Below are 128,069 nucleotides of genomic sequence, written 5' to 3' on the forward strand. Positions count from 1 at the left end.
ACGCAACTCCCCTCATTGGCCAGTTTAGGTCACGTGATAGGTGCACCACGTGACCTAAACTGGCCAATGAAATGCTACGCACAAATACTCCGTTTGTATTAATACGTCAACTACGTTACGGACAAACTAACCCTAATCCTAACCTATGTTATGGACTAACTAACCCTAACCATAACCTATGTTACGAACTAACTAACCCTAACCCTAACCTGCGTTACGAACTAACCCTAACCATAATCTACGTTACGGACTAACTAACCCTAATCTACGTTATGGACTAACTAACCCTAACCGTAACCCTAACCTACATTACGGACTAACTAACTCGAACCATAACCTACGTTACGGACTAACTAGCCCTAACCGTAACCCTAACCCTAAACCACGTTACGAACTAACCCTTACCTTAATCTACGTTACGGACTTACTAACCCTAACCTACGTTATGGACTAACTAACCCTAACCGTAACCATAACCTACGTTACGGACGAACCAACCCTAAGCATAACCATAACCTACGTTACGGACTAACTAACCCTAACCCTTACCCACACCATAACCTACGTTACGGACTAACTAACCCTAACCCTTAACCTAAACTACGTTATGGACTAACTAACCCTAACCTACTTTACGGACTAACTAACCCCAACCCTAACCCTAAACTAGTTACGGATCAACTAACCCTCACCGCACGGAATCGTCACGTGAGTTCTGGTAACGTAATCTTTCGTTCGGATAGAATGCCAGTATATGGATACGTATTACGTACTAGGAGAGACAAAAAAATATTTAGATTTACATTGTATATTGACATTTTGAGAAAAAATATCAAGATATGAGTGTTGGTCCATATCGCCCAGCCCTACAAGTACCCATAAAAGCAACTCAATTACAGTAACGTGAGTACTTGGAGACCAGTCCTACCAGTGGCCCCAGTTTGACTTGGGAGCCCCCTGTATGTGTGTGTGTAGCCCCTGAAGGGTCTGACAGCAGAGTGTGTTGCATACCAGTGAACACACCCACATTGAGCCTCCAGCGGTCAGCCAGAAATAGAAAAAAAAATAATGCAACACGGACAATCTCCGTCAACAGCCAGCGGAACACGCACACACTCTCACCGACGCTGTCGCTGCTCTCCTCGCCCCTCACCTCCGCTCCGCTCGCCCCCTCCCTCCTCCCTCCTCCCTCCTCCGTGGGACCGAGAATGTTGGACTGACACAGTAGCGAAACGGGCTGAGCAGACATGGAGGCCCGCTCCAACACCACCGAGGCCCGCGCTGACACATCCCGCCCCAGCTAACGGCGTGTCGGAGCGGATTTTAACCACATCTCGGGACATTTGTTGGGGCCCACTCGCTGTCAGCGGAGAACGGATTTTAACCACGACGGGGAAGGAATAGAACGAGATCCATTTCGGGTCTGTGTTGATTCAACGCAGCCGCCATTTTGTTGACAGTTAGTGTGTTTTTTTAATAACCTACACATAAGCCCGCGTTTGTTCTTTCACACCGCATGGACATAACATTCCCCCCTTATATTTTGCGTTTATTTTTTGCCCTGTGTGTATGTGAATTGTGCGTTTTCTGGCAGGTTTGTATTTGTGTTTTGGCTGTGTTGGCTAGTGCAGCGTTAGCCGTCCTAGCTGAGATGTAGTAACACGAGCGCCCACGAGAATGTGACGGAGATGCAACATAATAATGTGCATCACTTGTGTCACCTTTTTGCCTGTTTTACACGTACTTAACCGAGCTGTGGGTGCGCAATAGTGACCCGCTGCACAGTTGACGTGATAATGAAGCCCGGTTGACAGGGTGAAGGTGGAGGTTAGCAACGCTGTTCTAATAGCTTTAAGAACCCGGTTTGAGTCCATGTTACGGACCTGTCAGTCAGTTATGGACTGTCTGTGATCTTCTGATTGCTTAGTTGGGTTTTCCCTTATATTAAACCATTGCATAATACAGTCTGATCTCTAGTTTGTGTCTTTAATGATGGACTGACTTGTCAGGGATGTACTATTTGCTTTCAGTTGGCGGGTGTTTTAATTTAGATTATTATACGTGAAACATGAATTTTCAAACATGGTATTGGTACATTGTCTAAGATCATTGGGGTAAATATTTATGTTTGAGTTTATAGGGGAAAAAAAAAAAAAATGATAGATTAGGTAGGGCTGGGCAATATGGACCAAAACTCATATCTCAATATTTTTTTCAAATTCAATTCAACTTTATTTCTATAGCATAAATTACAAAAATAGTCAACTTGAAGCGCTATCAAAATATATCTTTAAAAAAGAAAAGAAAACAACAACAGCAAATCCACATGAACAAGCATCAGCAACAGTGGGGAGAAATATAGATATACCATATCAATCTCGATAATTTCATTTAAAATAAAGTCTTGACCAGAAAGACAATTCTGGGTTAAATTTGATGATCCAAATGTCACACAGGCACATTTACTTACAAACAGCTACACAATATGTGCCACTTTAGTTTTTTTCCTCCTTTAAGGGACAGTACGTGTGAGTGAGTTTTGTAGTGTTGCTTGTTTAGGGGAAGGTCTGGGTTGGAACACTCAGCAATCCATCAAACTGTGCTTTTTATGAGAAGTAGTGAAAGCAGCAACTCCTAAAACAAGTATTTTAAAAAGTAATAAACCATTATATATATATATATATATATATATAGAGGTGGGGAATTTTTATCACAGTGGGAGTCTGTTTTGTTCAGGGCCACATTATTATGTACGTCCATGTCAGCATTTAGAATAATGACCAATCTGTAGTGTCAACATGTAGTATTGACCTTCGACAGCATGTGCAGACCAAAAAAATAATATTAATGACCTATCTGAGCATTAATACAGGAAACGACAAGTTTTTAGACTAGTTTTGTGTGTTTTTCTCTCATTCTGTGTTTGCCTGTTGAGTGATTTTGTGCATTTCTGTTGTCCTTTTGTGTATTTTTTTGTGAAATGTATGTCTTTTGGAGTCATGTCGTGTTGTCATTTATAGTTTTTTTGGAGTCATTTTTGTGCATTTCTGTTGTCGTTTTGTGTGCTTCTAGTACTGTGGTTTTGTGATGTTATTTTTGTGTTTTTCTTGTCTTTTGGTGTACTTATTTGTTGTCATTTTCTTTATTTTTGATAATTTTTTGTCAGTTTTGTGTTTTAAAGGAATAATTTCTGTGTTTACTTGTGTATTAGTATATTCTTCTGTAATGTTATATATTCTTAATACATATTTTAGTGTATTCTGGCTGTTGTTTTGTGTATTTTTCTGTCATTTTGTGTGTTTACTATAGTGGCCGCACAAAATTGGACTGAGGGCTGCATCTGGCCACCAGTCGCCCATGTCTGGATTAGGGAATTATCTGCCTTATGTATTTATGTAATATTCTGTCTTTGTAATGTTAGCTAGCGTTGCTTTGTAAGTAGGCCTAGGGTTTAAGTCTTTAAGAGCTGAGTTTGGAATCTGCAAAGACCAAACACACACACACAAAATTAGGCCTTGGCGATATGGACCAAAATTCATATCTCTATATTTTTACTCAAAATGCAGATATATGATAAAAATCTCAATATTTTTAACTCAAAGCCTTACCAGAAAAACAATGTTAGGTTGATATTGCTGATGAAAAATTACGCACTGGCTCATTTTTTAACAATCAGCTGCATGATATGTGCCACTTTTAGCTTTTTCTCCTGTATGGGACAGCACGCGTGAGTGACTTCTGTAGTGTGGTACCAACCAAGCCTCACATCTCATCAGTTATATGTAGCTTTAGGCTAATGGATGGTTTAGAGGTCCTTTTTCTGCAGAGAATAATAGTGACATTTGGAAGTTTCTGTAGAAACCTCTTGATGTTTGTATGACTCAAACTTCTCCCGCGTGTTTTCCTTTCCTTTTTCTTTTTTTCTACATTTGACGAAATAGTGAGAAAGACTGCAGAAGCTCTCCAATAGGTAGAGAATGGGATCTCTGCACCTGTGGTTACATTTGCAGTCCAGTGTTAAGTTGTGGAGAATGACGTGGGCTTTCGTCCAAAATGGCAAACTGAGATTTAAACGGTGACATATTGATGCTTACAAGGACTGGGAAGAATTTACTGATTGTTATTTTTCCCCCCCCCCCTTTTTTTACACCGGCCCCAGAGCCAGAACTTGGGTTTAGAGCAGTAATAAAAGCATAATGTTATTCTTTAGTGCGCATGGTCAATGTTTCTTTTGTTTTTGTTCCCTTATTGTTTTATTTTTTTCCCTTTGGTCTCTCTACCTGAAGCACAAAACACTGCATGTTTAAGATTTGCATTTTTGAAGCGCCAAATGATAGAACATCAAGTCTGATCGTTTGATTTTGCCATTTCAGCTGTTCTGAGATGAGTATAATAGAAAAAAGTGGCCACCATGTTGATGCACGCAAAGATACGACACAGAGCGACATAAAGAGAGAAAATTTAGAGGTGAGTGAAAAAAAAAGCTTCATGGATTATAACTGCTGATGGTGGCAAAAAGCTCAGTTCCACTGCTATTTTTTTGAAGAGTTGTGGCTATTCATGTGTAGAGGTTAACCATGCATTACAGACGTTTGACATACTGCAAGGGATCATTTTGGAAGTCGGAATGTATTGCGATAAATGTTGTTTTTTGTGAGAAAGCTTAACCAGTAATGACTACTGTTATGTAGTTACTGTGAATTAGGTGTGATTGCTTTCCTGACTCATTACCTTGAGTGGCAGCGCTACCAACAATGGAAACCACAGGCAGATAACACAGTTTCATTGACTTTATTCTTTTGTACATCAGTAAAACTTTTCAGTAGATAGTTAATCACTACAGTACAGTCCGGGGGCCCGTCCGTTTTTTTCCAGAGACACTTTCAAAACAGGGCCACTCACAAAACGAACACTGTTGTTTTTATGCTTGTGCATAAGAAATTACATTAAAATAAAATAAAGTTTAATTTTATTATTTTTTGAAAAGCTCAAATGTACAGAAAAACCCTGCATAAATACCATGGCATAAAACTCATAGTGTTGCTGCCACATGGGTGTTTCATATTTCCCCCTCGACTGACACCTGTCATTTTGTTATGCTTCAATGCTGCCCCAACTACACTCCCTGTCCCCTGGGTTTACACGTTATTGCTGCTGGTTTCGTTTCAAGCCACAACCCATTAACAGTTAAACAGCCCTTCAGTCGTTAGATGACACAAACCAATAGTAATAAGACGTAAAGGAATTTGGCTGCGCTCCCCTCTCTCTCTCTTCGCTTGTACTGTCAAAGTAAAGAGCCCTGAACATGACAAGGAGCTCTCTAGGTAGACACCCACTCTCTCATGTAGGTGTTTGTAATACTATTGCTATGGCTAAAGGGAAATCAGCACTTTTTTTACAATGTGTTTAAAATGAAGGACAGAGTAGGGGAAAAAGGGAAAGACAGGAAGAAAAACAAGGTTTGTGAACTACAATCCACTCAGCTTTATTGTTTCTTAGGTTATACGACGTTGATTAGCAATATTATTTTGGTTATTTTCAGTGATGCCGTTTTACTTTCACACTTGGACTGAATACCTAGTTTATTAATGATTATTCATGGTCGATATCTTTCCTCAGAAGTATAATTGTTTTTCTCGAAATGAGTGTGAAAAAGAAACGACTGCTCAAGATTAAATTCAAAAGTAAAACAAAGATTTACATCACAGTCAGTGATCTATAGGCAATGGTGTTGTGACTTTGCAGTAATTACCAAGCACCCCATTTCAAAGAACCTTACAAGTAAATGAGTTGTTTTTTGTGTTGTGGTAACTGGTTTGACTGTGAAGGTTCTCACTCATTCAGGTCATGTTCTTTATGACTCGCTACAAGTTTTACTTGGGCGGTGGTGGTGTAACGGTTAAGGAAGCGGGCTTGTAAATGGAGGGTCACCAGTTAGAAGCCAACCTGTGGAATGTTGAGCAAGTCCCTTAAAAGACATCTTCAAGTAAAACCTCAATCAAGTTCGGTCCGCTTCACGAAACCACCACAATAATGTTTGGAGTTTGCTTAAAAACAAAACTAATTGGATATCCTAACTAGGGGTGTGTATTGCCTGGCATTTGGCGATACGATTCATATCGCGATACATAGGTCACGATACAACATGATATATCTCAATATTAAAGTATAAGGAGATTATTGCAATTTTTTATATATGACTTAAGAAACAACTAATCTGTAAATTTATACACCTTCATGAGAGCATTATGTATGAAATATATTTCATTGGCATATTTTACACTCAAAAACATTGGCTTTAACATACCATGTGCCAATAACTTCAAATAAAAAATAAAAAAAAACATACAATCTGCCTTTGGCTTTTGAACCAACTTTGACTTTAGTGCAACATGACTTTAGTGCAACTTAACTGAGGTATATGCCTAGAACAACAAATAAATGCAGAAAGTTAGTACTTTCTTTTTAGATTTTATTGAAAAACCACAAGCTGGTCAACTTGCCCAGGTTTCAGCGCTTTTCTTTGTGCAGTTACAATGTCTCCTACAGTGGAAAACACTTTCCTGGTTAAATAGAGGTCAAATAAATAAAATAAAATACATTTCTGTATGGATGCATTTAGAATCGATCCGAGAATCGCGCAACGTTATATCGCCCCTAATCCTGACTATCAGTCCTATGATGCTTCTGTTCTGACATCAGGCACCTGATGCAGCTAACTCCAACCATTAAGTACAGTTTGTCATCATTAGTAAAGAGGACAGAGTTAATGTTTGAGGATAGATGTTGTGTTTTCCATTAAAGTAGGAACTTAGTGGCTTTATTTTGTTATCAGTATTCTGCAAAGAGGAGAAGGAAATGGAGTAAGAACACATATTTGTGGCATGTTAAAAGGAATAGGGCTTTTGAGTTTGGAATGTGAAGTATGCGCTGTGTATTTTTGTTGTAAAGTGGGAAGAGTAATTGAATTCAATGAAGGTGAAAATATAGACATGAGCCACTGCCCAACATGTTTTTGTTATGTTTATAGCGTTAAATCTACTGCTGTTTATCACAATCCTAATCAATATAAGAGTGGTGAAAGATGTTTTTACCGCCCTCTTGCTTTGACAGCTTATTGATATGCCGACTTGCATGACTTTCCTGAGGCCCCATTAAGTAGCTCATTAGTGCTCCCTGCTAATGTAAGGCACAGAGAAACCGCCGGCACTTTGACGCTCTATCACTCACTCTTAGTTGCTGTTGGCAAAGGCTTGGGGAAGACAGCCGGATCCTCTGGTCCCAGGGGACTCAATGTGCTTAGGTCACAGTTCTGAATCGTCTCCAAATGACTTCACCCTGAGAAAGCACCTGTTTGGGGGAGAATCCACATTAAATCACTGTCCACCAGGAGCTGGGGACAACTTCATTGAATCAGGCGCAATTAAGAAGCACAATTAAGAAGCATACTTCTCTTTGTTGTTGCTCTCCTGACGATTGCTTTAAGCTGTTTGCCACCAACACGGGCGTTAAATCTTACTACTGCTATAAAAGAATGTGTAAAAGGTATTTTACAGCGTTTTAGTTCAGAAAGCTTTAAAGCAGGGGACGTCAAACTCATTTTAGTTCAGGAGCCAAATATAAAGTAGTTTGATCTGAAGTGGGCAGTGGAAAAACAAGCAATTTCAACAATAATTTCCCCAAGTTTGCACTTCGATGTATAAATGATACATAAAATATGTAAGGCGCAGACAATATCCAAGCAATAAGTGACGGTGCAGGATTTTTCTTTTAAATTCAATTGTTTTTTCTAATTTTATTTAATTTTGGTAAATTACGAAAAATAATTTCAGGCATGTGATTAAAGCATGGGAAAATTGTGATCCTCCAAATATTGTGGAGTTTCATTGAACTAGTGTATTTATAAGGGCTAATTATTTGGTAATTTACACAATAATTCATGTTTTTTTGGAATTTTTGACTTTCTCATGCGGACTGAGTTGGATACTTTAAAGGGCCGGATTTGGCCCCCGGACCTTGAGTTTGACACATGTGCTTTAAAGGATGTGGCATCACCGTGGGATTAACTATTGACTCTGCACTTTGTAAATGGTCTCCTAACAGTTTAGATCCCCTTTACCTAAGGCTTCATTTCTCAGGTAAAGTGGTGCTCCCATTTAAATAGGTCACAGATTGTTATTAGATGTGAGCTGCGGCCATAAAAAGTCGGACAGAGTGTCGCACATGGATAATAAAAATGGATGCCCTTCATCTGATTTTCACCATCATTCATTGTGAGACATTTTAATACACGTCTGTTGTAGAGTGCTGTTAAAACTGTGTGTGTTTGATGGTCTGGTGTAGCAGAGATTAATGTAGATTTGTATTCTTCTTCTCACATTCACCCTCTTCTCTCTGCTGCTATCTACTTGCTCTACCTGTCACTGTGTTTCTCAGTTGGAAGGATGGAGAAAGAGTTATGAACAGCTGAGGAAGTAAAAGAAGACACAACAAGACCAGAAGAGCTTCACCTTTGTTGTTACACCGGAGCATCTACTCATCATAACTCTGACACTTCCCATTGAGTTCTGATGGATCAGAAAAATCAGGGAAGAACTGCCACCCCTCCTCCTCCGCCCCTTATCTCCAGTGCTGCTTCTGGGGAGCGAGAGAAAGAGGGAGGCGGTGGGAAGAAAGAAGAAGACGAAGAAAAGAGGGACAGAGAGAAAGATGGAGGTACTGCGGCCTCTGCAGGTGCAGAAGCTGGTGGTGCAGGTGGCCCCGGAGCCGCTGGTGGCGACCAGTCGCAGTTCTCCATCAAAGAGAGCAGCCTTTCTGAGGGCAATGTCAAACTTAAGATTGGCCTTCAAGCAAAACGCATGAAGAAACCACCTAAGATCCTGGAGAACTATGTTTGCCGACCAGCTTTCAGGGCTACAGTAAGGCACACGGCACGGGGAGGGGGTGGCCGTGGGAAAAACGCTGGCGCTACAGGTGACAAGGCCGGCGGTCATAGTCAGGGTTCGTCAAAGGACAAAGAAAAGGAGCAGGAAAAGAGTCCTGGTGTCAACCGACCACCAGTCACGCCATCTTCATCTGTCCCCCCTGCTAAAGCTCCTACCTCCCCTGCTCTTCCACCCTCTTCCAGCAATAACCAGTCCACCACACAATTAAATGGGAGTGCTCCAGCAAAAAGGGTAAGAATGAACACCAGTTATTTTGGTGTTAACACAAATAAAATTTAGTCCTTGAAATGTGAATTCTTCTCAAGGTTAAACCATGTATAGACTTAAGGTTTTGCTTGTGCTACTGATGTGTGTTACTTCTGTGGCATTCAACAGGTTATTGCACGTATTAAAGAAGGGCATAAATTCTTCTTTGGCTGTCTTTGTCCTCCCTTATTTACCACGCACTGCCCCCTCCAATCTCCTCTCCTCTCCGCCCCCTCCTCTGCATGACTTCTCTTTAGCTCTTCTTCTCTGTCCCCAATTTGACCCCAATAAGACAAACTCTCTTCTCACAGACGGACCTAGTACACATATTTAGCGTTTTATTTAATTGTCTTGAACTGTGCAGCATCACTATATCATCTTGTAATGGCATTTCATTAACTTTGTTTATATATATATATATATATATATATATATATATATATATATATATATATATATATATGGGCTTTTGAAGGAATTGGAACATAATTTTGCTGCTAATCCTGTTGTTTACCTTCTGTTAGTAAACTAAAATTCAGTGTTTTTTCTCTTCCAGAGTTCACAAAAAACAGATTGCAAGTCTGATTCAAAGTCTGACTTAAAAGCTAGTGCAACTTCATCTGAGAGAACCATCAACCCTCAACGTCCTCGCTCAGAGAGCAAAACTCATACCACTGGGAAGAAAAGTCAACCATCCAAAGCTCGAACATTGTCACCCCCGTCACCCCTACCTGCATCAAAGGAGCCCAGCTTTGAAGGTGTGAAGCCACCTCAATATGCTTGCAACACAGAAAACCTGAAAGACAAAGAAAAAGTCACTCAGAATTGGGGTCCCCCCACGGTTACTGAGAAATTAGCTCAACTTATTGCCACTTGCCCCCCATCAAAGACTCCGAAACCAGAAAAATCTACAAAGATTGATCCCAGCCTTTCTCTCCCAAACTCGGGCTTCATGGCGCCCACAGCCAAACAACGTGACAGGGCCATGGCCAATAGGTACACATATTCAAGAATAGTCCACCTTTCTCCACCACCACCTGTGTCTCGACCACCAGGTCGGCCCTATGGCTCAAGGAGCAAAGATGGTGTAACAGAAAATCCTGCCTCTCCAACACCACTGAGTAATGATGACACAGATGGAGCTGGAAAGGCTTGTAGCACAAGCGGGAGTAACGGCGCCAACCTGAGCAGCAGCAGCAGTCGCAGCAGCAGCCCAGCATTCATTTATGGAAATAACAGGCAGTCGGCCTTGTCAAAGGACAGTAGCAGTGACAACAATAGCACTTGCATTTCAAAGCCCCAGTCACGTTCTGCCAATTGCTCGCCCCACACAGCATCCCCTCATCCTTGTCCTACGTCATCCTCATCCTTCAGTTTGTCTGAACAGAGGACCACAGTTAGTCATCGGGGGTCCCCTCTTCCCTCGCAAGTCCATCATGCAGTTGAGTCTTCTTCCTCAACAGACGAAAGCAGGGCAGGTGAAAGGGAGCAGGACAAGGACAGCACCAGGGATTTACCCAAGTGCTCACCTTCAACAGGAACAGGAAGGTCTGAGGGAAAAGACAAAGGTACAAGTAATCAGTCACTGCGAGTTGAGAGGGTTAATAGCTCTAGTCCTTGTAAACACAGTCCCAATCGGGACAATAACAGGCCAGGCCGAACAAACAGTACTCAAGATCCTGTTAGACAAAAGGCACTTTCTCCACTGGAGCCAAATGAAGATGATGAAGATGATGACGATGATTACGATGAACATGGAACACATACACCTCTGAGAGATGATTCTAATGATTCATCAGTAGACTCGACCACAGAGCTGGACTGCAAGCCTATTAAAAAAAGCAGGGGGAGGAAACCTGGCTGGTCAATTATGGGCAAGACCCAGCATCAAAGAGCTTACAATTTCCTAAGTGAGAACAAAAACATTTTTCCTTCATCTTCAAGCTTCGAGGCCCCATTTCCACCAGTTAAAAGGCCAGTAGGCAGGCCTCCCAACCCAAATAAGGTTAAATTAAACCCTATGCCACTCAGTTCAATGTCCCAGATATTTTCATCCCAGCAGAAGAAAAGAGGAAGACCAAAGTCCAAAATGCCAAGGCTTGATGCCCCAACCCATGGGAACATTTCTAGTAAGCATGCTCCTTCCAAGGTGTTTTCATCCATGTTAAAATCAAAAGAAGAGCAGGACCCACCCGTTCTTCACCCAGAGGTGGACCTGAACCCCCCCAAAACAATGCAGAGAAAACGTGGACGTCCAAAGCGGCTTCCCCCCACTTTACCCCAGGAGAGTCAACCTCCCACATTAGCCCCAGAGGCTGGGGACTTGGGAGAAAAACATTTCTGCAGTAAAGGTAATGGCCAGCTTATTATGAAAACCATTATAGGCAAGATAAACAAAATGAAAAGCATTAAACGGAAACGTATTCTTAGTCAAATCCTCTTATCACCAAGAACTGAAGACCCCCCTAAACCTACTTCCAGTGGCGTTGTTGGATCTGTCGAAGCTCCAAAACCGTCATTGTCCTCACTGGCTGCTTCTTTTGGGGGAAAACTCGGGTCACAAATCAATGTCAGTAAAAAGGGCACAATATACATGGGGAAAAGAAGAGGTCGTAAACCAAAAGCAGCAGCTAATGCTACACCACCACAGGACCCCTTTCTATCACCAAACACCACATCCCCACTCCATCACCATCAATCACAGTCCCAGCAACTGCTCTCTTCATCAGAAGTCTTTCCATCTCCCTCCTTCTCCCAATCCAGTGGAGGCCACAGTCCAATCAGTGATGCCAGTTTTGTGGAGCTGGGCTCAGTGCACTTTCCCAGCCACTCTCACTATGGTAACTCTCATAACCACAACACATTCTCCTTCCCACCTCCGACCTTCTCAGCTCCTAATCCTCGCAACCCAGTACTGAACTCGACGTCATCTACAATGGCCACGGCAGTGTCTCAAAAAAAGTCATCTTGTCGAGGATATCACCACCACCACCATTACAGGCAGCACTACCATTATCATAAACTCTCCCCTCCCCGGCCACTCCATCCCACCTCCCCCGCTCCTCTTAGTGAGCTCAAAGAAGCCACTCCCTCACCTGTCAGTGAGTCCCACAGTGAAGAGACAGTTCCCAGCGATAGTGGCATAGGAACAGACAACAACAGCACATCAGACCGTGGTGAAAAAAGTGGAGGGGCTGCTGGATTAGGTGGAATTGGTATACCACATGGTATTGGTGGAGGATTATTAATGCCAGGTGTTATTGGTTCTGCAATTGGTTCAGGAATGAGCCTCAATTCCAGAGGTAGACGTCGACACTCTTCTGTACACATGGAACACCCCTCACCCTCTCCGTCACCCCACGGGGTGAGGTCATCGCCTGATCCCCGTAGACCCCACCCAGCAGCTCCTTCCTCAGCCCTAATGGGACACAAGGAGAAGCACAAGCACAAATGTAAACGCCGCAGCCATGGGTGCCCTGGCTATGACAAACTAAAGAGACAGAAAAGGAAGCGCAAGAAGAAGTACTTGCAGCTACGCTCCCGCCGGCTTGACCCAGACTTCCTTGCTGAGCTTGATGAAATTGTTGTCCGACTAAGTGAAATACGTATAGCTCACCGAACAACAGGACATCGACTTGGCAGTGGAATAGGCATAGCAGCAAGCAGAGTGCCAGGGGTTGGAAGCAGGGTCAGTGGGGGTCTTGGAGGCGCAGGACCCCCTCCACCTCACCATTATGTTCATAGGGATCTCCTACCTACAATATTCAGGGTTAACTTTGGCAGCTTCTACTCCCATCCTGCATACTCGTGTGACCCGTTGCACTATGTTCGTAAACCCGACCTGAAAAAGAAGCGGGGACGGCCTCCCAAACTGAGAGACTCTATCTCCGAGGTTCCTTTTGTACCCGGGCTTGGATTTCCACTCTCAAGTGGAGGCTTCTACCACCCTTCTTACAGTGTCCCTTACTCACCTGGGCCCCTAGGGCTGAGCTATTACAGAGGATTCCCCCCAGCAAGTGCTCTATATCCTCACCCACACCACCAGTCACCTCATACAACACCATCGCATCACTCGCACCACTCGCCCTCATTTCCTCCTCCCCCCCCAACATCCTACATGCACCATCACCACCCATCACATCTGCTGCTAAATCCCACCAAATTTCACAAAAAGAAACATAAGCTTCTCAGGCAGGAATACCTAGGTGGAGCAAGATCCCCCGTCTTGTACCCACCAATGTCCTCTGAGCTTTCTTTTAGCTGGCACCATAAACACAAACATAGGCACAAACACAGAGATCGCTGTGTGGAGGAGGATGGCGAGGAACCAGCCAGAGGTGGACCAGGAAGAGCAAATATGGGAATGTCTGATAGTGGAACAACTGGCAAAGGAGATCGAGTTGGCACATTGGGAATGGCAGAGTCTCTACAGCGATGCCGCTTTGGACGAGAACCCTCCACCACTAGTGCCAGCAAACCAGCTGCTGCCACTTCTGCTAACTCTCCATCCTCCTCCTCCTCTTCATCTGCAGAAAGATACAAGCGCAAAGAGAGCTCCATGTCCTGTTTAGGACCTTCCAGGCTCGCGCTGGGCAGCAGTTCAAAAGGTCACCAGCCTATGGAGTCTTGGTTCAGGCTTGGCAGCTCTGAACCAAACTACTCTAAGCTTTCACGAAATCCAATGGCCCCTAGCCGTACATCTTTCTCAGACGGACAAGCAGAAGACCCAGCAGGATGCTCAGCAAGTGAAGACGAAGAGCCTCTGACTCCCACAGAGGATGGAGAGCCTCCAAACCTTACAAATCTGTTTGCCTCAGCTCTCACTCGCACTTCATCGAAAGGTGGTAGAAGTCAAAAGGGAAGTGCAATGTCGGAAAACTCCAGCTTCTCTCACATGAACCGACCACCAAGGAAAGACCGATCATCTTCGGCAGAGAGGCGAGATTTGGGTGAGTCTTGAATTTTGTTGTGTAAAAACCTTAAAGCTTTTACTGCATGCCCTACAGTGATAACATAAAAGTTTCCAATCACCGAGGCATTTATAAAAAAACACTAGACAGAAACAAGGGCAGCTTTGAGCTATTATTAGTTTTCCAACACTCTACTTATTAATTCATAAATTCTAACTGTTGGCTTGGGACTCTTATGAGCAATTATGATTGTTAAATTTTAGGAGTTGTTAGTTCACTAAATTATTCTATGTTTTTCTTTTACCACTGTGGCTGCATGTGTTTGGCTGGAGGCTTATGAAATGATGGCTTGGCATAGCCATGGTAAAACTGCCACGGAGCAAATCATAAAATCCAGCAGTGATTGCCAGTTTATACGTTTGGCCAGTTACCTATTCAAACACTGCCTCACAGAGCTAGAAGTGGTCTCTCAATCTGTTTGCTCTCTACTCAGTGATGCATGTGTAATACTGCACAATCTTTCATCGTGCTCTAAAATATTGTGCTGTCGTTGCTAATGGAGCCCACTATCCTTAAATTGTAGGCAGATCAAACAACTATGGAATGATAAGCTGTGTCTCCACAGCCCCCTCAGCTGCTTACCATTCAAAAAAATGAAAAAAATATGTGAATTAGGACAGCTATTTTGGATAAGAACTAAAGTTCTGCTTGAAAGTCTGTGAGGTCCCATATGCAGAAACTGACATTTGGTAGCTTTTACGTGTGGTTACTGGCTGGGCCAAACAAAAAAAGTGCACATAATTACTCTTTGAATGTGGATAGCTGCAGTTAGCCACAGATGGAGCTTTTCTTTCGGAGCTCATCTTACTGAAGGGGTGGAGTGTTTTTCGAACAAACTATATTTAGGGCTCTTTCTCTGTTCAGCCTTAACGGGAGGCCTTTTTGTGTCCATCAGTGCGTTCAGCAAGCATCTGCATCAGGTTTTTATTGATGCTCGCTCGATTGATCCAGCAGAAGTGTGACTTTATCTGAGTGACTCTGAAACCTTGTGTAAGATTTGTGCTTTAGCGCTTTGCATGACTGTTCCTTTGTGAGTATCCAATGCTTCTGTGCATGTCTCTAATGATGACAAGTTAAAAGGTCCCTGTTGAGCCACTTCAAGCCAAGCCAGGGTAATCCTAGATTAGAGCTCAGGAGATGGGGGTCAAACAGCGGTCACAGACGCCACTTTGAATACATGGATGGCTGTGGGTGGGGACAGGGCAGACTTACAAACATGAAGGTAGGGAATGGTGTAAAATAAATGCGTGTCAAATAAGTGTGTGTCTAGTGATGGGAGGAAAAATAAATATCAGAGCAAGCCAGACTGAGCTGCAGTTTGAAAAAAAACTAAATTGAGTACCGGTAGTTGTAGTGCGAATAGAATTTCAAAAGTTACCCACCTTAATATGCTAATTTGAGGTTGCCCTTTATTTCCCCGTTTTTAGACGTATGCTTTTAACATTGAAGGTAGTAATAACAAGAGCACTCAGAAAGCACAGGTGCCAAATCTCATCTTTGCCAGATATTGGCAGTTATCTGGATCAGTGATCCTGATCATTCACACTTTCAAAGGCTTGGAAGAAATTTCCATCCCCATTAATAACGATACAGTAGGTCCAAATGTACGAACACCCCCATGCATTTGAAAAATCATGATTAAATGTTCAATCCGCATTTGATCAGGATGAGAGTCAGTGGGATAATTGAGAAACCAACCTGACAACTGAGTCAAATTTTATAAAGATTGGTAAATGACAAATCAAGATGTAAATTTTTTTTAAATTTTGCCAATGATGTAAGATGGGGATTTTTTTTATTTTCGAAGTTGATTCAGAATGAGTACAATCTCTATGGAATCTTCTATGGCGTAAAGTTATTCTTTGGTTAACATTTTGTCAAAATGCATTGCGTTCTTTTGACATAATCCTGCTAATAGTCAAACAAGTAAAAGCTGTTGAAAATGTTACCTCCTTGGTGGAGGTAATAATAATAAAATGTAAATGTCATTACATGGAAAACCTACATTAGAACATGTTGTTCTTATAGAGTTATTAATAATTTGAAGATATAAAAAGATTTGAGACTTGATGCTGTCTAACTGTGGGTTTCCAAGTCCAATGATTTGGGGATGTACCTAAAGGTGGAAGCCAGCTGGTGTTCTGCTGAATTCTAACCATGGCCAGACCATCTTAATTGTAGATTACAAGCCTTAAAATGGGAATCACCTTTGCAAAAGTGCTTTTAAAAAATGTTTCAGGTCTCACTGGTGGAACACGTTTCAATGTTGATTGTCCATTGAACCCCAAGTGTTGAAGTCTCCTAATGAACTAATGTTGTAGATAATGCTAAAATATATGGTATTGTAGGGTGTGACATCAATATAATCAATGTGTGTTTTTTTGTTAAGTATTAATTTGTAGTTCTTCCTGTCCAGGGTCATCTGGTATCCAAACAAGAGGCGTTTCTCTCTCGACCCATGAAGGCGCCGAGGTATCACTAAATCACCGGCAACATCACCGTCACCAGCCTTCTCTTTTTCACTCCCACGGCTCTGCCTCCTCCACCTGCCGTTCTCCCTCGCAGGACTGCTGCCCAGAAGCCACCCTACCCCATCACGCCCACCGGGCACAGCCATCCAAACACAGCCTGCACCATGTCAACAAGATCCTGCGTGCCAAGAAGCTGCAGCGACAGTCGCGCACCGGAAACAATGTGGTGAAGAAGAGGGGCCCCGGGCGACCCAGGAAATACCCGTTACCCTCCCCACCATCGTCTCCACCCGATGAGGTTGAACTAAATCAGAGCCGGCACAGGGAACGAGTGCCAGATAGGACGAGAGGGTGGGAGGGTGATGCCGTGTCCGACACAATTGAATCGGTTATTCACAACCAGAGGAAAAATGGCCTGAAGAGGAGGCACTTTGGGAGAGATGAGGGTGAGGAAGAAGAGGTGGAGGAGGAAGCAGATGAAGAAGGAGAGGTAGAGGGGCCTGAGGAGCCAATGGCAGAAAGAGAGGAAAACCTGGGTGACCTGGTGGGAAGGTCCAAAGCTGGGACAGAGCGGCTCTGGCTCAAGGATCCGATCCAGCACTTTCACAGGTAAACAAACTAAGCTCTGTACCCCAAAAACTCCCTGTTCTATGTATAATGACAGGTTTTGTTTATTACCAAGTGCAGTGGTTACTAGATACCATCACGGCTCTATTTTTAGCCCAATAGAAAGCAAACCAGATGGCCACAGCACCCCAGAGCGCCCAGGCACCGTTTCCAGGGAACAAGCTCCGCCTTTGCCCATAACCAGCCAACGTGAGAAGAGGGCTCCCCGACCCCCAAAGAAGAAGTTTCAGAAGGCAGGGCTTTACTCTGATGTGTACAAGACTGAAGAGTGAGTCCCAGTGAAAACCCCTATGTTGTTTTTTTTTTTTTTACATTAGTTGTGAACTCGGCTCATATTTTCTCCTCCTCCTCTGTAGCCCCCGCAGTCAGCTAATGCAGCTAAAGAAGGAAAAACTAGAATACATCCCCGGAGAACATGATTATGGATTATTTCCTGCTCCCATACATGTTGGTGAGTTTAATATGTGGAATAATACTTTATTGATCCTGAAGGACAGCACACACAGTTAGGCTCATTTAATCATGAAATAAATGTACATTAAAAGTCATTTTAGGTTTTTTGAATACTCCATACAAATCACATATGGTTACTTAGACATGTTTGCGTAAACCACATCTCTCTTTGGGAAGATTAATCACTGTTCTTGTGATTTGTTGGTAAAAAGCTCACAGTTTAGAGTTTTTACAGTTTACTCAGCTGATAAACCTGTTTGCCTTGAAAAGATTTTATCTTTGTTTCATTTTTTTCCCAGGAAAGTACCTGCGGCAGAAGCAAATCGATTTCCAGTTACCTTATGACATCTTATGGTTATGGAAGCACGATCAGGTATTTCATCCCGATACACAAGCATTAAAGTGCAATACTGGTGATGAGTAGTTTAGAAAATGTAAAAGTCCAGTTCAGATGTTGATTCTACTTGTTTTTTTATATATATTTTCCCAGCTTCACAAGAGGCCTGATGTCCCCCTCTATAAAAAGATCAGATCAAGTGAGTGAATTTGCTCCAATGTCTTTGTTGTGATGTAGTATCATGAATTGTCTTAATGCTTAGCATTTTGAATGTGTCACAAGGTTTAAGACAGAGGTTTCCAACCTTTTTTGGGTCGTGACCCCATTTTGATATCACAAATGTCCGGTGACCCCAGAGACATTTTTTTTCTGGAATTTGTTTTTGATCATGTTTATTAAAGTTTTTTACAAATAGAGAGTAGCTAGGATTAGCGCACAAAGTGACAAGATGCACTACCTCAGATATTTTTATTTGATAGAGTCTGAGGATAGAAAATTGTTGTTTGATACTTATACTTTGTGTGTGATGTTTATTTGAAAAATAGTAATAATTCAATAAAAATAATGATATAATTTTAAGAAGTTTGTTTTTTAGCAACATTTTTTTTTTACCAATTACCTACCTGACCCCTTGGTTGAAAAACACTGGTTTAAACTCTAAAAGTTACCCTCTTGACTCTGTTTTGCAGATGTGTATGTGGACGTGAAGCCTCTCTCGGGTTATGAAGCAACCACCTGCAACTGTCAACCTCCTGAGACCTCGACTGTAAAGGCGTGCCTGGATGATTGTCTAAACAGGTAAACACAGATTCCAAATCCAAACACTCCAATATAGTCCTGCTCAAAGTCATTTATGAAACAATGATGTTGAGAGTTGGTTTTATTAGGGAATTTATTTGCAGTTTTTTGTAAAAATGTTCCCCCACTCGTCACCACAGGATGAGTTTTGCAGAGTGTTCTCCCAGCACGTGTCCATGTGCTGATCAATGTGACAACCAACACATTCAGAGACACGAGTGGGTCCAATGTCTGGAGCGGTTTCGCGCTGAGGGAAAGGGCTGGGGCATCCGCACCAAGGAGCCGCTTCGTGCTGGACAGTTCATCATCGAGTATCTGGGAGAAGTCGTCAGCGAACATGAATTTAGGTAAGACCTGCTTTTCAACTTTTCACCCCAAAATGAGATTATCCATTTTGAGTCAATGATAGCTGATGTCTTTCCATCATAATTTCCTTCCTTTGTGTTCCAGGAGCCGTATGATGGAGCAATACTTCTCCCACAGTGGACACTACTGTTTGAATTTGGACAGTGGCATGGTCATCGACAGCTATCGAATGGGAAACGAGGCACGCTTCATAAACCACAGCTGTGAGCCCAACTGTGAGATGCAGAAGTGGTGAGTGTCGGATTGTTATACAGTATGTCATGATTACAGTATATGAAAAATATGTGGTAACAATGGGAGTCAATTGGGCAAATTTGGTCACGAGGTTACTAAGTGTCACTATGACTCATATCTCCTTTTCTATACACCTCCAATACACAGGACTTTGAAATGAAGCAAATACAAATAAAAAACAATAGTGACAACATTTCCTACAGCTAGCCTTTAAAATGACCAGAATATTGAGAGCCGAACAACATCTTCCCCACTACTTCCATTGTCCTACCCTGACTCCCTTTTCCCTGTTCCCTTCCCCGTCACCTAGGTGTAACACTGCCCTTTTTTTTTTATATATATTCTCCATTTAATAAAGTTTTTCTTACTCTTCCTTAGGGAGGGCTGGTGATGGTCACAATTATGCAATAAAATGACATAGTGTTGACCTTCGACAGCATGTGCAGACAAGACGGAAAAAAAAAAGAACAAATAAAAACACCCAAAATGTCACTTTTGGTCTCAAAAAAGCTCAGAGGGTTAGAAAAAAATGAATCAAACGACGTCACAGTTTCAGAAATACACCAAAATAAATGTTCTAATTTCTAGTGATATAACAATAATTCAAGCTGCACTGAGAACCATCATAGTTATTGTTCAACAAAAATGTTTAAATATTGGCTAACAGAAGATTCCCTCTAAACCCATTTAAACATATTAAAACAACCTGTTATTGAGCCAATGCATCTGCAAGTTCAGTTTTTTCATTTTTGAACTGCACAACTTTCCTAATCTTAAAAAGCTTGATGTTGTCATGGTTACAGTCACATTGCCTGCATGCACTGCCTGCTCTTGTGAGACTTGGATTGGATCACAACAAATTTTTAAGCTTAGTTACTGGGTACATGGTGATTAAATATGGCAATAATATTAAAGTCAAGTGTTGTTTGGTCGTAAAATAACTAAGTACAAGTTCAGTGTTTCAGCTTTTGGTGAATGTCTAATTAGTCACATTGAATTTAAGAGCCTGCTGTTTGGACAGATCTAATTTTGACTCTAGGAACAGCTTTAAAAAAAGCTGATTGGGAAATGCTCTGGTGTGATAACTCTCTATTTTCTTGAACACACACTGTAGTCGCTTAAGATTAATGAACTGGAAAAAAGAACCTCCTATTGGCTAATTCGTTTAACTTAATTGCTATCTGCATGTGCCTCATGGCTCAAAGAAACCATTAATTGCTTTCATTCTACTTGTAAAAAAAAAATAAAAAAATTAGTAGAGTGGGGAGGAAAACCTGGTCACAGTAACTTACACTAAGAGACACTCGTGTCACGTGTAAATTCACTTTAAAGGAGAAGACTGCTTCCTCGTAGCCCACACCTGATTATTGTGGTTGTGGTGCTGTAATCCAATAAGAGCTCACTCCCTGTCTGCCAGTTTCTAGAGAGCTAATCACTTGAAGCCCTTTACACTCTGCCAGAACATTTCACTTTTTTCCTGAAGGTTTTTTTTTGCAGAGAATAACTAAACCTTCTAGAATACAAGACCTTGGATGTCTTAATTTGAAACCTATTGTTCAATTTTTGATTGTAATGCTACGTCTTCAACATTTCCCATCAAGGTTTAGTACACACTGCTCATAACTGTAGAGTTAGGCTCTCATTTCCTAATCTAGGCCAGTGTTTGTATAGGTATATATAGGGGCCAGACTGAGACAAAAGGCTTTACAACGATGGAGGATTTTCAGCACAAAGCCATACAAGTCATCCATCTTGTCACAGAAGAGATGAAATGCAGTCTGGCCTTGGGTACAGCAGTAGAGTCTGAAGACAATGTGCTTAAGCAGCTTTTTTGCCCCTATAGGAATATATTACCAGAGGCTTTGCAAGCCACATGCATTTTTTTATGGGGATGAATGGTTTTAAAAGCTAGGGAAAATGTCTAATGTGTTGAACTTTTACCACACCAGACCTTAATATCAATTAGATTTAATTGTATTTGATCAATCTCGATGTTGTACATCATTATTCAAAGTTTATGTTGGAGTCCAAGACAACAAGACCTGACTTGAGGAACAAGAGTTCAATTTAAAGTATGCCTGTAATTATTGTAGGACTCTATAAAATCCATTTTATTTTTTTCCAAGTTCCGTGTTTTCCACATACATTTTTGAATATTCTGTTTTATTTTTTATGTTTTATCATTTTTTTCCCAGAAAATATTGGTTTTCAACTCCTCCTGAGGAAACAAAATAAATAATAATAATAAAAAGAAAGCCATAATTAAACAAAAATGTATGCCAAAATAAAAGTGTAATTTAAAACCATGTGTAAGCTACAATTAAATGGTAGATATAAACTGTACTGACGGATTATTCTGGCTGCTCCTTTTTAGCTATTTATAATACATCATATAAATATGTATGAGAGCAGCATTAATCACCCAATTTCCCCTCAGGGATCAATGGTTTACTACATCTGAGCAGGTTTTGTGATTTCGTTTTGATCAACTTAATTTAAATTAACATTTCCCCATAACAAACGTCCTTCGGTTCACGATGACTGCGTTTCATTCACTTTGCGTCACTTTTTTCATTTAACAGTGGATTCTGTTTTCATTGGTTTATTCAGTGATTCCATTAACGTGAAAAATATAGGGCCTTATTATTGTATGCATCCAGTCAATGTAAATTGTTAATTCAGCATTAACGATTACTGGGAATAATGTGTGCTTTGCTCATGGATTACTTTCATATCGTTACAACTAAGTAAGATTAAACAATCTGTAAGATTTCCTGAACCGTTTCGTCTGGGGGAAAGACGGTGCAATAATTTAGGTCTGTGTTTATCTTTGATTTATTGAAACTTTATTACTTGATTGCTCTCACTCCTAAAAGTTACCAGAATTAACGAACTTCAACTTTAAAAACATGTTAATAAAATCCTTTATTAGACCAAACATTAATATTAAATATATACCTAAATGTATGTTAATTAGAAATAATATTATATATAATATAGTATATGTAACTAATCAAAAGAGTTCTAATATCATACTTGATTTGCATCATGTTCAACACATTTTTTGTGCTTGTGCAGGTCAGTGAACGGGGTGTACCGAATTGGTCTCTTTGCTCTCAAGGAAATCACCAATGGCACTGAGCTCACCTATGACTACAACTTCCACTCCTTCAACACGGAGGAGCAGGTAAAGCAAAAGCAATGATTTCTGTGTCCTCTGTTCACGTAAACGTCCTGTCGGACACAGATCCTCTCATACGTTTTGCTGACCTTTTCACAGCAAGCCTGTAAGTGTGGCTCAGAGAGCTGCCGGGGCATCATCGGAGGGAAAAGCCAGCGCATCAACGGCCTGCCTGGGAAAACAGGAGCAGCCCGTCGACTGGGTCGGCTCAAGGAGAAGAGGAAATCCAAACACCAGCTGAAGAAACGAGTGAGTGATCAGTGATCTGTAGTGTAATCCATTTCAGAGGTAGCAATTTTACAGTAGATATAGAAAGTTTCAAACAAAGAGTGCAACAATGCAACTCTGAAATTTAATTGCGCTTCAGTTGATGGAAGACAGGTTTTCTTGTTGACATAGTGCTTCATAAAATGTTACATCTTTGTGGGACATATGTTTTTAAATTTTCTGATGTGCTCCCAGTATGCAGCATGTCAATTTGATCGCCTTGTGTGTCTGACTTTCTTTCGTAAGCAGTCAATATTAAATGTTAAAAAACATATATCAAACTCAAGACCCGGGGGTCAAATCTTGCCCTTTAGAGCATCCAATTCGGCCCACACGAAAGACAGTAAAATGATGGAAAAAATATCAATTATTGTCTAAATTACCAAATAATTCACTAGTAAATTGTTGTTGAAAGAATGTTTTATGTTAATGTTTTAAAAAAAATCAAAGGACATTTAAGTATCTGTTACTTATTGCTTAGATATTGTTGATGCCTTCTATACTTTGTCTAATCTATAACTGGAGGTGCAAACTTGGGCACATTAATGTTGAAATTGTTCATTTTTCCGCTGAAAACCTGCGGCCCACTTGTGAACAAACTGGTCCGTATTTGGCCCTTCAGCTAAAATAAGTTTGACACCCCTGTATTTATGGGTTGAACGCCAACTATTACAATTGAATTTTGCCCATAATCAATGCATTTTTAAAAATTCCCCCCTAGTGCCAGGTTAGCAACAACCTGGGAGAGTACTTACACTTTAAACTTTGTCAAAATACAGTAAGATGTTTGTATTTACTGTAAAAATGAATAAATAATGATTTCATGCTTTCTATATTCAGGAAGAAGAATCAAGCGATAGCAGCAAGTTTTACCCTCACCTTATGAAGCCCATGTCCAACAGAGAGAGGTATGGAGACATAAGTTAAACAACTTCATGTGCAGCATGAGTGATATCTTTAAGTTACAGGACTAGGATTCTTCTCTGCATTTGTAGTGTTTGTCCTGTAATATTGTGTACCACACTGTGTTTGATTTACCTTTCACTTCCTATTGCTTCTTCCTCCAATCTTCAGAAACTTTGTACTGAAGCACAGAGTGTTTCTCTTGAGGAACTGGGAGAAGATGAGGGAGAAACAGGAGCTGCTGAAGAGGGAGGGCGAGAGGGAGAGGGACACCAGCAGCCTCTCCATGTACGCCCGTTGGGGAGGAGTCATCCGTGACGATGGCAACATCAAGTCAGGTAAGTGAAAACAGTTGAGTGCTTTTTAAAAAATTAGGAACAAAAAGTATAGAAATTAATTTATAAAGTTAAAACGTGGCATTTGGTCTTTAGACGTGTTCCTGACGCAGTTCTCAGCCCTGCAAACATCACGCTCGGTGCGCACGCGGAGACTCGCCGCTGCTGAAGAAAATACGGAGGTTACACGCACTGCTCGCCTCGCACACATCTTCAAGGAGATTTGCGACATGATCACCAGCTACAAAGGTCAGTACATAGCTAACCACGTATTAAAATGTACGATAAAACAATTCACTGTGTGTACATAGGAAAACATTTGACTTTCAGTTGTACTTGATATGATAGGGGTGTGACCTCTAGCCAGATCTGTCATCTGACCAGGCCATTAAAGCACATCTGTCAGAGCCTTAAGATCATATCTCATATTTCCTGACCAATAAGTCTCTTTAATGAAAAAATAGTGACAGCGATGGTTTTCTTTTGTTTTTTTTTTTTTTTAATGTTTGACCTTAGATTCAGCTGGCCAGACACTTGCTGCTCCACTGCTGAACCTCCCATCCAGGAAAAGGTAATCCTTCAAAACTGTGGGTTATTAACAGCTTATTTAATACGGTGCCTGTTCAATTAACGTGCTACACTCACACAGTATGTCATATTTATCTTTGATCACACACTAGTGTAGATCCAGAAAAAATGATAATCACTTGGTGTCAAATTAATTTGGAATTGAAATGGGGTCGCCTGAAATGTCTAGTAATTAACACAATTAATTACTGAATTAAAAATACATTTACATTTAAAAAAAAAAAAAAAAATGTAAATTATCATTCTTTTTCAAAATAAAACACAACACAATGTTAACTGTATTCTGTGCTTTCACTTTCTCAAACATAAATTTAGTTGAAATAAAATGCAGTATAAGGAAGAGAAGAAAATGAAATAAATTAATAAATAAATAAAATGCAGCATGAAAACATACACATTTTGTCACTTTGTGCACAAATCCTGGTTACTTTGTATTTGTAACAAAGTATTACAAACATAATTAAAAACTAATTCTAGAAAGTGTTCGGGGTCATTATAAATTTGTCATATAAAAATGGGGTTCACGGTCCAAAAATTTGGGAACCACTGTGTTAAAGGAACTCTTATTACCAGAGGTTTGGAGCCCATTAAATCATTAAAATTGCTGAAACGTTTTTGAATTTTAGTGTTTTTCTTATTTCTTTGGTTGTTTTCTTTCACGTTGCCCTTCCATATTTCCTGAGTTTTTTTCCTGTGTTTCCTGTATGTTCTCAGGAACAGCCAGTACTACGAGAAGGTGTCCGACCCTCTGGACCTCAGCACCATTGAGAAGCAGATTCTCACTGGTCATTATAAGACTGTCGAAGCATTTGACACAGACATGCTTAAAGTGTTTCGCAATGCTGAGGTAAGCAGATGTTGCGTTGTTCTTTGCATCATTAGTGCTTTTGTTGCTATTTATTAGTCAGGCACAACCTCAGCTACAAGAAATTAAGCCCCGGGGTGTTTTTTTTCTTTTTTGTTGGACGTGATTTACTTTTCTTTGCATGTCTGTTACTTCATAGTGCGACAAATTAGTCTAAAGGGTGAAAACTGTCTACAGCGGCAACTAAGATCTTACCTTTATTCAGCCATAAATTACAGTATATTCTATGACTGTGTATCATTAGGTGCATGGTTACATACTGGTTACCCTTATCTGCTGGATCAAGTTAATAAATCCTTATACAGTACACTCATTTTCTATCTCCTTTATCTGCTTATTCTGATGGTCAGGAGGCATTCTGTATGTTGGGATATTCAAGCTGGATTTATCCTAATTCGGTCTTTGAATTAGGAAAGTAGTTTTTTTTTATGTAAAGCTACAGTATAGGATAAATGATTAAATGATGTACATTTAAGTCATGTGGGGAAATAGAATTATTTGTGATTTTATTATTGAAATTGCTAATTCTTTTACATCTTTTTTTACTCTTTTTTTTCCCCCTCTTTTTTTCCTGTTTTTTTATTTATTTGTTGTTAATCAATTCTGAAAGATCGATTATTTACATTTTTCAAATTTTAATTCAAACCAAGCGAGTCCTCCTAATTTTGATATACAGTATTACAATTAGATGATACAATCTTGAAGGTGCTGTGAGTTGTTACTCAAATCAATAATTGTTATCAATTGAAAATTGGTTTGTAACTGAATTTTTCATTTTTTTTTCACTGTGAGCATTAACCATTAAAAGTGCTGGAAGCATCAAATAGAATGTTGCTAAGATACTGTAGCTGCTGAATATGGAGCCTTTGTTTCTACTCTGGAAGACAACATTTTAAAAACATGTTTTTGCTCTCATCCATAAACTACACCATAAATTCTACAATAATCTAACTTGTAAAAACATTGTGATTTATGTCAGCAGTGAACTTGATAATGAATACGTTGGCTGGACCAAAATTTCAGGCATCATCAATTGACTCTGAGTGGGAAGTTTTTTATGTTTCCCAAAAGTAATCACAAATTCTCAGAGCTCTGTTCGTTTCCAAAATTCCTAATGGGTGGTTTCAGCTCCAACTATTCCTCCCACTCACTCGTTCCTTTTCATTCTTCCACCCACGAACATAACATTTCCCAAATGGAGTGCGACCTCTCGATGGCTGATCCTCTGCATGCGCGTTCGCAAACCCTTTTGATTTACGTTTGTATAGTTTAGCAGTTAAAACAAGTGCCACTCGAGCGCTCTCAGGGCAGTCTACTCTTTCAGCTGGGGAAGTCTGAAGTGGGACGTATAAATTAGAATCACTCTTTCACCCCCAAGGCCTTTTTTCACCAGACAGGAAGCAAGCGTGACAGGAATTTGGATCACAGTTTACTTGAGAGTTTGTGGGCTGAGGTTTCGTCTGTGTGTGTGTTTTTTTTTTAACCAGCAAAATATGATTTTATTTAAAAAATGTGTCTCTTTGAGTCTATGAACTTGAACTGATTACTTGACTGTGGAGAGTGTTGTTGTCAGGGTTTAATGTGCATGTGTTTGCCTGTTGTTAAAACATTCTGCTGAGCATTGCCATGAATCTGACGATACGATTCACGATTTACGTATCACGATGCATTCCGATACTAAACAATACAATACACATCACCATATAGTGTCAATAATTACAAATTTCACCTTTATGAGTACAACATGGAATGAAATACAAGTTATTTCATTTTTTTAACTTGCGAGAACAAGTAAATGGTAATACAAATCTCAGAAACAAGTGGTACATTTATTAAACTGTCATTACTTTTTTTCAAAAGCTTTAAACTTTCGCTTCTACAACAGATTCTGAATCTGTTCAAATCCGTGTAAAGCAGAAATAAATTTATTTTATGAGTTTGTCACATCATAGAAACAGGTGTCATTGACCACTGAGCCAAATTTGAAAGATGTAAAAATCACTAAGTAAATTAAATTAGGTCTCAAAATCATGGAAAAACAAGCACTTTTCTCTATTCTGAGATGCTGGGAGCGTGTCAATTAGAGGCACTGGAACCACGCCCACGCATGGGAAGGGCACCGCCTCCTTACTGTGTCTATGGGAGAGAGCAGTGTGAAAGCGGCTTCCAGCTTTGATAGTGCTTCCAAAAGTGCTCGGATCAGGCCAAACGAGATATCAGCGGAAAGGTCTGCTCCGCTCGAGTCCGAATTTGTGCATCCGTCCTGAGTAGAGTCAAAACTGCGTCCGCTAGAGGCGAAAAACAAAATTGCGGTGTATAAACGTGCTATTTTCATGGAAAAAGTGGCACCAGCGGACGCGTTTTATTCCCCTGAGTCAGAATATGTGGTTTGCTTCAGAAGCAGGGATGGGTTTATGCTAATGAGGCTCGCGTTAGGTAATGCGTCCCTGTTTTCTGACCCACCCATTAAATCTGGAACACAGCAATTGGAAATACAGTTTTTGAAGCCTAGCTCCACAATTAAATTATAAATGGTTGAATGGCTTTATACGTGTGTTAAGGAATACATGTATGACCCATTTAATGTGTTTAGAAGAAAATGTAAGAATTTGCACAGTCTTTAAGTTCTTCATTTTTAAATTTTTTTTATTAACCACATACATCTATAAAAATGCCCAGTATGTTTTATGCAAATAAAGTGCAATCAACTTCCAAAGCTAAAATGCATTGAGGACTGAGGTAGTTTAACAAGGTCTGATGTGGTTCACTGACACCTAGTGACCAGGCTTTTCAATTGAATTGAATTTGAATTTTTTTTATATAGTGCAAATTACAACAATAGTCATCTCGTAGTGCTTATCAAAGTATAAAATTCTTCAGAAAAACCCAACAAATCCACATGAACATGCATCAGCTACAGTGAAGAGTAAAAAACCCCTTTTTAACAGGAAGAAATCTCCAGCTGAACCAGGCTCAGCGCTATGCTATGCATATGTTTGTACAATTAAAGGTTTTTTTTCTTTTAAAAAACTATTTTGACATTCTTTGTATCAATACGATAATCGCCCGGTGAAATATCGCGATATATCGCTAAATCGATAATTTTCTTTCACACTTAGTTGGTATGGTTATGTTGTTTTTGTTCAGGGTAATGCATTTTTAACAATGTCCCAAGCATGAAACCTTCTCCTTTTCATTTCTAAAATTGTCTTATTTCAGAAATATTACGGCAGGAAGTCATCAGTCGGTAGGGACGTTTGTCGGCTAAGGAAGGCCTACTACAGCGCCCGTCACGAAGCGGCCGTCCAGATCGATGAAATCGTTGGTGAGACGGCCAGCGAAGCCGACAGCTCTGATTCGCTGGAGCGTGATCACGGCCCTCACCACCATGGAGGAGTCTCGGGGTCTCACGATAAGGATGATGACATCATTCGTTGCATTTGTGGGATGTACAAAGACGAGGGTGTGATGATCCAGTGCGAGAAATGCATGGTACGGAGCCCCATAATAAGTTGATTAAAAACTAGTAAATGACTATTTTTTTTTTAGTTTAAACAGAAAAAAACTAAGTAAATTACTGTTTTGTATGGGTTTTTTTTCGGTCCCACTGTCTTTTACCTTTTACACTGTTTTATAAAGTATTGTTCTCTTGAGACTTCACCAAATAACCGAACAATTTGCCATGGAATAAAGGGACAATGGTGGTTTTTCAGTTTGACATATTCAAAAAGGGGTTTGTTTATTTAATCCAACCACTTCTCCCTGAATCAGCTTCCCAGATACAGAAATTAGGTTGCATTTAATCCCTTAATTCTGTAAAGCGACTTTGAATGTCCAAAAAAGAGCTATGTAAAATTGATGTATTATTATTATTATTATTACCTATAACTATCTGGATTAAAATAGAATCTGGACCATAAGCATGTCGTCCCAGCCATATAAAATATTATCCACATTAAACCTCTTTTAAGATCAAAGTATTTGTCGAGTCGTCTACTTTGTCCAACCTTTCAGCCAATGTTCTGCGACAGATTAACAGTTTGTTCGTTTGTTTTGTTTCTTTCCTAATAGGTGTGGCAGCACTGTGACTGCATGCGGCTGGTGACGGAGGTGGAACACTACCTGTGTGAGCAGTGCGATCCTCGACCCATAGACACGGTAGTCTGCTATTTATGATCTATTTGTTCAAAGGCAGTGTTTTAAATTTGTGGTCATTTATTACTAGGGATGTAAGGATAGATCCTAAACCGGCTAAAGACATGATTCCCTAAGAAGAAAATATAAATTCTAAGCCAGGAACATACGCTGCACTTTAATAAAAGAAAACCTCTATCTATTTTTTTTTTACTGTATTTATGATTTGAAAACTTTTCTTATATTTTTATTTTATATGTTTTTAAAATATATATATTTCTTCATTTTTGCATGTTGATAATGAAGAAATATGCAGTTTATTTTAGTTTATGAGTTCATAACAGTTTAAACGGGTTGTAAGAAGGTTATAAAAAGAAAACATACTAGTTAAGAGAAATTAATGACGATTTAAATAAAATAATAAGAATCTGTATTTTGACTAATCACTTTTTTTCTCCAATATATGATCTCTATGTATTCAAATGAAAAGGAGCTACGTGCATCATTACATCCCAATTTTTGATTTGAGTTTCTGTAAAAAATTATAATAATTGGGATTCTAATCCAATCGTTGGTTGAGTGTATCTTACACCCCAATTTATTGCTAATTAGAAGTAAATTTTTAATTTTGACTTAATTCTGACTTGCCTAGTTTCAGCAAACTTAAGGTAAAATATCTTTTTTTTCACCGTTTGTTTCACCACAGGAGGTTCCAATGAAACCACAGCCCAGCTACGCTCAGGCTGGCTCCATCTACTACATCTGTCTCCTTCGAGATGAACTGTTGCTACACCAAGGTATTATAATCAAGTGGTCCAGAAATCAAAAGCATGTGAATGTTTAGTTTCTCCTTTTTTTTCATTGCATTTGTGTATAAAAAGGCCCACGTCATCTTATGGAAGTTTATTTTCATATGCACTTTCTGAGGCCTCTGACGTGTAACGTGTCATGGTGCATGTGTTGTTTTTAGGAGACTGTGTGTATCTGATGAGAGACAGCAGGCGAGCACCCGAAGGTCAGCCTGTCAGACAGTCCTACCGCCTTTTGTCTCACGTCAACCGAGACAAACTGGACATCTTCCGAATTGAGAAGCTGTGGAAGAATGAAAAGTAATCCAGTTTATTGTCCGTTAAAAATATATACACGTACATACACTAAACGGCTGAGTACTCATAGATGGATCTGCCTGGTCTTTTAGGGGTGAGCGTTTTGCCTTTGGTCATCATTACTTCCGTCCACATGAGACGCATCATTCTCCATCGCGGCGTTTCTACCAGAACGAGTTGTTCCGCATGCCGCTCTATGAGATCATCCCCTTGGAGGCAGTGGTTGCCACCTGCTGCGTCCTTGATCTTTACACCTTTTGCAAAGGTGAGCACTGCAGAAACACCTAAATAACACTTGATTATTTGAGTTTTTTGAGTAATTTTTATGCTCTCAGCAAATGCTGATTATATTTCTCTCATGTGTTTAAAGACTGGTCCACATCCTGTGTGAATCAGGCAGAGTTGGGGACAATTATCATTGATAATTAATTACAACTATGCCATAATTGTAATTAAAAAAATTTGCTGCTGCTGTTTTCATCATAATTTTAATTGAGTTTAGATAATTGACTTTGAAGTTGTAACTGGCATGGAAATTCTATAAAAACATTTACAATTGAATTAAACGCAAACCTGGGGAACCATACAGTTTTATGGCTTACACATACAAAGTTAACAATTATTAAAATATTTTTCATGTCAAGTTTTCCCACTACTTGTCAGTTCTCGTGAGTATCATTTTACCATTTAAAAAAAATGTCAATAAATCGAGGAGTATTCTGACAGAATAAAGGCTCAGACACCCACATTCAAAAATAATAATACCAATATTTCTATGGATAAGGAAGCATAACAATGTAACCAAGAGATTAAAAAAAACCAAAAAAAAAAAACCATATTGGATGATAGATAATATTTTTGTGTATTTTACAGCTGATTCAAGACATGGGTCAAAACCAACCCGTTAGCGTAAGAGATGCTAACAGAAAGCTAATTTTATGGGGTTATTTATTTAAGGCTTAGTAATGGTTATTAATCTAATTTGAAATTTAGTAATTGAGAATGTATTTGTAATTGAACATAGATAATTGGAGATGTAATTGTAATTGAAAAATGTAATTGACCCCAACCCTGGGATCAGGACAGTGTTGATTGATGAAGATTTCAGTTCTCATTATGGCCAGACTATTAAGGTCCAAATGGTTTTAACAAGCTCCCACCACATCTCATAAACAGGCCCTTTGTTTTTTTGAATATTTTTACAGTGACCTAATTACCACATTGCCTCGCTCATCCAACATGCATTCTTTCCACAGGACGGCCAAAGGGGGTAAAAGAACAGGATGTTTACATCTGTGATTATCGCCTGGATAAGTCCGCCCACCTGTTCTACAAGATCCATCGTAACCGCTACCCCGTCTGCACCAAGCCTTACGCCTTCAACCATTTCCCAAAGCGGCTCGCCCCCAAAAGAGACTTCTCGGTGAGAGCCTCGGCAAGTCCTGCTGCTGCTGCTGTGGGATCTGTTACTGATTTATATTCACTGAGAGATATTTTAGGAGTGGCGATTACATTACATTACATTACATTACAGCCCCAGGCATACTTTAACTCCTAATCTTTCTTTCTTTCTGTCTTAATCTTTTATACTTTTTGAAATCTTTCAGCTAGATTTATCAGTCATTTCAACAACTTTGATCTTTTAGAAACTTAAACTTTTCTACTCATTTGAAACCTTTATGTTACTGATTTTTTTTTTTTTTTTATCTTCCAGCTGATTTTTCTAGTCATTTTAACTAATTTGATCCGTTATTTTCGGCTCATGTTGTCACAGTGTAGAGTAGCCCAATATTTAACTCTACCTCTCACCCTTTAACCCATTGTTTTTATATAAGCTTCTATTTAAAAAAATTTTTAATTATTATTTTTCTTTTTCAAAGTAGCACATCAAACACAATAATTATCAAATAACTGTATTCTGTACTATCTCAAATATACATTTAGTTCATACAAAATGCAGTATGAAAATATCTGAGGTGGCACACTTGTCACTTTGTGCTCTAATGCTGGCTACTCTGTATTTGTAACACACTTTCATAGTTATGATCAAAAACTAGTCCTAGAAATAATAATGTTTCTGGGGTCGTGAGACATTTGAGATATAAAAATGGGGTCATGACCTGAAAAAGGTTGGGAGCCTCTGCTTAACCCTTTGATTTTTTTTTGGCAACTTTTTCTACTAATTTTAACTGATTTGAACTTATAGTATTTACAGTATTTATTTTAAAATCCACATTTCAATTCAATTAAACTTTATTTTTACAGTGAAAATGTCAACAATAGCCATCTTAAAGCACTCTTTTTATTATCTTGCTGCTAGATTTTCAAGACATTTCAACTAATTTGGTACGTTAGCAAGTGAGCTTTTTTTTTTTTTTAAAAAAAAGTTTTTAAAGCTTCTGTTTTTTTTTTTTTTTCCTTCAAGATTGGCCATAGCATCAACTTAGTGTGATGTCAGAGTAAAGGGAGTGAGTATTTACATGCAGCACAGTTTAAATGTTCATTTTCCCTCCAATAGCCCCATTATGTTCCTGACAACTACAAGAGGAATGGAGGCCGACCAGCCTGGAAAAGTGAACAACACAAAGACTCTGGACGCTGTGACGACGAGGGATCGTCCTGTGACAGAGGGGAGGACTTTCCTCCTGAGGTGGACGGATTAAAAGGGTTGGAGGATGAGATGGACATGGCTGCAGAAGATCCAGAGCTTCTTCCAGGCAAACCTCGAAGAGTAGAACAAGACAAGGATGAAGATGAAGAGGAGGAGGAGGAAGGACGGGAGGTTGAGGCGCGCAAGGAGCTGGAAGAAGGTTCCTTAGAGAGGATAGGAGACGTGGCCCCGGAGCTCCCCACCTCTTCAGTGTCATCTCCACTGCACCACCCGGCTCTGGGCAGGAGGGAGGCCCAGAGGGAGCGACTCAACAAAATCCTCCTGGATCTGCTGCACAGAACTCCCAGCAAGAATGGTGAGGGAGCGGGAACAAAGCAGGGGGGTAGGTTATTGTGTCTCATTGTTACATGCATCACATCATAGTTATCATAAAACACATGGTGGAGCTCAGGATGAGGAGAATGTTATGATCATGCATGTACCTAATATTAATAATAATAACATTGTCTTTACCTCATTGGTTGTTGGGCTCTGTGCAGATGGCATGTGACGATAGATAGATAGAAATATATACTTCATTCATCCCCAGAAGGAGAAATTTAAGTACCCAATAGCATACAGTGTGTACCATACACTCCACACACACACGAATACATGAAAAAATAAAAGGTTAAAAAGTTAGTAAAAATTGCAATACATGTGCACATTAGCAGGACCAGCAATGACTAGCAATGATTCTGTTTGTCATTTTGGAGATAATTTGGCAGTTTTTAATAGACTTTTTTTTCTTTTTTTTTTAACTAGGTGTGAGGTGAAGTAGGGATGCACAATTATTGAGTTTAAATCATAATCTGAATATTTTTTAATACAATGTTAAATATTTGGTTTAACTACAAAAAAAATCAAGGAGTCAATTTTTCAGTTTTTTTTTTTTTTAGAAATGAAAAAATACAGCTTTTACTGTAATTTTCATTTTCAACTCTTCCAGGTATGTCAGGACAAGGGTTGCAAAGTGGTGGAAAATTTGCGGTAAATTTCCACAAGATCTTTAGCTCGAGAATTTGGGAAATATTCAAAAATATAAAGTTTTCATGGGATTTATTCATTGAATTAAGTGGAAATTGGGAGTAATTTTAAACAACTGTGTCATATCCAAAAGTAAATATTAGTGTCCATTAAAAAATTATTAAATTAAAAACATAAAATTTCAACTAGGGTTGGAAACTTTTCATGGAAATGAATGAGACATTTTCAAAATTGAAGGTTGGCCCTTAACAGGGATGTTAAATCTAGTTTTGTAAATATATTTTAACATGATCTAAAATATCAGCATCAGTCATTTAGATCATTTTTAATTATTGAAATTATTTCCGGTTACTACCAATAAATAATTCCCATGAAAATTTTATATTTTTGAATCTATATATACAAAATTCCAGAGCTAAAGTTCCTGTAGAAATGTACCGGAATCTATCGGCCTCTTTGCAACCCTAGTCCAGACAGATTGGAGGGCTGATGTTATGCTAACACATGTGGAGCAGTTTGTTGTAGTGACTGGTTTATGTCATTTAAAACTCATGCAAAGAAAAGAATGTCTATGCTCTCAGTATTTAATACAACCACATGCACTGCACTATGCTGTTTCTTCTTTAAATGTTTGACAGGAAAAAAAAGTCGTCTTATTTGAAAAGATATAAATATCCATTATTATATTATACATTATTATATTATAGTTCAGCAAAAAGATACTTCTTTAGAATTACTTTGAGTGTTGCTTTAATACCCGTGTCAAACTCAAGGCCAAATCCGGCCTTCTCGAGAAAGTAAAATCAATAGAAAAAAATATGAAACATTTTGTAAATTACCAACTAATTCAGTTGTAGATATTTCAGCCCCTCCAAATACACATATTAAATTAAAATCCACAATATTTACAAAGCTTAGTTTCCCCTTAGTTTTTTCACATGGCGGCAGTCATTTTTAATTTCAAATTGTTGAATGAACAAAATCTGTCCAATTTTCTTCCTGCAGGAACTGATATACTCGCATATAGGAGTGTGACAATATCTCGATACGGCGATATATCACAATGTTTTTCCGCACAATAGATTATCGAAGTATAGATTTTCTTTAAAAAAAAAAATTTTTTTTTTTTTCAAAACTTTTTCTGCTTTTTCACTAAAATGTGCAGGTACGTCTTCACAGAAATGTTGTCACTGTTTGTTGAAGGAACCAATATATTGTTTACTGGAATATTGCACTATAATGGTGTCACTGGTAAGAAAGACCTATTTTTTGTTTACAGAAAGCACTATTGGAGACACTTATTCATTTACATTGGTATGTTGACACTTATTTACAGAAATGTTGCACTAAAATAGTGTCACTGTTCATAGGACACTTTTTCAATTTATTGTCTTTCATAGATATAAAATAAAAAATGTATTTTTTCACTTAATCTTTTTTTTTTCTTGTTATGTCATAGGTTATCGTAGATTGATATCTGACCAATATATCGATAATCGCAGTATCGTCATATCGTGAGATAATCGTTATCATGAGCTGTGTATCGCGTATAGTATCATGAGGTACCCAGAGGTTCCCACCCTACTCACATACTTTATCATTTATATAGCATTTATACATGGAAGTGCAAACCAGGGCACATTAATGATGAATTTGCTCTTTTTCTCACTAAAAACCTACTCTAATATTTCAACGCAAACTCCTGAATCCCTGTTGTCTTTTGTCTTTGCAGCTATTGATGTCAGCTACCTTTTAGAGGAGGGCGCCGGCCGGCGTTTAAGGCGACGGACGCTCGGGTTTGGTGATTTTGTTTGCAGAAAATAATAAGGTGCCTGTCAAGCAACACACACCACCTTTGGGTTTATTGTGAGCGCCGAGGGCCAGAAAACGGAGATCCAGCAAGAAGTGGAAAAGTGCATTGTTGGATTTTCACAACCAATGCACCCCTGGAGCCCTCTTTTACCTCTTCCAAGATTGTCGTCTCGACTGCGAGAGGATGGACGGGGGTTTGAAACAAAGCGCTGACGCCCTGGAAGCACTAGGATACAGCTGACCCAGACTTTCTCTTTTTTATTTTTTATTTTTTTAACACCTTTAAAAACAAACATAGGAAGCATCCCCTGTGCACTTAAATGCATTGAACATTACAAACATTGGGTGATGAAATCCACTAGCAAAGCATCAGAAGTGGTACTGAGTGAAGACAGTGAGAGGAGTGACCATTCGTTTCCATGGTGAGGGGTTTGAATGATGAGGAAAGGCTCCCCCTAGTGGTATCTAGCTGCAATGATATCACTGTGTGAGCTGAGGGTAGCGTGTGGAGAAACTGACATAGGAGGAGAAGCTTTGAGCTCACATGCCGCTCTTAACCAGAGAACAAAGGGGGGGAGGGGTGAACTGCACTTTTGGTACCATGGATATTGTGAAGCTCCGTGTAAACATATCTATAGTAAATAAACACACTAACTCAGTATTTGACGACGCAGTCCGAAACTGAAAAAGCGAGTTAAGATTTCTATTATTATCTCTTTTCCAGTTATATACTGTTGTAATCTGTTTAGGAAAAGGGGGGAAGCTGTGGTGTGTCTTTTTCTTTTAGATAATTGGGGGGGGGGAGGGGGGGTGTCAGAGTCCTGACTCTGAAAAGATGGCGAAGTGTCCTATGTTGTTACTTCTGACATCATCGTGAGGCGCTGCTTCACCACTCTTCGTCAAAGTCACATGATTCACCAGCTTAACTGAACTCGGCGGGAAAAAGGGGGTGGCGCCCCCCCCCCGGCAGCAACTCTAACCGCCTTACACAGCCGCGCTCTCGCGTTATGTGTACACTCGTGTACATATTTAGCGTTATGTCTGCACTCTGCCAGATTTCATGAAAATGACCTTTTTAATTAAAATATAGAAAAATTAAGGGCTCGATGGCAATTAAGTTTTAAGAAAACTATGAGAAAAACCAATAGTTAACATAAAATGTATCACGACAGTCATATTTTTCGTATATTCTGTCAGATGGGTGGGCGGCATATACTGTATATTGGGGGAAAAAAAGGGGGCGGGGGGAGGAGATATACGGTGGTCTTTGTGTTTAGATTATGTTTCTGGTTGCCATGGAGAATGTTTAAAAAAAAAAAAAAAAAAAAAAAGAAGAAGTGATATTTGATGAGATTTCATTGAACTGACACCGAGTGATGAGACACTGACAGAGGAAGAGGAGGAAGAGGAAGAGCTGTACAGTGCCAAGTTTTGTAAATAAATACACTTTACATTGAGGAGTGTCTCCAAAAGCAATATCTTGGAAATGAATTTTGTTTATTATTGTATTGTACAGAACTCAGCCCTAAATGTATTATTATTATTATTATTATAATGCTAAAATTATCATTTGTTTTTTCCATTTGTATAACTACAATGAAGACACTTTAGCTTAGGGGAAAGTGTTTATTTTTTTTTTTTAATGTCCAGATAATCTCTCTGAAAATGTCCTGATTTTGTTGTTGTTGTTGCCTATAAATGAAATTCATCTGAAGGCACGAATGAGAAGAATGTGGACTGGACCCAGAGGGCATTGGGACATGGCAGTGACTGAGCAACAGCGCATAAATATTGTTAATAATATAACTTCTAAAGGAGAAAGAAATGTGCTCCTTGCTTTTGTTTTTTTTTTTTGTGTGTGTTTTTTTGTTTTTTGCTGCAAAGTGTTGAACACTAAAAAAACAGACCAACATAAAAATGTTATTTTTTAAATAATGACGACAGACAAAAGTGAATCTGTCAGCTCTATATCACGGTTTTATTCGCTCTCTCTCTTTCTCTCCCCGATAGGAAACGGTTTTGTTTTGTGAAAGCAGTCATCGTATGATGCTTGTACTTGTATTTGTGTGTTTTTTTTTTTGTTGTTTTTTTTTTTTTTTGTGTGTGTGTGAATTATTAGTTATTTTTTTAGACAATCACAAAATAAGATGCAAGCATTGTAAATGGCAGACTGCAGGCATTTTTTGTGACGTGTACAGTTTGTCAAAAAAAAAAAAAAAAAAATCTTCCACTCGTTTCGAGTTTGTAATTATGATTCTTAAGTCATGAAAAAATACTGTTGGTTTTTACTTTTTTGTTTTATATTTGTTTGATTGTTTTTTATTAAAAAAAAAAGCACTACATTATTGCAAATACAGTTCTCGGTGTTGTTGTTTTTTTTTTTGTTGTCTTACATCAACATGTTTTTAATGGTCAATGAGTTGATGTTCAAGCCAATGATAATGGAACTCTGCAATACTAGTCTTAGTTAAAAAAAAAAAAAAAGACCTGTAAAACCTGAGAAATATATAACAAATCAAGTAAAAACTATTTGAATAACTCATTAAAATGCAAAACACCCCAGGTTGAACTTTTTTAATTTTTAACATTAACTTTTAAACATGTTTTCACAATATGTAAATTGTTGTTGATTAAAATTCTATAATACATGTGTAGGACCTGGGAGGGCGTCGCCAGATCCTTTAAAAAAAAACAACAATTTTAACCAAATTTTGCCTATTTTCACCCTTTTTCTGCAACTACACCAAACTTGCCATATTATAACTTATTTTCATCACTTTTTTGCCATATGTTTTTGCTGATTTTAATGCATTTTTTATTCCTTACTCCCATTTCTGCCAGTTCTCCATCAAATTTCAATGTCTTTCTGCACATTTTTTTACACTTTCAAGACAATTTTGGCACTTATAAACCTTTCCCACAACTTTTCCACCTATTATACATATTTTGACCCGATGTCACTTTTCACCATATCCCATGCTTATTCTTGCCAATTTAACCAAATTCACGACTTGTCATACCCGTTATTTGCCAGTTTAAACTATTTGTTGAACCCTTTTTACCACTTTTTCCATCTTTTTTTTTTTTTTTTTTTTTTGGCCACTTTAATTAGCAACTTTTAACCAATTTCTGTTTTATTAAATCCCATTTCACCACCTTATCCACCATTTTTGGTCACTTTTAACCCATTTTATTTCTGATTTAAACAAGGATTTACGAAGTCGGGTTCTTACAGGGAGTTTACCCATAATCCTCACTTCATTCTGACTTTAATCTCAGAATTCTGACAGTAAAGTCAGAATAACAAAAAAAAAAATATCTCATGTGGCCCTAATCCTCTTCTGTAAAGTTGACTATATACTATGGCCTGAATAATAATAAACGTCATGGATAACAGTGGATATGATTCAGATAAATAAATAAATGTGGGGGTGCATTGGGGTCCCCAGTCTTTGACACCTTTATTTTTCGGGGTCGCGTGCTGAGTTTGAGAATTCCTTTATTAAATCCAGGGGGGAATTTGCTTATGTTACAGCCACAGGAAAAAGAAAAAAAAAAAATCACAAATAAAAGAATGAAAACGTTAACAAAGACAAAGTATAATTAATATATAATTAAGTAAAAGACTGTTAAAATAGGATGCAGATACACACACATTATAGTAGTAAGAAAATAGGATAGATAATACTACTACTAATAATATACAAATTATATACAAATATGATATTTACAAAAATAATACAAATATACCATGTAAAACATATTTTCAGCATTCTTGAAGCCATTAATAAACATTATAAATGTATCAATCACTACCCTACTCATTAAGGGGGGTATTATTGTGATAATTATAATAAATAATTCGTTATTTTAACAAAAGCACTGCTGTTTGGCTCAGTGTAACGTACACATTTTGCCACTTTTTTTTTTTTTTACATGGCAAGTCTTGCCTTCATTTATGAATCTTTAGCATGACTTCCACTGATAAAATATATATTTCAGACCTAACAATAATATGCTTTAATTGTGATGCACATTTGAACGCAGCTTTGCGCAACAGCTCCTTGTTGACGGTAGTCATGGCAACAGGAGTGACTGCCACGAGGGACTGATGTTTCCTTTGTTTCATTGACTTCCGCGTTAAGTCAAGTGGATTTCCTTCCCATTCTGATTGAATCTATAGCTTCCAGGAGCAACAATGTCAAGAAGGAAACAAAACAAAGACAGAGGAAAAATCGACCCAGAGATGTCAAAGGAAACAGGTTAGCAAAATAAAACAGGTCTGAAATGAACGTTTATAAGAGGTTGGAGGGGATTTTGCTAATTTACATTATTAACCTGGGTTTCAATTTGTTTAATGCAACAATTAGAATTGTATTTCAAAATATGTAAAGTGTAGAAAATAAGAATAATTGCAAAAGTAGTTAAAACACTTTAGTTCTGCAGATTCGACTGTGGATGAAACACTGCCACCTCTTCCACCTTTGACCTTTGGTGAGTTCCATCATCTTTAAGTTGTTCTCACTTTGGATTTCTGGACGTTCATGATCATTTTATCTTCTAAACTCTATTGTTAAAACCCTGCAGATGACTATCAATGTACAGGAAATGTGGAGGTTGATTTTCCGGCCCTTTGTGATCTTTTGAACATACGTGATCCCCCATCGATCCGCATCAGGTCCCCAGCGTCCTCCACCCTACCTGAGGAAGAGACTACAGGTTAAATTAAAAAAAAAAGAAGTGTAAAATAGTAAAAAGATTGGTCGAAAATGAATAAATGCAGTGTTTTCATCACTTTTTACTATGATTCTCGCCCTCAGAAGAAAACACAGTCCGGGAAAACGACAGCTATTCCTTTAAGCCATGTGTTGAAGTGGAATTGGAGCAGGAAAATTCTCTCAACGTCAAGTTCCTGAAGATTTTTGGTAAAAAAAAAAAAAAACAGCAACACAAGATCAATAGTTTAGTTATTATCATAGTTTCCAATATCAATAAATCATCCTACTTTTTTTCATTTATCCAGTAATTGGATTCATGAGCAAAAAACATTAATATTTCAAGTAGGGATGTCCCCATACAACTTTTTCCACTTCCGATACGATACCGATATTGCAGCCTTGAGTATTGGCCGATAGCACTATCGAATCGATACAATATCAGCACAAATCATACTTTTATGACTTATTTTGTAGTGTGGAATGTTAGAAAAGTCTTGATCAAGTGATGTCACTCAAACAGAGAACAATAGTCAGTAACAGCAGGTATGAGAAAAAACTGACCTATTTATTTATTTATTATTATTAACCAATTGGTTACATACATTTTAACCTTCAACATAATATATACAGTATTCCACAATTGAATAAATATAATATAATATATATCGGAGATTTTAGATGCAGTCTGATAAAATCCGATATTCGTTTTCTGGCTGATATTGGACCAATATCCGATATCAATATCGGATCGGGACACCTGTAATTTCAGGTACTATTTAATATATCCAGCAGCTGTTGAGTGACTACGAGATAAATGCACGTTAAAGTGACATTTTATACGGAAACAGATTAGGACCAATTTTAATAAACAAAGTTGAAATGTTGAGATTAAAGTAGAAATTTCAAGGAAAAAAAGTTGTAATATAATAATATATGTTAAGGTTTCATTTATTCAGACAAGGTTTTTTTTTTTTTTTAAGAATTTCTATCTCTTGACATGTTTTGGCTGTCAGCTGTCAGTCTTCCTCAGAGGTGATATGCTTTGATGTATCCTTGCCAGTTCACATAATGAAAGCATCAAAGCATCTGACGGCTTTCATGTGTCCTTACTTTATTATTAAATGAACCCTCCTAATATTCTCAAATATTACCAATGGGGTCAATTTGACCCCAACAATATTTGCCTCCAGAAAAGGATTTTCAGAAAATTGTTGACCAAGTGTCAGACACTTTGTTTATTGGTTAAATATATGCATATAACCCATTGACCTGATCTCTAGCGCCACCATCGGGCCAAACTATTGAATTAGAATTAATTTTTCTTGAATCGTTTTCATCCAAATCTTTTCTAATTTGGGTGCACACACACACACACACACACACACACACACACACACACACACACACACACACACACACACACACACACACACACACACACACACACACACACACTTTTCTCTCATGAACACATTTATTGATTTTTATCTTCTTTTTTGTAGCATATTTAAGTCAATAACAGTTAACTGTTATTTGTTGAATGATAAACATTGAATGGGGTCAAATTGACCCCAATAATGATAGGAGGGAGAGTAAAAACACTCACTGTTTTATTTTTTTTTAATTTTTATTTTTTACGTTGAACTGATCATATTATACATATCAACAATCTTTCTGAAGGCTGGAGAGTGAACAAAAGGATGTTTCGTGTGCTGCAGAAGATGTTCCTCTCTATGAAACACCTGCGGTGCATTCAGTGAGTTCACGCTGCACAATCATCACAGCTTTGTTCCTTGTTTTTCTCTATAATCTTGTCCACGTCGCTGCAGATTCTGGCAGACAGGACTAACAGATGAAATGATAATCACGCTCAAGGACACGCTACCTCTGTGCACCAGCCTTAGGTGAGCATCATCACACATTATAGGTGTAGTTGCACTGGAGAGAATCATGTTTCTGGTGTATTGATGGCAGGGTCATTGGAAAAATAATAATCGTATTTTTAATGTTTGCTGTAATCGTAATTAAGTTATATAACTGAACATGAATAATTCAAGACGTAATTGTAAAATGTAATTGAGCCCAACCCTGATTGATGGCTGTGTGAGGTATCCTGCTGCTCCATTTCCTTTGCTTTGTATCATTTTAGAGCTGTGACTTTAGAAGGCGACATTTTTCCTGAGCAGAAGAACTATGGTCTTCTGTCAGACATCAGTGTGTGAGTAACACACATGGTTTAACATTTCCTCTCATTGTTCTAAAATACAGATTTTAAGCTTGTGTACTCTTTACTCTCAATCTCATGAAAAGCACTCAGTAAACCAGACATGGGCAACAGGGGGCCCTAATTTTGTATGCCCCCCCCCCCCCATATCAAACGCATAAAATGACCGCAAGGACACGCAAAAGGACACAAAAATACACAAAACAGCAGAAATACACACAAATAATCCAAATAACATACACATTTACAGAGAAATACACAAAAGGACAGCAATTATACACTAAAATAAGTAGAAAATATACAAAACATCAACAAAAATACACAAAACAGCAGAAATACACACCAATACTCTAAATAACATACAATTTTACAGGAAAAAAAAAAAAAAAAACCCACGCACTCACAAAAAGACAGCAATTATACACTAAAATAACTGAAAACTATACAAAACACTAAAAAAAATGACGCAAAAAAACAAATACATACACAAAATAAAAATAGAAAATACACACTAAACGATACAAAAAATACCGGTACACAAAATTACAACAATTATTGACTAGAATAAGTAGAAAATACACAAAACATCAACAAAAAAAACAACACAAAAAGACAAATAAATACACAAAACATCAACAAAAACACACAAAAAGACACAAAATAAAAATCAATAATACACAATAAACAATACAACAACTACCGGTACACAAAATTACAACAATTATACACTAAAATAAGTAGAAAATATATAAAACATCAACAAAAAGACACAAAAAGACAAATAAATACACATAACATCAACAAAAAGACAAATAAATACACGAAACAATACAATACACAATAAACAATACAATAAATACCGGTACACAAAATGACAAACATTTTTACACAAAAATAACAGGAAAATGTACAAACATAAACAAAATTGTACAAAAATGACTCTAAAAACACACAAAAGAGGGAGAAAACATTCAAAAATATCTCCAAAAACACACAACACTATACACAAATGTATACAAAAATGATGGCAAAATAAAGAAAACATAAAGACAACAACAACAAAAACACATAAAATGTTTTGTTCTTTCCATTATTAATGGAAAGATTGGTCATTATGCTGAATGCTGAAAAAAATAGCAGCAATAATCACGAAAACACATCTTGGAAACGTGTAAAAAAATATATTTTGTATTTACAATGCACGGTTAAGAACCTCTCATGGTATTATGGTTACAATAAGTGCTCTAAAACTTTCATTTGAAGTCTTTTGTATATGGATATTTACATATGGATATGCATGCCTGATTTCTGCTGTATTTCTTTGGTCAAGTCTCACCCACCTGTCCCTACGAAATAACCGCATCGGAGATGAAGACTGTCGTGTGATTGGATCAGCTCTGTCAACACCACGATCGGCCAATAAGAATCTCTTGTCACTTAACCTTGCCTTCAACTCAATAGGTGATGCAGGTGCTGCACATATCGCACAGGTAAACTAAACTACATAAGCCCTGAACAGGTTCACTGTGTTTCCTCCTGAACGCTGACGTTAGTAAAACTCTTTGTATTTCAGGGCCTTCGCCTGAATCGTACTTTGAAATTTCTCTCCTTGTCCTACAATGGGATTGGAGACACAGGAGCTGCTCAACTTGCTGCGGTACATACTTATTTAGTATTGCCTTCAACCTTTACTGACATGCATCTTTCAAACTACTGTTTTAAATGTTTTAAACATGATCTGTCAGTGACATTGAACAATAGAAAAGACCCAAGCTGTGATTCTCACCACTTGTTTTTGTAGATATTTTCTGAATTGACTCTGACACATAAGGAGGCGGTAGAGAGGAGGAGGCTGCTCTTTGAGATAGCTCTGTCTGTAAGTGATAACATCAGAACAACCTCCCTCTGGTTCATCAAAGTGTTTTAATCATCACTTTGACTGTGTTCAATTTCGCATGTGAACATTCTACACACTACACACTCAATGAGTACATGCTGTCTACGATGTACTATTTCAGTCAAGGTCACTTTAGATTCTGCGGTAAGGCTTTGTCCTGGGACCGCTCTGCCAGTCCAGAAGATGCGTGGAAGTCCAAAGCAAAGGGAGCTCCCCCTTGCTCTTCCATGAGCTACATGTAAAGGCATAAGCAGAGAGAGCGGTCAGGAGGACCCCCTGGAACAGAAGACAATGTTTAATTAGACAAAAGAGGAGGAGCTGGGGTGGGGGTTGGTTGCGAGGCGTTTGCGTATGAAACGTGTGGAAGTAGACGTGTTTGCAGTGGTTTACATACAGCGCTGTGATGAACTCTAACCAATGGGAAGCCTGGAACATGATCAGCTGGATGATGAACTGAATTAGGAGATGGCTGTTGTTGGCTGATGGGGTTGGCTAGCTTGACTTCCGTGCCTGCCTGAACTAACGCGATGCTCACTTAGAGTGATTAGGATGGACTTCTCCCAAGTATACTTCAAAGTTTCCCAAGATGCATTTTGAACCTACAACAACAAAAACCTGAAGCACACTGAGGCTAAATATCTCCGTTGATTCTCCACCTTTGAAAGTTCTGAAAACATCTTAAGCGAGAAAATGACCAAGTAGAATATCAACATGTGCTCATTTGATCCATAAAACTCACAAAAACACATTTCATGCCGACATTTTAGAGGTTTTCGGAGACCCATTATTGTGCTACTGACTAAACATCCAGTTAACTTCAAAACAAGAGCCCTATTTACAAAAGAGTTAAAAAACTAATGGAAGACAAGAAGAGATGCTTTTGTTTTGAAAATGGGATGTTTGACTTTTAGCTTGAAGCCGGTACCAGGACGATTTTGTGTTCCGCTCGCAATGCATCATGGGGCAGTTGAGTGCATACTTAAAAAATGTAGTATATATCTGGGTATTTCTCGCGTACTTCCCATACTATCGAATTGGAGCACTACATACATATTTTGACGTCAGACTTAGTGTGAGTAGTACGTTAGTATGCGATTTCAAACACAGCCTTTGACCTGTGCACTGAAACCAGATCAAATCTGCTCTGTCTTTGTAGTCGATGCACAAAGTGGACCCCGAGCCCTCACCCGTTGACCAGCTTGCCTCAATGACTAGCAGCACCTCAAGTGTCAGCAAAAGCACCTCCAATAAGAAGGTGGGTCACCAGGTGAATCTGCTGTGTTGCCTTACGTGAAAACGTTCTACTCTTATTATTTGAATTGTTCTTGGTGAATTACAGAAAACGTCCCAGAAAGACGAGAAACGAGCGGCCAAAAAAGAAAAGCAGAAGTCCCGCATGAAAGGTAAAAAAAAAAACCTTCGGTCCTAGTCAAACACTGTTGATGGTTGGTGAAGCTGTAATAGCAACTTTTCATCTCCATTATCAGCGTCCACTGGAAAAAAAACACCTCCCAGTAAAGGTGGGGTGCCACAAAGTGAAGAGAAACAGCCGAGCACACCAGAGGTATCTGAAACATATTAGATCATGTGATGAGTGGCAGGGCTGGCATTTTCTGTCCAGACCAGTCCAGTACATTATCAGAGGACACCATGTAGAAGCCACTATTAAGTCAGTAATGCTCAACATGTCTTCAATTTTAATTATTATTTTCCCGGAAAACTTTAAAATGGGAAAACTTTTAACCCCTTTGCACTTGTTTCCTTTGTCCCATTGTTGACCCTTTTCAAAAACTTCTGACACTTTTTTCAGACTTTAGCACCTTTTACCAATAAATATCCCTTTTTCTATATTTTTCATTAATTTTTTTTGTTTTTATTCATTTTTTTTATTCTTTCTTTAATAATTTTGGGTCACTTTTCATCCAAATAAGCAAAGTTTTGCCCAATAAATATCACTTGTTTCTTTTTTCCCCTACATCATGCCTCTTTTTGTTCCATATTTTTGCCCTTTTTCACTATTGTTTGCCACGTTTGACCCATTTAAGCGACCCTTTACTATTACATACCACCTAGTTCTTCTTTATTTGCCCATTTTTGGTCACTCTTTACTGCTTTTGGTCCATTTTAGTCACTTTTCACTCTTTTCTTGCCACGTTTTTGCCACTTTTAAACCGTTTTTGGCCACCTGTTATTGTGTCTGCCTCAACTTGCTCATAAAAAAAAAGGGCCCACTTCGGGCTGACAGCCCACCGGGACGATGCCATGTATGCCAGATTACCAGTCCATCCCTGATCAGTGCTCATTAATTAATTGAAAGCATTGCGGAGCCAAAATGCTCTTGATTAAGACTGGTTTGACCTTTTTGTCCATTTTCTGTCAGATGGAGGCTTTGGAAATAGTGCATCCTCTACTGGAACCGTCTGTGTATCCTATGCAGGGGAAGCTTCTAATGCCAGGAAACACAACACTCACCTATCTCAACCTTTCAGGTCAGACAGCTTTGTTTTTTATTCTGATAGAGCAGAATTTTCATTCAGGGGCCAAATCGGGTCAGTTTGATCACAAGATTTCAGATCGGAAAAAAGTGCAATTTGCATATTATTTTACCTTAGTTTGCACTTCTACATATAAAAGTGTGTAAGGCACTGACAGAGGTGAAAATAATGGATTACAAGTACTCGCGTTAGTGTAAATGAGTTGCTTTTATGGGTACTTGTTCTTTTTTCGGTATATTTCTAAATCAGTAAATTAACTTATATTTTAGTACGTTTTAAAAGATGTAAATTAATTCGTTACATTTCTATACCTAACTGTTACTGAGTAAATTATTATTTTTTGTTTTAAAATGATCAATGGACATTGTGAAATTACAAAAACAAGAAATAACCAGACAACAATCAAATGCATCACATCATAGCCGACCAACCAGATTAAATGCAAAACAACAGCATTGAATGCTGGTTATTTTACCACTTTATTCGGTTCAGAATGGGGTTTCTACTTAATATGTTGTTAAATAAGTACTTACTGTATATAATATTTCTTCTCTTCATTTTTGATTTCTTCTGGAGGCCGATTTGAATACTCTCAAGGCTAGGTTCCTAAAGTGGGGTACTGGTACCCCAGGGGTATGCAAATTGTCATAGGGGATACATGAATAAAAAAATGTAATTGTGAACTGGAATATAAGCAGTCAGGAGCCTCCATGCATTATCACAAATTACACATTAGCCGATGTAAGACAGGTACGACATGGTGACAGAAAAGCAATCTCAACAAAAAAGCACAAATATGAAGAGAGCTACATTTTTAATAAATCATTATTCCTCAACAGAAAAGGTCACATCCAGAGACTGATTTTACTGTAGGGCATGTGACATTACATCAGTGGTTCACAACCTTTTTTAAGGTTGTGACCCCATTTTAATATCACACATTTTTTGGCGTTTCCAGAGTCTTTTTTTTTCTTTCCAGAATTAGCTTTTGATAATGTTTGTTTTGTGTGTGGTGTTATAATTTAATAAACAATAATAATTAAAACATTTTAAAAATTCATTTGTAATCAGTATTTTTTTATTATTATTATAAAATACTAGACATTTCAGGGGACCTCATTTGAATTCTAGGCAACCCCACATGGGGGTCACAACCCTTCAGTTGAAAAACACGACATGTGCAGCGGTAGGGTTTACATGGCTTCAGGTCTGAAGGGCTACGGAACTATAAAAAAATTGGGAACTACTGCTCTAAAGGGCCGGATTTGGCCCACGGGCCTTGAGTTTGACACGTGTGATGGAGGGACAAATAACTAAAAATGACACTTAATGAACACACCATAGACACCAGCATCACAACTAGTTTATGGAAAATAAATACTGTCTATTTTTAAATTGTTCTCTTTTCTAATGCTCTATACCCATGCACTTTTATACTGATGAGCTTTTTATTCCGACAGACTTTTATTGTGACTTGTATTGTTTTTATGATAACTGTGTCTGTTTTGGCTTGAATTTTTGAAGTGGACTTGAATGTTGTTAAGAGGGGCATGTGCAGTTTTATTGTACTTGTGCACTGACAATACAAGGATTCTATTCTATTCTATTCATGAGGTTGTTGATGTAATGAAGTATTATGAATAAATTACTTTTGATAATAATGCTTTCGAGTCTGTTTTTCTACAGGAAATAAAATTACAGAGAAGCCGCTGCCACTTTTTCTGGAATCCCTTGAGAAGAAGAGTGAAGGAAGCAGTCTGACGTGTCTCGGTCTCGAGGTGTGTTTCACCGTCGAGGAACTCCAGCTACAACTTTTTAAACCTTGCTCCTTAACTTAAATCTATCCAAACAAACTCAAAGCTATAATTCACATTGTTCATCTTTCCTCTCGCTGCCATTTTTATTCTCCTAATACTGTATTTGTGTTCATAAACAAGTTTTTCATGAATAAACAATGAAGTGTGAACATTCTGTTCCAGAGGAATCTCTTCCCGGAGCAGTGCGAGTCCTATGAGAAGATTGTCCAACTGATGGCCAAGTCCACCTCGGACAGTCCCAATGAACAGACAGCAGATGAAGGGAAGGAGGCATAGAGCTCTGGAAACCGATACGCACTTCTACTGTGTGAAATGAAAAATAAAAACAATGTTATATATTTACATATTCTGTGGGAACAGACAAACAGTTGCTTGTTTACAACAATAAAATGTTAGTATGTACATTTGCATTGTGTCCTATGTATGTGTGTTTGTTGGAAATAGTGTATCTGCTATTATCACATGAAGGATTAGCATTGCATTTGGTTGTATCAAAAGTGTTTGATGAATACCAATTTAGCATGCGCAAATAATTGGTTGCCTTATTTATTTATTTATTTTTATCCCAATAAAGTAACGTTTACTACTACTACTACTAATGGTAGGAGTAATGTATAGTTCCTAATATATTAGGAAAATGTGTTTTAAAAATACAAATTATATAACAAAAAATATACATTTTAAAAACTGCTAATAATCAAAAAATAAATAAAAAAAAAAAAAAAAAAAAAAAAAAATCAAATTAAAATTTAGAAACTAACAAAATAAGTTAAAAAAAAAAAAAAACAACAACAAAAGCAACCTAAAATCCATAGAGTGAGATTTTAGTCAGGTATGAACTCAGCAGGTCTCTCAGATCTATGGACACAGGTCAGATAGTGGAGCCCAGAGTTCACAGTAAACATGGTGATGCTGCTTTTAGTTGTTATGCTGCAAAGAAGTGGAGCAAACTGCCAGCAGAGCTGAAGCACTCTTTTTCTCTTCTGCATATTATTGAGAGGAAGCTTATTAATCAAATTATTGTTGATTTAAAGTTTATGCTGCTTATTTTAAATGTTTTTACTGCTGATTTTAATGTTCTTATCGATTTTTTAAAAACTGTTAAATGTTTTCTGTTGCACTTTTTAATCATGTAAATCACATTGAACTGCCTTGTGTATGAAATGGGCCATACAAATATATTTGCCTTACCTCTATCAGTCAATCATGTGTTTATTAATTGGAGTTCACGTGCACATTACTGTTCTGGGTCACATATCATTACTAAAATATCATTGAAATAAATCAAAAAATATTCTCAATCTTCTAAATGTAAAAAACAAAACAAAACAAAACCCCCAAAACCCGGGGGTTCCATCAAAAAAATTATAATAAAAAATAAATAAATAACATGTAAATGTTAATGTATCAATTCTAAAACCATATCCGACAATAATGAATCGTTGAGATCTCTTAAAAACAATATATTCTTTCGCAAAATGTTTTCTTTTGTCAGACACGAAAGTAGTTATGTTGTTTTGGTTTTGTTTGAGTGTTTGACCTCACTAATATGGCCACCGGTTTATTTCAACGTCATATCCGCTTCGTGCTCAAAGGGCCCCAGCAATATCAGCCCCTCGTTTCCGGTTATGCCTCCTTTTCGGCGTCGGCTTTTTCCTCGCCAACATGCCAGTGAGTATCCTCAGCCTGTACAAACACGCTTTATGTGCTGTATAAAGGGCCGCTAAACCGTCGATACACACCTCAATATCTTCATGAAACATTACCGGTTCCTCCTGAGCAGATTTCGGGATTTTCACTACGCATTAAATATCACTTTTTAGCTAAAAGCTGCGCACATTTGGGCGCACTGCGAGCGCATTGTGACACAAGATGGCTGCGCGCACACTGCAAACATGGATACGGTTCAGCAGCACAAATACAAGTCGACAAATGACACGTATGGGAGGATGTTGGACTGTGTTTATGGGTGGATTTAGTTGATATTGAAGCGATATTGAGTTGTAATAGCTGCGATTAAAGAAAATGCGCAGTTTGCGTTATCTAATGTAGGCCAGAAAACGAGCCTGACGCAGATGTACGTGAACTAATCAGGCCAATCTTTATTTAAGCGCAAAGTATAAAAAACATTTAACTTAAAATACACGCTTGCTTTATCCGTTCATTAGTCTTAGTTAGTTTTGTTTAGATCCCATTTTATTTAACATAAGGTGACCGGTTTTTTTAATCTAAAGAACCGGAACATTAATTTTACCAAAGTAAACGACAGATTATCAAAAGAAACTATTTGCATATGCTTTTATTTGTAGTGAAGAAAGATCACATTTTCTTCCTTTTGGATGAAATGTATTATGGCAACTGTTGAACCAAATTTAAAGTAGCCTTCAGTCATAATAAATCTACATTTTAAGCAAACAAAATGGTTTTGAATAGAAATAATAAAGAAAAACCTAGCATGAGAGGAAGCGACAAGTAATATTGTCAATGCCATCGAGTTGCAAACGCGTGGAAGACTTTTGAGCTTTATAATAGGTTTATTTTGCAAGTGCTACTATAATAACTTGTTATCGATAGCATTTTTAAGTGAAATGATGTCCCGATTTTCAGAGTTGTGTCCCAGTCGATTTGTCCCGGTTTTTTGCAAGCTCAGTCCCATTTATTAAGAAATTGACAAATTCCAATATCTGCCTTTAATGTTTGTTTTTTTGTTTGGTCGTGGTAGCTCGCAAAAGACTTGTTGCACCCGCCCCCTGAGGAGGAAAAGAGGAGGCACAAGAAGAAGCGCCTTGTTCAGAGTCCCAACTCTTACTTCATGGATGTTAAATGTCCAGGTACACATTTTAATTAGGTTTTATCTGGTCATTAGTTTTTTTTAAAGGAGGAAATACTACAGGGTTTAATGGTCTTTTTTTTTCTTTTTTTCTTTCTCCATCAGGATGCTACAAGATCACAACGGTGTTCAGCCACGCCCAGACGGTGGTGCTGTGCGTCGGCTGTTCGACGGTCTTGTGTCAGCCCACTGGAGGCAAAGCACGTCTCACAGAGGGTCAGTATCCAGATGAGGAAACATCATTGAGATTTGTGTTGGTTTATGTTTGAGTGGATTTGTTCACTCAGTTTTGTTTAACAAGGATTATCTGCTATCAACTTGAAGCAGAGAAATGTATGCATTCAAAGTTATTTCACTTTAATGAACTAGGCCAGGGGTGTCCAACCCATTCTAGTTCAGCAGCCAAATATGGAGCAGTTTGATCTCAAGAGGGCCACTGGTTTTATGTGGGAAAATGAGTAATTTAAACATTATTTTGCTCTAGTTTACACTTCTACGTAGACATAAAATACAAAAAAATGTAGGAAACTGACAATATCCAAGCTATAAGTGGCAGATTTCACTCCCAACAGGATTTTCGCTTTAAATTTCCTAGATTTTGTGAATAATTTATATTAGATTGATAAATATGTAAGAATGTATTCAATATTTAAGGGTTTTGTAAGAGTTTTTCGTCTTTTTCAACAGTTTATCATTAAAAATGACTGCAGTCATATGATGTAAGTGCCAGGAAACCTGTCAACACCTGCAAATGTTGAGTTTAATTTACACAATGATTCATGATTTCTCATTTTTACTTTCTCCTGCGGGTCGAATTGGATGCTCCAAAAAGCCCAATCTGGCCCACGAGCCATGAGTTTGACACATGTGAACTAGGACTGTTTATGATAAAAGTGAATACTGAAATTTTTTTTTTAGTTTAGATTTTTCTTAACCATTTTATTATTTTTTAAAGTAAGACTTTAGGTATTAAAGGAGATAATTCATTGGTTATTTACCACTTTGTAACATGTGAGAATGGTATCATGAAGATACAATTTATTAATTTAAGCATTATTTCAAATTTAAAGTTCTTAAAGTAGACTTTAATATTTTAGATTAAATATCTTTTACCATTTGATCTTGCAGACAACTGTAGATTTAGTGAAATTACAGCTTCACACTTAAAATTAGATGTAACTTTAAATTTCCTCAGTGCTAGAATATATCTATTCATGGATTAATTTGACACTTTAGGCTGTGTATGACGTCAGGGTCATTAGTTGGTTTTATAATCAGGAAGTTAAATCAGAGTAACAAATAAAATAAGTGTTTTATTTCATATAAAATCTAAAGACTAGTTAGGACCGCACTGCTAAGTGATTGGACTTCCTTTATCGTGGTCTTCCAATCTCATTCCAGTGCCAGATGAACCTCAGTTTGCAGAAGGGTTGAGCTAAAACATTGGCTCCCCCCTTTCGAAGGCTGAGAACAAATATCCTTGGGTGTCCTGTTTTTCTGTGTGAACGTTGTTGGATCCGTGCGCTGACTGATGGTCTCTGTTCTCTGCCAGGCTGCTCATTCAGGAGGAAGCAGCACTAGCTGTTCCTCCCAGAGGTGAACTGGAGAGGAGAGGATGGACCGGTTGATGTCAGCGTTTCCCGCCCTCTGTCAGCGCGGCGGCAAACCCAGCGGTCGGATCTGAACCGAGACCTGAAGGCCGACCTGAGAGCAAAGGGACTTCCATTGTTGGAGTCTAAAGACGGGTTGTTGCTGTAACTCCACCCTCCAGCCCTGTCTCTCTAAATAAAATGTTGTTTTGGCTATAGGAATGTTTGCTAACGTTTGTTATTCATAACACGTGTTCTAGCAAGATGCTTCACAGAAAGCAGGTAAAATACCTGTTTATCTAATTAATTAATGACTGACGCTTTGTACTCGCATTACATGAATCAATTTTGTCCTGTATTGTTAAATATTAGAATATCAAATTTAATCAAAATACTTATGTGGGGTGGTATTGATAGCTAAAACGTCCTCCTTTATCCATGTTTGGGACTGGTAAAGTGACCCAAAAGCGACACTTTCAGAGTCAGATTTCTGTTTTATAGTTTTTTTTTTTTGTTTTTTTTGGAGGGAGTGGTTTAGTTTTCTTAATTTTGGTTTACTTTCTAACCTCGTGTGGGTCAGGGTCTCCTCTGACTGCTGCTGAGAGTGCTTTGGAACGGGGGAGGGGCTCACGGCAGCACCCGCTGTTTGTTGAGGACAGTAAAATCTGCAGAGCGATACGTCCTTACACATCACGTCAGAGTCTCAAAAGCATCAGAAAAGTCTCAAATAACACCAGTAAAAGTAGCTAGATGTGTATCTAGTAGCTTTTGACAAAAACAGTCGCCAAGATGATCTGAAAAAATGCCAGATTCAGTGAGAAAGTTGCCAAGTTGGCAACACTGGGCGTGGGGTGGGCTTCAGTGATTGGCTCTGGTACGCACGTGATGGGATATTAGACCCACTTTAGTCATTTTTAAAAGCCCTTTGTGCACTCACACAGCTTTCAACTTTTCCTGAGTTACTATGACCACCCGTTGACAATTTTGTGAATTTTTTATGATTGTGGTCCAAACAAATCCGACATTCACATCCTTGAACCAAGCAGCAGCCATGATGAAACTCTCAGGTCAGTCCGATCCTGATGTGTGGAGATATTTGTGGAACCCACACACAAACTGACGGTTCCTTGCTTTATAGATAGAGGAAATTTGTGTCATATTTATCAATGACAAAATAAGATACTTGTTTAATTAAGCAAATATATATATTAGATTTAGTGCTGCTTACCTCCATTAATTTACAAGCACTCTTGCAGTCTTTTCCTCACACACAAGATGGTGGTGCACCTCCACGGGCATCGGTGTTTTTCAAATGGGGGTACTGTACACAATGGCACTACAGGTGGCATTACTTGAGTGAGAGTGGAAAATAATCTAATACAAGCACTAAAAATATAGGGTTTTAGAAGGTTTGTTTCTGGTTAAAATGGTATATAATATATCTTAGAACTTGAACTGAAAATACAAGGGTTAATCTTGGTCCCACATAATGAAAAAAACTACAATAATCTGTTCAGGAAGCGCTAAATACTGTTTCATTCCACCTATTTACAAAATAATGAAATGGATTAAATATACTTGCGGTATGTATGGCCAATGTCTGATGCTTAGCTTTAAAGCCAATATCGGCAGATCTCGATAACATGCAGGTAATATTATGCATCATTATGATTAACTGAAACTATAAGGTGAGATTTTTCCAGAAAGTGATGGCTTGGCTTATTCCCCCTGCACATAAAGATAATAATGAATCCATGAGGTGTTCAAAGGTCCAGGCCCTCCAGAGAAAAGAAGCTTCAGATTAATGCTTATTTCATTACATCTGAGTTTTTATTTCTGCTACAGATGTGTTGTTTTTACACAGTTTAATGCTTAAAGCAATGATCACTTAATGTGATCAAACAGTTCTGATGTGATCAGTGATCATTAATGGGATTGGAGCCCCACAGAGGTCAACCTCTACCCACTCCCTCCAGCTGCCTCAGTCTTCACCTCCCTCTCCCTGAGCAGGTGTCTGATGGAGGAGTTCTGAGTGGACAGGGTGTTGGACAGCAGAGGCATCAGACTCCTGAATCCTTCCCTCAGCTCCTCCACGTGTGTCTCCAGGCTGTGGATGTGTGAGTCCAGCTCTGACCTGCAGGCCTGCACCTCTGCCAGGGTGTCATACATCAAGTTCTGCATCTGTCACATGATGGGACAACAGCAAAGTGTCAGCTAGACTATGACTAATTCAAAAAAATAAATGCATGTGATGGAAAATTATTTCAAAATATATGGATATTTTTGTCAACTAATAAAAACTGTCATTTCACATGTGATCATGTGTTAAGCATTGATCACATTGAATCTGTCTGTGTATTTACAAACATTAATACCATCCCATATCAGGTTGATGAACTGTAATTCACATGTCACACTCAAGGCCCGGGGGCCAAATCCGGCCCTTTAGAGCATCAAATTTGGCCCGCTCGAGAAAGTAAAAATGATAGAACACACATGAAACATTTTGTAAATTCCCAACTAATTCAGTTGTAGATGTCTCAGCCCCTCTGAATGCAAAAAACCCCCAATTAATATCCACTATATTTGCAGAGCTCACTTTTCCAGTTCTTACATCACATCACAGCAGTCATTTTAAATCTCAAATTGTTGAAGCAATTCTAAATTTTTCAAAAATCTTGAACATTTTCCTCAAATTATTTCATGAAATTTCCCCAAATTCCCCAAATTAGAGTAATTTAAATGAAGTTCCTATAGCAACTGATATACTTTATCATTTATATATCATTTAAATACAGAACCATAGGACGCTAATGTTGAATTTGCTATTGTTCCTCCTAAAATCTGTGGCCCACTTAATTGAATCCTTAAAAAAAATACATAAACTCTTATGCTGTATATTTTAATCGACCATATCTAACAAGTTTAGTCGACTAAAACTAGACTATACCTGAAATAGTCCTGATGACTAAATTTTGATTAAAACTGAGTCAAAAGACTATGACTAAAACTAGACTGTAATTGTACTAATGACTAAATTTGTACTAAAATGACGTCAAAAGACTATGACTAAAACTATAGACTACAACAGTAGTGATGACTACATTTGGATTAAAACCTAGTTGTATTTTAGTCAATAGACTATGATTATGACTAAAACTAGACTATAACTGTACTAATTACTACATTTTGACTAAAACTAAGTCAAAAAACTGTGACTAAAACTAGACTATAACTGTACTAATTACTACATTTTGACTAAAACTAAGTTGTATTTTTGTCAAAAGACTATGACTAAAACTAAATCAAACTTGATGCTGATTGGATGATGGATGTTCAGGTTCTGTCACCTTGGCGAGGTCCACCAGTGAGTTTCCCTGGTCGTTGAGGATCCTCTTCTCTATCTTCACTCTCCTCAGCCTGGACACAGTTTAGTTTAGATAAGAAACATTTCAAAATAAAAGCTGCGATGGTGTCAAAGTGATCACAGAGAAGACAACCAAGAAACATTACAAAAGTTTGACATCGGTTGAGATTTTGTTGCACTTTTAAACACAATGTCCTGGAAACATGGAGGATGTAATAAAGTGTAATAAAGAAATGAGGTGCAGATGTTGATGATGTGAATGTGTGAACAGTCTTACTGCTGGATGGCCAGGAGCAGCTTGCGTTGGTGCATCCGAACTCGTCCTCGGTCTCTTTCTCTCGACAGCTTTGTGTGCTTGTAAATAAGCCACGTTTCTCTCAGCACGTTCGCTGCGGCAATTTTAATCTGGTGAAAGAAGGCGTTGATATTTATCTATGAAATGTATAACAAATACTGTAATAGGATTCTTCCTTCTGCCTAGAGTTTGTTTGGTGCCCAACGTAGATTATAATGAGCTACATGAGTGAAAAACAAATATCTTTTAAAGTGAAGGATGAATTGCATCATCCTAGCTATAACTTGTGTGATCACTATCAGGTTCTTTGGATTGTTTTGATGCTGTTTTTGTGATGTCACGTTCACACCAACCGCGTCGAAAGCGTCAAAAGCGGCAGGTGTACATACACAATATATGGTGGACGCGCTTCTAGGAGTGTGGAGAGGTCCCGCTGTGCTTCCCGTGCCTCCTGTGCGGCGCGTTTTGAAGCTTAATGCCGCGTTCACAACGAATGCGTCTTCTGCGGCACCGGACACATCTGCCGCACGAAACGTTCCGCATGTGTCGCAGGATCAAAAAATGTCCCCATTCGCTTCATATGCGCATCCGAAGCGAAGCCCCGCCCACCAGCGACACATGCAACTCGGTGAGTTTCATTGACTGCTGAAGTGAGGAGCTGCACTCCTTTTTCTCCTCTCATAAACATAAACCACCAGTGAAAAAAGCCGATATAATTAGCGGCTAATGCTATCCTAGCTCAGTGCCGACTTTCAAAGATGAAAACTACAGAGAGAACTTTTACCTGCTACAACCACCTCCTCACTGATTCTCCTCCACGCCAAATCCTTCCTAGTCTGGTCCCGAATATAAAGACTGTGTCATACAGCTCCAGGTGGTCACACAGCTTCTACTCGAATCGGTAAACAGACCGGTGTCCTTGTTGACGGCCTGACGTCATCATCAACAAAGACTCTGATTGGCTTTCGTCATGCAAAACAGTTGCAAGAGTTCAATATATCCAACTCTTGCGGATGTGCGGATATGCGTAAAATCGAGAGCGCGCTCGCACGACCAACGCTCTTGACGTGCAGATTGGACCGCACTGCCGCACAGGAAAGATTTTGCATCCTCTGACTTTGTATGTAATCTGGATTTACGGACATTTCGTAATGCATCCGGTGTGAACGCAGCATTACGCACGGCGGAGGCTGTACGTTTTGAAATTTCAAGCGTCGACCAATCAGGAGCTTTCCCCAACCATGACAAATTCAGAATGAAAAAAAAACATTAACTAGAGACAGATGGACAGGCACTCTTCTGTTGGAATAGAACGCCTGTCGTTGGTGTCCTGGTATAGGAAAAGCGAGTGCCGATGCTCCGGGACAGATGGAAGTAGCGCTGAAAGCTCTGGTGAATTCAAAAGGCGCAGAGCCCTTCAAACAACATTGTCTAGCTTTATTAATCAAATACAGCCAAGCCACCCTCTCAATAATGTAGAGCTGATGAATGGGAGTCAGAGGAGGCGTGTTCAGCTAGGAACTCCAAACTTTATTCTCTATTCACCACATTTCTCTATAGCCCTCTAACATCACAGTGCACACACTGAGTCACACCAAAACACCGTCTTCTCAACACATTAATGTTCTCAACCACTTCACAGTCACTGGGTGAATTATGAACATCACTGATTGCTACAATATCATCCATTGTATGAACAGCACCGGCAACAAAGAAGCCCCTCCCCTAAACGCGCTCAACGCGCTCCCTTCCCAACTTGTTTGGACGCGAGTCCAGAGCGTCTTTGACGCTGGTGACAAGCATCTGATTCAATGAGCACAAGCGTTCAACTACGGGCGTGAGGCACGATTTTGACGCCCGAAACGCCTTTGATGTGAACGCGCCATTATTCTTTCATAGAGAGAATTTTTCTTTCTACATAATTTTGTCATAGTGATATGATTATTTCACTTTTGAACCTTTCTCTTTTTTTGGATAAAATTCTTTTTGTTTTGCCTAAAGCTGCAGATAGGAGAGCGTTATGCTTGACCACCCTGTAGCTGGCCACCTTTGATGAGGGTGTCCCTAATGTTAAAAAGGCTGAAACACCACCTGATTCAAAGGAATGATAAACCTCATGTGACTACCATCTTATGGCACGAATGATGGTTTAACACCCCTTCCCATGTTTAATGATACTTTTAGTCATTTCTTTTCTTGTTCTTTTGTTTATCTGTGCCTGTTCTCAATAAATCTTGCAACATTTTTGGCTTGTTCACTTTTTTGTCAAATTGCTTTTTCAAACCTATTTAGCCTCAAATCTTATAATTTCACCTTGGTATTATAATTGTTATCGATTTCATTATTGTGCTTTTCTATTTTTATTTTGAAATGTTTTCTACATACCGCTCATAAAAGAAGGAAAATTAGAGAGTGTAGAGAAAAGTGTAAATAAACGATGTTCCTATACAGGACGCTGAGCTGATGGGAGCAGAGATGAAGATGCTGAGCTTTGTTTTGAACATGTGACGAAGATAAATATTCAGAAAGGTTAAGGATATAGTGAAAGAGAATTTGAAAATTATTGATGTTTGCATTAATGATGCAAGAAAAGGCAGAAATTGGAGAAAACGTGCTGCGTAGCCATGCCCTAAATGTTAAAATAAAAGCCTTGATTTTTTGAGACATAAAAGACAAAATTAAAAGAAGTAATATAAGCATAATCTATATTTGGATTTATAAGAAACACAATTTATAAATTGAATTAAAAAACAAACAAAACAACAACAATAGTAAAATATGATTTTGGACATATATACTGTATGTAAAAATAAATAATGAATTTACATTTTTGTGCATGCAAAATTTACATGTTATGGAGTGGAAATATATGGAGGACCAACTCTGCCACAATTACAAATGAGTAAATAAATAAATAAATACATAAATAGATACCTACAGATATATACCATGAATAAATAAATGCATAAATCACTTAATAACTAAATGTATATTCCATAAATAAATTTAAAAAATAAATAAATCATTTAATATCTAAATATATGCCATAAATGCTATTTATTTATTAATTTTTAATTCTGGCAGAGTTGGTCCTCCATAGAGGATTAATGCTGCAACACTAGAGGGCGCTGTGACACAATGGCTCTGATATCAAACGTGTGCTGATTACTAAAAAAAAAAAAAAAAAAAATCTATTTTGCAATGTTCATTTTATGCACAGAGAACAAACAACAAGGGTAAGGACATTTTTATTTAACATTTTTTGAATAAATGTAATTTTTCATGTCGGTCTGAAAGCAATTGCCACATTACATTATAACTAAAAAAAAAAAAAAGTGTAATAGCCTAGCTTAGATTGGAGACAACTTTTAGCAAGCTAGCCTTTAGCTGTTAGCTAGTAGGGATGTTTATAAAGTGGTGAGTTGGTGTCACCTGTCACAGAATGAGATAATAGTGTTTTTTTTTATGAAAAATAATTTATTGTATCAGACAGACACATGTATTTAATTAAAAAAAAAAAAAGACATCACAAGTGCCAAATTCAATGATTTCCTGTTTTCAAAATAAAATACTGACTGAACGATCTGCAAATTGGATTAAAGATTTAATAATTGTCACATGTGATGCATGTGACATTGATTAAAGTAACCAACAGGAAAAATAAAACAACCTTCATTGAAAATAGATAAATAATGAATAATTCAGACCATCACCATTAAATGTTAATGTTCAAAATTTTTTCTTTTTACTTAAACCCTATTTATACCTTGTCAAATAGATGAGAATTAGAATAAAAAAATCAGAATTAGAATTAGATTAAAGAGTGAAACACATTTCAAGCAAGGACATTGAGTTTCCATTTACTGTAGAAAAAAACATGTTTTAAAGATGAGCAACCCACACAAGAGTAAAAAGTAGTATATATTGTATATTAATGCAGAGATGGACGCCTTTTATCACAGTGGGGGCCACAAAAATCAGATTTTCTCCTCTTTATTAACATTCATGTTAGCATTTAGAATAATTACCAAACTGAGCATTAATACAGGACAGAAAAAAGGGTTCTATATGTTTTTTGTTGTAGTTTTGCTGTTTTTGAAATTATTTTGTCTTTTTCTTTTTTCATAATTTGTATATATAGTTTTGTTGTTGATTTGTGTGCATTTTCTGTAGTTTTATGTGTTTTTGGAGTCATTTTGTAAATTTTTTTATGTCTATTTGTGTGTTTTGGTGTTGGTTTTTTCCCCCTATTTTTGATATTATTTTGTGTGTTTTTGTATATTTGTCTGTCATTTTGTCTGTTTTTGTTGTTGATGTTTTCCTTTTTCCTTTTCTTCTTTTTGTCTTTTCACAACATATGTAGACATGGGAAATAATAAAAAAAAAAACAACCTGTGGTTGCTTTGTGTGTTATGAGTCATTTTGTGTATTTTTGTTGTGTTTTCAGTTATTTTGGTAAATTTTCCAGTTATTTTTGTGTATTTTTCTAGCCATCTTCTGTATTTTGTGTATTTTTGTTGTGTTTTCAGTTATTTTTCAGTTATTTTGGTAAATTTTCCAGTTATTTTTGTGTGTATTTTTCTAGCCATCTTCTGTATTTTGTGTGTTTTTGGAGTGAGTTTGGGCCGCCAGTTGCACGTCTGTTCTAATGTGTGTCATGCTGAGATGAAACACTAAATCCTGTTTTTTTGTGTATAAATATTGACAATATATCTATTTCTGGACCTGTGAGTGTTTTTTTTTTTGTTTTTTTCTGGCGAGGTTAAATATTCCTACTTGCACAGTGAAAGTTGCTTTAATGTAGCGTACAAAAGCCAGATGAAGGAAGCTGATCTTTACCCTCTTGGAAATGTGCGAGTCCATCATGAAATTGTGAACGTGCTTCTCTGCCCTGGTCAACTCCAGTTTCCTGGCAACCACAGCCACCACCAGGACGGTGCAGCCCGCTCCCTGTGCCAGAGTCCACAGCAAATGTTAAAATGTCCACTGGTACTCTGAATCTGAATCTCTCACCATTATCCCAGTGAGGAGGCAGATGCTGCGTCCACAGTAGGTGTGAGGAACCACGTCTCCGTAGCCAATGGACAGGAAGGTGACGGACACCATCCACAGAGCCTCCATGTAGTTGCTACTCAGGTCCCTGTAGTTATGATGTCTGCAAAAAAACCCCCTCTAAAATCAGATAGGAATCGCAGGAAAATTATAGAAATAATGATATAGTTGTGCATGTTTTTGTGCAGAGTCGAAAGGCTCAAGTTTTTATTGGATGGGCGGAGCTAACCATAGTGTTTCGTGATGTAAGAAGCCACCAAAATGTCACAAACCGCCATTCTGAGCCAATAACAAAACCTGATTGTAATAGCCAGGTTTCAACCCATAGAGGGCAGTCACTCTTACCTTTTTACAACAACCAAAAAATACCAAATTGAAATACTTTGACTAAAATATTAAGAGTTGGACAAGAATAAATAAACAAAACGACTTTGTACCTAATAAATACATTTGTTTTCAGCAGAAAAAAAAAAGAAAGAAGTGGTTTTGTGCTTTAGTTAAAGTCTGACACAGGCTAATAAAACATAGGCTACATTTAAAATCACTGTAAATAATGTATCTTTTTAAACTGCATCTGATCCTAACAATGTATGACAGTAGATTGTGGCCCCAGGTCAAATGTAGTTGATGACCTCTGATGTACTATGTCCCAAGGCATGCTGGAGCACATGGAAAACTAAAAATTTGGGATGTTCGATACGTCGATATTCTCCAACACTAAATTACCAATTTCCGATATTAACCGATTTAACCACAGATCTAACCTAATATTAGCTCATAGTATATATATCGCTATGGAAATAACAGGTTAACACTACTTTTTAATGTCTTCTTCTTGTATTCTACAAATCAATTTTGCATTGAATTCAATAGTGTTACTTTATTTAAAAAAATAATTGTATTATTTTATACAGATGCCTTTGAAGGAAAATAAATTAGGTTCCAGTTGTGCAAGATTTCGTCTCTTCCTTTCAAAGTTTCTACATGAGATGTTTACTGAATGCAAGGGAAGATTTATTACCAAAAATAAACTTGTGGGGTGAAAGTAACTAGTAACTTTTACTGTGAGTACTATTTAATGGAGCTACATTTTACTTGTACTTGAGTACAATTTCAATCAAGTAACAGTACTTCTACTTGAGTAGGATATATCAGAACTCTTTCTTTACACCTCTGCTGATTCTGATTCTGATTCTGATGGCGTGCTGTATAATAACGTAATGTCGTACCTTTCACAGACATGCAAACCCCAGGCGGCCACGATCCACAGAGAAACACTGAAAACCATCAGGACCGTCCCTGGGTAGGTGGTCATCAGCGTTTTTCCCACAAACCTCGTGTTGAAATGTATCTGAGGATCACAAACGTGATGCATTATGTCATCATTCTACACGTCATGGCTTTAGGAAAGTAAGCACCTGTCAGATTATTGGTTATATAATACACAGGATACAGAGCCTGTTCACGATCTGGCTTCATACATGGACAGTAGGTTTGGTTGTTTGGGGGGGGGTGACAAAGGTCACTCTGATCACACTGTAGTAGCAGCAATAAGCGGAGGCATCATTGAGGTGCAGATGCGTATGCGTACAATGTTGGGCTGCTTCTCGCTGCAACTTAGGGCTGGGCGATATAGACCAAATCTCATGTCTCAATATTTGTTTGCTCTCTATTTTAACTCAATAAAGTCGTTCCAGAAAGACAATTCTGGGTTAAATTTGCTGATGAAATATGCCACAGAGGCACATTTATTAACAAATGGCTGCACAATATGTTCCACTTTTGCCTTTTTCTCCTATAAGGGACAGCATGTGTGAGTGAGTTCAGTAGTGTGTGTTGTTTAGATGAAGGCCTGGGTTAGAACGCACTCAGCAATCCATCGAACTGTGCTTTTCATGCTGTTGTGAGAAGTAACGAAAGCAATGACTCTTAAAACTAGGATTTTAATACATAATAAGCTATACAATTGATATCTCAGATTGTATCAATCAAAACATGTAAAAAAAAAGATATATCTCGATATACTGTGTGTCAGAGGAGCATTTAGAGTAATGACCATTCTGAGCATTAACACAGGAAATAACAAAGAGTTTTTATAGTAATTGTGTGTTTTTCTGTCATTCTGTGTTTGTGCATTTCTTGTGTCCTTTTCTGTATTTTTCCTTTAAAACGTATGTTTTTTAGAATCATCCTGGGCATTTATGTTTTTTAGAGTAACTTTTTAGTAATTCTGTAGTTGTTTTGCTTACTTGTTAGTACTGTGGGTTTGTGGAGTCATTTTTTTGTGTTTTTCTTGCCATTTTGTGTGGTTTTGTTGCCATTTTCTGTAATTTTATATCTTGTTTTCAGTCATTTTGTGTAATTTTATTGTCGTTTTGCTATTTGGAGTCATTTTGTGTTATTTTGAGTCATTTTGTGTATTGCTGTTGTCGTTTTGTTCATTTTTGTAGAGGTTTTGTGTATTTTTCTGCAATGTTGTAATTCATTTTGTATATTTACTTTTGGGGCCACATAAAATTACACCGAGGGCCGCATGTTGCCCCCGGTCCGCCAGTTGCCTATGTCTGATATAGGCGATATTGTCTATATTGCCACAATAGAAAACTCGATATATCTTGAATCTTGATATATTGCCCAGCCCTAACTGCAACACCTGTGAAAACTCAAGTGTAACAGTGCAAAGCCATGTTCTGATTGGTAATGATCTCATCACAGCACTATCCAGGCCAGTGAATCCCAAAAAGCCAGATTCTGGAGAGGGGCGCCCACAGGTGACCTCCCCCACCTTGTTCAGCGCACCGATGCTGCGGGAGGCGGTGTCAGTGAAGAGCCGGCTGTGCAGCATCATGGCTCGGCCCAGCAGGTAGAGCCTCAGGAACATGGGCAGAGCCAGAACGATCTCCAGCTCTGTCTCTGACAGCGACGGACCAGTCTTGGTCTCCTGGATGTACGCCACCAGACCCACAGGGTAAGGATGGATGGCCACCACCAGCAGCTCCAGGATGATCAGAGTCACGCGCTCGCTGGTCATTGCAATCCTCCAATCCTCAGCACAAATGTCATGAACGTAGAGCTGCCAAATAGACGTAGGAGACACTTTGATATCCTCTCACATTTATTTATTTACCTGAATAATATCCCCTGTTATTCAGAACGTTTAGCATTATTTGAACCATAGTATTTAGTCATCTTAAAGATGTAAATCCTTGTTTTAATCAGAAATAAAATGGGTTGAAAGTGACCAAAATTGGTGGAAAAGGTGGTGAAACGGGATTTTTAAAACCACAGAAATTAAAAGTTGCAAATTAGAGTGGCCAAAACAATTCAAAGTGTCAATATTGGCTTAAAAGTGGCTGAAAAAAGTAGGAACAATTCGTTCAAACTGGCAAATAACGCTCATGACATACTGTGAATGTGGTTAAATAGGCAAAAATAAGCATGACATATGGGGAAAAGAGGTTAAGAGAGACAATAATGGGTCAACTTTAGGTGGGAAAAGTGGTGGAAAGGGTTTATAAATGGCGGAAATGTCTAAAAAGTGGAAAAAAATGCAGAAAAGGCATTGAATATTGATGGAGAAGTGGCAGAAATGGGAGTATTGTAGCAAAATTGTCGCAAGAAAAAGTGATGAAAATGTGCAAGTTTGGTGTACTTGCAGAAAAAGGGTGAAAATAAGCAAAATTGTTCAAAGAATATTTTTTAGCTTCTTGAAGGCATCTGGCAACCCCCTCCCAGTGTCTTGCAACCCCAAATGGGGTTCATACCCCAAGGTTGAGAACCACTGATCAAGGAGGTCTCAATTTTCAATTAAACATAAACAAATTGATGGATTTGATCAACGCAGCCGTGTCACTAAGGGACTTTATCTGTAGTCTCAAGTGGAGACAATTATTCTATTGTTTATTTTAATTGTTTTTTAGTTTTTTTTATTAATAGATTTTTTAGCTTGAAAAGTTCATACAGAGTTTTAATAATAATGTGTTTTTTTTTGTATGTCTTGTTTTCCTTTTTGGAAGTATTGCATCACTATTATTCATTTATTTTATTGTTTAAAATACAAAAAAACCCCAACAAAAAACCAAAAAAAAAACACTAAGATCTCAGGATTGGCAGTGTTACAACCTCTGGGCACTGTGCCAATGAATAAATCTTCTGAAAAGTTCACAAACGCTGTATTTTCTATTTGAAAACCAATTTTATTCATGCTACTCTGGTAGTAAGTTTTGATTCATCACAAGATCAAAAATGCTTTAAAAAATTAAAAAAATGTCATTCTAAATGACCGGTTTCTTCCTACTATTTTCTTCAACCTCAGGTATGTGCCATCTTTTCACAAAATTGTCAAATAGCAACGCACGCCTTCAACATTCGGTGACAAAGAAAGGTCAAAACAAGAACGAACGCTAACACTGATTATGCAACAGCGAGGGGAGGAGTTACCTGCACCTCACAGCAGTGGTAGGCGACGATGAGGCCGATCAGGATGAGTGTGGAGAAACTGATGATGGATTTGATGGCGAGGGAGAAAACAGAGCTCTGTGGGTGACACATGCAGCCAAGTATTATATCACAGTGTGCGAACGGCCATTTATTCCACAGCTCAATCTCAAAAATGACATCAGCAATCCTGAATAATCTTCAGATTTGATCGACATCTGTAATCCAAGAGCATGTGACATGATGGACTAGCTGTGCCCTTTCCTTCTCTTTGTTAAAGTGTTCTTATGGATTGGCAGTGAATAGTGTTGTGCTTTAAATCCTTATGTTCATGTGTTTGTCTACATGATAGCTGGGATGTTTTGGACAGTGCAGGAATCCTGAGTAGCTGAAATCTGGCTGCTTGGGAAGAACACATTTACAAACACACGGAAAGAGGCTGGAACGATGACCTTTGAGTTGAATGGCATTGACCAATGCTGTGACACCAAGCAGTAAAAAAATAAATAAAAATCTCATGAATACATTCAAATTCTTCTTCCTGATAATCATTACACATGGTACGTCATGTTAAAACGTCCTTTGTGCCAAAAGATGGTAGCCACATGAGGTTTACCATTTGAGAGGTGGGAGCTGTATCTCAGATACGGGAAGGATGTCAACTTTGGACGCATCATCAGTAGTGTTCCTGTGAATCAGGGGGTGTTTCAGCCCTTTTAACACTAGACACCCTCATCAAAGGTGGCCAGCTACAGGGTGATCAAGCCTGAGCTTGCTTCCCATAACTGTTTCACACTCTCTTTTATCCACTCGCTCTCTCACCTTGCTGTAGACGCTCCATGAAAGCTCCGTCTCCATCACCATCATCACCACTCCGAATATCCCCACGGTGACGGCGCTGTCGTTCAGCCGTTGCCTCCTCAGAAACAGAGCCCTCCTGCGGAGGAGCCGCCAGCCAATGTTGTGGCTCCTGGAGTACGGGTCCTCCTTAGCGCTCGACTTGTGTTTGGGGCTCTGCTGAGGACTGCTGCTGGGACTGGTGCTGGGACACTCAGCTTGTGGCTGCAGGTCTTTGACTTCATGGAGGTCCTGGTGAGAGTGCAGGGCGTTGCTCTGCTGCGGGACACTGTCATCTTTACTTGTGATGATTATCTCTGGGAGATTCTGACGGCTGTGCATCTCTAAAGAAACCCTACCTGACGGGTGACGCCCTGGTCCTTCAAAGTTCCTGATATCTAGGTGTTGCCTGTAGGGGGATCTGTAGGGCGACGCACAAGGCGACATGGGAACATCAATGAATGATGTGACCTTCTCCTGCAGTCTGTGTGATGCAGTTTTCCGGGCTTTGCACTGGTGGTTTCTCTCCTTAGTTTGTCTTGATCCTCCAGATCTTTTATCACACTTCTTCTCTTTGCCTTTGCCCTTGCACTTGTCTCCCATCCTGGTGAGTTGAGGAGAAGCTGTGAGGTAAAGGTGACCATTATAAAGGGGCGAGGTAGCCAAGGCTTGAGTTCTGTCCAGCCACACGGTGTGATCGGCCGACATTTGGATGTTGTGGTGAATTCCACACTGCGGTGCACAGGCCTGAGGTGGACGAAGGATTCTTGGTGGAAGGAGAGGACGGTGATCCTCCAACTCATCTCCATCCACCACTGACAGGTTCATTGAAGGGGAGTGCTCCATGGTGAGATGTCTGAAGGGCTTTATTGATTGGATCGTAAAGATTAGATTAATATCGCGCTGAAGAGAAACAAATGCCGAAATCAGTGCAAGAAAATGTTGCAGCAATGTCAAGTTGTGACTATTAATAGTCTGATTTCATTTTATCATCTATTGAATACAAACAATCGATCATTTCCTGAGATATGCCGATGATATAGCCGGTTTTTATGCTAAATTGGTCAGTTACTTCTGGATTCAGTCTGTGATCCTGAGGGTCACACTTACCCAGATCGTCAAGGAATCATCAAGTGAAGTGTCCCTGCCACACGGAATGAATGAGAGACCTTCATTGGAATGGTGATGTAAAGCCACTTGTCCAACGAGCGTCAGATCCTAATATTCCGAGTTTGCTGACTCTGCATGTTGGAAGTTTCCAGCAATCCATCATCAGCCTCAGCATCACAGCAGAGCTCCTCCCATGGATTCAGGCAAAGGTTCTCCCGATGACCTATGGATATTCATTACATTTTCAGGCACTGACTTCCTTGTTTAGCCTTGTTTCCTGCTTTATCTTGTACCACTATGAGGGCATCCTCCTTAAAGCTGCCGGGGCTTAAAGACTTTAAGTTGCAGATGTTGCGTGGAGCAAAGGCGGAGACTGAGTCAGCTGGTAGAGGATTTTATTTATTTTTATTTTTTTTAGCTGGGATTGGTAGATTGTCAGCTTTCCCCTCCTTCCTCAACGTGCACACAGATGGGCGTGTCTACTAACAGACAGGTAACCTAGTGTCAAACATAAGCCTAAATTATTTTTTTTTAAACACTTTTATGTAGAAACTATAAGTTAACTATTCGCAGTACGTAGTTTTAGTTCCTCAAAGTGGGTTAAAAGTTTAAATAAGAGTCTAATGCACACAAGGGAATGAAATTCCTCAATATCAGTGCAGCAGATTAGTATTGGGATTAATCAAGTGAGACAGAGATCTGATGCTTACCAGCTTATGAAATATCAAATATGTCACTCCTGAATCGAACAATATGCGCAGGACTGAGTGAAGAATTAAGCATTAAAGTCATAGCAATGACATTCAAGCATCATTCATTTATCTAAATCCTTGTGACAGATGGCTCCACAGATAACAGAGCTCCGTCCAAATAGAAAGACCCAAGGAGCAAAGGGTGGACGAACGGCATCTGGATAGTAGCAGGATAAAGACGGGCATTATCTAATCGGAAGATAATATGTATTTAAGCAAAGACGCAAGAGGGGCGGTAGTGAATGAGTGCAGGTGGGACACAGAAGGCTGATCATTCACTTCTAGTTTCCCTTCCACCGGCTTCTCACCAGATGTAAAATAGATTAATTATGCTACAACTCCTTCTTAGCCAGATGCTGTTGTCTGGAGTTTTTTTTGTTGCCTTGTCATTCATCCACCAGTAGTGAGCTCCCAACTGTCTGATCCTCAGTGCATGACAGTCAATGCCAAAGCTGCTTGCGGATGCTCTCTCGTGAACACAAAGCAATATCTCCCCTTCCCTGCACAGAAAATAACGGCAATTCACGCCGAATGGAGGAGCGACACCGCCTGACACTCTTTGCTCTGCAGATATCACAAAATTTGACATTTTCTTCAACACGACAAGATGTCAAAACATCTGCAAGGATTGAAATTAATTCCACCCTCCTGCCAAGTGGATGTAAATCCTGGCCGTGGTTGGCAGCTCAGCATGTCAGTCCCTGTTGGGATGGCCGATGGCCAACGCATTCACAATTACACCCGCAAATCATCCACGAGCCGCAGCGAGGGGGGAATTAAACCGGGAGGTTTTGAGGTGATAATTACAACGGATTGTTAATGGCTCTAAATCTCCAGAAAGGATCTGATTGTGTTGAGGTTTGGATTTGAGTTACTCTTTTACTAAACATTAGGCATAGTTATTAAGGATAAATGTCACAAAAAAAGAGCACATTTGGCCCAGCAGCCTCAACTTTACTCAATACTACTTCATCATTTTAAATCGTATTAGTTAAAGAAATCTGTGATACATATTTAAGTTTTTTTCTTCTTTTTTGATAAATAGTTGTTAGAAAGCTTGCAGCAAAATAAAATAAAAAATAAAAAAATCCCAGTTATAAAGGTAAAGATGGAATGATATTGTAAATAAGATTTTTTATTAAAAAAACCAACTCTAACCAAATATTACTATAATTATATTATTTCAGTGTGGGCAGTTACACTTTTCTCATATAGATTGAGAAGGCAGCTTGTTTTGGAAACATTTGTATTGACTTTGTGAGAGTAACTAGTGGTGGGACGATAGACTGAGTTCACGATATGATACAATAAATGATACAAGTCTCTTGACAATGACACAATTGAACAAAAAGTGCAGTTGGAAAAATGACCATGCTTTTTTTTTTACTTTAAACTCTAGACACACTAACATTTTTACTCTGGGTTTGAGCTTTTCAACTCAATAGGAATACAAGACATAAAAACTAACTAGATGTGTAGTCGATTGTTTGGCTTTTTCAAAAATCTGCCACTCACACTCTCGACGATACATCTTGTGACGTTTTGATATCACCGAGTCTTGTCGCATGATACAAGGTCTCACCTTTACTAGTAACAAAGTCTTTTTATTCCAGGTTTTTGAATAATCTGATGTTTTTAATCTCATGTAAATGCAACAAAGGGTTAGTTGACCAACTGTCCATTGATAACAGCTTAGAATTTTCTGAAAAGTTCAAAGTTTGAAGTATGGACTCTTTCCAATTAAGTTCCTCCTAAAAAACTCACCCATTGAGGTCTTTGCTGACATTGTCATGTTCCAACATGACTGCACGTCCTGTCAGCTCGAGATGGTCAAAACTCACTTTGTATGCTGTTGAATTGCGAGTTGCTCTCATTTAAAGTAAAGGGCTAAACTCCACCCCTAAATAAAAACAATAAAGTCAGCTTTTTACCTTTCAACTGCATTTCTATACTGCAGATAATGTCAAATAAAAATACTCCAAAGTCTCACTAATGGTATTTTAGAGGCATCAATTTATTTTTCTGGATAGTAAATTATTAAGAGGGTAGCAGTGTAGTTCTTAGCACCACTGCTGCATAACTCTAGAGGATTTTTACACAGAAACGGGGGAAAAAATAAAAGTAGACATTCACTCTTATTTGATTATGACATTTTTGAAATTATTAAATGAAAGCAAGGCAGTGTAATTGAAAGCCTGAGCTGAAGAGAGGCACTTTTGATTTCAGATCATAAAACTTTATTGGATTGCAGTGCATTAATCCCATACAGCTCACATACTGGGTGTAACTCTCTATTAGAAAGATAACTTTCACCTGAAGTCCATTATAAGCATCTCTCTGCTTAAAAAAAAAGCCTCTCTGACAAATAAGACGTCACGGTCAATTGGATGTATGTGCTGGTTTTGTCGATAGCAGCCTATTAGGTGGAGGGGAAGCGTCAGTGTGGGAGAGAGCCTAATCCAATCAGCAGAGCAATTAAAAACACACAGCACAGCACAGCAGCCCATGGCTGACGGCGACATTGTCAAGGTTGACTTTCAGCATCTTGGGCAGCACTCATGTCACATCAAAGAGATGCTGATGTCTGCTGCTGCTGCTGTGCAAGAAGAAGACATGTTGGAAAATACAGCATATTGTGTCCAGAAATATATATTCCTATAAAGCTCAAAAAGATCTTAGCGTACCTCACGGAGATACGGTAAATTAACTTCCTGTTGACCAGGTGTGTCAAACTCATTTTACTTCAGGGGCCAATTACGAAGCAGCTTGATTGAGCCACAGATTTTATGTGTGAAAACGAGTAATTTCAACATTATGGTGCCCTAGTTTGCACTTCTACATACACATAAAATACTAAATATGTAAGAAACTGACAATATCCAAGCAACAAGTCATAGATATCAGCCCCAACAGGATCTTCACTTTCAATTTCCTCAACTTTGTGACCAATATTTAAGGGAAATATTATGTAATACTTTGAGGGAAATTGAAGGATTTTGTAAAAACTTTGAGTTTTTTCAGCAGTTGAACATTAAAAATGACTGCCATCATGTGATACACAGTAAGCAATAAATACTGTGGGAATACTGGAAATACTGTGAGCCAATGATTCATGTTTCTGTCATTTTTACTTTCTCCAACAGGCCGAATTGGATGCTCCAAAGGTCCAGATTTGGCCTCCGGGCCATGAGTTTAACTTATGTGCTGCAGACAAACATGCACTGTGAGTTGTAGAGTCTTAACACAATCCCTACTCTGAATGTTAGGCTTAACTTTGCTGTTTGATAGACATACAATACATAATGCTTGCATTGTTGACCCGGGGCATTTTATTCATACTGCCATGATGTAACCAAAGCAGAGAGAGAGAGAGAGAGAGAGATCATTCTTTTAGGAAGTCAGTGGGACTAGAGCTGGTGAAAGTGGCTGTTTAAGCGATCCTAAGGCACCACATTCAGGGTGGTGATGCACAATATTATCGGCTGATATCAGCCTTGAAATTAAATATCGGATATTGACAATTCTGCTGATATACTAAACCGATATAACCAGCTTTGCTCCCTTGATCAACCCTGATTCTGCGTTCCAGGGAACTCGGCATTTCCTAGTTGAAAGCTCCGATCTCCAACTTCAAAGCGCTGAAATTTCTCGTTGAAATATCTTTAATAAACATGGCTGAATGAGATCGTGTTTACAATACAGACATTGTTGTTTGTGTCATTAAAAGTATGATTATTCTGAAAAGATATCTTTTTTTATTGGCACATCAAAGCAAGGCAACATAATACATTTCTGCAACGGGCATTCATAGTGATTCACGTAAGGCATTAAAACCAAACAAAACCAATAATTAGTTATAGCAATAAAAAATAGTTAAGTTTTGAAAAATAAAATAAAAAATAATATTTATAAATACATTTTAACATGGTGTAAACAGCTCAAAAGGAAATAACATGAACACAGCCTGCATTACTGCATTAGTGGTGAGTAAAGTAAAAACAAAGTGACTATTGTATGTTAGGTCCTGATGTTTTTCGGCATTAAAAATGCTATTAATCAAGGTTTTATCACGGACATATCATTCTGCATGGTGCCACCATTGATTTAAACAGCTGATTCATGAGAAAAACACCAGCAACTCAATAGTTTAAACAAAGATGCTGTCAAAGTGAAGTGTTTTCTATTCAGTTATATTGTGTATTTGCTTCTTTTGTTGACCATCCCATTATTCTCAGAAAGATTCAAACTTTTCGACCTTTTACTGAGATGCGCATCCTCCTCTCAACCATGAAATTCAACCCTTTGTCTCACCAATCGATCTCCATTCATCATCCACTTAAGCTACAGTTTCATAAACCATGGATAATCTATAATCTGTTATGTTATGCTGCTTGAGGTTTAGGCGTCTGGGGGACCTACATTCTTTAAGCATTCCCTCCCAGAACAATTCATTAGTAAAATATATTATCGTCATCATTTCTTGTCTGTATATGGTGCTGTCTATTATACACTGAACCAAATCTTTCAAACTCAAGGCCCGGTGACCAAATCCGGCTCTTTAGAGCATCTAATTCGGCCCACAGGAGAAAGTGAAAATGACAGAAAAAACATGTATCATTGTGTAAATTACAAAATAATTCTGTTGTAGATATCTCAGTCCTTCCAAATGCACATGGATCAGGTTTACAATTTTCCCATGCTTTTATCACATTATGATGGTAGTTATTTTTTAATCTCAAATTGATGAAAATAACTAATTTTTTTTCAAAATCCTGCAAATTTCCTTAAATTATTCTACGAAAAAAATAAAAAATGTTCACAATATCAAGCATATGTAGATGAATGAAAGTTTAAGGCCATTAAATGCTGGGATATTCACTGTTTCTTATACACTTTATTTGTAATTTATACCTGGAAGTGCAAAACTAGGGCGTATTAAAGTGTAAATTGCTCTTTTTTCTTGCCTAAAATCTGTAGCCCACTTGAGATCAAACTGGTCTGTGTTTGGCCCCTGAACTAAATGAGTTTGACACCCCTGCACTATACGCTGAACCTAACCCTCCAAAGCACCATTTTGTAAGTATGGGGCCGTAGAATTATCCATTGCTAATCTAGTGATGTGTGTTTAACTGGTGCTGTGCTAATATCAAAATGAATGGTTCATAATCTTTGTTTTCTTCCTGCAGCTGCAGCTTTCATTAACGTGGCTTTAATTCACAGCAGCTCCTCATTAGTTCTCTCTTTACAACGCTGGTTCTTTTGCTGGCGATTACCACCAGCTTTCTGTGCTTCAGGCAGTGTGCACTTAGAAAACAAACCAGCAGATGTCACCCACACCTCAAAGCCCCCCCAGAGCTGCAGTTTGGTTTCTGGCTCATGTAGTTTTACACACATTCAAGCAGAGATGTTGCAACAGGATTCTGAATCGCTGAGGGTGAAGTGCTCAGACAATGTGTCCTTTGGTACCGTTCACCATGTGCTCCCCGTGACTTGGCCATCCTTCTTATTGCCTCCCAGGGCCATTCACCATCCTGTGTGTTCAGCCGAGCATGAATGTGCAGCCCTGAATGTGTGACAGGCTGCCTTCTGAGAGGGGTATTTCCAAAGGGCTGCTGGAGTAATAGGGTAATCTATTATACAGTGCAAGCCTTTCTTCCTGCTTTCTTGCCCCCTCCTCTTCCTCACTGTCTCTGCGCTTGCATCAGCATTCCAGAAGGACAAATGTGGAGGGAAGTTTAACAATTCCCAATTCCACCGGACTCCTGCAGAGCCTGGCACTTTCCCAATCTAACGGAAATGTTCAATACAAAAAACAAACAAAAAACAACAAGAACATTTGGTTTCTGTTTTTGTTCATTTAGATTTTTAATGAAAATGATTTTTTGGAGAGCTCCATCTCTGGATTGAGGTGATGTAACGTATTGTTAGACACAAGCATCTGTTGTACAACATTGAAGCTACAAAGCAGAGTGAAAGTGACAAAAGAACACAAACTTTAATTGTAGGAAATAAGCAGATACTAGGGATCTGCCGATGCCGGGTAACGGACGTATACAAACGTACTCTCATACTACGTCTAACATCAAAATTAGTATATGCTATAGTGCGATCACATTAGATAGTATGAAAAAATTGAGTATGCGAGAATTTATACTATATCGAGACATTCTTTAAGTATGCTTGATGGGCACACCTTTCAACCGCCCCATGATGCATTGCGAGCAGAATGTAAAATTGTCCTGGGATGGGATTCAAGCTAAAAATCTAAACAAAAGCATCTCTTCTTGTCTTCCATTAGTTTTTAACACTTTTGTAAATAAGGCTCTTGTTTTTAAGTTAACAAGAAGTTTAGTCAATGGCAAGTCGCCGAAAATCTCGGAAATGTCGGCATGAAATGTGTTTCTGTGAGTTTTATGGATCAAACGACCACATGTTGATATTCTTTGGTCACTTTCAGAACTTTCAAAGATGGAAAATCAACATAGATATTTAGCCTCATTGTTCTTCAGGTTTTTGTCGTTGTAGGTTCAAAATGCATCTTGGGAAACTTCAAAGTATACTTCATTGGGAACGGTCATCATTGGTCGATATCCTAATCATACTTACAGTATATTATATGGTAGACAGTATATATTTTGTACTGTATAGTACGGAATATGCAATTTCTAACTCAGCCAAGCTCTGATACCACTGACGTAATTGTAGCCTAAACCAATTACATTTGATTCATCAATTTCTGAACGTACAATGTTGTCTGTGAGACGATAAAAGTCAAATTGAAGATCAGTATGAGTAAAATTTTCTTAGCAACTGTGTTTGCATCAATATGTTCCCATAACAGTACTCGGTAACATGTTTGTTCTGGAAAAAAGTGATATCGGACATCCTTAGTGGATACTGGTTTACTAGGCAGTGGTGGTATAATGCTTAAAATACAGACTTGTGACTGGAGGGTAAGTTTTTTTGTTCTTCTGTTGATAATGATTAAAACTACTCATTGAATGACCATGGGTCTGGTGAGAGAAAACGTTTTGTTCCTTTACCTGAAGAAAGGACTATGTTATAAAGCTGATGATGTCCGTAATCTGTTTCTGTCGTTATGCTGCTTTAGGTTTATACCTTTGAGCACAGTCATTGGTACACCAATCATTTCTCTATTCATGTAAAACAAAAATGGTAAATGATTACACCGAATATTGTTTGCAGTGATAACTATTCTCTGTATCTTGTGACCTTATTTCTCTCTATAATCCAAGACAAAAACTGTTCATAATTCAACCAAGATGTTGCCTTTTCTCCTTGTTTAAGCAGAAAACAGTTACTATTCACTTTGCCTGCAGATCTGGTTATTTTCCTAACGTGTCTGCTGACCTATTTAGGAGGGCGACTTCTGCTTAAACTTCCTGAATCGATTTTCCATGAGCGTAATATATATTTTTCCCGTGTGCATCAGTCTTTTTTTATTGTATTGTTTAAGGTCAAGTCATTGTCACAAACCAATTAGATCCCTTGGTGCCTCCACTCTATCATCAACCCATCCACTTCCTTCACTGACATTTCTCTCTCTCTCTCTCTCTCTCTCTCTCTCTCTCTGTCTATTCTAGTCCCATCTCACAGTGAGAAAGAGAGAGAGCAGCCCCCATCCCTCCATCACCTCCTTTTCTTCTTTACACCGCAGCTCTCCCTCTCTCTCTCTCTCTCTCTCTCTCATTCCCTCTGATGCCGACTGGATGCAGAGCAGAGGATTTCCATCAGGTTCTTGATTCTCTTCTTCCTCTCCTGATTCCTTTCCTTCATCCCCTCCTCCTTTTTTTCCCTAAACCTCTTCTAACATCCGGAGCTTCTCATCCTCTTCTTCCTCCTCCTCCTCCTCCTCTTCCTCCTCTTCCTCCTCGGCTCTCTGCTTCCCTCCTGCTCTTCACCAGAATGTGGCATTCGCTGGCTCTGCTCCTGTCTGGATTGTGTGCTTTGATCCACGGTGAGCCTGCTTCCACCTCTCAGTCTTTTTTTTTTCTTCTCTTCCTCCTGTGTTCAGGAATCCGATTGCAGCAGAGACACATTTAAGAAACTGCTGTCAGTTCTGTGTTGACAGGAGTGTCCATTCAAAGTAGGATGACGAGGTGGAGTGGGAATGTTGCTCACCTGTTTGCTTCTTCAGTTTCAGTATTTTTTTTGGTTGGGGAGTTGTGATATTTCTGGACACGTGTGGTTGATCCAAAGGCTGGTTGCTCTTGTTGTTTTTTTTTTTAACAGACCGATTGAAATTTACTCTGTGAATCCAAACTGAACACTTCTCTCATCATTTCCCATCAAAACCCCATTTGCATGTCGGGGATCTCGTGCAGAAATGTGATGGCACATTAGTTAAGGTGCATGTATACATCGGTGCTTCCATCTTGCCTTCCTATTGGTGCAGACGATGCTGTGTGCCGAGTGTAGTCTGACAGCAGAGGAAGATATTAGACAGAAACACCAGCAACTAAAATGTGTTCAGTTGGTTTGTCAAGTTATTGGTTAAAAAAATAAATAAATGTAGATTATTCTGCACATTGGTGAGAACTCACCGTTTGTTCGCCTGGAGCTCTTCCTAATAATCCAGTTATATATTAATTAGTGCCAATTGCACACTGACAGGATTTACCAAGGTTTGGAATTAGATTCATGTAATAAGTTCTCATCGCATGCTTCTTTTTTATAAATGGATAAATTCACAATTTTAATATTGTATTCAGTAAGGCAACCTGATTCAACCTGGGTTCCTCATTTTATTTAGGAAAATGCCAAAACATGCAATGGTGTTGATGATTTAAAAATATTTCTAATACAATTTTAAATTAGTTTTCCTGTAAATACATATTTGCGTATTTAAATCTGTATATTAAAAAAAAACAATGACGATCTATTTAAGCTTAATATGAAGAAATGAGTTCAAATGAACACAGTTTTCTCACGCTGTGTGCTAAATGTTGCCAGATTAGTTGGTTTTCCTCCTTTTGGGTGAAGCTATTTTTGAATCATTTTTACTCTGGATCAGCTGTATTTGCATTTATTTCATTTAAACTTTATTTCAGACCAATTCGGTCCATATAAAAGAGGTACAAACAATAATAAGTAACACGCATTCACATATACGTCTGGCAGGGAACAAGGCCAACGCGAACAACAATAGAGAGGAAGAGGAATAAAAACAACACAACACTGACTACAGATGAGAATACACAAGAAAGGACTGTTCAGAACAACTCAAGAATGTTTGACCAGAGAGACATGTAAACCCATGTAAATTTGCGATGGTAAAACAGGGGACGGGACCCAGATAAGCAAACTGCTTCTCTCGTCTCCTTTTTCGGCATGTACAAAAAAAAAAAAAAAAAAAAAAGTGAATGTAACCATGTCGGAAATAAACTGAATAAATAAATAAATAAAAATAAAATTAATATAGCACATAGTAAAAACACATACATACATTCCCGCCAAATGCATTAATGCAAGGCAAGGCAAGGCAAATTTATTTATATAGCGCATTTCATACTCAAGGCAACTCAATGTGCTTTACATGATAAAACATTCAATTGTTTAAAATCAATAAGAACATTTAAATCAATAAGAACAATTAAAATCATCAGTAAAATCAATTAAAATCATCAGTAAAATCAATTAAAATCATCAGTAAAATCATCATTACATCAACAACATGACAAAAAATCTCTCTCTCAATCATATGCAGTAGAGAAAAAAAGTGCCTTTAACTTTGATTTAAAAATGTTCACATTGGATGCTGACTTCAGCTCCGCTGGCAGTTTGTTCCACTTCTTTGCAGCATAACAACTAAAAGCAGCATCACCATGTTTACTGTGAACTCTGGGCTCCACTATCTGATCTGTGTCCATAGATCTGAGAGACCTGCTGGGTTCATACCTGACTAACATGTCACTGATGTATTCTGGACCAAACCCATTCATAGATTTATACACCAGTAGCAGAACTTTAAAGTCTATTCTGAGGCTGACTGGGAGCCAGTGTAAAGACTTTAAAACTGGAGTAATGTGCTCTGACCTCTTTGTTCTGGTTAAGACCCGAGCTGCAGCGTTCTGAACCAGCTGTAGCTGTTTGATGCTCTTTTGGGGGATTCCTGTCAGAAGACCATTACAATAGTCCAGTCTGCTGGAGATAAAAGCATGGACCAGTTTCTCCTGGTCTTTCTGAGCCATTAAACCTTTCACTCTGGAGATGTTCTTTAGGTGGTAGAAGGCTGTTTTTGTGATAGATTTGATCTGACTGCTGAATGTAAGATCTGAGTCAATCAGAACACCAAGGTTTTTGACTTGGTCTTTAGCTTTTAAAGATCGAGACTCAAGATAATTGCTGACAGCAGTCCTCTTTTCCTTGTTACCAAAGACAATCACCTCCATCTTGTCATGGTTTAGTTGAAGGAAGTTTTCACTCATCCAGCAGTTTACTTTTTCTAAACAGTCACACAACACCTCAATGGGACCATGGTCATCTGGGTTCAGTGATAGATATAGTTGTGTGTCATCTGCATAGCTCTGATAATCAACCTTACAGTTCTGTAAAATTTGTCCTAAAGGAAGCATGTAAAGGTTAAACAGAAGGGAATGCAATCGATTCCCTTTTCCTTGTTTTCCTTTAACACTGCTGTCAATTTGCTCAAAAGTAAGAATACTTCAATTTTCTACATACATACAAACTATTTAAGTTATTAATCTGATTATTTCTAATGTGAGCTTCTCTTTCTGCCTCTTTAGTTTCATTGCAGGGCCCCCACCAAAGGAACCTGCTGAAAAACCTCCTGAAGGACTACAATCGGATGGAGCGGCCCGTTGGCAACGACTCTCATCCTCTGACCGTCATTTTCACGCTCAGTTTGATACAGATCATGGATGTGGTGAGTCTCTGTAGCCATAGCAACAGCAAATTAAATACAATGTACTAAATGTAAATAGTACACTTGCTAAAATGACACTATACTACACAACACCCATACAATCATCACAACAGGCCTATAAACAACCAGCACAGTATCAAATGACGTCCTACAGAACCAACACTACAAATCATCAACCATAGCCACCTACAGTCAAATATGACCTCCATCAAGACATAAAGTTAATGGCTACAGCTTTGATTTGCTTTTAGCCACCACTTAATCTTTATTGGAAAAAAAGTTTTATATCTGGAATGAATTTAAAATCAGTTGGCAATGTGTTCCAGTGTTGACGGCCTTTGATGGAGAAAGTAGAGTTATGGTATTTTACGGTTACCATTCATTATGCCCCTGGTGGGTCTATTAATGTCATGTTTCTGGAAGTGGCTGCAAAAAGATTTTTAAATTAGTTTGAGAAAACAATGATTTTTGTCCATTAATATTTAGGTTTGTAATCCAAATAAACCGAAATAATAATAATAGTAATAATAATAATACACCAATCCTTATCTCCGATAAGATATTAGTTCATGGTTAATAAAGTTGAAAAAACATAAAGGCTGTGTTTGAAATCACATCCTGATGTACTACTTATACTACGTCAGACGTCAATTTGAGTATGTAGTGCGTTCACAATAGATAGTATGGGAAGATTGAGTACGCAAGAAATACCCTGATGTATACTATATCGGGACATTTTTTAAGTATGCACTGTGGGCACACTAGTCATACTCAACCGCCCCATGATGCATTGCGAGCGGGACGTAAAATCGTCCTGGGAGTGGCTTCGAGCTAAAAGTTCAACATTCCCTTTTCAAAATAAAAGCGTCTCTTCTCGTCTTCCATTGTTTTTCTTAACACTTTTGTAAATAGGGCTCTTGTTTTGAAGTTAACTGGAAGTTTTGTCAGTAGGGCAGGGGTGTCCAATTCCGGTCCTCGAGGGCCACTATCCAGCATGTTTTAGATGTTTCCCTCTTCCAACACACCTGATTCAAATGATCAAGTCCTCATCCAGCTCTGCAGAAGCCTGATAACGATCCTAATCATTTGAATCAGGTGTGTTGGAAGAGGGAAACATCTAAAACATGCTGGATAGTGGCCCTCGAGGACCGGAATTGGACACCCCTGCAGTAGGGTCTCTGAAAATCTCCAAAATGTCGGCATGGAATGTGTTTCCGTGAGTTTTATGGATCAAATGACACCATGTTGATGTTCTACTTCAAACTCATTTTAGTTCAGGGGCCAAATAGGAACCAGTTTGAGTTTAAGTGGGCCACAGATTTTGTGTGGGAAAAAGAGCAAATTCAACCACTCGTTTGAACTTCCAAAAATATAAATAATATATAAATGCTAAAGTATGTGACTATATCAGTCCCTACAGGATCTTCACTTAAATTTCCCTGATTTTGGGAGTTTGGGGAATTTTCGTGGAATAATTTGAAGAAAATTTGCCAGACTTTGGAAAAATTGAGAGTTTTTTTCAACAATTTGGATTAAAGATGACTGCCATCATGTGATATAAGAACTACAAAACTGAGCTCTGCAAATATTGTGAATTTTAATTTAATTTAATGTATGTATTCTTGAGCAGGCTGAATTTGATGCTCTAAAGAACCTTGAGTTTGACACGTGTGTTTTATTTAGTTCTTTTCTCGCTTCAAATGTTTTCAGAACTTTCAAATGTGGAGAATCAACAGAGATATTTATCCTCAGTGTGATTCAGGTTTTTTGTTGTTGTAGGTTTAAAATGCATCTTCGCAAACTTGGCCTTATACTTCAGTGGGAACGCTCATCATCCTAATCCTCCTAACCATACTTATAGTGTATAATAGACAGTATATACTCATTGAGTTGGTAATGCGTAGTACAGAGTGTGCCATTTCGAACACAGCCACAGTTTAGAAATCGTCCATTTGAGTTTGAATGTATTTTGAGTTTTTCTTGTTTTCCAGGATGAGAAGAATCAGGTGTTGACCTCTAACATGTGGCTGCGGATGGTAAGTTATCCTCAAGGACACCTTACAAGTTCAGAGTGATGATAAGATGACGCACTCGGAGCATTGAAGCACATCATTTATAAAATGTGATCTGAAGCTGTAATAAAAGCTTGACATGATCACTGAAATTTCAAGGTGAATTAAAATAGAGCTCGTCTCTTCACGAAGACAAGGAGGAATGTGTTTTTTTTTTAAACATTCCAATTTAGAATTTTGTGCCTGTTGCGCGCGCTGCTCTGAACTAGTTGGTTTCTAATCCGCTTGCACTCAGACTGATGGTGTTTACGTGTTTGAAGTGCAGAAGCTGCAGAAATGTGGGCGTCAACGTGTGCACAGCCAGACTGTTTCTTTAACACCTCCACACACGCACACACACACACACACGCACACACACACCCAGACAGACAGACAGACAGGCGAAAACCAAAGCAGTGAAACACTGCAAACAGCCTTGACTTTATCATCTGTGCCTTTGTCTCATCTTCCCTCGACTTGTCTCGCTGTTCACACGTTGACTTCAGTAGACAAATAAACATAAAACCACGCCTTGTGCACAAAGAAGGCAAATCTGAGCTTCCTTTTATTGCCCTTCTGGTGAATTCTATGTAAAATATTTCTTTAATCGATTGACTTTGTAGTCGGTGTTGGACTTTTTCAATTTCTGACTGTACGACACACTCGTGTGGTTACTTCAGTTTTTGGGTCGATGCTCCGCTCAGCGTTTTAGATCAATAGGGCATAACGTTTTTTTCTATATCAGTGGAAAAACATGTACCAGTGTTAAATTATATCACATTTTATGGCAAATATTGGGCAGTAATATTACCAACGGAACAGGAAATGAGGAGATATGAAAAGATAGTGCTGTGTGATATGGTGAAAATTTTTTATCACAATATAGGTTCTTTAGAATTACTTGAAATGAATGGAAAATTGATATTCATGAAATATTTTATTATATTTAAAAAATAAACTAAAAAAAAAAAAAATCCCAAAATAAATGGTACTTCTCGTTTAAGAATCTTCTCAATGAAGGAATATTCATGACTCTTGCTACATATACTGTTGTCACGTGTTCTGATTTGTAAATTCGTACGTGGAAATGCCACGAGGTGGCACAAAAACCAACAATAATGGCCACCGCTATCATTTTAAACTCTACCTGTAGTGAATTTTACTTGCAAACTCCATTAGATCATATATGATGGTAGAGGTTTCCTTCTAGAGCAGCTGGTGATGAATTAACACTTCCATTTGTAAGACACGTTTGTAGCTATATTTGCGATACAAACGATAGAGGGTTATATCGTATGGTAAACATTTACAGTATACATTTAATGTATATATTGCACTACAATACCATCAGATAAGAGATCCTAACCAACCACACTGACACAGAAATTGTGTTTTTATCGATCACACTCAGATCTTTTTTATGATATATATTAGTACATATAAGTAAGTCCTGTTTCCCTCGTCATCATCTCATTTTTGCACCTTTAATCTTTATCATCCCCATCTTCAATCTTCCTTCCTTACTCTCCTTTTGCTCTTAGGGTTGGTTTGATCATTATCTCCAGTGGAACCAAAGCCAGCACCCCGGAGTGAGAAATCTTCGCTTCACCACAGATCAGATCTGGACACCAGATATCCTACTCTACAACAGGTAAAACACACACACACACGCACGCACGCACGCACGCACGCACGCACACACACACACACACACACACACACACACACACACACACACACACACACACACACACAGGTTTCAGAGATTAATTGTGCTCCGTTGGTGCCTTCTCTCAGTGCAGATGACGACTTTGACTCCACCTTTAAGACCAACGTACTGGTGAACTCCAGTGGCTACGCTGAGTATCTCCCTCCAGGTGAGCATCCTTCTCAACTCCCTGCATCTTATTTTGTAATTTTGACATTATTTTGTCTGTTTGTGCACTTGATATTAATAATGTATCAGATTCTAACAGCTCCACTGGCTCATGGCTGCTTATGGTTTCAAAAAGACCTAAAAAAAGAAGAAACTCTCGCTTCCTCTGCTTCCTACTTCAATCTAAATGTAGGACTGGTGAATTAATGACTCCCCAGGGATTCTACAGATCTTTACTTCCTTTTTACTTTATACTCAATGTATCGACGGAGGACCAAATCCAACTGTTAGAGGAGGAAAAGCCCTGTGAAGTGAAAAACCATGAACTCGTGGCTCAGGAATCCTTTTGATGAGATGCCTTCAGTGGAAATGTAAGAACAGTCAGAAGTGCTTGAGCAGGAAGTGCTTGCAGGGTTTACAAAACAGGCGGAGAAAAGCTCGAGCACTGTGAGAGATTAAAGGGTTAAACAACTGACAAACAGAGGTTTGGATCCTGTCGACAAATGAAAAACAGACAAAAGTCCTGTAGGTCTATCTCCAGGGAACTAGGGAACTCTTCTCTCCTCCTGTTGTCCACCCACTTTTCACCTTGTGGCGACCTTCAGTTCTCCTGTCCTTGTCCTCCCATGTACTCTCATGTTATATGTGTTTTTTTCACGTTTTCTTGGACGGGATGTAACTGAAACTGAAATGCCCTTCAGGGATAAATAAAGTTTCTGAATCTGAATCAGTTCCCAAATTTCAAGATCAATATAAATTAACTGGTCAAAAGAATGTCTACATATTATCATTCTATTGGGAATAAAATAGGCCTACATAAACATGAATATAACTTGAGCTGTGGGATGGCCTGGACAAATTTCTTCTTTCCCATGCAGATTGTATTAGGCATTTTTTAAATGCAAGGCATTTTTTAAATTTCCCCCGAGCGGCAAATCAGCAAAAACGTGGGGGTGTACTTACACTTTAAGTCCAGCAGGTTGCAGGAATTTTTTTAGTTAGTTAATTATTATTTTAATAATTTGCATGATTACTACATCATCTTTTATGCTAATGTTTGCAGGCTGAACTGTTTATTTTAACCATAGTGGAAATTATCAAGGTTTTGACCACCAGTTATGGATTAATCTGCTATCCAGAAGTTTATCCCCACGCCTGTCTTGGGAGAAGTTATTCCTAACAATGGAGGTATATTTTGGGAGCCGTATAGGCTACAAGTAAGGGGGTTGCTCCAGGCTGAGGAATAAAGTGTGTTGGTGGAGAGAGTGAGCTGGATTTCTCTTTGGTCCACAGAAAGACTAAAATACTTCAACACAATCCTTGTAAAATGATGATGACGAGCTCATAACAGGAGCGAGTTTAAGACATCAACCTCATCAATGGAAAGGGCAACAAATCAGAGGCAGTCAGAGTAAGTGGAAGGCGTGAAATAGAAAATTCTAACTAATTAGTTGAATAAGGGTTAAATAGGACAGCGTTGTGTTCTGTAACCGCTTCACTCTCCTCTGAACTCTGCTTTATGTTCCCAATCATCACCAAAGGCTGATAACATGTTGGAGAACACTGTGTGTGTGTGTGTGTTTGAATAAAAAAGCATCTGTAATTTGGGCAAACGCAGGCTTAATTTGTGTGTTTGTTTCAGTGTTTTAATTCAGTCATTATGAGAGTCTGTAATCCTGTTACTGCACAATCTCATTTTTCACTGTGACTGAAAGCGTTGAATGCACTGCAGTGCAGGAAATGATGAAAATACTGTGTCTGGACTTGTTTGATCTTGTTAGAGGTTCCAAGGTTTTATTAGTTTAGAACTTTGTTGTTGCAGATGAATATAAATTGGAAGTAGGTGAAAAAAAAAATCTTAAACAACAGACAGCTCAGAAAGACTGTTTATTATTCAACTTCATGTTAAGACAGACCTTCTGCCAGTGCTCTCCAGTGCTTTTCATCTGAATTACCCAGTGGAAGACGAAAGTCCTACATTTTAGACTCAGCAGTACAAATATTTTTTTTTTATAGCTACCAGAGGTGTAAAGAGTACTGATATATCCAGAGATTAATTTGGACCGGATCCTGCGGCACCTCCCAGATTGTGACCGACACTTATTTGATTGAATCCAGCACCTAAGTTTTCTTTTTTTTCAGCACCTCATTTGCTTTTTGGTGTTTTGATTATATAATATTTGGACCGCTGCGTCTTTTATTGAGTTGAAGTCAATTGAATGTAAAAACTGAGCGAGGAAGAGCGCTCATAGGGCTGCTGCATCGAGAGGGCTGATCACTTCTTCTCCGGCCGTACGTTTGCAGCACTTATCATAGACAGCTCCGCTTTAATAGTTTAAATCATCAACTCACAGAGTTACTAAAGGATGAGTTCACTCGCTTTCAATTTGCCCCGGTAAGTTGGGGAAGTGTACAGCCCTCCCGCTGCAGGCGTCTCACTGTAGCGGGAGGGAGGGGCTGCAGCCTCGGCTGTACAGAAAGTGACGACCGGGGGAGTTGTTGCTTGAAGTCACTTTAAAAGTTCAAATTTTTCAACTATCAAATCATGCAAGTTGCGTTATTTGCATTGATTTTGAATGTTATCTAGTCGCGTCAGTCGGTGTGACCGCATCTTTATGGGTGTTAAAAGTTTGTAAATATTTAGTATTTGTGAGTTTTTGTGTTCTGAAAGTTTGGTGACCTTGGTGATGAAAGTGGCTAAATTAGCGGTGATTTTGCGCTGTTTGTGCTGAAACATGGCGGATTTCACAGCTGTCACTCAGAGAGAGACGGATGCGCTCTATAACGGCCGATTATCTGTGCTTTTTAAAGGCTGATTCATCATTATTTTGTTAAACATTTAGGTTAATTAGTTGTCTGTGTTCACGTGATATCATTGGCTCATTTATTTAGCAAAAGGCACTTAAAAAAATGCATACCGTGAAATTTTTGTCTCTCTCTCACTGCCGGAAACAACACCCGGCCTGTGTCCCGGGACCTGATGATTTACAAATTAAGCACTGGATATATCTTATTCAAGCAGAATTAAATAGTACTCAAAGTAAAAGTTACTTGTTACTTCCTCCCCCATGTTTAATTCTGGTAATAAATCTTGCCATGGTTCTCTTGCATACAGTAAAGATCTCATGTGTAAACTTAAAAAAGGAAGAGACAAAGTATTGCACAACTGGAACTTATTTTTTTTTCCACAAAGGCATCTGTAGAAAATAAAAGGTTTGTCAAAAATGTACAATTAATAATAAAAAATACCAATTAATTCAATTTCAAATTTAAAAAAAAAATCTCAGGCTCTAAGTATAGATACATTTATGAACTCTAAAACAGTGCCATGCCAAACGTGCCATGTTGGTAACAACATAATAGGTAGAAACCACAATCTAAACCTTAGAAAGTGGTAAAATAACCTCCATTTAATGCTGTTTTGGCATCGTGTATTACGTTTAATCTGATTGGTCGGCTATGATGTGATGGATTTGATTGTTGTCTGGTCATTTCATTTTTTGTAGTTTCGCAATGTCTGTTGATCATTTTAAAACAAGATATTTACTCAGTAACAGTTGGGTGTCGAAACAAGTGACTTCACTTCTTTTAAAAGGTTCTTAAGTACAAGTCAAATGTACTGTTGGCCACAGAAGATTAATTTAATTTTTTAGGGTTGACAGTAAATGTCTGTGCGTTGTCCTGTTGGTCCTCCTCAGGAATCTTCACGAGCACATGCAACGTGGATGTGCGCTGGTTTCCTTTTGACATTCAGAAATGTGAGCTAAAGTTTGGTTCCTGGACGTACGACGGCTGGCTGCTGGACCTGCAGATGACTGACGCTGACGTTTCAGGCTACATGCCCAACGGAGAGTGGGACCTTGTTGGTGAGTGAGTAGGAGGAACGTTGTGTTCCAGCCTCAGCTTCAGCCTGACTCTGCCTCGGCTTTTTCAGGCGTTCCCGGGAACAGGAACGAGGTCTTCTATGACTGCTGCAAAGAGCCGTACCCAGACGTGACGTTTGTCATCACGATACGACGGCGCACTCTGTACTACGCTCTGAACCTGCTGATCCCGTGTGTGCTGCTGTCCTCCATGACCCTGCTTATCTTTGTCCTGCCGGCCGACTCCGGGGAGAAGATCTCACTGGGTGAGTGGATCCAAGTCTTATAAAGAAGGAGAGAATCATGCACAATAGTAGCATCGCATTATACTTTCAGCACAACCAAAATAGCTTGATATATACCACTCCTTCTAATGTCTCACCCTAACTCCCTCTTCTCTGTCCCTTTCCCCCTCACCAGGGTATAACACTGCCCTCTCTTTTTATGTCTTTACCTCTAATTCCTGAGGGTAGGTGTTCTTAACCTTGGGGTCGGGACCCCATTTGGGGACACGAGACACTGGAAGGGGGTCGCCAGATGCTTTTAAGAAACAGAATATTAATACAAAATTTAAGCCTACTTTTGCTACATTTTTCCATCAAATTCCTTTTCTGCACATTTTTTCCACTTTTAAGACAGTTTTAGCACCTTTTCCTCCACTTTTCCTACAAAATGTTGCATATTTTCACCTATTATTGTCACTTTTAACCTCTTTTCACCATATTTCATGCTAATTTTTGCTAGTTTAATTACATTCACTATTTTTAATGCCCATTTGTTGCCAGTTTAAACAAATTGTTCCTACTTTTAAAACAATATTAACACTTTTTCCCGTCCATTTTTGGCCACTCTAACTTGCTTTTAGCCAATTTCTGTTTAAAAAAAAAATCCCATCTCTCTGCCTTTTCCTCCATGTTTTTGTCACTTTTAACTCGTTTTATTTCTGATTAAAACAAGTCTTTACATCTTTAAGATGACTATATACTAGGGCGCAGATAATAATAGACTTCCTTGTGAACAGTGGATATTTTTCAGATAAATAAATGTGGTTATCACAGATTCATAGAACAATCAATCATCATTTTTCTGACTTTATGGATGGACCCCAAAAAGCTTTCCCCTTTATTCCCATTATAAATGGCCCTGTCTCCACATGACTGTTCTTCAATGTTCATGTCTGTGTTCAACCACCTTCAGGTACAGTGGGGGTCCCCAGTCTCTGCCACCTTTATTTTGGGGGTCGCGGGCTGAAAAGGTTGAGAACAACTGCCTTAGGGAGGGCTGCTGATCGTCACAATTAAGCAATGAAATACATGCATTTGTTTCCTTGCAATAAAAAAAAACATGCATAGCTGTCGCAAAAGGGTTGCACTACATGTAGTGTTGACCTTTGATAGCATATACAGGCATTGTAAAATAATATTTAATAAAAAAAAAATAAATAAAGGAGGAGAGAAATAGTGCAGGGCAACAAAGTTGTGAATAAATGAAGAAAGTGAGGAAGAGAAATGGAAGTTGAACATTTCCTCTGCTGATTATTTATAAGAACTCATTACAATCAGTTGTTTTGTACCTGGAATTTATCTAAAACATGCAGAACAGCAGGTATCCAGGACTGGGTGCATGATTGCCCGCCGCTCTGTGTGGCGTCCTGGATTATCTCTGTTAGGGGCAACTGGTGTTTTTAATTTAGATAAATGAAAAATTGAAACTTCCCTTATTGAATCAAACAAAGATTATGAGAGTTGTTGAATATTCAGAGTTTATGCTGGCAGAGATGTGGACTCCTTGGGTGTGACTAATGTTCGGCATCTCTGAGTGATTGCCCACCATGTTGATAATAAGGGGTGTATTTGAAGATCGAGTTAGTGTTTATTAACGGGTGACTTGTGATCCAGTTGTGTCTCCTGCCCACAATTCCTGCTGCAAAAGATCTATTTTTTTGTATTATTATAAAATAGATATTATCTGTTTTTTACAGACGTTAAGTGTAGGAGTAGATGTTGTTCTTTACCTTTTTTCACATCTTTGCCATGAAGAACATGATAATACCACTAAATAATATAAAATGCATCCAATAGATGATCTATAAGTTATGACTATAAAGGACAGACAAGTAAAGTTTGACTCACTGAACGTCCCTGACCTGTATTACAACAACATAAAAAAATTCTTCTTTGTCTGAATATTTACATTAAAGCGTTGGATTAAGCTCACAGTTAAGATTCAGTGCACAAAATGATTTATTCTCTTCCATTCAGTCGCTGATCAACTGAAAACAAACAAAAAGACATTTGAGCGTCACCATAGATGCATTTCAGGAGGTGATGTTATTAAACGGAATGATTGGTAAACCTAAGTAGAACGTGTGGTTTTGCTTGACAAATCTGAGGACGATAGGAGCGTATACATGTTTCCTAGAACATGACACATACAGGTATCTGCCAGATTTAAACCTGGGCTTGAGTTTATCCCAGAATTGTTGTTCTTGAAATGCCAACCTTGGGAGAAGAAAAAGGAGTGGCAGCGGAGGATACGAGGTGGCGTGAACAAGGATAAAGAGGACAGGTTGGTGACGGATAACTGGATACAATGGGAAGCTGAGAATGAGGGGGAGGAACAGAGAGATAGATGTGGGAGGAAAGAAGACAACTCGACAGGAGAGGATTTTAAAAAGGATGAAAAGCACAGAGGAAGGTCTGAGGAAGAAAATGATGTTGGCAATGTGTGTGTGTAGTAACACAGCAGGACTAATGTTTTAATCCTTTGGAAACAAAACTGAATATTATCAATTGTAAACACAGTTGGGGATAATGCTTTCAATTTCCTAAACGTCTGATACTATTTCAGTGACGCGTTGGGTTGGCAAATCTTCTTAGACTCAATCGATTCAAGTCATCCAGACTGGTTCAGACCTGAAAGGATTGGGCGGAATAGCAGTGTTGATGTTAGCAACACTTCCTCATCGTAAAAGATCAGATTCAAACCTGATTATCTGTGTTTTTTTACAAGCCCACAAAACATTGAACAATTGACATTTTACCATCACTCTTAATTATTTTTTAAAAAACTACGGTCACAAATGTATCTAAGATCAGACATGTAACCAACATGTTGTGTAAATATACAGTATACTGTATATGTATTTATTTTAATGTTTTCCTAATTTTATTTTGAAATTTATCACTTCCGCTTTTACGCTCACATGTCCTTTAATTGGCTGTGTTTATTTATGTTCAATGCCAAAGCAAGCTCGTGTATCTACTGCACCATAAAGAAAAGAAGCATGTGATTAATAACAGCCAACAGTTGTGAAAGTGCAACGGCAAGGAAGAATGACATGAAGAAGCAACAGTCTAAAGGCCCAAACATAGTTGGAACAGACTCCACAGAGGGTCACGCGGACATCCGCAACTACGTGGGGTCCGCGCCACCTCGTGATGTCAGAGAGAGTGTCAACGGATGGAATAAATTGTGTGTAATCCTTGGACAAACATACCCAAGGTGGAAAGTCTGGATGCAGAATGTTGTGCATCTTCTTTCACCTCTGACCTCATGACCGCCTGTGATCTTTTAGATGGGGGGAGGGGGAGGGGTTCACGGCAGCACCTGCTGCACATTTAGGACAGTAACCACAGAGTGATACGAGTTTTCAGTCTCTAAAACATCAGAAAACTGTTCAATAACACAAGAAACAGTCGCTAGATTTGTCAGTCATTGCTTGTGAGAAACAATTCACTAAGAGGAGTTTGAAAGTCACCAGATTTAGCGAAAAAGTCACTGCAAACCGCTCCACAGTCGTGTGCTTTCACGAGGAGGGGGGAGCGTGGTCTTTTCAGTTTCACAATTTTACATACTGCAGCTTTAAGGCTCTGTAGCTGTAAACAAATGTCTGAGTGACTCACTGTCTACGTAAAACCTTAATGGTTGAATGAGTGAACATTGCATTTGGCTGTATTGAGTGACTTGAATTGCTAAAAGCTGCTTGTAACCCTGCAATGTATAAATAATTGTATACAGATAAAAGCCTCCTCTCACTCATGTCTCAGTATTGCAACAGGAAGTCACATCACTTGACAAAAACTCAGCTAAATGCTGCAGCTCAATGACGGCTAATCTTATTGGACACGTGTTGGATTGTGGAGGCGTGGAAGGTTATCCAGGATAGCGTTGTCAAAGCACATCTTTAACTTTAATAGGGGATGTGTTACACAGCAACTCTCCAGGGGGGAGAAGAAAAAAAAATCCACAAGCACTACACAAGCAGCCAATTAACCTATTGATGTAATTAAGCCAGTGAATTGATCAGTGCGGGAGAGTTTACACACACTACCTTCCAGGAAAGCAGTCTGCCACTGTACTTAATGGAGGAGATGGTTGTAGCCTGGAGGAATGAATCTTTAAAAGGAATCAGTGTCATTCCAGTGAAGGAAGGGAAGATTACAGACATTTTTATTTAACATCCTGAGGGACTGTTTGGATTTTTATCTTTAAGTTTGCTAAGTGAATAGGTGGTGTCAGCAAAGCGCTCCCTAAATGTGCTGTGTTGGAGGAGACTGAACCTCAGTGTAGGCAGTAAATGAGGCGGGACAGAGACGCTCATTCCTGAGTGGGAGGTACCGGTTCTTCTCTGAGTGTTGGAGGCTAACCAACATGAATGAAACTGATCTCCACCTTGAATTAAACCATGTATCAATACAGCACGTTACAATCAAACCGTCAGTGGGAGGAGAACAAACCCTGTGGTTGACGGTGTGATGAAAGGCTTACTTAGTATATTTTTAAATGAGTAATTTTACTTGTACTTAAAGGTCATGCTATTTTTCACCCATCTCCATTTGTTCTAAGAAACCCAAAAACATAGTATTTGAGGTTCATTTTCCCAAACTCACCTGTTTTCCAGAGTTTTAGCCTCTGAAAAGTCACTTTCTGAGCAACTCTACACAAACAGGCTGATTTGTGGCCTACTTATGCATATTCATGAGTGGGTGTGTTTATAGATGGGCCACTGACTTCCTCCTCCCCACACGGTGACGTTGGGCCAGAGGACGGTACGCCCTCCTCCCACCCACTCTGTAGCCGAGCTGTTGCTGCTTTATAAACACGAGACAGAGCGTGGGGGCGGGGCGTTTGCCGGTACATACATAGACTGTAGAAAATACATACATAGCACTGCATGAAGGATGCTGAAATGCTCACCTTTGTGGGCGTGTCTGTTTACATGTCAATCACGGCAGAGAGCTTCCTGGAGGCGCGGCTTCTCCAGTTCTCCGCTTCAAATTTGTCATCAAAGTGGGAACGCGTCATCAAATTGGAGCGAGGTGTTTGTGCTCACCCTGCAGTAAAAAAGGAGTAAATCACCCTCTAACTAATGATTGAGGGAATTAATGAAATAAACACTTTGGGCATGTGTATGAAGCCCTAATAACACTTTATGATGTTTAAAGCACAGAAAAGTCGATTTAGCTTAACATGGGCCCTTTATGTACATTTTTTTTTATTTTGAATTGAATTCATTGGTATTATTTTATTTAAAAAAAGAATTGTACCTTTTGACAAACCTTTTTTTATATAGATGAAGTTCCAATTGTGGTAGATTTGGTCTCTTCCTTTTTAAGTTTATACATGAGATATTTACTGTACGCAAGGGAATTGTGGCAAGATTTATCACCAAAAATGAACGTGGGGGGTGAAAGTAACTAGTTTAAGTAACTTTTACTTAGAGTACTATTGGTTTGAGCTACTTTTTACTGGTACTTGAGTGTTTTATGTATAACTTACTTGTAGTTGTACATGAGTACAATTTCTCAATCAAGTAACAGTACTTCTACTTGAGTAGGATATATCAGTGCTCTATACACCTCTGGGAATTAAGCAAATACAGGCATCACAATATGTCAGTGTTCTTTCACCTTTTTTGTCATTCAAAAACGTTATTATTCATATAGTAACTAAACTCAATAAGGAAAAGGTGAAAATTTGGAAGGAATTTTGTGAATTTATGAACATGGAAATTTGCCATTAATATTATGAAACTAATGTTGAAAGATATCTATTTTTTTTTTTTTTTTTTGCTTTCAAAGATAGAAATAATATTTTGGTGGTATTACTATTGTGTTTTTGGTTCTGTTGTAAGCAAAATCTTTACCTGCATTCCAGAATAATAATGTATATGGGCAATGGTAAAACAAATGTAAAATTGTTTCAGCTTCATTAAAACAAAAAATTGCATTTATCACTCTTATCAGTATATTTGGAAAGTAATGTTACAAGGATAAATGTTATGTAACATTTTTTAATGTACTTCCCTGATTTTATTATATATACAAGGTTGAAAGGGGAAAAACCAAGCTTTTTTTCCAGTTTATATTTTCAAAATGTGAATTTCAAATTGTTTTAACTCTGGGTGTAATTTTATTGTGAAAAGGGATTTATTTTCTCATATGTTTATTATTACTCTTTTACTATTCTCTGTGTCTCTCTGCAGGTATCACTGTTTTACTGTCGCTCACTGTGTTTATGCTGCTGGTTGCAGAGATCATGCCAGCAACATCAGACTCCGTCCCTTTAATTGGTGAGTCAAACACATGCTGGTGCATGGTTTTTATCAGTGGATTACGCTGCTTTACTCAATATAAGTGGAACAGGCATTTTACCTAATTTAAAAAAAAAAAAAACCCACACATTTGTTTGTTACCATAGAGATTTACCATGTGCTGTTAGCCTGCAACAGACCAGGCTAAAGATGAGGCTTAGCTTATCCCTTTGCACATTCAGCAGAAACACATTGTAATTTTAGGAATAATATGATAGTGACACTTAAGTTGTATTTGAAAATTGAAAATTGCCAAATACATTGTTCCCGTAGGAGTTATTATTTTTCTTCCACAACTTGCTTCTTCAAAAATGTGGCAATGTCAAGGATGTGCAGTTAACCAAAATTTGCCATATCTCTACAAATATGTATTGTACAAGTTTGATGCTTACATTTATGAAAAGCTGATATCAAGTGGAGTTTTTTATTTATTGGACCAAAGCTGTCGAACCCACCAGTAAAATAATTGGTAGGGGTCAAAGTTCTTGATGTCACAAAAAAAAAAAAAAACTTTTTCCCTATAACTTGGCCACTGCTACCATTGAACAACATTTCCTTTCAATGTGTGACCTTGACCTTCCCTCAATGTCATATTTAAGGACAAGAACTCTGGAAGCCAGAAAAAAATGAGACCTCAACGCTCTCTGGACAACAAAGCTTAAAAAAAAACTTTTTTCATATAACTTGGCCACAAATTGGAATACAGTGCTCAGACTGGTACCATTGAACAACATTTCCTTTCAATGTGTGACCTTCGCTCAAGGTCAAGGTCAGTCTTCTGTTTTTTCTGCATTATTACTTTCAATTTAATTTGTAAAAAGAACAAACTTGTCAACAAATCCAGATACAAGTTGTCATTTTTGCCAAATTTTTCAATTGCCAAATACATATTTGCCTTGCGAATACAGGTTTTGCCGAGTTTTTAATTTATTATTATTATAATTATTATTATTATTATTATTATTTATAATAAATGTTTTCACTGCTGATTTCAATGTTCTTATTGATTTTTAAATGTTTTAATGTTTTCTGTTGCAATTTTTAATCATGAAAAGCATGGGTTCTCAACTGGTCTCACCATGGGACCCACATTTTGCTGCGATCATCAAATCGTGACCCACTTTTTCATTTTTTTTAAGAATTCCACCAAACATACATCTACATATTTTCCTGTGCAACATGTATTTCACAGCTTGCCTAACAAAAGAAAAGAAAAGTTTCTTTCAAAATAAAAGTCCATCAGTTGAGAATCGCTGATATAAAGCACATTGAATTGCGATAAACAAATTGGCTTGACTTGCCAGATATTTTTTTCACTGACATTAAAAAATAGAATATGTTAAGGTTTCATTTATTCAGACAATTTTTTTCAGGAAATTTACTTCAAAGCAATCAGCAGACGCCTCTGAAGAAGACTGGCAGTTGACAGTCGAAACATGTCAGGAGATCAAAATAAACATCCTGAAAAAAAAGTCTGAAAAAAAGAAACATTAACATATTATTAAAATGAAGACAAAAAGAACTTGCTGAGATTCAAATATATGCATTTTTTAGTTTAGGTTTTTAGACTGCAGAATATTTTTCCGCGGTACCATCTGGTTGCAGCAGGGGAAGGGGAAGTGTGAATATTTTTAATTAGTTTCATTAATACACCAGGGTAATATATGCAATGATTCATTTGTGATTTCTTAGAGAAGCTGCAGTGAGCAGGCTGCACAGATGTGTGCATAAAAAGTGATTTTAGCACAAATACCTTAATCCTCATCAGCAGAACGGGTCGCGCTCCCTCCGTGCACATGAATTTAATAATTAGTGCTGAAATCCAAGAAACTATCAATCAGATCACTCACAAATCTAATCAATGATCTATTAATTCACTAAGACTTACTCTATTGCAATTGCACTTTGAACACTGGCAGGTTTTATTTACTACTCATCAGTGTCTGATTATAAATGTTTTTTTTATACAATAGATGGGGTTTTTTTTAATGGTTTTTTATACTTATAAATGCTTTTTTATACTTTTAAAACTTCACTATTGTATCTGTAGTTCACCCAACAAGTGCAGCTTGCGATGACTTATGACAATATTCCTTTGAAGATTCTATCAAGATGCTGTTTTCATAGTGAACAAACTTGGCCCGAGATCACAGCGAATTACAACAAGCTGGTTGGTAGCAGCTGGTGGCGTTTGTCACTTTTTTCAAATTTTTCATGCCTTACTGCATTTTAATTCTAGTTTAAGTATGCACATAATATCTGCACTATTTTAGGATCTTGTGATAACCTTATCTCAGTAAAAGTAATTCCAAAGTTTTTCAATCTTTATGCCTAACTATAGCCTTAAGTGTGTACAACATATTAGGTCTAATTTTTAGGGTCTTGTGATAACCTTTTCTCAAAAAAAAAAAAAAAAAAATCTAAACTTTTTCAATTTGTATGCCTGACTATAGCCTTACCTTTTATTTAGGGTGTTTGTCATTTTTTTTAACTTTTTCTCATTTTTCATGCCCTATTGCATTTTCATCCAAGTTTTGGTGTGCACATCATATTCAGATTAGTTTTTAGGGTCTTGTGATAGCGTTTTCTCAAAAAAAAAAAAAAAAAAAAAAAAAATCTTAAATTTTTCAATTTTTATGTCTTACCTTTGATTTGGGGTATTTGTCGTTTTTTTCCACTTTTTTTCATTTTTCATGCCCAACTGCATTTTCATCGCAGTTTAAGTGTGCACATCACATTAAGACTATTTTAGGGTCTTGTGATAACCTTTTCTCAAAAAAAAAAAAAAAAAAAAAACCTAAAATTTTTAAATTCTTATGCCTTACTCTGATTTGGGGTGTTTCTCATTTTTTCTTCATTTTCCACTTTCTAACATTTTTCATGCCCTACTGCATTTTCATCCCAGTTTAAGTGTGCACATCATATTAAGACTAATTTTTAGGGTCTTGTGATAACCTTTTCTCAAACAAAAAAAAAAAAAAAATGTAAAATTTTTCAATTTTTATGCCTTACTATAGCCTTCCCTTTGATTTGGGGTGTTTGTCATTTTTTACTTCATTTTCCACTTTTTCTCATTTTTCATGCCCAATTGCATTTTCATCCCTGTTTAAATGTGCACATCATATCAAGACTAATTTTTAGGGTCTTGAGATAACATTTAAAAAAAAAAAAAAAAAAAAATCTAAAATTTTTCAATTTTTATGCCTTACTATAGCCTTACCTTTTATTTAGGGTGTTTGTCATTTTTTTCCACTTTTTCTCATTTTTCATGCCCTATTGCAATTTCATCCAAGTTTTGGTGTGCACATCACATTGGACTAGTTTTTAGGGTCATGTGATAGCGTTTTCCCAGAAAAAAAAAAAAAGAAAAAAAAGTTTTTTCAATTTTTATGCCTTACTATAGCCTTACCTTTGATTTGGGGTGTTTGTCATTTTTTACTTCATTTTCCACTTTTTCTCATTTTTCATGCCCAATTGCATTTTCATCCCAGTTTAAGTGTGCACATCATATCAAGACTTGTTTATAGGGTCTTGTAATAACCTTTTCTCAAAAAAAAAAAAAAAAAAAAAATTTAAATTTTTCAATTTTTATGCCTTACTATAGCCTTACCTTTGATTTGGGGTGTTTGTCATTTTTTACTTCATTTTCCACTTTTTCTAATTTTTCATGCCCAATTGCATTTTCATCCCAGTTTAAGTGTGCACATCATATTAAGACTAATTTTTAGGGTCTTGTGATAACCTTTTTTTAAAAAAAAAAAAAAAATTCTCAAATTTTTCATTTTTTATGCCTTACAATAGCCTTACCTTTGATTTGGGGTGTTTGTCATTTTTTACTTCATTTTCCACTTTTTCTCATTTTTCATGCCCTATTGCATTTTCATCCAAATTTAAGTGTGCACATCATATTTAGACTAGTTTTTAGGGTCTTGTAATAACCTTTTCCCAGAAAAAAAAAAAAAAAAAAAAAAATCTTAAAATTTTCAATTTTTATGCCTTACTATAGCCTTACATTTGATTTGGGGTGTTTGTCGTATTTTTCCACTTTTTTTCATTTTTCATGCCCAACTGCATTTTCATCCCAGTTTAAGTGTGCACATCATATTAAGACTAGTTTTTAGGGTCATGTGATAACCTTTTCTCAAAAAAAAAAAAAAAAAAAAAAAAATGTAAAATTTTTCGATTTTTATGCCTTACTATAGCCTTACCTCTGATTTGGAGTAATTGTCATTTTTTTCTTCATTTTCCACTTTTTTCTCATTTTTCATGCCCTACTGCATTTTCATCCCAGTTTAAGTGTGCACATCATCTTAAGACTAATTTTTAGGGTCTTGTGATAGCGTTTTCCCAGAAAAAAAAAATAATAATTTTTTTCAATTTGTATGCCTTACTATAGCCTTACCTTTTATTTAGGGTGTTTGTCATTTTTTTCCACTTTTTCTCATTTTTCATTCTCTACTGCATTTTCATCCCAGTTTAAATGTGCACATCATATTCAGATTAGTTTTTAGGGTCTTGTGATAGCGTTTTCCCAGAAAAAAAAAAAAAAAATAATTTTTCAATTTTTATGCCTTACTATAGCCTTACCTTTTATTTGGGGTGTTTGTCATTTTTTCCACTTTTTCTAATTTTTCATGCCCAATTGCATTTTCATCCCAGTTTAAGTGTGCACATCATATTAAGACTAATTTTTAGGGTCTTGTGATAACCTTTTTAAAAAAAAAAAAAAAAATTCTCAAATTTTTCATTTTTTATGCTTTACTATAGCCTTACCTTTGATTTAGGGTGTTTGTCATTTTTTTCCACTTTTTCTCATTTTTCATGCCCTATTGCAATTTCATCCAAGTTTTGGTGTGCACATCATATTTGTACTAGTTTTTAGGGTCTTGTGATAGCGTTTTCCCAGAAAAAAAAAAAAAAAAAAAAAAGTTTTTTCATTTTGTATGCCTTACTATAGCCTTACCTTTTATTTAGGGTGTTTGTCATTTTTTTCCACTTTTTCTCAATTTTCATGCCCTACAACCTTTTCATGCCAGTTTAAGTGTGCACATCATACTTAGATATTTTTTAGGGTCATATGATAGCCTTTTTTCAGAAAAAAAAAAAAAAAAAAAAAAATGTAAAATTTTTCGATTTTTATGCCTTACTATAGCCTTACCTCTGATTTGGAGTAATTGTCATTTTTTTCTTCATTTTCCACTTTTTCCTCTTTTTTCATGCCCTACTGCATTTTCATCCCAGTTTAAGTGTGCACATCATCTTAAGACTAATTTTTAGGGTCTTGTGATAACCTTTTCTCAAAAAAAAAAAAAAAAAAAAGTTTTTTCAATTTTTATGCCTTACTATAGCCTTACCTTTGATTTAGGGTGTTTGTCATTTTTTTCCACTTTTTCTCATTTTTCATGCCCTACAACCTTTTCATGCCAGTATAAGTGTGCACATCATACTTAGATATTTTTTAGGGTCATATGATAGCCTTTTTTCAGAAAAAAAAAAAAAAAAAAAAATGTAAAATTGTTCAATTTTTATGCCTTACTATAGCCTTACCTTTGATTTGGGGTATTGTCATTTTTTACTTCATTTTCCACTTTTTCTAATTTTTCATGCCCAATTGCATTTTCATCCCAGTTTAAGTGTGCACATCATATTAAGACTAATTTTTAGGGTCTTGTGATAACCTTTTTAAAAAAAAAAAAAAAAAATTCTCAAATTTTTCATTTTTTATGCTTTACAATAGCCTTACCTTTGATTTAGGGTGTTTGTCATTTTTTTAACTTTTTCTCATTTTTCATGCCCTATTGCAATTTCATCCAAGTTTAAGTGTGCACATCACATTGGACTAGTTTTTAGGGTCTTGTGATAGCGTTTTCCCAGAAAAAAAAAAAAAAAAATTGTTTCAATTTGTATGCCTTACTATAGCCTTACCTTTTATTTAGGGTGTTTGTCATTTTTTTCCACTTTTTTTCATTTTTCATGCCCTACAACCTTTTCATGCCAGTGTAAGTGTGCACATCATATTAAGACTAGTTTTTAGGGTCATGTGATAACCTTTTCTCAAAAAAAAAAAAAAAAAAAAAAAAAAATGTAAAATTTTTCGATTTTTATGCCTTACTATAGCCTTACCTCTGATTTGGAGTAATTGTCATTTTTTTCTTCATTTTCCACTTTTTCCTCTTTTTTCATGCCCTACTGCATTTTCATCCCAGTTTAAGTGTGCACATCATCTTAAGACTAATTTTTAGGGTCTTGTGATAACCTTTTCTCAAAAAAAAAAAAAAAAAAAATTTAAGTTTTTCAATTTTTATGCCTTACTATAGCCTTACCTTTGATTTGGGGTGTTTGTCATTTTTTACTTCATTTTCCACTTTTTCTCATTTTTCATGCCCAATTGCATTTTCATCCCAGTTTAAATGTGCACATCATATTAAGACTAATTTTTAGGGTCATGTGATAACCTTTTCTAAAAAAAAAAAAAAAAAAAAAAAAATGTAAAATTGTTCAATTTTTATGCCTTACTATAGCCTTACCTTTGATTTGGGGTATTTGTCATTTTTTACTTCATTTTCCACTTTTTCTAATTTTTCATGCCCAATTGCATTTTCATCCCAGTTTAAGTGTGCACATCATATTAAGACTAATTTTTAGGGTCTTGTGATAACCTTTAAAAAAAAAAAAAAAAAAAAATTCTCAAATTTTTCATTTTTTATGCCTTACAATAGCCTTACCTTTGATTTGGGGTGTTTGTCATTTTTTACTTCATTTTCCACTTTTTCTCATTTTTCATGCCCTATTGCATTTTCATCCAAATTTAAGTGTGCACATCATATTTGTACTAGTTTTTAGGGTCTTGTGATAGCGTTTTCCCAGAAAAAAAAAAAAAAAAAAAAAAATCTTAAAATTTTCAATTTTTATGCCTTACTATAGCCTTACATTTGATTTGGGGTGTTTGTCGTTTTTTTCCACTTTTTTTCATTTTTCATGCCCAACTGCATTTTCATCCCAGTTTAAGTGTGCACATCATATTAAGACTAGTTTTTAGGGTCATGTGATAACCTTTTCTAAAAAAAAAAAAAAAAAAAAAAAAAATGTAAAATTTTTCGATTTTTATGCCTTACTATAGCCTTACCTCTGATTTGGAGTAATTGTCATTTTTTTCTTCATTTTCCACTTTTTCCTCTTTTTTCATGCCCTACTGCATTTTCATCCCAGTTTAAGTGTGCACATCATCTTAAGACTAATTTTTAGGGTCTTGTGATAACCTTTTCTCAAAAAAAAAAAAAAAAAAAATTTAAGTTTTTCAATTTTTATGCCTTACTATAGCCTTACCTTTTTTTTAGGGTGTTTGTCATTTTTTCCACTTTTTCTCATTTTTCATGCCCTATTGCATTTTCATCCCAGTTTAAATGTGCACATCATATTCAGATTAGTTTTTAGGGTCTTGTGATAGCGTTTTCCCAGAAAAAAAAAAAAAAAAAAAAAGTTTTTTCAATTTTTATGCCTTACTATAGCCTTACCTTTGATTTGGGGTGTTTGTCATTTTTTACTTAATTTTCCACTTTTTCTCATTTTTCATGCCCAATTGCATTTTCATCCCAGTTTAAGTGTGCACATCATATCAAGACTTGTTTATAGGGTCTTGTAATAACCTTTTCTCAAAAAAAAAAAAAGAAAAAAATTCTAACATTTTTCAATTTTTTTGCCTTATTATAGCCTTACCTCTGATTTGGAGTAATTGTCATTTTTTTCTTCATTTTCCACTTTTTCCTCATTTTTCATGCCCTACTGCATTTTCATCCCAGTTTAAGTGTGCACATCATATTTAGATTAGTTTTTAGGGTCTTGTGATAACCTTTTCTCAAAAAAAAAAAAAAAAAAAAAAAAAATGTAAAATTTTTCAATTTTTATGCCTTACTATAGCCTTACCTCTGATTTGGAGTAATTGTCATTTTTTTCTTCATTTTCCACTTTTTCCTCATTTTTCATGCCCTACTGCATTTCCATCCCAGTTTAAGTGTGCACATCATATTAAGACTAATTTTTAGGGTCTTGTGATAGCGTTTTCCCAGAAAAATAAAAAATAAAAAAAAATTTCAATTTGTATGCCTTACTATAGCCTTACCTTTTATTTAGGGTGTTTGTCATTTTTTTCCACTTTTTCTCATTTTTCATGCACTCCAGCATTTTCATCCCAGTTTAAGTGTGCACATCATATCAAGACTTGTTTATAGGGTCTTGTAATAACCTTTTCTCAAAAAAAAAAAAAAAAAAAAATTCTAACATTTTTCAATTTTTTTGCCTTACTATAGCCTTACCTCTGATTTGGGGTGTTTGTCATTTTTTACTTCATTTTCCACTTTTTCTCATTTTTCATGCCCTATTGCATTTTCATCCCAGTTTAAATGTGCACATCATATTAAGACTAATTTTTAGGGTCATGTGATAACCTTTTCTCAAAAAAAAAAAATGTAAAATTTTTCAATTTTTATGCCTTACTATAGCCTTACCTTTGATTTGGGGTATTTGTCATTTTTTACTTCATTTTCCACTTTTTCTAATTTTTCATGCCCAATTGCATTTTCATCCCAGTTTAAGTGTGCACATCATATTAAGACTAATTTTTAGGGTCTTGTGATAACCTTTTTAAAAAAAAAAAAAAAAAATTCTCAAATTTTTCATTTTTTATGCTTTACTATAGCCTTACCTTTGATTTGGGGTGTTTGTCATTTTTTACTTCATTTTCCACTTTTTCTCATTTTTCATGCCCTATTGCATTTTCATCCAAGTTTTGGTGTGCACATCATATTCAGATTAGTTTTTAGGGTCTTGTGATACCGTTTTCCCAGAAAAAAAAAAAAAAAAAAAAAAGTTTTTTCATTTTGTATGCCTTACTATAGCCTTACCTTTTATTTAGGGTGTTTGTCATTTTTTTCCACTTTTTCTCAATTTTCATGCCCTATTGCATTTTCATCCCAGTTTAAGTGTGCACATCATACTTAGATATTTTTTAGGGTCATATGATAGCCTTTTTTCAGAAAAAAAAAAAAAAAAAAAAAAATGTAAAATTTTTCGATTTTATGCCTTACTATAGCCTTACCTCTGATTTGGAGTAATTGTCATTTTTTTCTTCATTTTCCACTTTTTCCTCTTTTTTCATGCCCTACTGCATTTTCATCCCAGTTTAAGTGTGCACATCATCTTAAGACTAATTTTTAGGGTCTTGTGATAGCGTTTTCCCAGAAAAAAAAAAAAAAAAATTGTTTCAATTTGTATGCCTTACCTTTTATTTAGGGTGTTTGTCATTTTTTTCCACTTTTTCTCATTTTTCATGCCCAATTGCATTTTCATCCCAGTTTAAATGTGCACATCATATTAAGACTAATTTTTAGGGTCATGTGATAACCTTTTCTCAAAAAAAAAAAAAAAAAAAAAAATGTAAAATTGTTCAATTTTTATGCCTTACTATAGCCTTACCTTTGATTTGGGGTATTTGTCATTTTTTACTTCATTTTCCACTTTTTCTAATTTTTCATGCCCAATTGCATTTTCATCCCAGTTTAAGTGTGCACATCATATTAAGACTAATTTTTAGGGTCTTGTGATAACCTTTTAAAAAAAAAAAAAAAAAAATTCTCAAATTTTTCATTTTTTATGCCTTACAATAGCCTTACCTTTGATTTGGGGTGTTTGTCATTTTTTACTTCATTTTCCACTTTTTCTCATTTTTCATGCCCTATTGCATTTTCATCCAAATTTAAGTGTGCACATCATATTTAGACTAGTTTTTAGGGTCTTGTAATAACCTTTTCTCAAAAAAAAAAAAAAAAAAAAAAAAAATCTTAAAATTTTCAATTTTTATGCCTTACTATAGCCTTACATTTGATTTGGGGTGTTTGTCGTTTTTTTCCACTTTTTTTCATTTTTCATGCCCAACTGCATTTTCATCCCAGTTTAAGTGTGCACATCATATTAAGACTAGTTTTTAGGGTCATGTGATAACCTTTTTTAAAAAAAAAAAAAAAAAAAAAAAAAAAATGTAAAATTTTTCGATTTTTATGCCTTACTATAGCCTTACCTCTGATTTGGAGTAATTGTCATTTTTTTCTTCATTTTCCACTTTTTCCTCTTTTTTCATGCCCTACTGCATTTTCATCCCAGTTTAAGTGTGCACATCATCTTAAGACTAATTTTTAGGGTCTTGTGATAACCTTTTCTAAAAAAAAAAAAAAAAAAAATTTAAGTTTTTCAATTTTTATGCCTTACTATAGCCTTACCTTTGATTTGGGGTGTTTGTCATTTTTTACTTCATTTTCCACTTTTTCTCATTTTTCATGCCCTATTGCATTTTCATCCCAGTTTAAATGTGCACATCATATTCAGATTAGTTTTTAGGGTCTTGTGATAGCCTTTTCCCAGAAAAAAAAAAAAAAAAAAAATGTAAAATTGTTCAATTTGTATGCCTTACTATAGCCTTACCTTTGATTTAGGGTGTTTGTCATTTTTTACTTAATTTTCCACTTTTTCTCATTTTTCATGCCCAATTGCATTTTCATCCCAGTTTAAGTGTGCACATCATATCAAGACTTGTTTATAGGGTCTTGTAATAACCTTTTCTCAAAAAAAAAAAAAAGAAAAAAATTCTAACATTTTTCAATTTTTTTGCCTTATTATAGCCTTACCTCTGATTTGGAGTAATTGTCATTTTTTTCTTCATTTTCCACTTTTTCCTCATTTTTCATGCCCTACTGCATTTTCATCCCAGTTTAAGTGTGCACATCATATTTAGACTAGTTTTTAGGGTCTTGTGATAACCTTTTCACAAAAAAAAAAAAAAAAAAAAAAAAATGTAAAATTTTTCAATTTTTATGCCTTACTATAGCCTTACCTCTGATTTGGAGTAATTGTCATTTTTTTCTTCATTTTCCACTTTTTCCTCATTTTTCATGCCCTACTGCATTTCCATCCCAGTTTAAGTGTGCACATCATATTAAGACTAATTTTTAGGGTCTTGTGATAACCTTTTTAAAAAAAAAAAAAAATGTAAAATTTTTCAATTTCTATGCCTTACTATAGCCTTACCTTTGATTTGGGGTGTTTGTCATTTTTTACTTCATTTTCCACTTTTTCTCATTTTTCATGCCCAATTGCATTTTCATCCCAGTTTAAGTGTGCACATCATATCAAGACTTGTTTATAGGGTCTTGTAATAACCTTTTCTCAAAAAAAAAAAAAAAAAAAAAATTCTAACATTTTTCAATTTTTTTGCCTTACTATAGCCTTACCTCTGATTTGGGGTGTTTGTCATTTTTTACTTCATTTTCCACTTTTTCTCATTTTTCATGCCCAATTGCATTTTCATCCCAGTTTAAATGTGCACATCATATCAAGACTTGTTTATAGTGTCTTGTTATAACCTTTTCTCAAAAAAAAAAAAAAAAAAAAATTCTAACATTTTTCAATTATTATGCCTTACCTTTGATTTGGGGTGTTTGTCATTTTTTACTTCATTTTCCACTTTTTCTCATTTTTCATGCCCAATTGCATTTTCATCCCAGTTTAAATGTGCACATCATATCAAGACTTGTTTATAGTGTCTTGTTATAACCTTTTCTCAAAAAAAAAAAAATTCTAACATTTTTCAATTTTTTTGCCTTACTATAGCCTTACCTCTGATTTGGAGTGTTTGTCATTTTTTTCCTCATTTTTCATGCCCTACTGCATTTTCATCCCAGTTTAAGTGTGCACATCATATTAAGACTAGTTTTTAGGGTCATGTGATAACCTTTTCTCAAAAAAAAAAAAAAAAAGTAAAATGTTTCAATTTTTATGCCTTACTATAGCCTTACCTTTGATTTGGGGTGTTTGTCGTTTTTTTCCACGTTTTTTCATTTTTCATGCCCAACTGCATTTTCATCCCAGTTTAAGTGTGCACATCATATTAAGACTAATTTTTAGGGTCATGTGACAACCTTTTCTCAAAAAAAAAAAAAAAAAAAAATTTAAAATTTTTCAATTTTTATGCCTTACTATAGCCTTACCTTTGATTTGGGGTATTTGTCATTTTTTTCCACTTTTTCTCATTTTTCATGCCCTACTGCATTTTCATCCCAGTTTAAGTGTGCACATCATCTTAAGACTAATTTTTAGGGTCTTGTGATAACCTTTTCCCAGAAAAATAAAAAATAAAAAAAAATTTCATTTTTTATGCCTTACAATAGCCTTACCTTTGATTTGGGGTGTTTGTCATTTTTTACTTCATTTTCCACTTTTTCTCATTTTTCATGCCCTATTGCATTTTCATCCAAATTTAAGTGTGCACATCATATTTAGACTAGTTTTTAGGGTCTTGTAATAACCTTTTCTCAAAAAAAAAAAAAAAAAAAATAGAAAAAAAAAATGTATTTATAAAAATTTTCAATTTCTTTGCCTGGAGTGTGTGTCATTTTTTCCTCATTTTCCACTTTTTCCTCATTTTTCATGCCCTACTGCCTTTTCATCCCAGTTTAAGTGTGCACATCATATTAAGACTAGTTTTTAGGCTCTTGTGATAACATTTTCCCAAAAAAATATAAAAATATACAGTATATATTTAAAATTTTTCAATTTCTTTGCCTTACTATAGCCTTTCCTTTGATTTGGTGGTGTTTATCATTTTTTTCCCTCATTTTCAACTTCTCATTTTTCAGACCCTGCAGCATTTTTATCCCAAAGACACAATTTAAATAAAACTCGGTCTCCAAAAACCACAGACAACGAGTTCCAATATTTAACACAAATTCATTCTTGATCAAAAAGAGGCCTGCCCAGTAGTTACAAAATACAATAAACAAGATTATACTAAGAAAGGGAAAACTGCACAAAATGCAGGAACTCAGACTATTTAAGAAGGGAAATAAAATGCACTATATATACAGGTGACAATCTTAACCAAAATAATAATCACTTCACAAACAGGGATCACAAAAGTAGAGACAGAGTTTTCATACGGACAAATTTGATGCTGCTGCTGTCAAGGCTGGTGAACTCCGGACTGACAGTAGCGCTGGTTTTTTGAATGTGATGACATCCTCTTCAGCCATTCTGGGCTGCCCACCACTCTTCCTGCTGGCAGCCAATCCTGGGAAGCGTCCTCAAAGCTGTTCGATTGATAAGGACGTATCTCTGACACAGAAAGACAACCCAAGCAGCAAACTGAACACTAAATAATACGGCGAGGGTCGTAACATCATATTTAGACTAGTTTTAAGGGTCTTGTAATAACCTTTTCTCAAAAAAGAAAAAAAAAAAAAAAAAGAAAAAATCTAAAACTTTTCAATGTTTATGCCTTACTATAGCCTTACCTCTGATTTGGGATGTTTGTCTTTTTATTTCCTCATTTTCCACTTTTTCTCATTTTTCATGTCCTACTGCATATTCATCCCAGTTTAAGTGTGCACATCACATTAAGACTAATTTTTATTGTCTTGTAATAAACTTTTCTCAAAAAAAAAAAAAAAAAAAAATTCTTAAATTTTTACATTTTTATGCCTTCCGATAAAATAACCTTTTATTTGCATTTTCATCCCAGTTTAAGTGTGCACATAATATTAAGACTATTTTTAGGGTATTGTGATAACCTGTTCTCAAAAAAAAATTCTAACATTTTTCAATTTTTATGCCTTATACATCTGATTTGGGGTAATTGTCCTTTTTTCCTCATTTTCCACTTTTTCCTCATTTTTCATGCCTTATTGCATTTTCATCCCAGTTTAAGTGTGCACATGATATTACGACTATTTTTTATTGTCTTGTGATAACCTTTAAAAAAAAAAAATAAATAAAAAATTCTAACATTTTTCAATTTTTATGTCTTACTATAGCCTTACCTCTGATTTGGGGTGCTTGTCATTTTTTTCCCCTAATTTTCCAGTTTTTCTCTTTTTTTAAGCCCTACTATATTTTCATCCCAGTTTAAGTGTGCACATCATATTGAGACAAATTTTTAGGGTCATGTGATATTCTCATCACTAAAAAAAAAAATCTGACATTTTAAAATTTGTATTTCTTAGTATTACCTCTGATTTGGGGTGTTAGTCACTTTTTTCTCTTTTTTCATGTCTTACTGCATTTTCATCCCAGTTTAGGTATGCACATCATATTTGCACTATTTTATGGGGTCTTTTGATAGCTTTGTGTTTTTTTATGCCTTACTAAAGACTTACCCCTGATTTTCAGCGTTTGCCACTTACCCTGAGTTCTCCATAGGATGATAAAAAGTTTCAGAATTACAGTCATGTATTGAAATCTACCTAATAACATCAATAACACACATTTGGAATATCTAATGTTGACTGAACTCATCTGAAGTTACAGAACTGAACATTAAACATTTAGTGTAATAAAGAAGTCAAACCTGAACAAAGGGGAAAACAGTAAACCGACTTCATAGCGCTTGTAGTCTGTCCTTTTAAAAGTGTAACTATTTCTGGACTTTTGTGGTTCAGGTGTTTAAATTTCCATCACGTCCTTTATCTCAGTTGAGACCGATTTCCATCAGCCTCTCATTGCATATTAATTTCTCCTCACAGGGAAAGCAGAGCTGTATTAACGAGAGATTTACTGATTGGTATGTGTGTGTATGCTAACATTTACTGATTAGGGTCAAATGCAAAGCTCAGCTAAAGCTGCAGGAAGTATCTGCATATCTAAGGATTTTCTGACAACGCTAACGATAACATATCACACTTTGGTGTGTTGGCGATGAAAACTTTTTATGAACGTACTTGTCTGATGATGTTGACGTTTCCTTTGTGGTACATTAGCTTTGGGTTGAAGCTGGTGCTGTTTTTCCAGTACAATATTATCTATTGTCACATCATGTTTGGGTCAGAGTTGACTTTATCGTCCAGAACTCGGTGCTACAGTGAAACCCTTGACAGAATTAAATTAGACATCATTCAAAAAAAAAAAACATAGGCAGTACCAGGCAGGGGCATAAAAGTTAAAGTGTAGAGGAAAGAGTGCAGGGTGTTAAAGTGCATGTGTGTTAAATTACTGTGGGAACCTGCTCTGACAGGCAAACTGCTGGAAATGGAACCCAAGGCAATGATTCCCATGCCTTAAAAAATTAAAGCACATAAATAAATTACAGCCATAAACTTTAAAGTTAGGCTTTTAGCAATTTTTTCATATTCAGTGCTTACTCTTATCTCATTGACGTTCACTGCACATAGCTCACTGACGTAAACCAGGGTTGACAAATTAATGCAGCTCTGTTACAGACAGCTCTAGCTTGTAAAATTTAAACACATTTTTTATTAAAAACCACCCACCAATGCCAGATCATGACATGTGAAAACTGCTGCCTGTTCCGCCTCAGTCAGGGTGCAAAGAGTTCACATTTATACTCTTAGACTGAAAATTAAAAATGCTGCGCAGCAATGGTCGGGGCCAGGCAATTTTAGGCAAAAAAAAAAAAAAAGACCGCAGATGTTAAGACAAATATCCAAAAGTACACATATTGTATCTAGACAGCATGTATATTTTGGTAATTGGTTTTTAACAATGATTTATTGGCTCCTCAATTGAAAAACTGATGTTAAAAAATGCCATTTTCACATTGACTCCAATTGTTGAAATCGGAGTGAGATTTACAAAGCTGTAATGTAGTTTTTGAGATACCTGGAAATTCTACCAACGTCTTGTTCAGATGATCAGATCATAGAGTACATTAGTATTAGTACTGTACTAGTAGCTCAAAAAAGAAGAAAAAATTGAACGGAAAAAGTTTAATGGTATCTCGGCTTTCCTTCGTGACGTAACTGCTAATGCTATTCACAAAGAGAGCTACGCAAGACCCGAGGCTGTCAATCATCGTCATATATGACGTCAAATCCCATTCTTCACTCTTCACAGAAAAATGAGCACTTGAATATAATGTTGGGTGATAATAACTAATGATCACAGCAGATTTTGGTTTGGAAAAAAAAAATAATGTGACGAGTATTTTAACTTTACAGTTTGACCAACATCCCATCCATTAACACTGAGGAGGCGGGGTTTATGGACTATACTGCAGCCAGTCAGCAGAGGGAGCTCTAAAAATAAAAGCTTCACTTTCTTGTGAGCGTGCGTCGTCCATTCTTTATGATTCGGAACCTTTGTGCAAAACGTGGTGATTGTTTGCACATGGGAAGTAAGATTTACTTGCAAAATGAAAGAAAAACATTCAGGATATAAATATTGAAAACTATATAACCCAGATTGGAAATTTGATTTATAAAGGGTAAAGGTCTGGGTTAAAAAGTCTTACAGCTGGGAGACAGTCATTCATCTTTTAAAGTTTTTTTTTTGTTTTTAATAATATTCATCTTTGGGCCTCCAGGGAGGAGGCTTGGTTTCACCTTTCAATGTAAAATATTGCTTCAAATAAACCAAACGACCCAAGAAAAAAAAGTCCTTGAAATGCGGAGAGATTAAAGCAGATTGTTATTGCAACCTTGAGAATTGTGTCTCATCTTATGACCTTAACCTTTTCCTTCAGCTGCTCCTGTAACAAACCCACTTTATAGAGAGTATTAAAGTTTTACTGCTTCATATTCCTCTCAGGTCAGTACTTTGCCAGCATCATGATCATCGTTGGGATGTCGGTCGTAGCCACCGTGGTGGTTTTACAATACCATCATCATGATCCAAATGGAGGAAACATGCCTAAATGGGTGAGCTCCCACACTGTGACATCATTCGTTACTCGCTACGCTTACTTATCTTTTGCTGGTGAATGAATAATCTTCCTGTTTCAGACGTGAATCATCCCTCCTGTAGATCCTATCATTCATCTGCTGCCATTTTCAGTCACACTTCACCTATTTCTCTCTGCTACTTGCACTCCATTTTTCCTCCTCTCTCTTTATTCTCCGACGTCCTCGGCTGTGACGCACGCGGCACTGTCAGTCTGCTGGAGTGTGTTCATCAAACGCCTCGCCACAGACTTCGGATTGGAGTGCATTTCAAAACGCACACAGGATTTGTGGGCGGATTGGTTTCACTCCAGCTTCCTATTTTTCAGTTTTGCTCTAAACCTGAAATAACTTTTTTTCTTCTTTTCTTTTCTTTTCCAACAAAAGTTTTGGTAATTTGATTTAATACAATAGATCAAAACAGAAACTTGTGAGAGGATTATTTATAATTAAAAATGAGCATTTTAGTCATTCATCACAAAAAAAGCAGATTTTTGGTGCGTGGGAGTTTTTCTTCTGTGATTTATGTGTAATTAGAAAAATCCTCGCATTATTTATGCAGGAAGCTTGGTAGGATGAAAGCATGAATAAATGCATACGCTATATGTATTGACACGTTGCGAAGACATGGGGCTGATAAATGGCTTGTTCAGACAATCCTATATGGCCAATTAGTGAGATGATTGATGTGGTTCAGATGGAGCATCGGATCAGCGCTGTTCATAATTACAGCTCCAGTGAAAACAACAACATACGCACTGTTGCCTGCCTGGTGGTAAGCATACTTGGTGTTCACTGATTGGACAGTCTGTTGATCATCAGATAGTAAACACCCGTCTGAATATTCTCCTGCTTCACTTTATTTTCAGAGCACTGCAGTGAAGAAATGAATCTGAATAGGGATTATTAGAGAGGATACAGGAGGCGTCTGCTTTTTTCTTCCATCCACAGTTTGTCAGATTTTTACAAATTAGTTATCAAAACGTTCAGAAAGTTCCCTGCTTTTATACTTTGTTACTTGGAATTTTTTGAAGTTATTACGTTTTTTGTGAAACTGCATTGACTTTTTTTAGCTTTGATCCCATTTTTAGAGTGGACATCTGGTTAAACTAGAGCTGCTCCACTTTTTTACTTTTAAATCTTTGCAAACAAATAAGAAAATATTCAACCTTTAACATGTTAAATATGTTCAACCAATTTCAACCACATTGCTCATGTTAAGCTATTGCTAGGTTAGAGCTAACTGATCAATGTACGTGTAAGTGTTCAAATCAGATTGTTTCATTTATATTTGGTGGCAACTTACATCGTACACTTTTGAATGAAATCCCATTGTTTTAACGTATAAAAAGCAGGTATTTAACAATGATTTCACAATATCATTGTCCCTAATGGAAATTAGTGGACTGAACACCTGATCTGTAGGGTAATAGGTCTAATCCAAGCGTGTCAAACTCCTTTTAGTTTAGGGGCGACATACGCCTCAGTTTGTTGAGTCAAACCAGATAAATCTATATTTTAAGGGGAAAAAAGAGCAACTGTAACAATTTCATACCTTTGTTGCACTTCCACGTGTATAAAATGTAAATCAGTCACTTTCAACATCCTAATTGTTAAGCAATGAGCAAGAATCTGTTGATTTTGCAACCAATTTTCTCAAAAATGTAATGCAATTTGGACAAAATCTATGGTAGCTTCTAGAATCTGAAGGGTTTCATTAAAGACTGTTGTAACGATTTGCAATTAAAAAGAGTACGATTGTAGAATTCAGAGAAAAGTTGCAAGCCTCCACATATTTGTGCAAGTTTGATTGAATTAGTGAGTTTGGAGTGGCTGGACGTGGGTTTACATCATTATCCATGTTTTTGCTGTAATTTTCATTTTGAATAAAATCATTCAACAGGCTGAACTTGATGCTCTGGAGGGTCAAAGCTTGGCGGATTCTGTTTCATAATGATTAGAAAGTCTGATATTTGAGTCACGCTGATATGAACGCTCAGCCTGCACCAACCTATCCCTGTGGTAACGTTACTAAAAACTCAATATGGATCGTGATGTTCTATCCTCACAGTCCGTGCTGTTCTAGCAAATTAGCTTCTGTCCTTTGGCTCTCGATAAGCCGCTGCATTAAAAGTTAACAAGAATATATTGGTACAAAGAGAACACTGAATGTGAAATCTTTGCATGGAATTGAATCGCAATAATCCATCCGTTCTTTGGTTATTCCATTCTAAAACCAAATCAAAACAACAAATAAACGGTGTGAATATCTGGTTTTACTGACTTAAAACCAAAACAGACGTAAAGACATATAAAAAAGATAAGCAGTGTTTTTCTGTTTTAAAACATTAAAATATTGAACAGGACCAGAACTGAAGTCTGCTGCACCTCCGCACACACTAGGACTGTTTGGGATTTATTTCAGCAAATTATAAAAATAAAAAATATTTCTTTTGCAAAAACAATTTCAGCTTTTTTTAAAGGGCAGTAAAAAAAATATGTATTTTGCACGTTTTAATACCGCTAGCCACTAACAGTAGCCGGCAACACACCAGAAGTTGATCACATGAAACGAGGAACACCAGTAGAGTCATTACACCACCTCTGGTTCCTTAAATCACAGATCATGTGTGACATCCATGCTTTTCGTTTTGATCTATTTAATGTATTAATAACGTTTCAATTTACCAGTTCATCAGTGATGTCACTTTATGCTTTGCTAAAAGTCTGCCCCCGTCTGTGGGTCCTGTCTGTTTGATGAGCTTAAAACATGAAGCTCTCATCCATAGTTTCCCCGTAAATGTCCAAAGATTAATTTTAAAACAGAAAAACACTGCTTATCTGCTTTTTGCTTTTTCTGTATTTGTGTTTTGGTTTTAGGTCAGTAAAACAAAATAACCAAACCGTTTGTTATTTTGATTTAATTTTAAAACGCAATAACCAAAGAACGAACGGTGAATGGATTCACAATATTTGGTGCTTATGTTTTCTGGTTTGGATGTATCAACAGACCATGCTTTCCTTCTCACTGGGATTCTTTATGGGCTTCTTTTTCTCATCAGGTGAAACTGGTTTTGCTTCAATGGGTGGCCTGGTTTCTGCGCATGAAGCGGCCGGGGGAGAGCACCGTCCCTGAGCGCTCCCCCTGCGCCCCCCACCTGCGACGATGCTCCTCCAGCACACAGAGCGGAAGCATCCCCAACCCTCCGGACCACACCTTCAACTCTCTGCACCCGCAGAGCCTCTCCCCCCTACAGATGGGAACACTTCACGCGGGGCATCCTCACCTCCACATTCAGACCAGCGCCAACAACAACGGGAACCTTCTGTACATGGGTTTTCAGAGCATAGAGGAGTCGTCTGTGCTTTCCGAGTCCATCCAGAGGACTAACGTCTCCTCTGGGCCCCCACGAGTGGCAGGAAGTCCACCCCCACACCTGCCGACTCAGTTTTGCAACTCCCCCCCTCCTGCTACCCCAAACGTAGATACTGTAGGATGTCCGAGCACCGTTTCCAGTGGCGGGGGGTTCGGAGGGGGACATGGTGGGATTGGAGTCTGCTCAGCTTCAGCGATGGGAGACCCTCAACTACAAGCCATCCTGGAGGAGGTGCGATACATGGCGGACCGTTTCCGTGAGCAGGACGAAAACGAAAGCGCGGCAGACCAGTGGAAATTCGCCGGCGCCGTGATTGACCGATTATGTTTGGTGGCGTTTAGCATCTTCAACATAATTTGCACCATCTCGATCCTCATGTCCGCCCCCAACTTTGTGGAGGCCATTTCCAAGGACTTTGTCTAAAAAACACAAGCAGAAGAAAGAAGTTGGAATGTAATAATAAAAAGAACCAAATATAAGTCAACCTCCCCGATCCAGGGAAATTCAATTTCCTGCGGACTGAAGGCTCTTTGATTTGTGATTGCAAAAAACGTGAGGAAAAAAAAAAAACCTAATGGTTTTCTTTGTAATGCAATCAGCTCTGTACCTGGAATATAAAAAAAGGAATAGGAAAGGGAATTCAGAGTGAAGTTGGAAGTAGATTAAGACAAGAAAGGTGCTTTATCACATTGTGACATGGCAAAATAGATTGCTGCGGTTAATTCTAAGGACTTTTGTCTTAAATTAAAAAGAGTTAGAATTGGGTAAAGAAGGAGAGGATTATCCATCCAATGAAACCTCATGTAAGAAAGCCATTAATACATGGAAGAGAATGAGAGCGAAACGAGACACGAGATGGATAAATGAGACAGTTATTTGACAGTTTTAATTTCCTGAGCAGAGACAGTTATTTAGTTCCACATCTGAAGAAAACACTGCGTCATTTAAAGTGATGTGAGGATAAGACGCTGATGAGATGGCAGCGTTTACAAAAACCAAGGTGAAGCCACGGAATGAAACTTCCTCCCACATGGCCTCGGCAGAGTCGGAGCAATAACAGCTTCATGTTTGGATTTACAAAAGTGGACCAAACATCAGCGAAGCAGCGCCGCAGAAAAAAAAAAAACAAGAACTTCATCCATTATTTAATCAAATCCGGTTAATTATCGTCAGATTGAAAGGACTCGGATAATCTTTAGGCCTAATAAGCTTATAAAAGATGAAGGTCGTTCTCCCATCTCAAGCCACTTTAAATTTCCGAGTTCTTATCTGTTTTTTAAATGATTGCCAATCTGCTACAATCAGCAAAGATCAAACGCTCCCCAGCAGCCACACACACACACACACACACACACACACACACACACACACACACACACACACACACAGCTTGTGCTTCACATCACGACTCCATGTAAGTGAATTACCAGTAAGTCTCTCACCAGCAAAGCAGCAGCAGCTGCTCCACATTGGAGAACTCAACCCAAATCTGGCAGGTCGTCATTGGTCGATTAATTCCAATGAATTTCAAATTAAATGCTTAATAATGTATATGAGAGGATAAGTCAGACAAAATAAAGGTTTCTTTCTTTCGTATTAGTTCAATTTTCAGCTCATTTTACGCAACGAAAAATGAACAATTGGACGTTTTGCCCGACAGGCGCTTTGTGAAAATCTATTCGCTTCAAGTGTTTGCAATGACAGACAATGACAGGGTTATTTCAAATGACTAAAATACATGCATAGAATCTGAATCCATTCTAAAACCTGATAGTTAAGCTTTGAGCTAACAAGAGACAGAATTGCTAATAGATTATTCATCATTGCTCAAATACTTCCCCTCTACTGGGCTCCACAGTGATCATAGAGGAAAATGTCTTCTTCCTTTAACTATTCTTAGTGAAATCTGAGTGTGTTCTATAATATGGTATTATTATACAACATGATCTCACAGGGAAATATGACACTGTCAAGAAAAGGAATGCTTACATTTTTGTGATTGCCAATTTCCGCGTTACTTAATTGCTGTGCAACACTTACTGTATGTGTTTTGATTGGTAGATATTTACATGAAATTCCATCTTAGTTCAAGGTGTGACCTATGGTCAGGGCTGTTAAGGTGATAAATTCCATTGACATACATCGGTGTGCAATTATTTCTCACAAATTTGTGACGCACACAAACAAATGCCAAGCAGAACGGGAAATTACATGAAGTCGTTTCCTTGACAATTTCATGAACTCTTGTGAGACTGGGCTGTAAAATATCTTTCAAAGGTTCCAGCAGACCCAATGTGTTCTTGAATTCAGTGGCACAAACCAGTTGTTAAACATTTCGGTGGCACTTTATTCCAAGGCTGACATTAACGATGGCATTATTATGACGTGACACCCGTCATTAGCATGAATAAGGTGTCATGAAGGCTGTCATGAAGTGTTGTTTGTCACCTTAACCCTACCTAACCCCTAGAACCCGCCACCTAACCCAAAAAATGCCAACATAGCTCCAAAGGTGTCATAATTCGGTGAAGCTGCTATCCGGAGTTTCTGAGAGAACGTCTCCATGCTCCGCCCTCAACAGCTCTACTTCCTCCCCTGCCTCTGCCAATCAACCAGAAGCTACGCCTCTACGTTTGTGCACGTGCACTGCAAAACATAACACAGTCTCACAACTACAAAAACTACACATTTATTGTTAGTGCCATAACTTTTGATTAAAACATGTTTATTACCTGTCCATGAGAAATGTCGCCAAATCCTGGTGCGTTCGGAATCCTTTTAAAAGCAGAAAGTCCCTCCCCCTTTGAAAAGCAGCTTCGAGATGAATCCCGTTGCGGTCACGAAGACGTTTATCCACAAGCTTTGTACCCGGATTTTTCTTTTTTTTTTTTTAGTAGAAGCTTTACACGCTGGCAATCGTGGACTGAGGGCGGCTAAAGTGACATAAAACATGGGTTTAGACGAGTCATTTAACAGTGGGGGGAGGAACACCCACTGTCACACATTAGTTTGGCAAACAGAAAACCAACAAGACAGGAAGGCAATAGAGGAAACCAATGGAAAGATAGACGTGAGTGTAACAGAAAGACAAACCCAGAACAACAGGGTAAACCATGGCACAAAAAAAAACCCACCTTTAATGTGAAAAAGATTCTGTTTTTATTGCATATTTATTTACCTAAATATGTGTGACTGGCATTTAAAAAAACAAAAAATACCAGTACATTCCAACTGCAGGCAGCGATTTAGAAAATCATGGTAAAGTGTTGAGCTGTTGTACATTTTTTTTTTTTTTTTTTACACAAATTCAAATAAACTTTATTTAATCATGTTTGTTATTCTTCCTGTAAAAAAGATGCAGATTTTACACTGTGCATGAATGATTTCATGAAGGCTTTATTTAACATTAGCGTCTGCTCCTGGATCACTTTGTGCTTCTGCATGAATGGCTTTGTTTGATGTGATGTAATTTCAATGATTCCTTTGGCACAGCCTCCGTAGAGAAAGAGTTAGTACGCATACGCTAATGCAACTGCTAGGCCAGTGTTATTAATGGACGTGTGATAGACATGTTCGCTTTTGGATAAAATAGCAATATTTATCAAAAAATGTTGTTCAGCTTGACTTGATCTAACCCAGTGTTTCTCAAATGGGGGTACGTGTACCCCTAGGGGTACACAATGGCACTACAGGGGGTACTTGAGAGAGAGAGAGAGTATGGCAAATTAACAAATAAAATGTATGTATTGGTCCCACACAAGGTGTGAGATGACCGCAAAAGATTAAAAAAAAAGAAGAAAACTATAAATAAATCTATTCAGGAGCCACTAAAATCAGTGTTTTTCAACCTTGGGGTTGAAAGCCCATGTGGGATCGGCTGAAATTTTTTGAAAAATTGAAATAGATTTGTGAAATTTTGAAATTATCTTTTTTTTTTTAAATGAAAACAACACAATCTTAAACAATTGTATTTACATACTTTCAATTTGTGAAATATAAATCTAGTTAAAATAAAATGCACTTAAAAAAAAAAAAAAAAAAAATATATATATATATATATATATATATATATATATATATATATATATATATATATATAAATTGTAGAAAAAAAATGTCTTTGGGGTTGCCAGAAATTTTATCAAAATGGGGTCACGATCCAAAAAAGGTTGGGAACCACTGCACAAATCGTGTTTCTTTCCACTTATTTACAAAATTATATTATTCTAAATGCGTGTTATCACTTGTTCATTCCATCATTATGCTCCATAGTTGTTTTAAAATAGTTTTCAAAGCAAAATGTTGTAGTTGGACAAAGGGGGGAACTTGGATTCAGAAAATAGAGAAAGGGGGGCCTTGAACCAAAAAAAGTTTTAAAACCATTGATTATTTCCCCTTCTTTTCTTTTTTTGGCATGTTTACATTCATGTATGTCCATTAACATGCACTGTCCCAATCAAATAAATAAATAATTAAATAAATAAATAATTTCTTTTTTTTATTATTATTTTTACTAAAGATTTTGAACATTTTGACTGAACAACAAACAAGCAATGTTAATTATAATAATAAAAATAAACAATTAATAAATAAAAAAAATAAATATAGAAATACATTTCTCTACCAAAGTTGGTGGTCTTTATTTCTAGGCGTTGCCAGTTGCTGACCCCCAACATACAATAAAAATAATAAGAGGACAGATGTCAGCGAGGGGATGAAAAGGACAAGGATAGAAAGTGCTGAATTGCAGTGAGAGCTGCGTGTGCGGAGTTTTTATTGATCACTCGATTAGGGAAGAGTGAAACGAGAGGTAGGAGGGATGGGGATTGTTAATGGAGGAAGGAAGGGAGGAGGGGTGCATGCTGGGTAATTCATTAGATTCATGAGGGACATTGGCAGGAGGAGATCGTCCCTCATTCTGATATCATTCAGTCACACGATGGAAAGATATCACACTTCATCTCCTCGACAGGGAAATACATACATTGGAAATAAACACAAATGAAATGCATATTTCTTTGTTACTATGAACCCTTGGAGGGAGTGGGAAAGGAGGCGTGTGTGGCCTTTAGTGTGTTATTCAGTCAGTGTGTCAGACAGACTGAGTAAAGAGCCAGTTGTGTATTTATAGTCCTGGTGCTGGTCCTAATTCAGGCCCGAGGTTTGATGAACACCACTGGAAAAATGTGCAACGCTAGCACTTTATAGTAGCACTTAAATTTACTGTGTTCACCCAGACGGAAAAGAGAGAGAGAGGGAGAGAGAGAGAGAGAGAGAGAGAGAGAGAGAGAGAGAGTGTGGGAGTCCTTGGGGAGGATGAACCTCAGCTTTGTTTTCTATGTGTTCAATCATTGAGCGGTTTCTTTGAATCCTGATTTTAACAGAATAATAATAAATGGATTGAGTTACTGCAGTGGTTCTCAAACTTTTTTTTTTTTTGGCTCTAATCCCCCCCTTTTCTCTTATTTCTGTATCCAAGGTCCTCCTCTTTGTCCAACTGCAACATTTTGCTGAGAAAACTATTTAAAAACGACTATGGAGCATAATGATGGAATGAACCAGTGATAACACACATTTGTAAATAAGTGGAAAGAAACACTATTTAGTGCAGTGGTTCCCAGCCTTTTTTGGATCGTGACCTCATTTTGATATCAAGAATTTCGTTTTTTTTTCTAGAATTTGTTTTTCAGCACGTTTGAGCTCAGATATGTTTGTTTTACTGCGTTTTAGTTGAAATAGATTCATAAAGTGAAAGTTCTTTAAGATTGTGTGTTGTTTTAAAGGGCCCATGTTACGCTAAATCAACTTTTCTGTGCTTTAAACATCATAAAGTGCTATTAGGGCTTCGTACACATGCCCAAAGTGTTTATTTCATTAATTCCCTCAATCATTAGTTAGAGGGTGATTTACTCCTTTCTTACTGCAGGGTGAGCACAAACACATCGCTCCAATTTGATGACGTGTTCCCACTTTGATCATGAATTTGACGCAGCACCGAACTGGAGAAGCCACGCCTCCAGGAAGCTCTCTGCCGTGATTGACATGTAAACAGACACGCCCACAAAGGTGAGCATTTCAGCGTCCATCGCGCAGTGCTATGTATGTATTTTCTACAGTCTATGTATGTACCGATGAACGCCCCGCCCCCCACACTCTGTCTTGTGTTTATAAAGCAGTATGAGCTCGGCTACGGAGTGGGTGGGAGGAGGGCGGGCCGTCGTCTGGTGTTACGTCACTGTGCTGGGAGGAGGAAGTCAGTGTCCTGTCTATAGACACGCCCACTCATGAATATGCATAAGTAGGCCACAAATCAGCCTGTTTGTGTAGAATTGCTCAGAAAGTGACTTTTCAGAGGCTAAAACTCTGGAAAACAGGCGAGTTTGGGAAAATGAACCTCAAATACTGTTTTTGGGTTTCTTAGAACAAATGGAGATGTGTGAAAAATAGCATGATACGGGACCTTCAATAAAAAAACAAAAAAAAAAAGAATAACAACTAAAATATTTCAAAAATCTATTTAAATTTTTCTGAAATTTCGGGCGACCCTATTCACACTCCAGGCGACCCCACATGGGTGACGGACCCCAAAGTTGAAAAACACTGATTTAGTCTCTCCTGAATAGATTCATTTCTATACATTTTTAGGATTTCCGTTAACCTTATGCCTGGGAAGGGACCAAAACTGACACTTTATGTGTTACTTTTCCACTCGTACCCCCATTTGAGAAACACTGGTTTATTCAACACAATATGGAGCATATGATCTCACCAGGATAGTGTGAGGTGATTCAAAGGTCAAAGCAAATTGAAATCTAAATATCCTTTAGCCACATGTGACACAACCATTAGTGACTTACTGTACGTCTTACATCAGGAAGTTCTGGTTCCATCCATGAGAAACTCTTTTCACATCCGACTCCTACAAATGAACAGTAAGCAAAGCAAACAATGTGAACGTTCTCTCTCCTTCTGCTGCTCCATTACATCCCAGCATCCTGCCGCTGAGGGCCGATCGATGCCATTTAATTACCAGGGGCCCAAAGCGCTGGTCGATACAGCTGATGAGAAGCACAGGGAGAGGAGATGCTCCACATGTAGAGATTGATGCTCTGTCCTGACAGTGAGCAGACCCATACCTACACATGTGCTGTTAGGCTTGATTAATCCTGCTGCTGCTTAACCAGCTCCGACCGTCGCTGTTAGAAGGTTAAGTGAACATCAGCCACATCCACAGCAGCTTCAATAATTCAAAGACATCTGTTCTAGGTGGAAAAAAAACCCTCAACAACTCAGTTTGGATTTCTAAATAGAGTAGAATTACACGCTGAGATAAAATATGTCCCACATGCCAATACAAGGTCTTCACTCCTTTTGATGAATTCCTGTTGCGTTAACTTTTGGCAGCAGCACAGGCATAAATTCCTATAGTCTAAGAATGAGTTTTCCTCCTCCTTCTGCTTCTAGTTGTTGCAGTGTGAATTATGAACTCACTCTCCTGTTCATTTTCCCACGCTGCGACTTTTAAAATCACTTTGATGAAACTGAGAACGACTTTCGGGGGTTTTAAAGGTGGAATCATCAAGGGCCAATACTACAGTTTTTTTTTTTACTTTCCTCACTCAGCCATAAATGATGATCCATTATTTAAGATGGTGGTTGTTAAAACGTAGCTGTCAGAACTGTCTGAACTCACTGATCTCGGACCAGCCTTTACGTCAGTGGTTCTCAAACTTTTATTTGGCACAAGTACCAACTTTCTCCCTTTTGTCAGACGACAACATTTTGCTCAGAATACTGTGAAAAAGCAACTATAGAACATAATGACGGATTGAATCGGTGATAATAAGACACACTAACAATTTATTGTGTAAATAAGTGGAATGAAACAGTATTTAGTGCATCCTGAATAGATTTATTTCTATCATTTTTATCTACCTCCTGTATTTTCAGCTCATGTTCAAATCAAGATCATTTTTATCATTGTTTTTTGTGTGTTTTTAGTATTATTTAAATGATTCTCTCTCAGTGTGTGTTTTTGGTGGTGTTTGGTTGTTTCTTATGTCATTTTGTATGTTTTTCTGTATTTTTTCGTGTCTTTGTTGTCGTTTTGTTGCTGGTAATAGTATTTTTCTCTCTTGTTGCACGTGCTTTTGTTGTAGTTCTTTTTTTTAAATTCAGTATATTTTTCTTTTATGTTGTGTGCTTTTTGTTGTCATTTTGTGAGTTGCTGGTAATATTTAGTATGATTATTGTTATTATTATTTTTTTTTTTACTAAAAAAACTATTTTTGTTTATTTCTCCCTCTCTCTCTCTTTACCTTAAGAAACACTGCCTTATCAGAATCAGCATCAGAATTCCTTCATTGATCCCAGGGGGAAATTGTTTACGTTACAGCCACAGAAAAAAAAAAAAAAAAATCACAAATAGAATAAAAACGTTAAAGACGAAAGAAAGCATAAACGTTAAATAAGTGTATAAGCAATGAGCCATTCTAACACACTTCCCCTTCTTCTTATTAAAAATCATACAGTATAGATCCAATTGCATGAGGACCCCATTTTTTCAAGAACTTGCAATGAAATGTGCAATCCCGATCCGATCCGGGTGACACTTGGTGGTATAATCAAGAAACCAACCTGACATAATTGAGTCAAATTTCATAAAGATTGGTCAATTATGAACCGAAATATGAATTTCAGAAATTTCGCCAATTATGAAAAATAGGGATTTTTAGATTTTACAAACTGATCCAGAATCAGTAAATTGCTGCGGATCCCCTTCAAAATGTAACAGAATCTTCCTTGATGTAAGGTCTAATTTTGGTTGAAATTTTGTCAAAAATCTGTTGAATACTTTAAACGTAATCCTGCTTATAGACAAACCAACAAATACTGTAAATAAATGCCAGTAAAGTGGTTGAATAGCATTAACTTAGCTTTAGTTAAACTTGTAAAAACTAATGACTTCAGTTTAAGGGAAAAAAAAGAAGAAAGACTTTGTTTTATGGCGTGTTTTTAATCTTTTGGACTAAATTATATTTTGCTGCTCCTTTCTGGAAATGTTGCAATTCAGTGAAACTTACAGTATCTGGATTCACTAAACAAAGGACGACTAATGGGGATCATCTTCTTGTGTCTCTGGGACAAAAAAAAACAAAAAAGAATACAAGAACCTGCTGTGCTTCTGAAAGTGTTTCAGTTACATAACGTTCATAATGTTAGATCCTGAGAAAGGGAACTAATAAAGAAGCTGAAGAACAAAATGTTTGGAAGATTAGGTCAGAAAGTAGAAAACACAGGCGAACAATGAATGGAGAGGAAACAGAACCCGCGTGTCTGCCTACATTAATAAAAGAGAAGAATAGAAGAGATGTTTTATCAATGTTCCATCTGCCTTAAGGTCAAACTGGGGTGAAATGGTCCAATCACAGACTTTAAAGGGTTTTTGCACTAGTCATGCTTACAGCAACAAGCCTGTTTTATTCATCACTGCTAAAAAAAAAAAAAAAAAACACCATAAAAGTACTTTTCTGAACATTTCTTTCTTTAAAACGCAAAAAAGCCAAAGTAACCATTTTCTATTTGTTTTAAATAATAGTTCAAAGCTTACAGTAAATGACTGTTTACACCATGGCATCACTGCAGCATTAAAATTTAAAGATTATTATGTTTAGCTGCACAGTTTGTCTCACAGGGATGCATTAAAAATTAATGGCATAATGAAATGTTGGCCTCTAAATTCCTAATTGGTAAAGTAAACAGTGGAGGAAACGCAAAGAGAAACATATTCCATGATGCATATTCTGCACTTGCTGCAAAGTGAAAGTAGTTTCCTCATTATTTTACAGATTTTTCCCCAATAGAATTTGTTCTTTCAGTTGTTTATTTATCGACTACACGCGAGTAAATAAAACAAAGCTTTGAGTCAGACCTGAACCGTCAAACTTGACGTATAGATTATGATGTAAGAAAACATTAAAGTAGCTTCTATAAAAAAAAACAAAAAAAAACAGACATATTGTTACATTATTACATGCATTTACAATGTAAATAGGTTGAGTTAAAATGTTTTAGAAATGTCACAAGATCAATCGTTGATGGTACAAGTGGTATGACATCATCATGGGGGGTAAGCTCTGTAAAGTTCACCAACAGACGGGAATATTCTTTGGAAGAATGTCATGATGACATGATTTGGTGATGTTTTTAGACCTTTTATTCATATTTACTTTAAATAGGAACATTTTGTCTTTTTTTGTTTCTATTCACTTTGAGTTGAAAAGGTCAAACCACCCAGAGTAAGTATGTCCAGTGTTTGACTTTTTGACTTTCCAAAAATATCGTATCGAGCCCGTTATCGTCCATCGTATCAACTCTGGCTGTGTTCGAAATCGCATCGTAACGTACGACTCTCACTAAATCTGATTGTTTAAATAAGTCTGTTCAACCTGAAACTCTGTCAACGGCTTTCATGTAGCATTCGTTATTTTGGACTTATTTGGTGATTTCATTGTTTTTTTTATTTTGTCCGGACGGCACTTTCAACTTCACCCAGAAGTGAAACCTATTCAGCTTTTGACCTCAGTGTGAGGGGGCGCTAGCGCACCATCTATAACTATTGGTGATTCCGTTTCAAAATGTTTATTTTCACGTCTGTTTAGACCGGATGGACGGGACCTGGAAGTCATTGGCAATGGCCGCGGCTGTGTTGAAAGCAAATGGCGAAAAAGGCACATTTCTCCGCGGATACGGCATTATAAAATATTTTCATCACGTGCTGTATAACCAAATGCACACCTTGGATGTACATGCTGAACGCACACAGACAAACACGCCCTCACCACACATAAGATGTTTATAATAAAAAAATAAACTAAATAAGTAAAATAAAACAAAAAAACTAAACAATATTTATACCAAAAGTGCAGAAAATGACAACAGAAATGCACAAAGAATATACAAAGTGACTCCAAAAAACATACATTACAGAAAAATACACCAAACGACAACAAAAATATGAAAAATGACTCAAAATGCACAAAACTAAATATTTGTACAAAATGACAACAGAAATGCGCAAAACTACACCAAAAAAATATACAAAATGATGCCAGAATCACACTACAATGGCAACAAAAAACAATAATTATAAAAAAAAAAATGCACCAAACAAAAACAACATATGAGTAAAAAAAAGACAAAAAACAAAAATTTATCATGTTCATGTCCCATGGAATGAAACCAGGGAAATCACACACGCTATTTTACTTTACGCACATATACCACTTTATAACACTACAGTGTACAGAGTATCTACACCTCTTTGTACGTCCAACCTTCAAACACATACTCATTAGGCCATATTTGACAACTCTACTTAAGCTCCCACTATATGAATACATACTTCTGATGTGCACTGTACTACTTAGAGCAAATGCACATAAAAAAGCCTCCACATGTGGGAGCGGTGGAGGCTGAATGACATCAGACAGAGAGCAGCGTTAAAGTCACGGACGCTTATAGAGAACAAAGCTGCCCAGCATGCCAACGTGGTAGCAACGCATCACCAACGACAAAGCTGTGCTCCTTTCTTTACTTCACACACGTCTCCATAGATCAAAGCAGCATATGATCATCAAAGTGTCACATGGCGGCGCCCCGAGGAGCTCCAGCTCTACCCACTGAGTTAAAGTTTAAGTGCTGTGCAGAGTTTCCTCTGTTTCCAACTCTCAGAGGGAAATTGGCAAGACAGGAATGTTCAGGAATTTCAAAAAGAACAAAACCATTGAAATGTCACTTGTTTACTTCGTAACTTCCGTCTCCAGATCCCGATGCGTTACCTGCAATCTGTGCTCCTTGTTGTGATCAGATGTTTCCTCAGTGTTGGTGTCAATTCAGTTTTAGTTCCTCAGCTCTGTTTGATCATTGCTGGAGCTTTATTGCTACCAAACACAGAGAAATGAAAAGATTTCTCCTCATACAGAGTCAAAAAAATTCTACTTTATTTATATAGTGCGAATTACAACAATAGTCACCTCAAAGCGATGGCAAAATATAAGGCAGGGTCTTTTTAGTGATACACCCTGGTGACGATCTACGTGATTTATTGAAAACGCGTCATTATCAAATAAACATATTTCAAAACATTTTCTAATGTCATGTTTGATATCAAAATGTGGACAATGATGAGACACATCAACAACAAAACTATTTAAGTGGCTTCAAAATATATTTTGGCCAATAAAAGACAAAAAGTGACAAATTAACAGTCAAAAACATTTTTACTTTGCAATTGACGTTGCACAACATCGTCAATACACACGGCAGAGTATTTTCGACTTTATCGAAAATAAGGGGGCAATGTTAGTTAGGGGACAACATTCATTAGGGGTGTGAAAAAAAATCAATTTCACAATATATCGCAATTTTTTTATATTTAATCAATATTTTTGTTTTTTCGTGTACAATATTTCAATGGTGTTACAATGCTTTCATTGTGTTACAATGGTTACTTGATTTATGATGGCATTGTGTAATGCCTGCAATATTTATGTATGCAGATACATTTTATTTTCATATAATCTGTTCAGATCAGTGTTTAAACTGATACAATAGGAGAAATTTTGTGCATTATGAGTAACTCAGGGTGATTTATCCTTAATAATCTCACTTACAGTTATTGCAATGATGTCATTATGTTGTCATGGTTACTTTGAGACTTCTACACAGTAGTTTCAGTGAAAAGAGACTTGTTGCACTTTATGATGGCAGTGTGTAACACTGCATTTTCTTTTTTTCAGTGAAAATGTGCAAAAACACAAATAATAAATAATAATGATAAATAGGATGTTTTGAAGCAAATAGTTTTGACTCAATTTATTCTTTGAATGATCAATATCTTCTAATAAACATATACAGAAACTAGTTTTTTCATCTCTACGTTTAATTTTGATATTAACTGGGTAGAATATTGCGATAATATCGTATCGTG

At 37.3% G+C, this 128,069-nt stretch overlaps 5 protein-coding genes and 1 non-coding gene across 12 annotated transcripts; 5 read left to right on the plus strand and 1 right to left on the minus strand.

The window, feature by feature from the left end:
* Positions 1–1,052: 1,052 nt before the first annotated feature.
* Positions 1,053–37,680, plus strand: ash1l (ash1 (absent, small, or homeotic)-like (Drosophila)). 5 transcript variants are annotated; one of them, XM_028460619.1, is made up of 27 exons: positions 1,053–1,459; positions 4,374–4,467; positions 8,437–9,176; positions 9,748–14,140; positions 16,578–17,241; positions 17,354–17,527; positions 17,616–17,710; positions 18,012–18,085; positions 18,203–18,248; positions 18,739–18,847; positions 18,988–19,194; positions 19,298–19,444; positions 22,526–22,634; positions 22,728–22,877; positions 23,736–23,803; positions 23,970–24,136; positions 24,230–24,382; positions 24,650–24,704; positions 25,436–25,568; positions 28,806–29,078; positions 29,658–29,744; positions 30,427–30,517; positions 30,691–30,829; positions 30,919–31,091; positions 32,083–32,249; positions 33,345–33,819; positions 36,196–37,680. In XM_028460619.1, the coding sequence occupies exons 3-27, from the start codon at positions 8,571–8,573 to the stop codon at positions 36,285–36,287; spliced, it is 8,847 nt and encodes a 2,948-aa protein (XP_028316420.1). In that variant the 5' UTR covers positions 1,053–1,459; positions 4,374–4,467; positions 8,437–8,570; the 3' UTR covers positions 36,288–37,680. The 5 variants fall into 5 exon arrangements, with proteins under 5 accessions (XP_028316420.1, XP_028316425.1, XP_028316421.1 ...); XM_028460624.1 differs by having other exon boundaries at positions 33,345–33,792; XM_028460620.1 differs by having other exon boundaries at positions 1,053–1,421.
* A 2,702-nt stretch (positions 37,681–40,382) lies between these two features.
* lrrc71 (leucine rich repeat containing 71) lies at positions 40,383–49,770 on the plus strand. Of its 3 annotated transcripts, XM_028461612.1 has the most exons (16): positions 40,383–40,537; positions 40,722–40,769; positions 40,863–40,994; positions 41,096–41,200; positions 42,674–42,749; positions 42,823–42,897; positions 43,143–43,211; positions 44,548–44,707; positions 44,791–44,874; positions 45,019–45,093; positions 46,271–46,369; positions 46,454–46,517; positions 46,602–46,678; positions 47,495–47,603; positions 49,296–49,387; positions 49,589–49,770. In XM_028461612.1, exons 1-16 carry the CDS (start codon positions 40,474–40,476, stop codon positions 49,700–49,702), a joined length of 1,443 nt encoding a protein of 480 aa, XP_028317413.1. In that variant the 5' UTR covers positions 40,383–40,473; the 3' UTR covers positions 49,703–49,770. The 3 variants fall into 3 exon arrangements, with proteins under 3 accessions (XP_028317413.1, XP_028317415.1, XP_028317414.1); XM_028461614.1 differs by lacking the exon at positions 45,019–45,093; XM_028461613.1 differs by lacking the exon at positions 40,722–40,769 and having other exon boundaries at positions 40,881–40,994.
* A 1,219-nt stretch (positions 49,771–50,989) lies between these two features.
* Positions 50,990–54,067, plus strand: rps27.1 (ribosomal protein S27, isoform 1; the record flags this gene model as incomplete). The annotated part of the gene is made up of 4 exons (XM_028461897.1): positions 50,990–51,097; positions 52,149–52,257; positions 52,362–52,472; positions 53,809–54,067. Coding segments are annotated over 4 exons (357 nt in total), but the record flags the coding sequence as incomplete, so codon positions are not given.
* LOC114472721 (small nucleolar RNA SNORA35) lies at positions 53,603–53,732 on the plus strand. Its single transcript, XR_003675192.1, has one exon. It is a non-coding gene; the product is annotated as a small nucleolar RNA SNORA35 (small nucleolar RNA).
* A 1,737-nt stretch (positions 54,068–55,804) lies between the features above and the next one.
* LOC114472579 (small conductance calcium-activated potassium channel protein 1-like) lies at positions 55,805–68,679 on the minus strand. Its single transcript, XM_028461898.1, has 11 exons — positions 68,412–68,679; positions 68,337–68,358; positions 67,819–68,155; positions 67,000–67,095; positions 65,345–65,632; positions 63,789–63,910; positions 62,521–62,662; positions 62,347–62,457; positions 57,490–57,617; positions 57,196–57,265; positions 55,805–56,026 (listed from the first exon to the last, which is right to left on the minus strand). Exons 1-11 carry the CDS (start codon positions 68,677–68,679, stop codon positions 55,805–55,807), a joined length of 1,806 nt encoding a protein of 601 aa, XP_028317699.1.
* An 8,687-nt stretch (positions 68,680–77,366) lies between these two features.
* Positions 77,367–116,784, plus strand: chrna11 (cholinergic receptor, nicotinic, alpha 11). Its single transcript, XM_028461116.1, has 10 exons — positions 77,367–77,673; positions 80,462–80,601; positions 82,593–82,637; positions 84,194–84,303; positions 84,450–84,529; positions 88,227–88,394; positions 88,463–88,657; positions 94,879–94,965; positions 111,571–111,680; positions 114,764–116,784. Exons 1-10 carry the CDS (start codon positions 77,415–77,417, stop codon positions 115,499–115,501), a joined length of 1,932 nt encoding a protein of 643 aa, XP_028316917.1. The 5' UTR covers positions 77,367–77,414; the 3' UTR covers positions 115,502–116,784.
* The last annotated feature ends 11,285 nt before the right edge of the window (positions 116,785–128,069 follow it).

The sequence above is a fragment of the Gouania willdenowi genome, chromosome 11 (assembly GCF_900634775.1).
Source record: "Gouania willdenowi chromosome 11, fGouWil2.1, whole genome shotgun sequence".
In the NCBI taxonomy this organism is placed as follows: domain Eukaryota; kingdom Metazoa; phylum Chordata; class Actinopteri; order Blenniiformes; family Gobiesocidae; genus Gouania; species Gouania willdenowi.

Coding starts and splice junctions, on each gene's coding strand:
- ash1l (XM_028460619.1), top strand. CDS start 8,571: ATGGATCAGAAAAATCAGGGAAGAACTGCCACCCCTCCTCCTCCGCCC. Junction 9,177..9,747: donor GGAGTGCTCCAGCAAAAAGG/GTAAGAATGAAC, acceptor TTTCTCTTCCAG/AGTTCACAAAAAACAGATTG. Junction 18,848..18,987: donor CTGGATGATTGTCTAAACAG/GTAAACACAGAT, acceptor TCGTCACCACAG/GATGAGTTTTGCAGAGTGTT.
- lrrc71 (XM_028461612.1), top strand. CDS start 40,474: ATGTCAAGAAGGAAACAAAACAAAGACAGAGGAAAAATCGACCCAGAG. Junction 41,201..42,673: donor CAAGTTCCTGAAGATTTTTG/GTAAAAAAAAAA, acceptor ATCTTTCTGAAG/GCTGGAGAGTGAACAAAAGG. Junction 45,094..46,270: donor TCTTTGAGATAGCTCTGTCT/GTAAGTGATAAC, acceptor CTGTCTTTGTAG/TCGATGCACAAAGTGGACCC.
- LOC114472579 (XM_028461898.1), bottom strand. CDS start 68,679: ATGGAGCACTCCCCTTCAATGAACCTGTCAGTGGTGGATGGAGATGAG. Junction 67,096..67,818: donor CATGGAGCGTCTACAGCAAG/GTGAGAGAGCGA, acceptor TGTCACCCACAG/AGCTCTGTTTTCTCCCTCGC. Junction 56,027..57,195: donor CACTGGTGGACCTCGCCAAG/GTGACAGAACCT, acceptor ATCATGTGACAG/ATGCAGAACTTGATGTATGA.
- chrna11 (XM_028461116.1), top strand. CDS start 77,415: ATGCCGACTGGATGCAGAGCAGAGGATTTCCATCAGGTTCTTGATTCT. Junction 77,674..80,461: donor ATTGTGTGCTTTGATCCACG/GTGAGCCTGCTT, acceptor CTGCCTCTTTAG/TTTCATTGCAGGGCCCCCAC. Junction 88,395..88,462: donor CGGAGAGTGGGACCTTGTTG/GTGAGTGAGTAG, acceptor CGGCTTTTTCAG/GCGTTCCCGGGAACAGGAAC.